General features: G+C 49.9%; 1 protein-coding gene across 3 annotated transcripts; it reads left to right on the top strand.

The window, feature by feature from the left end:
- Positions 1–38,735: 38,735 nt before the first annotated feature.
- PPARGC1B (PPARG coactivator 1 beta) lies at positions 38,736–141,618 on the top strand. 3 transcript variants are annotated; one of them, XM_037044927.1, is made up of 12 exons: positions 38,736–38,857; positions 108,752–108,925; positions 115,649–115,864; positions 119,277–119,393; positions 120,491–121,595; positions 122,743–122,779; positions 123,359–123,423; positions 124,525–125,311; positions 128,155–128,230; positions 130,292–130,413; positions 133,290–133,444; positions 134,350–141,618. In XM_037044927.1, exons 1-12 carry the CDS (start codon positions 38,780–38,782, stop codon positions 134,448–134,450), a joined length of 3,033 nt encoding a protein of 1,010 aa, XP_036900822.1. In that variant the 5' UTR covers positions 38,736–38,779; the 3' UTR covers positions 134,451–141,618. The 3 variants fall into 3 exon arrangements, with proteins under 3 accessions (XP_036900822.1, XP_036900823.1, XP_036900824.1); XM_037044928.1 differs by lacking the exons at positions 128,155–128,230; positions 133,290–133,444; positions 134,350–141,618 and having other exon boundaries at positions 130,292–130,399; XM_037044929.1 differs by lacking the exons at positions 38,736–38,857; positions 108,752–108,925; positions 115,649–115,864; positions 119,277–119,393 and adding an exon at positions 119,995–120,058.
- The last annotated feature ends 721 nt before the right edge of the window (positions 141,619–142,339 follow it).

The raw sequence follows: 142,339 nt of genomic DNA, 5'->3' as shown, positions 1-142,339 counted from the left end.
CTGCTGGACAGATAGAGCATGTGGCAAAAAATAGCTTCACCCCCTTGCAATATTCCTACCCATAACTGGACACGGTGAGTCTTTATCAGTCCAGAGGCACGCTCCCACTGGAGCAAAGGTGCTGCTCTGGGCACGCAGAATGCGTGACTCCGTAGCCCAGAGTGGACCTCATGGGGCTCTCGTTACCGACAGCATCACTGGAATCCTCTGGAACCAAGTCCAGCTGTCAGGGCGGGCAGTGGGGGTGGGCTAATGTCAACTGTCAGCGTCCATCTGCTCACTAAGGAACCTTCCTGGGTCTTATCTGTCCTCTGCTCTCCAGCCTGTGTCTCTGACAAGTGTGGGTCCACAATCAGGACATGCATGATGGCTCCAGAGGGTGTCATTCCTGTGGAGTCTCTCCTTGGACTTCTGTCTACAGGAATCGAGGCCAAAAGACCCTCACTGGCTCTGTGTTGGCTCCATATGTGACTACATAGAGACTGCCCCTCTGGGTCAGGCACCCCCAGGCTGCTAATAATAATGACGACACTAGCTGCTGCAAACTGAGCTTGGCTGAAGTACCAAACGCAGTGACCACGACCTTGCATGGCTTTATGTGATTATCTCCTTAAATCCTCACATGTTATAGTTTCATACACATTTTACTGGAGGGAAAAACAAGGCACAGAGAGAGCAAGTTGTTGCCCATGTGCATGGGCAACACATAGTGGGTGACGGAGCCCGGGTCTGATGGGGTCCTACCAGTCTGACTCTGCATCCCATACCCGGAGCCCCTAGAGGGAGCGCCCTGTTACAGATGCAGGACACTAACAGAAAGGGCCAGGGAAGCCACAAAGCCTGTAGCAAGGGTCCCCAAAACACTTCCCTGGAGAGCTGTCACTGTGCCCTGTCTACTGCTGTGGCCCCAGCCCTGCCGGTCCCCACAACACGTGCGTGCCAGCCTGACCCCTGAGGCTGTGCATGTGCGTTTCCCTCCAGTCCTAATGCTCTTCCCTCTACTCTGCACGGGCCAGCTCCTGATCATCCTGTAGGGGTTCAGCTTACAGGCCCTTTCCTCAGGGAAGCATGGCCCAGCCAGGTTTATCCTCACCACACCACGTGCTTCCGCTTCCCAGGCTTTAGTAGAATCACCCTGTAGTGCGTGGCTGTCTCTCTCACTAGAATGGAAGCTCTGGGAGGGCAGCAGCTACATGGATCTTGTTCACCAGGGTATTATTCTTGTGACTGCATCGTGCCAGCACAGATTAGGGGCTCAGGAAGTATGTTAGAATGAATAAGGGACTGATGAATGAATGACTTCTTGAACGTTGACTAAATGACCCAGACAGTGATTGTGAATGGAGCTGGCTGAATGGGAAGTGGTCATCTGAGGCTTGGAGAGGGAGGGCGGGATGTGGAGGTGGCTGCCACGAGATACAGAGCCTTGTTGGGGTGGCGTTGAAGAGAGACCGGAAGGGCCTGGGTGACCTTTAATGAACCGGATCACCCTAAGATTCTGTCCAGCTGTGAAATGCTTTGACTTGATGTGCAATGGGGCTGGTGTCCAGGATGTTAGCCATTTGAGGATGTCTCCCCAGGGCCCTCAACGTTTCCCTGAGCAATCAATCAGAATAAATCCCACCATGTGGGTTCTGAAACTTAGGAGGAAACAACTGTCTAAATCTGCTTTGAAATGGTTCTGGTGGAAGCTTCTCCCAGCGGTGAATTCTGGACGGTGAGGTTCCTGAGGGGTTATGCCTTCTACCTCACACGTCTCTGTCATGACTGAATTCCTCCTCCTTCTCTCCCTGCCTTCCTCTCTCCTTCCCTCGTTCCCTCCATTTTCCCCAACATAAATGTATTGCCTTTGCACGCAGAGTAACAAAGTCAAGTTATAAAGGATGTCTTCCAATACTCAGGGGTAGAAAAGCTTCCCTAAGGAGTTTCTGGTGGCAGAAAAAGAGGGAACATGGAGGAGGAGGGACTGTAAGTGATGAGTGAGTGGCTGAATTAGAATGAACAAGTCATTGATTCTTTTTAATTTTGCTTATCTTTTAAATTAGCACGCAGTAAAATGGGCTTTTTGTGTTCATTTCTATGGATTTTAAGGTATGTGTAGTTTGGGTAACCACCAGTGCAAATCAGGATAGGAGTTGGTTCCATCAGCCCCCAAACCTCCTGGGGTTGCCCCTCGGTAGTCACAGCCTTCCCCCAGCCCTGCCCCCAACAGCTGCTGATCTGCCCGTCGTTGTTCTGGTTTTGTCTTTGCTGGAACACGTAATAAACAGGACATTGTAGTATGCAACCTTTGACTGGCTTCTTTCCCATTGCAGGTATCAGTAGTTTGTACCTCTTTTTTAAAAATTTCTGATAACTTTCTGGTAGTATTGACTTACTACAGTTTATCTGTTCACCCCTCGAAGGACATTTGAGTCACTTCTAGTTTTTGGTAATTACAAAGAGAGCTGCTATATACATCTGTGTACAGGTTTTTGTGTGAATGTGGGTTTTCATTTCTCTTGGGTGATTACCTCAGAATGTGATTGCTGAGTGTTAAGTGTTGGGTTAGTTTGCTAAGAAACTGCCAAACTGTTTCCCAGAGTGGCTGGGCCGCTTTGCACTCCCACCTGTAACTGCGAGGGTTGCAGTTTCTCTGTCTCTTGCCAGCACTTGCTGCTGTCAGAATTTCACCTTGGTTTTTTAAGCCATTCTAATAGGTGTGTAGTAATTCTCATCATAGCTTTATTTTGCATTTCCCTAATGGCTGATGCGTTTGAATATTTATTTATTTGTTTGTTTGTTTGTTTACTTACTTATTTTGCTATAATCTATCCTCTTTGGTCAAGTGCCTGGTCAAGTGTTTGCTCCATTTCTTAACTGGGTTGTTTGTTTTGAGCTTTGGGAGTTCTTTTTATATTCTGGATATCATCAGCCTTTTGTCAGATGTGTGATCTGCAAATATTTTCTCCCAGGCTGTAACTCATTGATTCATTCTCTTAACATTTTCTGTCACAGAGCAAACATTTCTAATTTTTTTTTATTTTTGGTTTGAGAGAGAAGGGAAGGGAGGGAAAAAGAGAAAGAGAGAGAAGCATCGATGTGAGAGAGAAACATCAATTGGCTGCCTTTTGAACATGCTCTGACCAGGGACGGAGCCTGAAACTCAGGCAGGTACCCTGATGAGAACTGAACCAGAGACCTTTTAGTCTGCAAGACGACACCCAACCAATTGAGTCCCACCAGCTGGGACAAAGATTTTTAATTTTGATGAAGAAACTTTCTATCAGGTTTTTATTTCCTTAATAGATCATACTTTTGACTTTTTTGTCTGAGAACTCTTTGCCTAACATCATTTTTTGATCACTTTCTTAGGGCTTGTCTGGGCGGCCCACATTGCTTAACTTCATTTGATCCTCATGGCAATCCTATGGGAGTGGTCCTATTTTTATAGGGCCTCATATTGCACATGAGGGAACTGAGGTACAGAGAGCTGAGATAATTTGCCCAAGGCTCACCTGGCTTTCAGTGGCAGAGCTGGGGTCTGACTGCATGCCTCTGGGACCTCAGAGTCCACCCTCTTCACCACTAGGATCATGTTGAAACTCTGCCCTGGAATCTCACTGGGAAGTCATCAAAGCAAGGAAACCAGTAACATTTGCTCCTACTTGTCATTCAGTTTTTAGTTTAAATGTTGCCTCCTGAGGGAGATCTTCCCTGGCCACTCTATCTAAAATAGGTTCCTCTCTTCCCCTCCCTTCCCCTTGCTACCTTTGCCCCTACCCATGTCTCTTAACAGAGAATGAGCTTCTCCAAGGCACATTCTACCATCTGAAACTTGTTAGCTTTCTTCTATTGTTTGTTTTCTTCTACAAAACTTGTTTCTTCCCAACAGAAGTCCAGCTGGGTGACAGCAGGGACCTTCTCTTTTTACCTCTCTATTGCCCGCTGCTAGCGAGTCCTGGAGCAAAGGAAGTACTTGCCAAATGTGTGTTCGTGGGTGTTCATGGAAAGATGGATGCATAGGTACATGGATGCATAGATGCATGGATGCATGGATGTATGGATGGGTGAATGGATGGATAGATAGTTGGATGGACAGGGGAACTGCCTCAGTGGGGTAAATACAGCTTCTCAAGCAGGAGAAAATTGCAACTGTGGAACAAATCAGGATCTGGCTGGAAGAAATCAAAAGGTATCTTCCACATGAACATATTTGTGTGGGTGTATAGACATACACAGCTTTGTGTTTAAAAAATGGAACGTATACATGTACATGCTGGTATATGCCTGGAATGTCTCTGGGAATATACATAAGAAACTGGTATAGAACTAGGTGGCTAGGATTGTGAGGGAGGAAATGAGGCTTACTTTTCAATACAATACTCTTATTTATTTATTTAAGACTTCCTATTAGGTGCATGTGTTGTATATTAAAAACTGGTATCTCTTTTTAGGATGGTAATAATAGCAAGTGCCTTCTCCCTGGGAAGCTAGGCAGCAGAGCAAGCCAAGAGGTTAACCAGAGGAAGTTATTCAGAAGGCAATTAACTTCTCTCCAACCAGCAGCTTATTTGTAGGAACTGGATCAAGGTAATTGTTCTAGTGGCAGAGGTTTTCTGAGAGTAGACAGACAGGCAGACACATTTATGAAGCCATAGTTAATGAGCAGAACTTGTTAAATAATCTTTAATGGAGTCCATGCTCATTGCAACAATTTGAATTTTAAGATGTATCCGAAGCAAAACTGACACCTTCCAGTCCAACTCTTTTAACAGTGTAATTAGAAATTTTGTTTCCTACTTCCGGCCAAGATGGAGGCATAGGTAGACACACTGTGCCTCCTGGAACAACCAAAATGAGGACAACAACAATTTAATAACAAAGTAACAACCAAAACTGAAAGAAAATTAAAGTGTATGGAAGTCCGACAACCAAGGAGTTAAAGTAGACACATTCATCCAGACCAGTAGGCAGGGCACAGTGGGGTCGCCGAGCTGAGAGGGGTTGGGGCACAGGAAGCAGTGACACCGGGCACTCAAGGTAGAACCGGGCAGACCCCGGGTGTGGGGTGGCAACAGGCAGACCTGGCAAGGCAGCTATTGAGAAGCAGGGCACTGTGTGCAAGGTGGCTGGCTGACCGTGCAGCAGTCCCACATTCGTGTGCAGATAACTGGGGAGCAAGACAGATCACACAACCCAGGTTCCTAGCACCGGGAAATAAAGCCTCAAAACATCTGTGGGGGTTGAGGCACATGGAGAGACTCCCAGCCTCACAGGAGAGTTCGTTGGAGAGACCCACAAGGTCCTAGAATGCACACAAGTCCACCCACATGGGAATCAGCATCAGAAAGGCCCAATTTGTTTGGGGGAAGGGGCGAAAGAGACTGAGGTACAACAGAAAGTGGAGCAAAGTGCCATTTTTTTCCGTCTCCGACTCCACCCCCACATACAGCGTCACAACCCAGTGACTGAATTGCCCTGCCCTGGTGAACACCTAAGGCTCCACCCCTCATACCTAACAGGTGTGAACAGACCAAAACTTTATGGCTCAAGCAGAAAAACAGCTCAAAACCCCAGAGCCAATACTTCTAAGCAACCAAGAGATAGCCAACCTATCAGATGCACAGTTCAAAATACTGGTGATCAGGATGCTCACAGAACTGGTAGATTTTAGTCACAAATTAGAGGAACAAATAAAAGCTAAACTAAGTGAAATGAAGGGAAATGCACAGGAAACCAATAGTGATGGAAAGGAAACTGGGACTCAAATCAAGGGAGTGGACCAGAAGGAAGAAAAAAATGACCAAACAGAAAAGAATGAAGAAACGAGAAATGCAAAAAATGAGGAGAGGCTTAGGAACCTCCAGGACATCTTTAAATGCTCCAACATCCAAATTATAGGGGTACCAGAAAGATAAGAGAAAGAGCAAGTGGAAAACTTATTGAGACAAATAAAGGAGAACTTCCCCAGTCTGGCAAAGGAAATAGACTTCCAGGAAATCCAGGAAGCTCAGAGAGTCCCAAAGAAGTTGGACCCAAGGAGGAACACACCACAGCGGATGATAATTACATTAGCCAAGATTAAAATGAAGGAGAGAATTCTAGAAGCAGCAAGAGATAAGGAGATAGTCACTTACAAAGGAGTTCCCATCAGACTGTCAGCTGATTTCTCAAAAGAGACCTTACAGGCAAGGAGGGGCTGGAAAGAAGCATTCCAACTCATGAAATCCAAAGACCTAGATCCAAGATTGCTCTATCCAGCAAAGCTTTCATTTAGAATGGAAGGGCAGATAAAGCACTTCTAAGATAAGGTCAAGTTAAAGGAGTTCATCATCACCAAGCCCTTATTATATGAAATGTTACAGGGATTTATCTAAGAAAAAGAAGATGAAAAATATGAACAGTAAAATGACAGCAAACTCACGCTTATTAACCACATCTAAAAAAAACAACAAAAGCAAACTAAGCAAACAACTGGGATAGGAACAGAACCACAGAAATGGAGATCACATGGAGGGTTAGCAACAGGGGAGTGGGAGGAGGACAGGAGGGGAGAGGGTACAGAGAATGAGTAGCATAGATGGTAGGTAGAAAATAGATAGGGGGAGGGCAAGAACAGTATGGGAAATACAGAATCTAAAGAACTTAAGACACATGGACATGAACTAAAGGGGAGGGGAATGTGGGTGAGAGAGGGTGTGCAAGGTGGAGGGAAATGAGGGGGGGGGAATGGGACAACTGCAATAACATAATCAATAAAATATGTTAAAAAATAAACAAAAGAAAGAAAGAAAATTAACAATGAAATATACTTTTAAATATTAAAAAAAAGAAATTTTGTTTCCTTACCAATTGTTTTGTTTTTTGTTTCTTTGCTTAAACAAGCGTTTAGGATGATTTGGGTATGCATATTTTCTTTTCTATGAAAATGGAATCAAAGCATTGACAGGGCTCTTTAACATCCTTCCTTCACTTCGTAGGTTTTACAGATAACAGCAAGTCGGCACGAGTGGGCCTTCCTCATTTGTTTTGACAGCTGTGTGACATGCAGTTGTACTGATGCAGCCGGGGGTTTCCAGGTTCTTGTTACTCCCCAACTGTTGCAACGACTATTCTCGTCTGTCTGTCTGTCTATTTGTATCACTACCTATTACTGTTTTCATTTCTGCAAGTTGTCACACATTTCTTCTTTTGCTATAGCATTTCAGAAAAAAATTTCTGAAAGTCTATAATACTTTTTAGAACCCAACAATGGGTATGGTCTTGTTGGTTTCCTTACACTGTCATCAGCCGTGAGTATTACTGATATTTTTCACTTTTGCCAATATTGGAGACATGTGGGAGCTCGTTGTTCAATTTTCATTTCCCTACTTACACATGCATTTGTTTCCCACTTTCATTTCCTCTTCTGTACACTGTTCACATTCCTTCCTGGTTTTTCACTGGGCCATCTCTATTTTATTCAGTTTATTTGCTGAAGCACGTTCATACCAGAGATAGTAAACCTTTGTTACATGAAATTTAAACATTTTCTCCCATACTCTCATTTATTTTTTGACCTCCTTTGTCATGTCTTTTGTTATATAGAAGTTTAAGATTTTTATGTAATCAATCTCTCTATTTTTCCTTCTGAGCTCTGAGTAACCACGGGTGTTTGTGTAACCCAGTGGTTTTCCTGCTGTGCTCCTAACCTTCAGGTTTCATGGGGATGAATGGACGTCGTGGGGGTTGGGGGGTGTGTGTCTGTTGGCTGTTAGGTGCTCACCCCCACCCCTTCCTCTGTTTTTATTGATTGCCCACGTGCTGCAGCCAGTGCTGTCGTGGATGAGGACCTAGGAACTACAGCGGAATTATGGGGCAAAAGCTTTAACCTCTGTGGGCCTTAGTCTCTCAATTTCTTGATCTATGAGATGGGGACTTAGAACAGGCCTGGCCCTGGGCTGGAGGTGAGCTTCCAGAGGCTGACACGTGGAAGGCCACAGCTTAATTAGCACTGCTGATGCGCCCATCGAGGCAGGCGATGTGCATCTATGAGCTCTCGCCGTGTCACTAAAACCTGTCTAAGAAGTGGGCAGCATCACCCCTGGTTTACAGAGAAAGAAACTGAGGCCCAGTGAGCTTAACTAACTTGTCTAAAGGCACGTGAATAGTGAGCAGTGGCACCAAGATTTACACCCTTGTCCCTGTGTGACTTGAAGGCTGTGGTTCTTCTCTTACCCACTCTCTACAGCCCATGGATATTTTACTGAACACCTACTACGTTCCTGCCCAGGGAACATGACAGCGTCAGGCTCCTATTGCTTCCAGCCCACTGGGTGAGGCAGCCATTAACAACCGGACAATTCCAGTTGCTAAGTGCAGCAGTCATCAGCTGCGCAATGAGACACAATAATGAAGATTGCTCCTTTAGCCTGGGAGATTAGGAGAGGCCCTTTTGAGCATGTTCTCTTTTACCCGAGACATAAAGAACGAGTAAGAGTTGGCCGGGTGGAGGATGGCACTTATCAAGCAGACAGGCTGTGGGAATGGAACAGAATGATCAGTGTGGCAGGAAGGCAGCCTGTGCAACGTTTGTGGCAGGCGGGAAGAGGTCACCGGACGCCAGAGCAGGCCAGGCCTATGGAGGCCGAGAAAAAGAGTTTGAACTTGATTCTAAAGCCAAGGGGAAGCCATGGAGGGTTTAAGGGAATGCTGCGATCTGATTGTACTTCAAAAATATCACACTGTGGTCATGTTCATACCCTATGATGAAATAATTCTACTCCTAGGTAGGTAGCCAACAAAAATGAATACTTATGTGCACCGAAGATAACAATATTGACAACTGCACTCTTTGTAATAGCCCCAAATTATAAACCACTTAAATGATTCTAAGTATGCAACTAAATATAGTCAGACAATGGAATATTACACAGCAATGAAAATGAACAAACTATAATTACCTATAACAATGTAGATGGAGCTCACAAACAGAATGATGGGTGAATTTAGGCAGATATAAAATACCACATACTGCATGAATCCATATACATAAAGTTCAAAAACCACCAAAACTAATCTTTGGGTAGAAGTCAGGGTGGTAGTTGGTTATTCTGGGAAAGAAATAGCGGTGGCTAGGAGGGGGCATACAGGGGCTCTGTGATGCTGGTGATGTTCTGTGGTTTTCAGGGGCATTTTTTAGTTTCTATTTTTATTTTTTTACTTTATTGTATTTTTTCTCATTACCATCTATCCCCCGTACCTCTTCCACCTCTGCCCACCCTTGCCCTGCTTCTGGATCTGGGTGTCGGTCACACAGGTGTGTTCACTTTAGGCAAACTCCTCAGGTTTAACGCTTACGATTTGTGTGTGACTCTGTCTTCTGTTGCATTCTGGCCAGCAGGTCAGCACTGAACTACAAAGCAGGCAGCGCAGTCTGGGCGAGGCGAGGTAGGGCTACTGCAGAATCCAGGTGAGTGGGGGTTGGCCTAGGGTGGGTAGGGGCAATGGAAACATGAGGATAGATGGGAGAGAAGGGTCCACAGAACTGGTGGTGGTGGGAAGGGTGGGGGCCTGTGAGTAGGGGCAGGGGTGGTGGAATCAGAGTTGCCTCTCCAGCTTCTGGCAGGAGCACCTGGCGGCGGGGGTGTCAGAACTAAGATGGAGAAGGTGGGGGAGGCACAGACTTAAAGAGGATGGCAGAATCCAAGGCCTTGTTTCTGGACATGTAAAACTTGAGATGCTTCCAAAGGCAACATTGTGGGAGCAGGTGCCTACACAAATGTACAGTAAGGCTTCATCTGAATAGAAGATTTCTGGTGCTTAAGAGAGAGGGAAATTAAAAGCCACCATTCTGGCCCCTTTTCCTTTGACAAAGTGCTTACAGTTCCATTACCTCTTTCCATTTAATTCCACGATAAAGATTGTTGTAAGGGAGGCAAGATGGCGTTGCTGTGGGGATGCTGTTTCTTTATGTACAAAGTAGAGATGCATTCATGTGTATGCTGTTCCGTGGACATGCTCTATTTCTCTACTAAAAGAGCAGGCCCTGGGATAGGAGCCTGGGCTGCCCCACAGGCCCTCAGAAAAGAGCTCCTAGTACTGGCCACGAGGCCAGGCTGGGAGGAGTCCTCACCAACTCTGCACCCTCATCTTTTGCTCTGTTTCCTAGAGTCTCCGCGGTTCAGCCATGCAGCACTTGCTCTCTGTCTACTGAATGCACTACGTGCTTTCCTAGTTCCAGGACTTTGCATCGCCTGTGTCCTCTGCCTGGGTACTTGTTCACTCTTTGCTGGGCTTACCACTGCATTCTTCACATCTCAGCTTAATCCATTGTTTTCAGGAAGGTTTCCTCGCTCCCTGCCTGAGCAGGATGTGCTCCTGACCTGTTTACCCAAGGCCACCAGCGCTGCCCGAGCTGACTCTCACTTCTCTTTATAGTAGGACACATCCAGCATCTGTCCTGGCCACCAGACTGAGTTCCAGGGCAGTAGGGACTCTGCCTGCCTTCTTGTCCCTGTAACCTGACACTGAACACAGTGCTCAGTACAGGGACTGTTGACTGATTTGTCCCATGACCTCTCAGACGAGGACTGTGCCCTGCTCCCTGGCAGCAGGTGCCAAACTTGTCTTCACAGCCGTGTCTTTTCTTTGCCTTCTGGAATAAACCCTCAGGACCTAGCTGATGACCTTGAAGCTGGGAGACCTAGCATCCACTGTGCACTTCGGGACTTTTCCTTGATTACAAAATCCCCTGAAAATGCTCATGACCATGACTGGCCCCATACCTACTATTTTAACACACTACTTGGACACAGTTTATAGGCAGATTGAAGCCCAAACCTGCCCTCACCCCTTACAAGGGACTCATTGGTGTCAAACTCACTGGGGCCAATAGTCTGAAATAATGTAATCTCATGAAGACGTCCAGCAGCAGTGTCAGCAGTGTGGACGGTGATCCCGGAAGAGGCAGTAGTCACAGAGCATCAAAAGCTGTGTCACAAACCCTTATGAACCCCTTTTGCTGCACATTCTACCCCAAGGGATTAGTTCTGACAAAAGAATGCATGGGAGTAAAGATACATTTATGGGGTACTGCTCATCACAATGAAAAAACAGGAGATTGGTTATCAGTGGAAACCCAGACAATACCTTGCCACCACTAAAAGTGAAGTTGTGTACATATATTACTGACATGCAACTGTGTCCATGACATGTTGTGTGTATGTGTTAGGAGCTGTTCAGTGGCAAGTGAGAGAAATCCAGCTCAAAAAAGAAAAAGCACAGGGAGGATTTGTTGATCTTCAGGGTCCAAAGGGGTGTTGGACAACCAAGTTTTGGGAAGGAGCCCAGTGTGCCTAGACCTTAAGAATGGCTGGAACCTGGACTGGAATAGCTCCAACACTCCCTCTCTATCTACCATGCTTGCCTCTCCCCACGTGCCAGATTCACTTTTGCACTGCAGACAGACGGTGGGGCAAAAGGCTTGGGACACTGGAGGAGAGTCTGCCTGAAGCTGTCTCTAGCTTGAAATCCAAAAGTCCCAAGCCAGGAATATATGGGCTACCGTAGGTCAGGTACCCAAATTAGAACCAGTCAACCTTGGCAGGGTAGCTAGGCACTGTGATTGGCCCAGCTGGGGTTAAGACCTGCCTCTGTACCAACCAACTAAGACCAGTGGAGGGGTCTCCTTGACCTACCATGGGAGCTTCTGAATTTAACAGGGGTTATTATTTCCGGGAAGGAGGTCTGGGCTGATACTCTCAGCTATCCTCTACCTATTATCAAGGGAAATGGGTAACAAAACAGTGAGCACAGTGAGGTCCCATTTCTGTGAAAACGTCGGGTAGAGAGGAGGACACGATAGGAGAAAGAAGTCTGAAAAGACATTTTAAAATGTTACCATTGATTTTCTTGCAGCTGTGCTATTTTCTACAATGAACATCAGTTATTGGTGAGATTAAAAAATTGTGAGAGAGGAAAGCTACATGGCCTTCATGAATATTTGGAATGTCAACTGTCTTTCGAGTCTCTTGCCTTCAGTCCGCTCATGTTAGATTTGAAATACAAATGATTCTGTGAACTGCAGAGCTCCTTGCAAATGTTGCCAGTCATTCCCCCACTCAACAAATAAATAGTTATGAGGGGTCCAACAGGTGCCAGGCAGCAAAACATCTTGGAGATACAGTGATAACTAAGGGTGAGACCCTGCCCTCGCTCAAGGAGCTCACAGTCTGACAGAAGACACAGAGGAGTTCATAATCAGTTATGTTAGAAGAATCTCAAAAGAGAAGTGTGAGCAGCAGGTTAGGAAAATATAGATAAAAAATAACACATTCTGTTTAGGGGAATCTTAAAGGTGGTCTTGAGCCACCAGGCTTTGAACAGGGCCCTAAGGGTAAAGCATGAAATGAAGGGCTTACCCGGTGAAGGAATCAGCGAATGCAAACGTTCAGAGTCAGCAGGACTTGAGTTGGCAGGTAGTTGGGTGTGGCGGGTCTGAGGGAGCAGCTGGTGAATTCCACTCCCTAAGCATTTAGTGAGCAGCTGTTGTATGTCGGGCTTTTGGCTAAGGGCTTGCTGATGAGATAGGAAAGGACCTTGAATGCCATTCTATTTCTTTTCCAATATAACAAAATTGAGAGAAAAATGTGAACTTATCACTTCTCCCCAAGGAGAAACAAAGTTCTTCTCCATCCCCAGGCTCTCTCGAGTTTCTCCAGCTGCCACACCAACACAATAGGGGAAGAAGCAAGAGTGGGTGTGTGTGTGGAGAAAGCAAGATCCCAACACCATGCTTCCTGGATTGGTGATTCCACTCAAGTGCTAGGGATATTGGGGAAGCTGATATTTGGAGAGCTCTTCCGAGGCTGGTTACAGAAGCTGAGCCATGCTCAGCCTTGTCCAAGGTAGGACAAGGCTTCTATCCTACCTTGGCTTTGCAGCGGAGAACCACAGCCACCATTGTGGCACTGCCCTCCCAGCTCTGGGCCTCAGGAGGGGCTCTGGGGAAGGCGGATCATGATCTCTGAAGTGTCTTTCATGTACTAAGCCAAATGACCTTGGCCTGGATGGCTGAGGGTTATGCAAGGTTAGGTAGCCACTTAGTCAAAAATAGCTCTCATGCTGACTCCAGCCCACAGAACAGCATCCAGGCGAAGTGGACACGGATGCACCAGAGCTGGGCACTCGTGGGGAAATCCCCTTCTCGGTCTTCACCACTGGAAAACCATTCAAGAATGTACATGGGACTCAGGGCTGCTGACAGGCGATGCCCCACGCTGTTTGGCAGCAGAAATGTGGTTATCTCACTGACGCACAGAGACCAAGGAACCACAGGGAAATCCAGCGCAAACACTAAAAGTGAGTAAGAGGGAGCAGCAGGCAGGAAGAGCACTGAAACGGGAGTTCAGACCTGCTACTCTCATTGGCCCACTAGAGCCAGACACACTCATTGGATCACTCAACAAACACTGAGCAGCCACCGTATGCCAGAGACTGTGCTTGCATGAGACACAAAAGGCAGTGACAGTTGCTGTTCTGAGTCTCATGGAGTTGCAGCTTGCGGTGAGCTGTCTCGTACCCCACGCTAAGGATAAATACCATGTGCTGAGATCTTCCCTTGCTAGGCACTCTACAAGACATTGGTGAACAAAGCAGACACTGTCCCTGGCCACATGCAGCTTGCAGTCTAGAGAAAGAAACAGACAAATAACAGATGGAAAAAAAACAAAAAAAAATAGTCTTTACAATAAAAATTCTGTTAAAGACTTGCTAAGGGCCCTTCCAGATCTAAGAGTAGGATCTCTCTGTGGAAGAGGGACTGCTACTATCTTGTTCAAGTTTTCTGCCCAGTGAAGGGACATGTCAGGGCCCCTCCACTGTCTCTCTGGTAATGACATTGGAGAAAGGTCACTGGACTCTGTGTGTGGAATAAGCAACTCTTCTTGCTGTTGAGATGGGTGTGGGTCTGACATTTTTGGAAGACAATTTGGTAACATTCACCAAAGCTTTAAAAGTATGCCTCTCCTTTGACCTAATGTGTCCGCTTCTGGGTTTATCCAAAGGATATAATTGGATAAGTGCACAAAACTGTACATTCTCATGAAGTTCATTGCATATGATAGTTAAAAATTTGAAATAACCAAGGTAGCCAATATTAAGGGGCTGTTATCTGTAAAGGGCTGTGAAATGATTGGCTAGCCCTCTCTACCACTGGATTGGAAAGATGTCCCTAGGTTAAGTTAGAGCATTTGGTTTAGAAAGTTGGGTGCAGAGGCGCTGAAACTCCTGGGCACCGCTAGTGGCGGTATAAAATGTTATAGCCGCTGGGGAAAGCAGGTATGGCAGTTCCTTGGAAAATTCAAACTAGAATTACCACATAATCTCATACACTGAAAAGAATTGTGAACATGTGCTCGAAAAGATATTTGTATGCTTGTGTTTACAATATTTTTATTGTAAATAAAAACCAATAGCTTTACAAAATCGTGAATAGCATTATTCAAAATAGATACAATGTGGAAACAACCCAAGTGTTCATTGACAGATGAATGGATTAACAAAATGTGGTATATACAAACAATGGAATATTATTCAGCCTTAAAACAGAAGAACATTTTGGCATATGCTACAACATAGATGAACCTTGAGGACTTTATGCTAAGTGAAATAAGTCAGTTATAAAAAGACAAATACAGTGATTCCCTTCACATGAGTCATGGAGAGTAGTCGAAATCATAAAGACAGAAAGTAGAATGGTAGCTGCCAAGGCTGGGGGCAGGGCAGAACGAGGAGCTATTGCTTAATGGATACTGAGTTTCAGTTTTGTAAGATAAAAATAATTCTGGAGTTAGATAGTAGTGATGATAGCACAACATTGTGAGTGCACTTCACACTGCTAAACTGTACTTAAAACTGGTTAAGATGGTAAATTAGGTTGTGTGTATTGTGCCCTAGTTAAAATTTAGGGATAAAAATGTGTGCAAAAGCACCAAAAAGAATAATACTTAAAAATAAATTTAACTACAGGATGCAAGACTTTAGTACTGAAACTACAAAACATTGCTGAAAAGATTTAAGGAAGACCTAAGCAGACATCTTCATTCATAGCTGAAGATATAAAATTGTTAGGATGAAAATGCCCCCCCAAAGCAATCTGTAGATTCAAAGCAGTTTCTTTAAAAAATCCCCAAATCCCCAAAATTCATCTTTAGAAGTAGAAAAGCTAATTCTGAAATCATATGGAATTGCAAGGAACCCCAAATAGCTAAAACAATCTTGAAAAAGAAAAAAAAATGTGAAGACTCACACTTCCTGATTTCAAAACTTACTACAAAGCCACAATAATCAAAAGAGTCCAGTGATGGTGTAAGGACACTTTTACTTAAAGGTCAATGGGATAGAACTGAGAAAACAGAAATAAACCTATGCGTCTCTGGTAAATTGTTTTTTTGACAAGGGTGCTAAGACCATTCAGTAGAGGGAAAATAGTCTCACCCACAAACGATGCTGGGAAAGATGTATTTCATCATGCAAAATGTGAAGTTGGACCGTTACCTCATACATACAGAAAAATTAACTCAAAGTGTATAAAAGACCTAAATATAGGAGCTAGTACTATAAAAACTCTTAGATGAAAACATGGGAGGTAAGTCTTCATGATCTTGAACACAAGCAACAGAAAAAAAAATAGATAAATTAGGCTCATCAGAACCAAAATTTGTCCCCATGGTTGATGTGGCTCAGTAGACTGGGTCTGATCTGTGAACCACAAGGTCGCCAGTCTGATTTCTGGTCTGGGCTCCTGCCTGGGGTGCAGGCAAGGTCCCTGGTTGGGGGTTGGGGGTTGGAGGTTGGGGGAGTGTGATCGATGATTCTCTCCTTCTCTTTCTCCCTCCCCCTTTCCCTAAAAGGAAATAAATAAAATCGATAAAAATTAATAAGTAAAATTTTTTAATTAAAAATTTTCAAAACTTAAGATATAGTTGACATATAACATTAATTGAAATATAACATTATGCTAGTTTCAAGTATATAATGTAATTATTCTATATTTGTATATATTGTAAAATAAACACCACAATAAATCTAGTTAATATCCATCAACACACATAGTTACAAATACTTTTTTCTTGTGATGCCAACTTTTAAGATCTATCCTCTTAGCAATTTTTAAATATTCAATACAGTATTGTTAACTATACTTACTATGGTGTACATTACATCCCTGTGACTTACTTATTTTACTGCTGGAAGTTTGTACCTTTTGGCTCCTTCACCAATAAAGTTAGAAACTTTATGTATCAAAGGAGTCTACCAAGAAGGTGAAAAGAAACCCACAGAATGGGAGAATATATTTGCAAGTTATATATCTGATAAGATTTTTAAAAAATATATTTTATTGATTATGCCATTGCAGTTGTCCTATTCCCCCCTTCATTCCCCTCCACCCTGCACCCACCCCCATCATTCCCCCCCCTTTTGTTTATGTCCATGTGTCACAAATTCTTTAGATTCTGTATTTCCCATATTTCCTTTAGATTCTGTATTTCCCTCCTCTCTATTTTCTACCTACTGTCTATGCTACTTATTCTCTGTACCTTCTCCCCCCTTCTCCTCCTCCCACTCCCCTGTTGCTAACCCTCCATGTGATCTCCATTTCCATGGTTCTGCTCCTGATCTAGCTGTCCTCTTAGTTTGCTTTTGTTTTAGGTGTGGTTGTTAATAACTGTGTGTTTGCAGTCCTTTGACTGTTCATATTTTTTATCTTCTTTTTCTTAGATAAATCCCTGTAACATTTCATATAATAAGGGCTTGGTGATGATGAACTCCTTTAACTTGACCTTATCTTAGAAGTGCTTTATCTGCCCTTCCATTCTAAATGAAAGCTTTGCTGGATAGAGCAATCTTGGATCTAGGTCTTTGGATTTCATGAGTTGGAATACTTCTTTCCAGCCCCTTCTTGCCTATAAGGTCCCTTTTGAGAAATCAGCTGACAGTCTGATGGAAACTCCTTTATAGGTAACTGTCCCCTTATCTCTTGCTGCTTCTAGAATTCTCTCCTTCATTTTAATCTTGGCTAATGTAATTATGATGTTCCTTGATGTGTTCCTTCTTGGGTCCAACTTCTTTGGGACTCTCTGAGCTTCCTGGATTTCCTGAAAGTCTATTTCTTTTGTCAGATTGGGGAAGTTCTCCTTTATCATTTGTTCAAATAAGTTTTCCACTGGTGGCTGTTCCTGTTCCCCTTCTGGTACCCCTATAATTTGGATGTTGGAACATTTAAAGATGTTCTGGAGGTTCCTAAGCCTCTCCTCATTTTTTGAAATTCTAGTTTCTGCATCCTTTTCTGTTTGGTCATTTTTTTTCTTCCTTCTGGTCCACTCCCTTGATTTGAGTCCCAGTTTCCTTTCCATTGCTATTGGTTTCCTGTGCATTTCCCTTCATTTCACTTAGTTTAGCCTTCCTAACAGTTCCTCTAATTTGTGACTAAAATCAACCAGTTCTGTGAGCATCCTGATCACCAGTATTTTGAACTGTACATCTGAAAGGTTGGCTATTTCTTGGTTGCTTAGAATTATAGGCTCTGGGGCTTTGATCTGTTCTTGAGCCATATTTTGGTCTGTTCGCACCTGTTATGTATGAGGGGCAGAGCCTTAGGTGTTCACCAGGGCGGGGCAACCCAGTAGCTGGGTTGTGATGCGGTCTGGCTGAATGGTTCATCATTGTCAGACTTCTGTACAGTTCAATTTTCTGTGTTTTGTTACTAAAACTTTGTTGTCTTTAAACTTAATTGCGTGAGGAGTCACAGTGTTTCCACCTACGCCTCTATCTTGGCCAGAAGTCTCCTGATAAGATTTTTTATCCAGAATATGTAAAGAAGCTGTATAACCAAACAACAAAAAGATAAATAACCCTATTTTTTAAATGGGCAAAAGCTTTGAATAGTTATTTCTTCAAAGAATATATACAAATACTAAACAAGCACAGGACAAATATGCTTAATATTATTCGTCATTAGTCATTAGGGAAATGTAAATCAAAACCACAGTAAGATATCACTTCATATGCACTTTAATACAAAATTTTTAAAAAACAAAAGCAAAAGAGGACAATAACAAGTGTTTGCAAGGAGGTAGAGAACTCAGAACTTTAATGCATCACTGGTAGAATGTAAACCAGTAAAACCGCAGCAGGCAGTTGTCTGGTGCTTTCTCAACAGGTTAATATAAAAGGACCATTTGACCCAGCAATTCTACTTCTACATACATACCCAAAGGAACTGAACATAAGTGTTCAGTCAAAAACTTCCATGGACATGTTTGTGGCAACACTATTCATGATAGTCCAAAGGTCCAGACCACCCAAATGCCCCTCAAGTGATGAATGGCTAAATTATGACTGATCCACACAATGAAATATTATTTAGCAATAAAAAAGAATAAAGTACTAATATGTGCTATAAATAGATGAACCTTGAAAATATGCTAAGTGAGAGAAGCCAGGCATAAAAGGCCACATTTTATATGATTTCACTTACATGAAATACTCAGAATAGGCAAATCCATGGAGACAGAAAGCGAACCACTGGTTACCAGGTGTGGAGAAGAGGATGGAAAGTGACTCCCTTATGGGTACAGTCTTCCTTTTGGGGTGATGAAGTTTTGGGGGACTAGATAGTGGTCATGGTTGTGCAACACTGTGAATATACCAAATGCCACTGGATTGTACACTTTAAAATGGTTAAAACGGAAAATACTGTGTGTGTTTCAGAACAATCACTGGAAGCACAGATGCTAAATGTGAACAAGGATTATTTCTAGGTAACAGTAGGAGTGACTTTTCACTACATGTTTTTTTCTTTTTGTACATCTGATCATTTTACAGTAAGCATGTTTTGCATTAATAATCAGAATGAATAAAAGCCAAAAGGAGCTGTTTTCATTTTGGAAAGCAAGTAGTAAAAAAGGAAGGAAGGAAGGAAGGAGGGAAGGAAGGAAGGAAGGAAGGAGGGAGGGAAGGAAGGAAGGAAGAGGGGGATCCTTTGAACTACCCCTCCCCCTTGTCTCTTCCATCTATCTGGGGCTGCAGGTCTTGCTCCAGTGTCTGAGAGTTGTGTTTCTGACTAGACACCAGTGAGGGCCCTTTAAGTCAATAAGGGTGGAGGCATCAGCCAGCAGAACTCTTTACAGGTCTTTTGGAAGGATTCCCAAGACATACTGTATAGAAAGCGAAGTTCAGAACAGAGTGCCACAGTGAGTGTCAACACGCACGTGATTACTAAAGATGTATGTACATATGTTTGCAAATGCAAAGGTCCTCTCTGCCAAAGTGAATTAAAGAACCTCAAGAACATGCTTCCCAGGGAGGGGAAGTGGGTGGCTGGGGAACAGGAGAAGAAGGGAGGAGGCTGATTTTCACGGACTCTTCCCTGTGCCCCCATCTCTGTGCTTCGTTCATCTGGTAGCACGTGCTTTTGAAGACCTATCCTTTTCCCCCTGAGTACCTGTTTTATGTCATAAAAAACAAGGTTTCAAAGCATAAGACGAAACCTTTTTAGGTAAAAATAAAACATTTTGTTTACTTCTACTCTATTTTGTATTTACCAAATTAACATCAGACATCACTTAACATAAATAAGGCAGGTATTCCTTTTAACTTTGAAACAACACAAATGTTTGAAGTAAACACAGAACACCCCCCCTAGATTACTCTCAAAGGAAAAATATGTTTAGTAATGAAATGTACTTTAAAATAAAATAAAGGTATTAGAGAAATGGTCTTTATTTAACTTCTTTTTACTGTTTTTTTCTACTTTTTTCCTGATGACATCTATTATTTTATGTTGGAAAAGGTCTGTAAGTAACTGAATTGTTGACCATAGAGCCACCAGTTTCAGGCAGCTGGTGAAACAGTACTGACCTGACCTTGACCTCCAAGCAGCAGCCCTGGACCCTTCACTCTGGCCTTGCTCTCCACAGCCTCCTTGGCCCAGACTCTCCCACTGCCCTTGGCCGGTTCACCCAGTCCCCGCCCTCAGGATGCGCTGGAGGAGCTGGGACACCCAGGATGCAGTGCTTCTGGATTCCTCTCTGGGAGGGGCATGGGCTGTTTTCAAGGTGTGTGTGTCCGACAAGAACAACGTTTTACTCTAGTAGTATGTCATAAACAAATACAAAGTTCTCAAGAGAATTTTTTTATTCATGCTGTATGTTAGGGTGAGCAAACATTGGCTGACCATTTTAACCCTGTGGAGGCTGTAGTCAAAAAAATTACAGCATACATCCCATGTATCCAAGACGCATTCATTACTGTTATGTGCTGAAATGCAAAAATAAATAAAATGAAAAACACTGCAAATGTGCAGCTAGTCTGACCTTGAACCAATGCACCTGATATATGTAACGACATTTAAAGAAGGGAGCACACAGATGTTGGGGGAGACAGATGAAGAAGTGAGCTAGCTCAGCGACCATCTGCCCTGGCCATACACACCCCTTGTGTGGCCACCATAGGGGCGACCTTAATGTCTGATCACCAATGCCACCCTGCAGAGGAAAGAGGGAAACAGAGATACCTCCAGCCCCACCCCGCACCCAGTCCCCAGACCCGTCGTTGGAAAGCCTCCCTGCGCTGCCCCCAGGATCTGAGACCAGGCATTGGTCGGCCATTTTCTCCCTGGGCTTGCCTTCTGAGACTCTCCCCACCTTGCCTTTTCTGTCCCGCTGGTCCCTGCACCTTTCTGAGGTGACGTGAGGTCAGACGGAAGGGAGCCCATCAGAGGTCTTCTGCTGGCTGCTCTGGCAAGGTCCGTACTGCCCCTAGGGTAACCCCCTGATTGCCTAAAACCCCTCCATTTCAGAACCATGCTTTTGCACCATCAATTCTAAATTTCAATGTAAAAACAAACAAAAACATTTCCCCCTGAATTATAAAAATGTATAATGTGCAAAGCATAAAAAAGTAGAACATCTCCCACCCCCAAAGTCACACACCTAGTATCTTAAGAGAACCATTGTAGTATTATGAAATATTTCTTTGAGGCCTTTAAAAATAAACCCCTGAGTCATTTTTATTACTGTTGTTGTGTTTATCACTGTTGTTGTTTTACAGAGTTGTGATCCTTCCATACATCAAGTGTGATCCCTTTTAACAGAAGGACTTGTTTGTGTTGCTGTAAACCCTGGCTCTGCGGTGCTGTGTGCCCCTGGGCACGTTGCTTAGCCTCCCTGCAGCCTCGTTTGCTTTCCTGCAAAATGGAGATAGTACCAGTGTTCACCTTACAGGAATCCTGCAGGAATTCAGTGAGGTAATGCCAATGGCCCAAGGCCATAAATGTTAGCAATTCGTCTATTGCTAGCAGCAACACGGTTGATTTTGTTCTTCAGCGAGTGTGAGTAATGCTGCAATGAACACCTCTGTGTCCAGAGTCTTGTCTTTATTGAAGGTTAATTCCTTGGGAGAGATTCCTGGAAATAGAATTGCTAGACCAAAGGGTCTAGACCTTTTTTAAGTTCTTGATACAGATTGCTATTGACACTCCTGCCAGAGGGGAAGAGCCCTGGATTGATTATCTGTTTGTTGATTTTCAGCTTTGTTGAGATGTAATGGACATATAATATCGTGTAAGTTTAAGATGTATGATAGAGTGGTTTAATACATTGTGTATATTGTGAAATGTTGACCACGTTAAGATTAGTTAACGCCCCCTTTGCCTCATGTAATGACCATTTCGTTGTTGCTTCGGAGAATCCCAGTTTTAAGTATAAATATGTACTCTGCAGGAAGGATGTTGAGCCCCCTCCACACCCCTACATGCAGGTTTAGTGAGTGTCAGTTGCAAAGCAGACTCTCCCTGAACAAGCCCTCCTGGGAGTCTGATAAGACACCTGGCATCATCCAGGTACCTATCAGAATCACCCTGAGATCTCAGTTGCACTCTGTAAAACCCGGGCAAGGATCTTGCTCAAGGTGTGGTGAGGGGTGATGAGTGGCTAATGGCTGGAGGTGACTTTTGTCCTCCTGGTGATAAATGACCTTTGAAATGCTTGGCAGCTCTAGAGTTTCTCATGAAAAGTGACAACATTAGTCCAGAGTTCGTGGAGCTGGCCCTGCATCCCCCTCTCCAGCACCCACGAGGCTGAGGGCAGAGCAGGGACAGCCCCAGCCCCATGTGTGTTGAGTGGGTTCACTGGGGCTGGGGCTGTGGGGGTAGGAGACATTCCCCTGTGGATCTTTTCACACCACGGGAAATATCCTCAAACTTTATCTACCACTCCCTCACTGATCCAACTGAAGGAGGAGGTTTCGACACGCAGTAGACACAGGATCTAGCATGGGGTGAGGCTCAGCCTTGATATGAGGAATGGACCAAACCGTATTTGTCTCTCCCTCCAGCACCCAGCCCCCAGCACTTGCTATCATCTAGCAAGTGTATGAAGGAAACACAGTGACCTACACTCCCAAACGATATCTGCTCAGATCACTCTGCTCCAAAAGCTTCAAAAGCTTCCCACGCTTCAGACTAAAGCCCCATCTCTCGAGTGAGCCATGCTAGACTTCAGTTACTCCTCCCAGACCCTTATCCCTCCCCTCCCTTCACCTACCACCCACTCTGAACTAAGCGAACTTATTCTTGCTAATTCTGTTAACTTGGTAAAATCCTTCCCAACACTTAAGGGCCAGCTCTGATGCTCCATCTCCAGCAGTGGATCCAGCTCTGGGTGGAAATGACTCCCTTTCCTTTGCAATCTTGTGGACCCTTCTTGTCTGTGTCCTCACACGGCTCTGGTCACTTTCCATTTCATCTTCTAGGCATTGTTGATCTCATCTCCTCCCACGATCTCAGAACTCCTGAAGGAGTCCTGAGCCCAGAGTCCAGGGCAGGACTTCAGGTCACTGACAGCAATGAGTAAGTATGGCTGAAATGAATTAATTCCTGCCTACCACGCTGAAGAGATACTGGTAGAAAAAGTAAATTAAAATAGAGATAGTTTTGCCCTGGCTGGTATAGCTCAGTGGATTGAGCACAGGCCTGTGAACTACATGATCGCGGTTTGATTCCCAATCAGGGCACATGCCTGGGTTGCAGGCCAGTTCTCAGCAGGGGACACACAAGAGGCAACCATACATTGATATTTCTCTCCTTCCCTTCCCCTCTAAAGATAAATAAACAAAATCTTTAAAAAATAGAAGTAGTTTTACTTCTTTCTTTCCAATCAGGTGCCTTTTGTTTTATTTTCTTGCCTAATTGCCCTGGCAAGACTTCAGGCACAATGTTGAGGAGAAATGGTGAGAGAAGGCAGACTCACATTGTCCGTTCATTCATTATTAAGTGTGATTTAACTGTGGGTTTTTGATAGATGCCTATTATAGACTTAAGGATTTCCCCTTCTATTCCTAATTTGCCGAATGTGTTTATCATGAAAGGATTTTGAATTTTGTCAAATGCTTGTTGATGATCATGTGGTTTTTGTCCATTTGTCTATTGATAAAGGGTACGCACGTTACTTGATATTCAGATGTTAGTTCAACTTTGCCTTCCCAGGGCTAAATCCCCCTTGAGCATGGTGACTAATTCTTCTTTATGCACTGCTGGATTCTGTTTGTTAGTATTTTGTTGAAATTTTTTGCACCAGACAAGGCTCGAACTACCTGAAATAGCTGAGCTCAAAGCTATTTGAAAAGTAGCAGGAAAAAAAATCTTGTGATGAAGAGTTGGAGTTAGAACCTGGATTTCTAATCCTCATATCCCTTCCAGAAAGCTAGTGTGAGCAATGGTACTCCCACACTTTTATAGCCTGTAGGTTGTGAGCCCGGCATAGTGCCTGATGCTGGGGATAAAAAGGACTTAATCACCACTCTCAGGGGTAGATAATGACAACACAACCTGAAAGAACAACAGTATGAGGAGGAGGCACATCTTGGTTGGAAGCAGTTGGAGAGGGTTTCCTGGGAAAGCAGATTCTGGTTGGGCCTTGAAGGATAAGCATTGGATATGAGGATCCAGTGAGATAGTAGCTATGTGAGGTCATTTGTAAAATGTACCAGTGTCACAGAGACTGAGCTTTATTACTAAGCTATTATGATGCTGAAAAAATAACCCACTTAGATTGCTGGCTACTGGCCTCCCAGCAGCACTGGCAAATTCCTACGCAAGTTGTAACACAAGTTTGCTGGGATTGGAATCAGACACGGAGCAGTGAGGCAGGGCTGTGGAGTAACTCAGAGCTTGGGCTTTGATATCAGACTCCACTGGTTCGAAGTCCTGACTGTTACTTGCTCTCCAGGTACCCATCTGTGGAATGGGGGTGATAACATAAGAAAGTTAAATGATGTGCATGGATTGGGGTTAGTGGCTTATGGTGTCAGGTGAGTGAGAGCTATTGCAGTTCAGGGGGAAAGAACTCAAAGCTCACAGCTGAACTTCGGCTGTTGTGAATTTATATTTGCCTCTTGAAAAGTTGTCTTTCTTTTTTTCTTCTTTCTTTTTTTTATTTGCCACCCAGTAACCAAACATGTAACATCGGGAAATTGTTTTTCTTGGCTCTTACCTTCCTTTTCAGTAAAATCTCTTTAGATTATGATGACAAAGGAAAGATTGATCAAGGGAAAGATCTTTGAAAATAGTGAAGTGCAAACCTAAGCCACAGAGATGTTCGCCTCAGCATTGTTTACCACAGGGAAGTGGAGAATGAGAGATGACATAGATGTCCAAACAGAGATGACTGTTGAAACATGTTATGAGGCTTCCTTCAATAGGGTTGCACACAATGACAAATAGAGATCCCCTGAAACCAAGTTATTTTTCTCTTATTGAATGGTGAAACTCTCAGCACCCAAAATAATACCTGTCACATAGGAGATGTTTGGCTTTATTGAAAGAAAGAATGAATGCCAAAAATTAATCTCCAGGGGACATCCTGGAGGAATACCGTTGACCGCCATCTTGCCACATAACACAGACCAGTGGACCAGAAGGCCTAGTGACGGTTTTGAGTGGCTGCGGTGGGGGGCAGGAAAGTTGGGTTGTGGAGAGAACAGGGCTATCAATTGGGATGTTTCAAGGTGCTTACTGGATGATGAGCAATATAAGTCTCTCTCCCATGGCTCACAAAGTCTTCAGTAAAATACACAGTGCTTGGCATTGCTGTGGGAATTGGATGTCTTTTGAAGGGTGAAATGAAATACAGAGACTGACTTCAATCAGAGAATACCCATGGGTATCCAGTCATATCTGAGTATCACGGTGTAGAAGAAAATTTAATGATGTAAAAAGATGTCCACAATATATCATTAAGGAAAATAACTGGGTGCAGGAGGGTATGTGCAATTGCAATCCTACTTTGGTTAAAATAGAAAAACATCTGTTTGTGTTGAAATGATGAGATTAAGGAATATTTTTGCCTTTATGATTATTTATGCTTTGCATTTTCTTTAATGAACATGTACTGCCTGTGAAATTGAAAATAATGTGAAATATTCAACGAGCTCAAGCTATCCTTACTGTGTTTGGCTGGTTGGTAAAGAAACTGAGCTACAGCTGAAGTGACATTGTCAAGGTCAAGCCAAGACTGAGTGGCTCACTAATTCCTGGCCAGTTCAGTGACCTTTCCATTTGACTGGAAGGAAACCCCTCCCCATGAGTTTTTTGAGTGCTTCGGACACGCAGTATCTGAAATATCTGAAAAAACAGGACCATTTCCTCTCCCATTCACTCTCTTTTGCTGGATTCCTGGAAACAGCCCTTGTCCAATAGAGTACCAACAGTTTTAAGTGCATTCCTTCTCTCATTTCAAAGGACGCTCACCAGGTTTGCTTTCGCACTTCAGGTTAGTAACATGACCCCCAAGCTCCTCCGGGCAGAGAATCATGTCAGCAGGACAGGCTGTGAGGCCTCCTGCAGACTGAGCCAGTTATAATCTGTGACTCATATCTGCAGATAAAAATTTTTCTGCAAAGGTGTCTGTTGAGTAAGAGGGACTCACAGAGATAGGGACGGAGACAGAGGGCCAGACGGGAAACATACCTAGACCATAAATTCAGGGCCCTGAAACTGAGATAAAATCACCTGGGCCATCACTGGGTGATTGGGGAACCGGAGGCTCAGGTGGCAGAGACCAATAGAACAGCCAAGGCCAGAACCCAGGTGGCTTTTGCTTCCTGAACATCTCTCCATATCATCTTTTTCTGTCCTTCCTCTCATAGCAGTCTCAGGGACACTGTATCACCTCCTAGCTGATCTTCCTTTGGCCCAGAGCTAGGTCACAAAGGGCCCTGTAAACCACATTGAGGAACTGGGACTGCAATCTGGAGCAATGAGACACCATGAAAAAATGTTTGGGCCAGATGGAGATTTCAGGTGGCCGCAGAAAGCCTCTGCTATGTATAAAATGGACCCAAGGAGGTAGAGTGGACTCACGGAAACCACTGAGGAAGCTGCTGTAATTAATTGTCCAGGTGGGAAGCGATGGCAGCCTGGGCCAACGCTGTGGCAATGGAGATGGAGAGAACTGGGTGGTCTCCCTGACTTCTTCAGGCCCTCCTTCATCGCCTCCTGTGGCACCTGTAATCAATGTCAACCAATTTAATACCTAGCAATGGGCTCACATTTGTTAGGATCCTTTGAGGTCCGATTGCACAGAAACCCAGTGCGAACTAGCTCCAGATGAGCACTGCTGTGCAGTGCCTGGCACATGGTAGGAGTTCATAAATGGTGAACGAAGGATGGGATGACTGGCCCCACACTCCCAGATCTTTGTTTTTGCTACAACACATTAGGCAATACTGACCTTAAGCCTTAATTTCATAACCCTAAGTACTCTAAAGGCCGGCTCCCCTGGGCTTGCCCCCAGCTCAGGAAGCCCCTCTGCAGCATGCCTGACGGAGCAGTATCATTCGGCCTGTCTTTGGAATTCTTCCAGAACAGGAGACTCACTACTTCAAAAAGCAACCTATATGTAAAATAAACAATAGATATGTGTTTTAAAAATAATATTTATTGAGGTATAATTTACATATGATAAAATGCACCAATTTAAATAGAAAATTCAGTGAGTTTGTCAAATGCATACAAGTATGTAACCACCTCCACAATATACAAATGGTCAGGGGTAAGAATGAGTTCAGACATGTTCCTTTCCCTTCCAGTTTTTGGAAGAGCTTGTGAAGAACTGGTATTGAGTTCTGACCGGTGTGGCTCAGTGGGTTGGGCGTTGTCCTGCAAAGCGAAAGGTCACCACTTTGATTCCCCGTCAGGACACACACCAGGGTTGCGGGTTTTGTTCCCTGGCAACTGATGAAAGTTTCTCCCTCACACTGACGTTTCTCTCCCTCTCTTTCTCACCCTCTTTCCCTCTCTCTAAGAATAAATTTAAAATATCTTTAAAAAATTTTTTTAAATCGCTACTGCTTCTTTTTTAAATGCTTGCTTGAATTCACCAGTGAAGTCATCTGGGCCTGGTCTATTCTTTGTGGATAGTTTTTTGATTACTAATTCGATGTTTTCCTTGTTTCAGGTTTATTTAGAAGTTCTATTTCTTACTGAATTAATAATTTATGTCTTTCCAGGAATTTGACCACTTCACTTGATTTAGCTCATCTATTGGCATATATTGTCTATAGTCTTCCCTTATAGTCCTCTTTATTTCTGTTAAGATTGATAGTAATCTCTCCTTTTTCATTTATTATCTTAGTAATTTGAATCTCCTCTCTTTTTTCTTAGCTAAAGGTGTGCCTATTTTATTGATCTTTTCAAAGAACCAACTCCTGAGATTTTCTCTAATGCTTTTTTTATTTCATTAATTTTGGTTCTAATTTTTAATATTCCCTTCTGCATGCTTTGGGCTTAGTCTGTCCTTCTCTTTCCAGGTTAGACCGTTGATCTGAGAGCTTCTTTTTCAACACAGACATTTGAGCTCTTTCAGTCTCCCTCTGCCACATGCGCTGCTGTTTGGGGGCTGTTGGGGGGGCTGCGTTCCACCGCGGCTCCCCACCCACCCTAACGAGGCTGCAGTAAATAACCAGGTCTTCACACTGCCATGTAGGTGCCCCTAGCTAGGAAGCTACCCCTCTCGGGTCTTAGTTGTTTCGTATCTATAAAATGAAGGGACTGGACCACAGCATCTGTGGGGGCGTCTGGTCTGACTGGTTTGGCGGGCAGGCTCACATATGACACTCCCCGCAATCCCTGAGGAGTGGACAGCTGTCGTTTCTGCCTTCTCAACACCTCTCCCTCTGGTAAAGATACCTGATTTCCCTTGGGAGAGACAACTGCCCCCACATTTTGTGTGTGTGTCACAGACCCCTGGCCAGTCTGTAGAAGCCTATGGACCCTCTACCTGATGGATGCTTTTTAAATGCATAGTGTCAACAACATATGATTGAAAAGAAGTCAGTTATATTGAAATACTAGTCAATTGATTAGAAAAATTCATGATATAGTAATATATTTCTTTATTAACATTAAATAACAAAGTCTCCTTGGTCTAATAACTACCATCATTTCAAAACTGCGATGAACCCACACAGTATTTTGAGGTATCCAGGACAACTGTGATGTGGTATGAAATATCCATGATTTCTATTGGTGATAAAGCTTTGGGCACTTTTAATAATTTCCCATGATTTATTTACTACATTTATAATAGGAGGAAATGCTAAATTTTAATTAGAAGTTAGTGAAAAGAGATATATGCATTTTTTCCATTCAGATGAATGGTTCCTTGTTAAGAAACCTTGGTTTGGGGGGTTTGTGTGAAACTGCTTGATTCCTGGATTCAGAAGTGGGTGTGTAACCCAGTGCTGGCCTATCAGAACAGGGACTGGCTTACTGCCGGGCATTGGAGCCAAGCGGATACGATCCCAATGAATCCCGGACTTCCGCTGGACAACTGGAGCAGCGCTTCCTACAGGACTCGCTGAGGAGGTCGCGTTAGCCCTGGAGCAGACTTCCTCGTGGTCGCCCACACTCGGAACCAAGCGAACACAGAGGAAAGCGGAGCTAAGAGATGGTCGTTCACATCTTCTTGGCAACATTTCTCCTTTTAAGGTGTTAATTATGGAAGCCATTGCATTATCTGTTACAACCAGCTTAAGTAGGGTGTTCTGTTCCTTGCAACAAAAGCAGTTACAACTAACATGGTCCTGCAAAGCTTAGCAGAATGCCTGGCACAAAGTAATTTGTGGAGGCAAGAATGATGAATGAATTTCAAACAACGTAGCCGCATGATTAATATTATTTACCAAATCCTTACATGCAGATCTGGCTTGATTCTGTATTAAAACACGAAGGGTGTACTCAGAGTAAGCATGAGGAGGGCTTTTGTTGGTTGGATGAACAAAGGAACGTGTCCCTTGCCATTCTTTTCTAGCCCCAGCATTGCCTATTCTGCAGTGACATCACCAGAACCCCAGAAGCATCCAGAGGACACGGTCCAGAGTCAGGATGAGAACAGAGCCGGGTCAGTGCAGGGCTGGGGCACCACACCCCAGTTTGAAGGAGTGAGGTCTCCGTGCACTGGTACAGAAAGACCTCCAAGACACACTCAGAAGAAAATCACGAAACAGTGATTACAATAAGATTTCATTTTCACTAAAAATACACTCTCCCAAGTGAAACTTTGAGCTTGTCTATGAACAAAATAAGTGTGTAAATCAGAGAAAGTTCTGAAAAGCCTCCTGTTTGTGAACAGCAGCAGTGGGCACCTTGGAGGAGGGAGTGGTTGGGTGGGTGTGGTCACAGAAACTTACCCTTTCTCTGTATTATTTACATTTTTTAATGCAAGGATAAAATAAGTATGGGTCATTTGTATAATATAAAATACTTTATAATGAAAAATAAAATAGCAACTCTGATAGAAGGTGGACTATTTCCTTTTAAGCTGTTTTTTTGGTGTGTTTTTTTCTAACAGGCACCTGAGGTACCTGTTAGTATTCTCAAGAAAGCTGAAGAGAGCAGGGCTGGGTCCATGATGCTCTGCGGAGCCCATGCTGTTGTACCCATGATGCTCTGCTGCTGTGCCCTCTGTTCCTTGCCTGGGAGGCCATGCTCTTTCCCTGGTCTCTGCAGTTCTGGCTGTTCCAGGAGGCAAGGTGATTCTACCCCATATAAAGCGGTCCTAGGGTGGCCTACTGACCTGGATTCTCCTCTCAGTATCTTGACTCTAGCCGCCTCCTCTGCCAAACTCCACATGGCCCAGATGATTTCTCCTGCACACGAGAGAGGGAATCAGAGCATCTCACAGTCAGGGCAGAGGCCCCAGGGAAGACACCCATCTGAGGCCTGTTTGCGAAGGCTGATTCGGTTTCAGCCCATCATTGTGCAGACGGAGAATCTGAGTCCCAGAGTGGAGATTTATCCAAATGTGAGTTCAGTGCCAGAGTGGGACTCCAACCTGGCTTCTACTATAGGGCTTATTTTAGGGAAGGTTCCCCAAATGCCCATCTACCATCAGAGCTACTCCTTCATGTTGAGATCTTGAATCTTCAAAGTATCCTTAAGAGGAGCTGGTTTTTAGTATAGAAAGCAAAGAGCAAGTTACATTTTAGTTATTTACTGCAAAAACAAAATTGTAACAAGTGAAAATACTAAAAGAAGTTATTTCTGCCGTCCTAGTCACGTTTCATGGCACTCTAACACACACACTTCACATGTGCGTTTATACACAGAGCTGTAGTCGTTTACAAACACTGTATAATGTTGCTTCGCTTAATGTTGAGCATGTTTTCCTGGACATTTGCCATACAGCTTTCTACCTTCCGCAGAGTATTTCATCACACACACCTTTATCTTCAGTTTGTTACAAAGAAACAAACACCTTTATCTTCTTACAAACTGCTTTGAACGCACAGAAAAGCAAAAGAACAGTACACTACACAGATTTAGGAAGTATGACTATTTAAAGATATTTTGGGGAGTTTTAAACAATGACACATGCAGGCACTATTGGGGTGCTCTTCTGTACAACGCACTGTGATTCCCCCAGAACAGTGGAAAATGAAAATGCAGGGAAGTGTTCAGAAATCATCATGGATTTGAAGATGACGGTGGCAGAGCACTCAGCCCCGCACAGGCCCTTCTGAGTGCGGGGCCCAGGTGGCTGCACAGGTGGCCCCTGACCCCCGAAGCCAGCCCTGGCTCCTCTTGTGCTCAACTTTCCTAGTACTGATCTGTGACTCCGCAGTCCCAGCTGTGCTTTTCCTTATATGCACATATTGACCAACATTATGGAGTGTTATTTTTTATTTCTAAAAAATCTTATGTATTTATTCTTAGATCGAGGGGAAGGGAGGGAGCAAAAGAGGGAGAGAAACATCAATCGGTTGCCTCTTGTATGTACTCCGATTGCAGACTGGGCCTGCAATTCAGGTGGGTCAGGGCATTATGGAGTGTTATTTTCTGTATTTAAAAATATTGCCTAAGTGGCATTAATGCCGTATGTGTCCTTAGGCTCCTTGCTCATTTCACTTATTCTTTTGTGATTTCTCTGTGCAGGTGCGTAGATTTTATTGATTTTCACTACTGTCTAATACTCCAGTGTGTGACTTCACCACAGTTCATTTTCTCTAGTACCTTCTACTTTTTTTTAAACACAATTAAAAACACTGCAGTGAACACAGTTCTGTGTGTATGTGTGAGCTTTTGTCCGCTGTTTGTAACCAGGTGTGGAACCGAGTTGGTTATTTCCAATTTTTTTGCTTGGCATCAGTGTGTTCTCCTTGGATGCCTCCCCTTGGGTGTCCCAGGTGATCTGAAAATCCCCTTCAGGGGCTTCCCTACAAGTTTCCTCTCCCTCTAAGGCCCACCATCCACTGAAGACAGAGATGGGGTGTCCTGACTCTTCCCTTTAATCCCTGTGCCTCACCTCACCTGTGACTCAAGCCTGTTGATTCCCACTCTGAAGATGGCTCTAACCCTCCCATTCCTCTGCATCTCTCCTCCTTCCTTTGTCTTGGCTCAGGACTCCCCCTCTCCCCTGGGCTCTTCTCTTAGCTCCTAACTGGTCCCTCATCCTCTCCAGCCCCCAAATTCTCCACTGAACTTATTCCACCCTTGCAAATCGCATGTTGGCTCACCTCTCCTCTGCACACTGTGGCCACCAGAGCAGTGAGTTACACATGAGCAAAGGTTGCGTCACTTTCGCACCAGTACCAGGGCCTGGCATGTAGCAGATTCTAAAAGTATTTATTGAATCAAAGTGTATCAAAATGTAAATATACATCAAAGTATATGTCATGCTATAGTTTTCCCGTCTTTTGAATTAGACCCGCAGGGTAAATTCCCCAAAGGAGCATTATTGATGACTTAGGAGAATGAATGAAAAGTTCAAAGCCCTTGTAAGTGGGTTTGATCCGTACAAAACTCTAGGTCAGGTAGTACAGAGAGGATGATTCTCACCAAGGACTGCTTTTCACAAGGCCCCAAAGCCAATAAGGGAGGGAGTGTAAAGAGCAACAGGTACTCTGGTATTCTTGCCATCTGCTTGCCTTATTTGATAGGGACACTAAATTTAGGTGTTGCCCTTTAATGCCAGTTGACTGTCTCTTTAAGTGTTGCTGTGCTGGTGCACACACACACAACACACATATATAAATAAAATAATCTGATAGAATGTATACCTCCATTAAAAAAACACACACACACAACCCACATATCTGGGCCTTTCTCCCCATCCCCTGTGCCCCACCATGTAGTGAATGGGCTTAAGGAGGGCCATGTCTGGGATTTTCTGCGCTGTGGGCAGGTAGATGAGAGGGGGAAACCCCACATTTCTATGCCTCCCTGCTTCATTATTCCACATCCTTGTACCTGGACAGTAAAGTCAGTGGCTGACATGCTCTGCACTGGCCCCAGCGCAGGTCTAAAGTCCTATCACTCAATGGAAGGTAGAGACAGCGTTCAGAATTAGCAGTACAATAGAGGTGCCTTTTTCATTCATCTTGGCTGGAGTCCCTGCCCCCTGGACAGAAGCTGGAAAATTGGTGTGTGTCTGGCTCCCTGGCCTGGGTCGTAGAATTACAGAGTTGTGGGTGGCTGGCAGGAAACCTCAGCCATTATCGAGACTCGGGTCCTATCTCCCTCACTCATTCAACAAAAATGTACTAAGCAGTTGTGTGAATAGAGTGTGGGCAGGGACGGCAGCTGTGTGTTCACTGATTTATCTGTGACACCTATCACAGCAACCGGCACATAGTAGAGGTTCATTAACCATCTGCTGAACGATGGGTAGTTTCCTGTAGCACAGTCACCGGGGGGAGTTTATTAAATGCAGATTCCTGGGCCCACCGCAGACCGACTAAACTATACTCTCTAGTGACGGGGCCCAGGCTACTGTCATGTCCTCCAGACTTGGAGAACCACAGCTATTGTGTCTGATCAAAGCATTTTTCTGTTACCAGAAGGGAGAAAGTGCTGATGTTTTCACTTTGAGCGTTTGTCGTAGTGAATGTAAGAGTCAAGTTGAATAAGTTCATTTTGCTGTAGCCCTTTCTGCAGAGCCTGGAGGAGGCTGGGCTTGGCCCAGAGTATGTGCAGGGCAAACTTTCACTAATCTCGGGAGAGGCAAGGCCAATAAAAAGGCACAGATGATAGGAGTTGAGTCACATGAAACCCAGGCTTGGCATTATTATTGCCCTTCACTTGAAAGTCATAAAACTAGAAATGTGCCACTGTTCCCGGGAGTGGTTAGCTACTGTGGGTTCTTTCTCAATGCCTTTCAAGGGACTGGGGCTTGGACCAAGCACAGACCTGGGTTCAAATCTCAATATGTCTCCAGCTGCTTGGTCTTGGAGTAAACAGTTCAACCCCTTTGAAGTGTTAGTTTCCTCAATCATAGAATGGACATCACAATGCCAATTACTCAGGATTTATGAAAACAACCAGAGATAATGCAAACTCAGGTGTCTGACACATGCCCACGACAGGAAAACTGCAAAGTTTTGCCTGATATCTATCCCATCATATTTGGGCTGGAAGGTTCAGCAGAGAGTCACTTAGCCCAGCTCTTTCATTTCACAGGTAGGGAAACAGACTTGAAGGTCAGCAAATTGCACAAGATCACCTAGCACCTTAGGTTTCTTGAGAGCTTCTAATCTCAATGAAGAATTTCAAATTCCTCCAAGGACTAGAGGGCGTGATGAGGCTGACACTGTGGGTACCCTTTTTGAAGGAATTCCTGGGATAAGATGCTTTTGAGAAGGAAGCTAGATACCTCAGGTGAGGGGCCTTCTCACCTGAGTTTCTTATTTATTTATTTATCTTTTAAATATATTTTATTGATTATGCTATTTCAGTTGTCCCATTCCCCCCTTCATTCCCTTCCACCCTGCACACCCCTCACCCACCATTCCCCCCTTTCGTTTATGTCCATGTGTCACAAATTCTTTAGATTCTGTATTTCCCATACTATTCTTGCCCTCCCCCCTCTCTATTTTCTACCTACTTATTCTCTATACCTTCTCCCCACTTCTCCTCCCACTCCCCTGTTGCTAACCCTCTATGTGATCTCCATTTCTATGGTTCCACTCCTGATCTAGCTGTCCTCTTAGTTTGCTTTTGTTTTAGGTGTGGTTGTTAATAACTGTGAGTTTGCTGTCCTTTCACTGTTCATATTTTTTATCTTCTTTTTCTTAGATAAGTCCCTTTAACATTTCATATAATAAGGGCTTGGTGATGATGAACTCCTTCAACTTGACCTTATCTGAGAAGCACTTTATCTGCCTTTCCATTCTAAATGAAAGCTTTGCTGGATAGGGCAATCTTGGCTGTAGGTCTTTGGATTTCATGACTTGGAGTACTTCTTTCCAGCCCCTTCTTGCCTGGAAGATCTCTTTTGAGAAATCAGCTGACAGTCTGATGGGTACTCCTTTGTAGGTAACTGCCTCCTTATCTCTTGCTGCTTCTAGGATTCTCCCCTTCACTTTAATTTTGGCTAATGTAATTATAATGTGCCTTGGTGTGTTCCTCCTTGGGTCCACCTTCTCTGGGACTCTCTGAGCTTCCTGGATTTCCTGGAAGTCTATTTCCTTTGCCAGATTGGAAATGTTCTCCTTTATTATATATTCAAATAAGTTTTCCACTTGTGGCTGTTTCTTTCCCCCTTCTGGTACCCCTATAATTTGGATGTTGGAACATTTAAAGATGTTCTGGAGGTTCCTAAGCCCCTCCTCATTTTTTTTGAATTCTTGTTTCTTCATTCTTTTCTGTTTTGTCATTTTTTTCCTTCCTTCTGGTCCACTCCATTGATTTCAGTCCCAGTTTCCTTTCCATCACTATTGGTTTCCTGTGCATTTCCCTTCATTTCACTTAGTTTAGTGTTCATTTGTTCCTCTAATCTGTGACTAAAATCAACCAGTTCTGTGAGCATCCTGATCACCAGTATTTTGAACTGTGCATCTGATAGGTTGGCTATCTCTTGGTCACTTAGAAGTATTGGCTCTGGGGCTTTGAGCTGTTTTTCTGCTTGAGCCATAATGTTTTGGTCTGTTCGCGCCTGTTAAGTATGAAGGGTGGAGCCTTAGGGGATCACCAGGGTAGGGCGACCCAGTTGCTGGGTTGTGACGCTGTATGTGAGGGCGGGGTCAGAGAGGGGCAATGGTGTTTGTTCCATGCTCTCTCTCGAATTTTAGTCCCCTCTGCTGCTTCCTGCAAGCAAACTGGGCCCTCCTGGTGCCAGCTTCCGGGTGTGTGGGCCTGTGTACCTTCTAGGACCCTGTGGGTCTCTCCAACAAATTCTCTGTGAGCCTGGTAGCTTCTCCTGGCACCTCGACCCCGAAAGTTTTTCCAATTGGTGCTTTTAGGCTTTATTTCCCAGTGCTAGGGCCCTAGCCTGCTTGGTCTGTCTCACTGCTTTTTCCTTCGCTTGGTTTATCTGCTCGCAAATGTATGACCATGGTCAGCCAGCCGCCTTTCATCCTCACTGGGTCTGCCCATTGCCACCCCAGGCCTGGGATCCGCCAACCCCCGCCTGTGCTCTTGGCTGCGTCCTGCCGCTTTTTTCTGTCCAACTCCGCTGTGCCAGCAGCAGACTCTGCCCCTCTTACCGGTCTGGCTGAGTGGTTCATTGTTGTTGGACTTCTGTACAGTTAAATTTTCTGTGTTTTAGTTGCGTTTTTGTTACTAAAACTTTGTTGTCTTTTTAAAAAGATTTTATTTATTTATCATTAGAAGGGAAAGGAAGGAGAGAAATATCAATGTATGGTTGTCTCTCGTCAGTCCCCTGCTGGGGGACTGGCCTGCAACCCAGGCATGTGCCCTGACTGGGAATCGAACCGCGATTGTGTAGTTCACAGGCCTGCGCTCAATCCACTGAGCTACACCAGCCAGGTATAAAACTTTGTTGTCTTTAAACTTGGTTGTGCGAGGAGGTACAGTGTTTCCACCTACGCCTCCATCTTGGCTGGAAGTGCCCCTCACCTGAGTTTCTTGCCAGCCAGAATCCCACTCTGAGGAAAGACTGGTCAGTGAGAAAGTTCCTGAAACTGAGCAATGTGTGGCTTTTCTATTAGCCCCGGAATTTTAAAGACAAACACCTTTGGGTGAGCAGAGTTGAGGCCTTCCCTTGGAGGCCCTATCTGGTCTAGGAGCTCTGCAAGTTCCCTGCCAGAGATGGTAGACCTTGGGAACCCTCCACGTCCGTCCTCCAGGCTCTAAGGGGAACAGCCCCAGGCTGGATCTGGTAGAGAGATCCCTGGAACCTGTCCTGCAGGGCTCTGACTCTACTGTCTCTGGGCAGCAGCTGAAAAGCAGGGCTTTCAGAGAATGCAAGTCCTTCGTGCTAATGGTGATGTTGTCGGTGATGGTGACAGAGTGAGGGTGAGCATTTCCTCTCTGCCAGGTGCAGGGTGAAGCAATTTATTTTACACGTATTGTTTCGTGCAAAACTCCCAAGATTCTTGCAAGGAGGAAACAGAGGCTCAGAGAGGCTAAGTAAGTGACCAAGGACACATAGTTAGTGAGCACCAGCATTCAAAGCTAGATCTACTAGAGTCCAGGAGAGTCAGCAGCCTATAAGTGCTGCAGGAAAGCAACACTGACCAGTGCCTTCAAGGGATATGTGTTTTACCACCATCTTCACAGATGAGGAAACAGAGTTTTGCATACTTCCTATGAGGTCAGGCACTGTGCCAAGCTATATTATCTCCTCGATCACCACAATCGCCTTATGAAGTAAGTAATTCTATGATCCCCATTTGCGTAGGTGAGGAAACTCAGGCCTGAGACTAAATGACTTGTGGGGGTTCAAAACTTGACAGTCTGACTATGTGCTTAACTTTCTGAGTTGCCCAAGACTGGAACAAGGTATGGCAGGGTTGGCTCAGCATCCAGGACTCCTGACTCCCCAGCTAATGCTCCAAGGGTGGATGTGGACTTGCTGTTCCTTAAAAGTGTGTGGGCCTAGAGCCAGAAGAGTGAAACTACACCCTGAGGTTCTGGGAAGCTCAGAACGAAGAAGGAAGCTCTTCTGGTGTTCAAGTCTGAGCAGGTGTATGGGACTCTCCCTATTTCCTCCTCTGGCTGGGACAGGGTGGGGCAGCCCTTGCGAGTACAGGTGCGGGGAGAGCAGGACGAACCCAATAAAACAGGTCTAAGTCTTCCCGCCTTCATTCCTCTACCCTGGCTGAGCCCTCATCTCCCGCCTGGCCTGGTCCTGATTATGAGAGTTCAAGGTTGGAGTACAACGTGGTGGTGGTGGTGTGTGTGGGGGGGCGGGGGGCAGTGGGAATCAAAATCATCCTAGTTTTTAGTTAACACGGCAAGTGGAAAAGCAGATTCAGGCCCTGTTTTCACGGGTCTTGGAGTCTAGTAAGGAAGGATAGGTAGATCAAATTTTCACTGAAACATATGTAAGATGGCATCTGGGAACCAGTGTTTTAAAGGAAGGCCTGCAGAGCTAAGAGAGCTACGATGGTGGGAGGGGGGGTACAGGGAATGGGTTGAAAGTGTGAAGGGCAGTGGGGGAGGATTCCCTGAAGATGTGGTTACCAGGTGAGTCGGTGCTGGGTGTGGAGAGGCCCATTGCCAGGCGGTTCATCCAAGGAGTGCTGAGAAGACCAGTGGGCCTCGGGCAGCTGGCGCGAGCGAGCCTGGCCACGTCAAGGCATTCCGGGCCATGTAAGAGACGTTATTGTTTTTATTATTTGGAGCACTTAAGGGGAGTGAAAGGAGACTTGAGAGAGAGATTGCCAAATTTAACAAAATATGAGTCAACGTATTTTCAAGTTAAATATAAAAATGCCACCGCTTCCGAGGAGCATTCCCTGATTTCTCCACCTTTGAACTATCCCTCCTCTGGGGGGATAGTTCAGTCCCGGTAGAGAAACTCCAACCTCGGGCGCAGTCAGATCTAGGCTTTGTCTTCCTTCTACTGAAGTGGCTTCAAACGCGGTGCTCTGCCTTCCCAGGCCTCAGTTTCCCCATCAGCGCTGAAGCAGGTTGTCTCGGAGGACCCGCCCAGTGCTGAGGCAACGTGATTCGCTCTGGCAAAACCTGGGGGCTGCCCGCATTGCTGCGCAGGCATCGGGCTGCAGGTTGAGGCACCTTCACCCGGCTTCAGGCGTCGTCCCACCGGTCAGGGGCTGCCGGCGAGCACCGCAGCTTTAGACTTGGCCCAAGAAAGTGGGGGCGCGACCCCCTGCTTGCTCAGGCACTGCGCGGCCCCGCCCCCGCAGCCAGCGGCCCTGCGGCAGCCAGAGCCTGAGCTCCGCCCTCCTCCGCTTCCCTCGCTCCCTCCTCCCGCCTCCGTCGCCCGCTCTCTGGCTCCCTCCCTCGCGCCGGCTCGGCGCTGACTCCGCCGCACGCTGCAGCCGCGGCTGGAAGATGGCGGGGAACGACTGCGGCGCGCTGCTGGACGAAGAGCTCTCCTCCTTCTTCCTCAACTATCTCGCCGACACGCAGGTACGGCCAGCTGGGGCTGCAGGCCTGGGGCCAGGGGTGCTGAGGTTGCCACTGCGGCCGAGGAGGCTGGGATGCAGCGCAGGGTGCATGAGGGGATTAGGGGCTCCAAGCTGCAGAGACCCCTTCCACGAACCCCGCGATGCGCTCCGTTAAGGGGGCAGGGAGCTTGAGGTCGCCCCCGTGCAAGCTGGAATGTGGTGGGTGCTACAGCCGCAGGGGAGGGTCTAGTCTTGGTCTCTTGGAATCCGCACCCCCCCCCCCGCCCCGCCGCCGGCAGAGCTGTGTGGGGGTACCGCGTTTCCTTGGGGAGGTGGAGCCGCGCCAAGGTGTGGGGGACCCTCGGGCTAGCTCCAGGTGCAGAAGGCGCGCCCTCAGGCTCCCGGCACTTGCTGCTGTACTTTCACGTGGACTTGTGGCCCCGGCACAGATGCCTACCCCTGTCCTCAGAGTCCCCCTTTCCTCCAGTCTCCTGCCTCCCGTGACTCCCCATCGGCCCCCGTGGCTCCTCATCTTCGCCCGCAGCGTGGAGTTCCTGCCAGTTTCCCACTTAGGGGTCTGAGGGGCACGTGGACCTACGGCCGGGGATAGCACCTTCCTGGTTACGCTACCCCGCGGAGCGCCCGGGGGTGAGAGCACGGCAGGATGGTGGCGGAAGGACTGTCTGGGGGCGCCTGGGTCCCCCTGCGGTGCGCGATCCCGGTGCGCGCTCAGCGATGCTGGGGGAAGGGAAGGTGAGGTGGCATCCCGGGATCTAGAAGCGCCTGGGAGCCCCAGCGCCTGGGAGCCCCACCGGCGACACGCGCGTGACAGGAGAGGGTGCTCTAGTGTGCCGAGGTTGGGAGGGGGGGCGCCAAAGAAGCTGGTGACTTGGAGACCCAGGCAGGGGGCGGGGGCTGGTGGGACAAACAGCCACGGAAAATGCCTGAACGAGGTGTGCGTGCCCCCCAACCCTTCCCTGGGTTTCCCCAGCCCCGTGCCTGTTGAAAGCATAAAGTTTGGCGCCGTAGTTAGAGCTTTTTCTCCTGGCGCCGGGCTGCACGAAGCCGGGGGAATGGGGATGCGGTGGAGCAAAGAATGAGACCCCGGATGCGGGCTCACACCTGGACTAGGAGGAGAGGGGCCCCCGGGTAGGACCAGGCTCAGCTCGCCAGGGCTGGTTTGGTACCTAGAGTTGGAGCGCCAGTGCCAAACTGGCTCGTTTTGCATAACACTGGAAGGGAGGGGGAGGGCGGAGGGGCGGGGGTAGGAGGGTTGAGAGGGAAACTTTGCTTCTTGTTGTAATCTGCTGTCTTTGGGCGGCCTCAGCTGTCATGGGACCGGGTGGGCGGGGAGAGGTTTGCAAGCTGACTCCGAGCCGTGAGACGCGACTTGGAGGGGACGCTGCAGCCGAGACGTTCAGCTCCGGGCGGACTCCGGGTGGCGACTCCCGGCTGGCGGCTACGAGGGCGCGGCGCGACGGGGTGTCTGGGAAAGGAAGCCCGCCACGCGCGGGAGAAGGCCAGTCCTGATGTGCTGCAGACGTCCCTGCGTCAGGGAGCCGCGGGGGCCTCGTGGTCGGTGGCGGGCGTGCTCGGGTGGGTTCCGGTCAGGGGCTGAAGGGGCTGCTGGAGTGTGATCGCGCTTCCCAAGGCCAGGGGAGTGTGTGCTAAGTGGGCTGCGCGCACGGGTCTGTGTGATTGTGTGCACACGCCGCGCGCGCCGAGCGCGTACCTTTACCTCTGACGAAACCGCAGTGGAGTTCCCGCGGCGGTCGCGGGGCGCTGTCACACGCCCGGAGAGCAGAACCCAGATCTGAGGGGACTGCAGATCCTAGCCCCAGCACCACCACGGTCCCCACAGCCCCCCAACCCAGCGGACGGCGGGGCGCTAGGGGTACTGGGTGTGGGCCGGACAGAGTTGCCCCTGCGAAAGTTCTGTCCACAGCCCTCGCCCTTGGCTGGGAGGGTTTGCAAGCCTTCTCCACCAAGGGTGAAGAAGGCCTGGAGACTTGTTCAAGGATCCAGAGCAAGATCTGGTCGTTTTGGACCCGACTCCAGGTTCTAACTCCATCTTCAGTGCTCTTTGGCTAACCCGTAGTTAATTATTTGTCCCATTAGCTGCCCAGAGGGCCTACCAGGAGGGATATTTCACCCAAGGAAACTAGAAAATTGGGTAAATCGGGTATCAGCAGAAGCAGTGCAGTGAAAGTTAATCTGGGACGTTTGCTTTTTTTTTTTACGTAACCACGTGACTGGCTGAGGCTCTTCTGGTGATCTTTGCCGGCCCAACTTGGGAAATGTAACTGATAGGGAGGGCTTTGCCTCTGCCCTAGAAGGCTCACAGAGCCCTTCGGTGAGGGGACTTGGGCCGGCCATCACCTGCCCCCTCGTTTTACAGTTGGGGACAGGCCGTGAGGGGTGAGAGGCCTGTGCGGGACCATGCAGCCAGCGGGTGACAGAGCCACCCAGGGCTCCTGACTCCAGGTCCTGTGTGTTACCTCGAAATAGCACTGGACTTGGAGTCAGAAGGCCTGAGTGGAGTCGCCTTCCCCACTCTCTGGCTGGGTGACCCTGGAGCAAGCCATTTTAACCCTGGGAGCCTCCCTTCCCCCACCTGTTAAATGGGGCTGGTCGAGCTGTGGGAAGTCCAGGGCCTGGTGGGAGTGAGCACACTGTGCACCTAGAGGGCTGGTTCCTGCGGTTCCTCTCCCCCCAGACCCTCCCTCACCACCCCCTCCTCCCACTGGAAAGGGTGGGGAAAGTGAATAAAAAAGTAATTTATTGTCTTTATCCAAAAGGCTTAAATTGTCTTTGGTGGCTAATCCAGGGTTAGATAGAGGGAAGACTTCTGTTTAAGAGACTTTTTACCCGCTCGGGCCAAAGTTCAGGGATCCAGCTGACCGAAGCTTGTGAAAGTTTCTTGGAAAGGCTTGGGACATGTATTCCAAAGGACTCTGGGTTGGCCTCACCTTTGCTCAGGCTGTGCCCCTTGCGCGCAGTGCCCTTGTCCACCCATCCTGCGTGGCCTCTTCCAGCAGGCCTTCCCTGCCTGGCTTGCCCTGCTTTCTCTTCCTCTCCCTGGTTCTCTTAGTTTGTGTTATACAACGAGGCACTTTGTGTCTGTGTCCTGTGTCCCAGTAAGAGTCCAGAGCTAGAGTTGTGCCTTTCATCTCGTTGTTCCCCCGTGGCACCTGTCACCATGCTGAGTTCCTTCACTCAGCTCTTGGCTAGGCACATGAATTACGGGGGTGGGGGGGGGGGGGGGGGCGGTTCCCAGGCTGGCTGGGGAGACAGCTGGGCAGCAAGTATGGGAAGAGAGGAATGCAGAGAGCTGCAGCTGTGGGCACGCACTAGGGCTCCAAAGGCCACGCCATAAGCCCATACCAAGTATGGGCTGTTCAAAGTCCCCTGGGACATTGGTCACAGATGGCCAAAATGTCAGAAGTGGCAGGGACTCTGTAAGTCATCTGGTCCAACTCCTTATCATTTGAAAATGTTTATCTGTAGAATTGTTAGAAAACACTGGCAAGCATAGAGAAGGCAGTTGAAAACATGTAATCTTATACCCAAAGATAACAACCACTATTCATTTTCATGTGTGGTTCCATACTTTTTCTGTTCCTATAGTTTCCTATTGATTATACCTTTGTAGAGAAATGGACTCATTCTTTATATACTAATTGTAATTTGGAATCACACTGTTGTAACTTGCTTTTTTCCCCCCTCTTCCCAACAATATACTGTGACTATTTTTCCTTGTTAATAAATATCCCGCCTCACGGTTATATAGTATATAGTATCTCATTGAGGGTTGAAACAAAATGTATTTAATCAGTCCTTTATTGTTAGCCATTTAAGCTGTTTTTATTTTTTTGCTATTGGGAGATGTGCTGAAATTAATATATTTGCATATGTCTTATTTCCTTTATTTAAATTCCTAGAAGTGAGATTACCCTGTCAAAGGAACTATGCATACATTTGGTAAACACATTTCTGGATTGCTCTCTAGAAAGATTGTGCTAATTTACACACTTACCAGCACTGTGTGGGAAAACTTGGTACCCCATTCCCAGATAACTGGGAATTTTCATTGTTTTTCATTTTTATTAGTCTGCTCATCAATAAATTCTCTGTCACCCTTATTGTTTTAATGTGCATTTTTTATTACTGTGATGCTGAACCTTTCCCCCATATGATTTATAGTTCTGTTCTGTCAAATGCTGTGCTTGTAAAAACATGGCCCCTTTTTTAATTGGTGTCCTTTCCCCTCATTGCTCTAAAACTGGTTGGAGCTCCCAGAAGGGGCCCCCACCACCTGGAGAAGTGGGAAGATGAGCTGAAGTCCTAGTGTTCACTTGGTCTGGAACATCGCTGCCTCCACAGCCCTGGAAGCTGGACCAATTTCTTTTCCAAGTCAAAGTTCTAGCCATCTGTAGGAGTAAGTTGCAGTGCAGCCTTTGCTGGGTGCCTTTGTGCACCTGTGTGAGACCAGGGAGAACAACTTCTTCACCTAAGCCCAGAAGGGGACATGCTTGCTTCCTCAGAGGCCTGGGCTCCTCTTTCACTGGGGCTCCCTCGCTGGTGCTAATGATCTGGATGCCCCTGAAACCCAGGAAAGGCAGTGGGGCCCCGGGGTTCATATTTCCCCTCGCCTTGGGGCATCCTGTCCCCAGCTGATGCAAGCCAGCCAGAAGCTCCCCCATTGTAAGGACGTGAGTCACCCTTTTCCTTCTCTCTGGAATAATAGGATATGGCTTTTGACTCAGAAGCAGCTTTGCAGATAGGGGCTTGGGCTTGGAAGTGAGGCCATTAGCACGAGCTGTGCTTGCTTCGGCAGCACATATACTGAAATAACACGAGCATTGCAGGTAACAGCTGTCACCTCCTTCATCATCATCATCATCTTCATCATCAATGTTTGTTGAGCATCCTCTAGAGGCCATGCACTCTGCTGAACTTCTGTGTGCATTATATGTTGCCGTCTCATGAAGCTTCTACAAAGGGCAGGCACTGTTCCCACTAATAGGTGAGGATTATAATTTCGGAGGACTCACTGACCAGATGAAGACCATCCACCTACACTACAATCAGTGGGCAAGGTTTCCGACTACTTGACTCCAAGGTCCATGGAGACAGGGACAGCTTTCCATCTCTGTCTTTGTGCCTCCGGCACCTGGAGCAAATGCTCCCTGGGTCTCAGTTTCTCAGCCAGTGAAATGGTGCTAATAAGGCCCGAATTCTTAGGGTTGGGCATTAATTAATATAATGTACTTAAAATGAATCTCTGGCCCTGACCAGTGTGGCTCAGTTGGTTGGGCATCACCCAGAAAGGTCGCTGGTTTGATTCCTGGTTCAGGGCACGTGCCTGGATTGAGGGTTCGGTCCCCAGTCGGGGTGTGTATGAGAGGCAACCAATCAATATTCATCTTGCACATCAGTGTTTCTCTCCCTCTCATTCGCACTCCTTTCCCCATCTCTAAAAATAAATAAATAAAATCTTTTAAAAAGTAAAATGAGCATCTGCTTGCTACTCAGAAAACTTGGCGTTCTTCCCTCTTTGAAGCACTTTAGAAGGGCAAGATCAAGTAGAGAGCTAACTCCCATCCATTTAGTCTTTTTATGTACAAACAAGAAGCATAATTCTTGTTGTGTGAGTGTGAAGGGAACCCAGATAAAACCATTTGCATGAGAATGAGCGGAGTTGTTTTACTATCTCTCCTCTTCCAGGGTAGTCCAGCGCCTCACATCCATCCTGTGGACACTCAGCTGATGGAAAATCCATGGGACTAGATTAGCCTTCCCATTCCTCTCCCCCCTTCTAGTCTGGGTCCTTGCACACTCATAACTAGGTTCCTGCAGTTGCTACCAAACAGATCTTGGCCACACTAGACTTTGTCCTCTTTCACTTATCCTTGGCCCTGATGGCAGATAAATCCTCTTAAGAGTACATGTCTGATGTCACTCCCTTGCTCACACATCAGCCATGGCTCCCCAGTGCTTTTGAAATGAAATGAAATGAAAACTTTTAAATTAAACCTGATGATTAAGGGCCTTCAGGTACTTGCACTTGGAGGGTCAGGCCCCAGCTTTGTCCTCAGTTGTCTGCTTTCCTTTCAGGACCCTGGTCTACTCAGGATTGTGAGTATTCTTCCTGGAAGCTCAAGCTGACGCTGTTTTGCGTCTTCTGTCCCCATTTCCACCATTCCCCTCATCCCGCAAGACCCAGCCCCCAACCACTGCTTTGGCGAGGCCTTCCCTTGCACCCCAGGCGCAGCTGCATCCCGTGTGGACAGTATGAGCTCACTCTAAAGGCGCCTGCCTGAGTTTGAGTCCTGGCTCTACGGGCTGCTGGCTCTACACCTTTGGTGGGTCACACACCTCTCTGAGTTTCCCTTTCCTCATCTGTAAAGATAAAGATAAATATTAATTCCCTTATAAAGTTGTTGCAGGGAGGCGATGAAAATCAAATGGCAAACTGGATGAGCACCAAATGATAGATACAACTCATCTGATATAGGCCGTGTTAAGGCTTATTCAGGCAATCACTCCAGATTAAGCTCCTCAAGGACAGTGATTTTTTTCTTGTTGTTAGTTTGTTTCATTCAGCATTTTTTCCTCACAGTGAGTGAGCCAAATGCCTGAAACACAGCTGTCATTCTAAGTCCTCACTGAGTGAACAAAGATGCCAGGCCTTGAGCCTCTTCAGGGCAGACACATTTTGAATCTTCAGTCCAAGTGCCCCTGAGAAGGGACAGACAGATCAGTGCTGGTGGAATGACCTGGAGTTTCCTCCCCGTGTCTCCACTCCACCTGCGGTGCCGTACTTGTAGTCTGCCGGCACGTGAAGCCCCAGCTCACACCTGGCCTCTCTGGAAGGCATTTTAATTGTTAAACCAATTGTCCTTCGGCCTCCACCACTGGCGCGTAGGGTGCCACTTACTGTGCTGGGGCGCCCGTGTCCCTTCATCCCGACAACTCTGTTGACAGCTCTGGGAGGGCAAGAAATAACGTTTTCATCCTAGACTAGCATTGTGGTCGCCCATGAAGCAGACGAGTTTTTGAGTCATGTTTTGTATGACTAGGAAACGGGCTCTCTGAAAAGAACTTTGCATTTTAAACGTTTTACCATGGAAAATGTCAAACTTGTACAGAAGGAGCCAGGGGCGGGCATGGTGTAGTGCAGCCCCGTGGCCTGTCTTCCGGCTTCAGGTGTTTTGGATCCGTGGCCACACTGGTCCACCTGCCCACGCACCACAGCGTGTTCTCCATGACCTTTGCAGTGTGTACCTACAAAGAAACTTTGAGTACTATTGCATGGGTTTCTCAGTAACTGCAAGGTTGGTCCTCTTTTCCCCATTTTGCAAGTGATGAGATTGAGGCACAGAGGGTAAGTCATGTGGGGTCTTGAAGTAGTGAGCGTCGACGCTGGGATTTGAACCTTAGATCCTGAGCAGCTGCCCCTCTGGCCAGGCTTTGGTGGGCCCTTAGACAGCCTCAGATCTACCCTGGCCTTTTTCCGAAGAAGGAGCACGGAGGCACAGAAGGAGGGGCCACCCAGCTGGAGGAGGCCCAGGTCCCTGACTCCTCAGCCAGTTCTTTCCCAGTATCAGGATATGTGTGTGTGTGTGTGTGTGTGTGTGTGTGTGTTGGGGCGGTGTCTTGGTTCTGGGGAGCAACAGGCTGGGTAGTCTTTGGACAGACACTGTTGCCCAGGGCACCTGGGCTTTGCGGTGGCCATGGGACCCTGGAGTGCAATCTACCCACCAGCCCTGCACTAACCGCATTTTCTTTCTGCTCTCACTGTTCCTAAACCCCAAAGGCCTCACCACTCCCCTTGCATTTGACCTTAGGTTTTCTTTTCAGGTGCTCAGGGCCACCCAATGAGGGAGGTGGGGCTGCAGGGTCAGCAGCCTGGGTTCACAGAGCGGAGAGGAGGGGCCTGAGGTCACACTACTGGGCCAGGCACAGGGTCTTCAGGACTCCTGGGCTCCCACCCCACCCTTTGCTTAGGGTGGAAACTGAGTTATTGCCAGTCTAGAGTAGGATACCAGAGTGACTTTTACAAGTGGGAGGGGAAAACCATTGATGAATTGTCTCCAAAGGCTGTAATCACTGCTCAGTCTTTTAGGTAAGAAAATGAACATTTCCTCTAATTATTCACTTAGGTAGCTGAGGGCTTTGCATCCCAGGATTGACCTCTGTGGCCTTGGTACACGATTTCTTTTGGCCTCAGTTTTTCATCTAGGTAATGGGACTGATGGTGGCACATACTCCAAAGGGTTTTAGCAAAGACTAATGGGTGCTGGTGAGGTGCTTACAAATGCTCAGTAGAGAGGAGCCACCGTTAGTGTTAAAAATAGTCAAATGTAATGCAGACTGAAACTCTAGGCCCTTGATCCTGCCCTGGCCTTGTGATTCTTTCAGAGCATTACGTTCTTCTCCCAAAACCTTGAGGGGAACTGAAGAGGAACCCATTCAGCTTAGCAAGTGTTACAGTACTGACTTCCGGGAAACCAAGTCCAGTGAGACGCCACTTCAGGAAAGGAGAGGAAATGTCAGACCGTGGTTCAGAGCGCTGGGCTTTGGAGGTCGCCTGACACTGGTTCCGATTGGGGGGTCTACCACTTACTAGCTGTGTGACCTTGAGCAAGAGTCTTCTCTGACCCCAGTTGCCTCTTGAAAATTGGAGGTATTAGAATGTTGTTTGGATGACTGCGGAGGATAAATAATGTCTGCAGCATTGCAGGACATTCCGTAAGTGTTTGGTAAGTGGTAGCCACTATGGAGATGACCATGACAATGATATAAATACACTAATGTAAATCTGAAGCTTTCAGGGAGTTCACAGTGCTTTGAGGCCGTTTGCTTAGTGCCCTTGCCTTGAAGTGAGGAAACAGACTGGGAGCAGACCAGCAGATGCCTTCAGATCACTCAGCTGAGGCAGGACAGGACCCCCGTCTCCTGTCTGCTTGGCCAGGGCTGGCTCTCTGTGTCAGGGACTCAGCTGTCTGGGACCCACTGTCTGGGAACTCAGCCGGGCAAGCCCTGCTTGGCTGAGATGGATGCTCCCCAGCAGCTCTGCAGCCCTGTTTTTTCCTTGTGCTTGTCTGGCAGAACCTAGTCATGTAGCAGAGGGAGAGCGAGGAGACGGTAGAAACCGAGCCCTGAGCAGTTGCAGCAGCCAGCCCACGAGTGGCTCCCTGATGTTGCCATGGCAAACAGCCTTGGCAACGTGGCTGCTTGAGCCTTTATTTCTTAGGCTCCTTGTAGGGAAGTGTGGTACCCAGGACACTGGGGAGGGCCCTGCCCTGGCTCCTCAGCAATAAGGATGACCTGGCCTTCATGCTGCTAGCAGTCTCGGGCCACAGCAACCCCTGGTCTGAGATGGTCAAAACTTCTGCAGGCCCACCTTGCACGACCTGCAGAGCAGACTCCTGGGTATGGCATTCAAGGCCTCAAATGCCTATTCATCATGTATTCATCAAATAGCGTGTGACTGTGCAACACTGTACCCACTGCTACAAGAGCCAAACAATGTAGAATTTCTGGTACGGACCCTGGGGTAGGTGTACCCAGCTTGGCCTCATCTTCAACTGTATCCTTTAACAATCCTGATGATGAGAACAGGTAACAACAGCTAACCTTTTTCAAGCAATTACCCTTCCAGGCCCTGTGCTAAATTAGTCACCTATGGAATCACATTTAATCTCGGAGGAAGCCCATGAAGTAGTCCCCGCTGTTGTCCCCATTTTACAGTTGAGGAGACTGAGGCCAGCTCCAGAGCTTGTGGGGCTGGTGCTGCTCTGCAGTTCCTTCCCTAAACCAGGCAACAAGGAAGGACCCTACCAGGAGACTTCTGCGCGTCCTCCATCTCCAAACGCATCCTTCCAGGACAGCTGGAGTGCCACCTCCCCGAATCCCCCCTCTCCACAGTGTCGCCCTTTTGCTCTGTGATCCCAGTTTGTTACAGATTCTTTGTGTGCCCTCTGTACTCCGCATTTTGTCATTCTGCTGAGTTTGTGTCTGCCCTCCAGCCCACCATAAGAAAAGAGAGAAAAATAGCTAAAGGGGAGAGCTGTGAACATCCTGGTGAGGAGTCAGCGAAAGTTTCCGACAGTATTGTTGTTTATTATAACAGTAACCGTAGAACATAGCTAACCCTTAGTGACTACTTGGTATGTGCCAGGTCCTAAGCTGGGATGTTCAGGTGCATTATCTTATTTAATCTTTGACTACCTGTGAGGTTGGTACAATCATGAACAAGAAAACTGAGTTCAGGGATTTGCCTCAAGTCACCCAGGCAGATAGTAAGTAAAAAGGCTGGGATTTGAACCTTGGTCTGCCGGGCTGCAGAGCACATGGTCTAAACCACTGCAGTGTGGCTAATCTGGCTGAATACTTAGGAAGGACTGGAATGGGGGTGATGGGAGGCAGGGAGGAGGCATCTGCACATAGTCTCAGTGGGGAGGGGGTGCTCAGGGGAAGTGAGTGGGATGTGGGAGAGAAGGCATAGTGCAGGGGGCTCAGAGTGGCACCCCTTCAGCTGAGATAAACCTGCAGAGGAGGATTTGGTCCTGGGGGTGGGGAGGGGGTTCTGTGGGGCGGGAATACCCATTTCTTCAGGATCCACTGTGTGCCTGCTTCCTCCCCATCCTTGGCCTCCCTGGAGCCTTGTTAAATGTAAAACTCTGGTCTCAGCCCATGATAGAGTTTGTTGATGTGCGTTTATTATTTACTCTTCTCTACCCAGCCAGGACTGGAGTTCCCTCAGGAGAGGGACCTCATCAGGATGGTCCACCCTCAAACGCCCCAGGGCGTCCACAGTTCTGGGCACACTGGAGTCACCCCCAACCCGCCGCCCAAATAAATATTTGTTGAGTAATAGATGAATGTTGGACGAATGAACAAATGCTGGTTGGTCCTTTGGAAAATTCGCCCACCATCTGCCTGGCTCCAGAGGCTCCGTCTCTGTGCTTGAAGCTGTGTTAGGAGGTGGGGCGAGAGGAGTGCAGGGGATTGTTCCGGTCCCCACAAGGAGCCCACTGCCTTCTTTCCAGGATCACCCTCACACACAAAGGAATGAGAGGCAAACACCTTCTGGAGTCTCCAGGGCCCTCTGTCAGAACACACTTCCAGCGGGCAGGCCTTCGTGGAATGTTAAGCCACTGTTAGGAGTCCAGTCCATTCCAGGGCATTGCTGGGGCCCAGCTGGGGAGGAGCCCAGGGCTTTCAGAGACTCAGTATCTGTAGGGAGGTGACTGGTCAAATGTCCCTACACCTTCCGGGGAGATGGAAACCATGATCTGTCACTGGGTGCATGTCCATTGCTCAGTGGCTTGTTCCAGAGGGATGGGACAGGCTGGTGTCCACTTTGGAGGAAGAAATGGAAACTCCAGGAAGGTAAAGAGCAGGGGGCAAAGGAGTACTTGGGGACCAGTGACCACACCCTTAAGCCCAAGAGGATTAACTTCGTGCCTTATAGAGCTTTCCTTGCTCAGGGTCCCTCCAAGACTTAGTCCCTCTGGGATCTGATCATCCCTCACCCTTTCTGTTTAGGACCAATTAGTTCTTAATTTATGCATCATTTTTATAAGCCTGACAGTCTCGTCCTGGCCTGTGTGTCATTCGAATCAGCAGGTTAGTTCTGTTAGTGTGTGTCTGTGCAGGCACAGGTCAGGGGTGCGGTTCCACTGGGGTCAGAAATGTGTGGACTGCAGCACTGAAGGCCACTGGGGCCTTTAAGTAAAGGGGCAGGGAGACGCCTTGTTCTTGAGGACATTACTGTATAAAAGCACAAAGCTAATGGATCATCAACAGCATGTCATCCCCAAGGAAAGGGTCCTATTTTGTTCAGTGTTCTCTGTTCAGGGAAGCAAGGAAGAGTGGGATACATATGGGTATTACCATCTAAAATAGGAGGTCTATTAAAAGCAGGAAATGTTTCAAAGTCAGCTATAAACTTAGCTGTTGCAAGCGCATGTTATTTCTTGAGAGTGGCAGCTGATTAAGGAGTTAGTCTAGCTGCACAAGTTTCTTTGCAAGTGAGTGCTGTCTCCTAATATGACATGCTGAGATGTTGTCTTTTGTATTTCCTAGGCTGTACGGGGTGGTGGTAGAAAAGGTATGTGGCACACGCTGACTGGCCTCAAGAAACCATGCTGCTGAGTGACCGACAAGCACAGACTGTCTGGTTCATGACTTACGAGCTGTGTGACCCAAGGGGTGAGACAGCCACTCTGTGCTCTAGGCGGGCAGCTCCGAAATGGGAACAATGAAGATGCTGCTACCTTCCCTACATTGGTTAAAGGAATCAGTGGTTGTCGACCGAGGGTGAACATCGGGATCAACTGTGTAGTTAGAAAAAATAATAATCACAGTCTAGGGCCCTCTCAGACTTACTGATTGAGAATCTTTGCGAGCAGACTCCTAAGCTCCTTTGTTTTTCGAAAGCTCCCTCTCGCGGCACCCGCCTTGGGTCCTAAACAGTCAGATACTCTTTGGAGAGTGTCTGCTTGAACTTTTTGGTCCCCTCCACCCTCTGTCCTTTCTGCCTTTTTCCAGGCTATAGGGTAGCACTTAGGATACACATGACCAAGCAGCAGATAGGGGCCTCTTTATAATGTCTGTGTAACAATCAGGGTGGCTTCCATCCATTTGATCTTCACCTCAATCCCACATGGTGGGCAGGAGGAGCGGAGTGTTTCCATTTTACAGATGGGGACGTGGAGGCCCAGGGAGTGATTTGATAGGATCCTGCAGTGAATCAGTTTTCAAATATTTGTCTTTATCCCCATATCTTACCTCTTTGATCCTCAGCCACATTTCTGCCTGTGGGACAACTCAGGAGGTGCGGAAATCGCAGTGACCTCAGAGATGGGTGGGCTGGAAGAAGAGGGAAGGAGGGGCCCGAGGGAATGCAAGCCATCTGTGGACACTCAGACCAGTGGTCATTTTACTTATCAGGCCCCTTAGAACTCAGAGGGTGCGGGTCATGGTCTCAGGCTGTAAGGAAGTTTAGGGGAAGAAGGGGACTAGAACCCACTTCTTCTGATGCCTAGTTCACTGTCCACCCAGCTAGGTCCTGCTTCTGCTGAGTGGGCAGGGCATGCTCAAGCGGCAGCAGAAGTAGTCTCCAAGAGCTAGCGGGCTTGCTGTTCCCTCTTCTGGGAATGCTCTTTCTGGTGCCCCCAGGCTTGGCACTCCCTCACCTCCCTCCAGACCCGCTGAGAGAAGCCTTCCTGACCCTCCTGCTCTGTCCATTTTCTATTCTAGTATCTGTTCTTTTTCTTGAGGGCATATCCCACTCCTGGACACTTTGTTTATTAATTAGTTCCTCATTGGTTGCCTGTTGCCCCTGTGGGAATGGAAGTTCCATAAGGACTGGACCTGCCTATCTGGTTCCCAGGGTAGCTCCGGGGCCTAGCCTCGGGCCTGGTACGTGGTTGGCGTTCACTGGATGTTTCTTGAATGCATAAAAGAATTTGTAAAATTGGGCTGAGCCCTTAATCTGTACTGGTTACTGAGCTGAGCTCATTTAACTCTTCCAACAATTCCAGAGTATAAAGACAATTAGCCCCATTGTTCAGATTAGGGTCCTGAGGCTCAGAGGGTAAGTGGTGGGGCCCAGCCGATTTTAGGGCCTGGCCCCAAAGGAGTCCTGTGCCCCAGTGCCCTGTTGACCTCACACCAGTTTCTCCTTCGGGTTGGGCAACAGCTCCTCCCCTCCTGTGCACACAGGAACGGGTGCCTGCTCAGCAGCGCCCTTGGGCCTCCCAGCCTTCTCCAGAACTTGCTCTTTGTCCTAGTGGCCAAGGGAGTGGCTGCCTGGCTTGCACTTTGTGGCCCAGTGCCCAGCAGGAATGTGGCAGTCTCCCACCTCTGTGGGTGCAGGTGGGAGTGGTCTGTAGCTGGGGGTGGTCTGAAGACTGGGCACCAGAGCAGGCGAACCTAACAAGGGAAAGAGAGGCTCTTTTCCCTCGAGCCAAAGTAGGCCCAGATTAGTGGGTTAATTAGTGGGGAAAGCGGGCTGGGCTCAGGGATGCAGTGAGAAGCATGAGAGGGAGAGGGATTTAGAATCCACTCCAGGGTGAGAAGAAGGGCCTCCTTTGCTCAGATCACTGCACCATGGATTCTCAGTGATCCAGGGGCGGGACTACCAGAGAAGGAGCAGCTTCAGCCAGTTCTGGGTGATGGGCGTGGCCCCGGGTCTGGGTCTGGAGGGTCCATGGGAGGCAGACTTGAACGGGGACGAGGATCAGACCTCTGAGTGAGGGTCTGTTGTTCAGCAGCTGAATGAATTAGAGCCTGTATCTGAATTTGCCTGGGCCTCCGTCTCCCTTCCTGTGAAATGGGATGATAATGTATATTTCATTGGGTGGTTGAAATGTCCAGAAGATACATTGTCTGAAGAGCCTTGTGCAGCGTCTGGGCATTATTAGCGATAATAATGACAATCAGTGACCAGATGGTTTGATGACAGATTGGTGGAGGTAGACCCCATAAGGGACAGACTGTGGCTTATCATTTGATGCTTCTTCCTTTTTCTACCCTAGCGCAGTCACTCCCTCTGGGCGGGATACTAGGCTTGCAGGTTTCAATGAGGCCTGTTCCCTGTCCTGGGAAGAACTGATCTCTGGTGGTTGCGGAGGGTGGCCAGTCCCAAGGGAGTGGAGCAGAAAGGACTGAGGGACAAGCAGGAGCTGCAGACACAATGGGGAAGGGCATCCTACGCAGGCTGTCACGAGGCCCAGCACATCTTGTGGCTGGTGATTGAGCAGTAAGTGACTTGGGGAGACGTGAGCTGGAGGCCTCCTGTGAGGGCGAAGAACGAACAGATGAGCTAAGCCTGGAAGAATCGCAAGCTGAAGGACCAGGATTTCCAGCCCGAGAATCTAGCTGCAGGACACTGTGGCGGGTTATGAGGAGGTCTTGAGGAGGGAAACTTTGACAGTGACTAGGTTTTCCCTGGGCCTTAGGCAGGATGGGATGAGCAGTCTCACCCTGTCATCTGGGCTGCTTGTCCCCAGGGCCTAGGTGTGGAGTGGAGGTGCAAGGCTGAGCACAGCTTGTCACCTGCAGTTGTACTGAAGTCCTTGGCCCAATAAAGCATTAGTCTCCATCATGGTAGGGCCAGGCCCACACAACCACCAGTATAGGAGGTTAACGGCTCCCGAGTAAGCCCTCAATAAACTTAATCATGATAATTATTGCCATAATGATAATTACTGTTATTCCTGTTACCACTGCTGTTCTCCCTTTAGCGTGTGACTGTGAAATCCACAAAGCATTTTCACATCTACAGTTAACATCCTCCTGAGGATTTTCATCTCCATTTTTCAGATGAAGAAACTGGCCCAGGGATGTTGAAGTATCTTGTCTAGTAAAGTCACTGTCGCAGGAACTCAACAGGAGTGGGGGACCTGTGGCTCGCCAAGTCCGCTGGCTTGAGAAGGGGTGGGTTTTGACTGGGTGGGTTTTGACTGGGTTTTGAGCCATTCGTGTCTGTGCCTCGTTTAGACTGAGTTCCCAGGCTTATCTCCTTGGAGAAATGATCCTGTCTTTTTTGGAATTGCAACATCCTTCTATTGTGTGGTTTTGCAACAGTTGCAACTCCCCCAGAGAACTGTGACTTCCATTGATTCCTCTTGAAATTAGAGTTGAGAAGAGAAAATCTTGTTGAAAGAATTTTGTAGCTACACTGGAGACGGTGAAGATATTGTATCTGGGTCCCTGGGTTTAGGTCCTGCCTGTCCCTCCTTGCTGTGTGACCTTGGAAAAATCTGGCCCCCTCTCTGGGCTTGAGTTTCCCTGATCTCTCCCACGCAGGGACTCATTTCTCTATTGTAGGGGCTGTCTTGCTTCTGTAAATTCTGCTTGGGGCAGATTCACCATGTCCTGGGTAGAGAGGCAGAAAGTGAGTTACTGAAGACCATAGGAACTAGGGAACTGTAACATCTCAGGTGGGCAACGTGATCTCCCTACATCGGGCATGCAAAGCCAGTTGCAGGTTCTGAACCCCCCAGGTTGTGGCCTTTCCTGGTGGCAGGTGCTGACTTCTCTCTGAACTGCAAGTTGGAAGAAATTTGTCATAGGAACATGTGCCTTAAATGAGTGGGTTTGGAAGGAGGAGAAGGCGGAGGAGGAACTGCAGGCAAGAGAATCCCCGATTTCTAACCTTTCCAGTGAATCATGGAACATTTGGATAAATCACTCATGGGGGTGGAAAGATTGGGTGAAAATCAGGAACTTCAGGTGAAATTTTTTTTAAAGGCGCCAGTTATTCAAAATCGTCTATGGATAGATTCTTTTTAAATTGATTTCTTCCTTTTTTCCATAGTACTGTTTTATCCATCTTGGACCATTTTTTGTAATCTGGAAAGCTGCCTTTTAGCTCTCTGTTTTAACTAAAACCTGTTTTAACAGGGGAGGCAAGGTGTCTGAATTCTCAGATGCCCTGGAGATCGCAGTCTTGGCTTTGGGTGCTCTTTGAGGCTCTGCATGGCCGTTCTTGGGCCCCGGCCCCCAGCCCCCAGCAGCGCGGCTTGCTGCCTGCTCAACCACGAGGTCTGCAATTATTTAAAGAAAGCTCACAGCAAGTGGAAAAACAGCGACCATACTTACCATACCATGTGGCCAGTAGGCAATTCAACACCAGAGCTACCTAACTCCCTCAGTCCTCACCAGCTGCTGCATTTTGCAGCCAGGTGGATTAGATGACAGCGGGACTGACTGATGGGCAGGGCCAAGTGCGCAGGAGCCGCCTGCATCCAGGGGAAGCTCGGCTCGAAGCCTTACAGCACAAGTTAACCTGAGAGCAGTTTTGTCAGGGAATCTGGGGAGCTAAAAATTATAGAATTTAAAACAAAAAATTCTCGATTGCTATAAACTCAGACATTTCTTTCATTGCTCCATAGTTCACCGTGAATCCCAAGATGTTTTGGAGAAATAACTGTCTTAAATTCAGTTTTTTAATTTTATATTTTGCTTGTTTCAACAAATATATACTTTAAAGTTAGTACTAAAATATTTTTAATAAAAAACCTAAGTGACATTTTAAAAAAATTCTTGTCACGGGAAGTGAGACCCCCCCTATCGGATCATCTCCTCCCCTGGAAAAACAACCACTCCCAGGGCATTTAAATGCCTTTCAATGGACTATCTAATCATCTGCTTTCTTTTATTTTTATATAAATTGTATTTTCTTGTTACAAAAGTGGCAGGTTTATGGCAATTTGAAGGAATACGATTAGGGGGAAAAAAACCCTGTCACCCAGAAATAACCAGTCAAAACCAGTGCCTTTTTAAAAAAAATTAACCTTGTAGCTTCCACCTCCAGCAAGCCCCCCTTCTTGGGCACACTTTTCCTGCTTCCCAGTGGTCATTTACGGGCTGATTTCTGCCTCTGACCTTGACCAGGAGAGAGCCTAGACGGTAGTCGCGGTTTAACTGTTGCCCACCATGTGACATTTTCCAGCCTCTCTTCCTCCTTCATAAAATGGGAACAATCCCTGCATCGCTCTGAGAATGCACGAATCATGGATTTCAAAGCCACTTGCAAATTGGACAGTCAACGGGGAAGGCGGTGTTGTGACTTTACCAGCCCACACCCACAACAGCCACTGTTGTTATTTTAAGTCAGAGAGTATGTGGTTTGGACACTGTCTCATCACCTCCAAGCACTTCACATGAACGATCACCATTAGACCCCAGAATGTAATCACCCCCCGAGGTTTGGCTTTCATTCCACACACGGGCGGGTGGGTGGGCGGGCGTACCACATCCGTCTATATATACATTTGTTAGTATGCGCAGAGCAAGATAAACACCCTTGCTGGTAGAGAAGGCATTCAAACCCAGGCTTCCTGATTTAGAATGGATTACTCAGCCAAGCTGTTTGAAGTGTTAACTGATCCACCTTGTGATTCAGGCTGCAATTGGAGCTAACGCATGGGGAAGAGATTTGGGGGGCAGGGTCATGCAGAGCATGTCCCAGGAAGCTCTAGCAACCTACCAAGCTCATTTTCATGCTGGTTTCAACAGACTGCATTGTGGCCAAGAGACAATAGATTTGCTTTTGTATTCATTGTGAACATGCAATACGTGATCCTGCCTGAAGAAATTGTAAAAGTTACCCGTGGAAGCCCTGTCTCCCCTTCTTGTGTCCTCTCCCCAGAGCAACCCTGCTACCAATTTCCAACATGTCCTGGAGACCAGCCTCACAGACAGGGACACCCATATGCTCATACTCCCTGCCTCCATTTTTACACAAATGGTAGTAAACTAAAAACGTTGCAGTGCATATTGCTTTTTTCTACTTAATAATATCTTTTAAAAATCGTTTCATACCAGTATGCAAAGAAAGAGCTACTTCATTCTTCAACTTGACTGGTCTTTTTAGCCCGGCCCCTGTTGGGGGGTTGGGTTCCTCCTCACTCCGTGCTGCTGCTGGTTTGCAGTGGGCATCTCCGAGAGTCACCGTGCATGCGTGTGAGTGGGTGTGCAGGCAAATGCCGCAGAGAGGAGCTGCCCAGTTAAATGGTGTGCACATTCAAAGTTCCATGAATATTGCCACGTGAAATCCCAACAGTTTTACATTCCCACAGAAATGAATAAGATATGCTTGTTCACGAACACAGCATGATGTTAAACTTTTTTGGTCTTTATCAAGCTGGCATCTCTCTAGAATTTTATTCCCTTTCCGAAGAACCTCCCATTGTGTTGTTGATTCTTTTCTCATTTACCCTACGGGTGGGCTTGTTTTCCCCCACATTCCCACACCAGATCCTGGGATGGGCTGGGGTGCACCCTTCCTCTGGCCTCCAGGTTGGAGGAGAAAGCCCACTGGGATTTGGGCAGGGGCCTAAACCCTGGGCCTGCCACCTGCCCACTGTGTGACCTTGACTGACTCCCCTAAACTTGGTCTTGTGGCACTCGCTGTCTCCTGCTCAGGAAAAGGTGAGGATGTCAGTTCAACAGCAAGGTTGTTGGGTGGTTGAGATAATCAATGGAAGAGTGTTTTATAAAGTGCAGAAAGCTGTAAAAACATCAGCTCACACTAATATCTACTTAGTTTTAGAGAAGTGATGAGATTTTAGATTCCTAAAACTTTAAAGCCCAGTCACCTGGTTACACAGGTGGGCAGAGCAAGGCTGGGAGAGACTGGACCTGCCAGAGTCCTGTGCCGGACGCCAGCCTGACAGGGAAAGGGCTCCCCACCTGTCTTGCCGGAGTGGTCGGAGCCATGGGCAGTGTGCAGGTGTTTTGAGAGTATCCTGATTTTTATGGCAAATTATCCCAACCTCCATGACATCTTCTCTGTGCCATGGGAAGGCTCTGTGGCTGAGCCCTAGGCAGCCCAGAGTCTCAGCACTGAAACACTCCTGTTCTGCCAGCTGTTAGCTGCAGACTCTGCACCAGGGCCTTCGCCTTTTGGCCCGCAGTTGCCTTCTCTGGAATGTAGAGGGCTGTTGAGATGGTGACTGTGACCACAGTGGTTTCCCGTTTGGCACATGACAAGGCTTGGTTGACAGTGTCATTATTCCTGCTGGGCTTTGCAGGAAGATGCTGCTCGTGGTCGGGGAGCCAGGTACCGTGGGGTTGGAGCCCTGGGTTCAAGGCCTCTCCCTGCCATCCCCTGATGGTCGGGCATCTTACTTCACTGCTCTGAGGCAACGGTAGGAGTCTTGGCCGCACAGGCTGGTTGGAAGAACCGGTGGACCTTGTATATGGAGTACTTACCGCACAGGAGGCACTTGATAAAAGAGTAAGTTCTTAAGAAGGTCATTATGGAAGTGCCTATTATGTGCCGGCACTGGTCCAGATATTGGGGACTTAGCAGAAAAGAAGCAGGGGCCCCCGCCGCAGGGAGTGAACATCCCAGTTTACTGTTGTTTTATGTTTATTGTTGTCCTTGGTCTTAGCAATGGCGGTGTAGTCGTCTGGCCAGTGTGAGGTTCAGATGCAGATGCTGCGTGGCACCTGCCCGGAAACTCCAGGACACGTGCTCTGAGGGAACTTGGGGATTTTTCCTGCCCTAGAGACTCAACAGATCACTTCCTGTGACCTCTGGGGAGGTAACTCAGCCTGCCTTCCTTGACCTCCCACAGAAGTGGGGGCCTCCCCTACTGACCTGGGAGTAGAGGGGATCAGAGCTTCAAGACTCCCTGTGGTCCAGTGCCTGGTCTGGGCCAGGCCGGGCCTGGTCTCCCTGGCTCATTCATTGTTAGGCCAAGGGGTGTTTCCCTCTCATCCAACCCCTGTGTAATGTACATTTCCTGTGTGCCACCACTGAGGGTGGACATGGGGACACGGCCATGAGCTCAACCGTGTCCTGCCAGTGGCCAGCCAGCATAGTGAAGCAGAAAATGAACAAGATGGCTACAGCCTGTGGTAAGTCCTGAGAAGGGGATCAGTAAGATGAGGACGTGCATGAGTTAGAAGGGGTGGTCCGGAAACCCCTCCGGGGTGACATTCACGAGATGCCTGAGAAATCAGAAAGGAAGCGGCCTTTTGGGGACGAGGTGTTGGGAGCAGCAGAGACACCACAGGCGATGGCTGGGAGTGGCTGAGCTTGCTGCGACTGGTGCAAACCAGATTGGAGGGGAGGCCTGGGGTGTTGGAGCGTCTTTTCAGAGCAGGTGATGTGCTAGTTAGCAATCAGAGTAGGCTCCGCCCCGCCTGAGGGTCACCAAGTCAGCCTGGGTGAGGTGAGTGAATAAAAGCATTTTAGGTTGTCACTTGAGGTACAGTGTTTCTCTGAAATGAGTAAAATCTCCAAGGTCTTGGTAAGTTGCAGACTCAGGTCTTCCCGAGTTCCAAGTGGCTCTGGCTGGCTGTCTTAATGAAAGAGGACTTCCTCACCAGCCTCCCATCTAACGGTGTCAGTATCCATGCCACAGGAGACACAAAGTCAATTTCCACTCTTGGATCTGTGATTTAACGCCTGGCTGCTCAGGTAGCTGCAGAGAGTCGAGGTCAGTGGGGCTAATTGGGTGGCTTAATAAGAGAGAGGTTCCTCAAATTGGAAAAGCTGGGCCTGGGGCAGGTCAGGATCTGAGAAACCTGCAGGGCTTGGCCCCGGGGCTAGGCCCAGAGGAGGAAGGGAGGCCCTGCAGGAGGGAGCGGCTGGTCACAGAACTGGAATGACAAGGACTGATGTGGAGGTGTGGGACTCTTGAACACCACTGTCCAGGAGGGCAGCTGGGGCACTTTCTGGCCTGGATTAATCTCTCTTAGCAGCAGCCTGGGTTATGGGAACCTTTTCTTCTTCCCTCCCCTTTGTACCATGACTCTGCACCCCCATCCCACATGTAGTGCTGTCCATGGTCAGTGCCAGCTGGTGTTGGGGACCTTGATGGCCATGTGAGGAGGGAACATGGTGTGGTAAGGCTAAATAAAGGTCCCTCTGCCGGCTCGTATCCCATCGTATCCCATTATGGGGTGGGTTCTGTCTGGGTAACCTGCCCCTGGGGCCATTCCAGTCTCTCACCTTATTCACATACATTCTTTTGAATGTTCATTTATTCAACAACTACTTATTGAGGCATGGTCCATACAGATTCTGTGTTGGGTGTGAGGGGCACAGTCACAACAGGACAGGCTGTTCCACTGTTTTCTAGTGTCTACTGGGACACAGGAAGTGGGCCTGTGCATTGCTTATGGTACCTGCGTTACCACTCTTGTCCGTGAAACTGCACGTGTCAGTTACCAAGTCAGTTACGTTGTGAGACATACCTCAAAAGAAAGGACTGGCACTGGCTGGGGGGTTTGAATCCATATGTGATCTCCTGGGTGGTCGCCTGTGGGGGCAGGGGCCACCTCCTGGGAGCAGCGGTCCCAGCCGAGGGCTCATTGTCCCTGAGTCCGAGATAACCCAGGCTAACCCATGGTACTTGAGCCTTCCTCCCAGGCTCCGTGGCGTCTTGTGTCTGTATTGTGGGGTCATAGCCTGCTTTAAAAAAAATTAACAACTATTTAATAATTATAAATGTTTCACCTTTTTTACTTCTAGTTTTGAAGCAGGCCATTAATTAACTAAAGAATTGGCCATTAAATATATTCACAATCACTCTGATTCCCATAAGAGTAACTTCTGCTTTGTTTTTTGATTATTTAAAACTTTTTATTTTTTATTTTTTAAAAATTTTATTTATTTGTCTTTAGAGGGGAAGGGAAGGAAGGAGGAAGAGAAACATCAATGTATGGTTGCTTCTCATGCGTCCCCTGCTGGGATCTGGCCCCTGCGGGGAACTGGCCTGCAACCCAGTCATGTGCCCTGACTGGGAATTGAACTGTGATTGCCTGGTTCACAGGCCTGCACTCAATCCACTGAGCTACACCAGCCAGGGCTGATTATTTAAAACTTTTATTATTATGAAAGAATTCAATCTTTATTGAAGAACATTAAAGAACTAGATCCTCCAAAAGGAAATAAACAGCACCCATGATCTCACTCTCTAGAAGTGGCCGCCACGAGTAGTTCCCCTCGTCTTTCTTCCCATATGTATTTTTCCTTTAAAAAAAAAAAAAACTCGGACTATATTGTCTTTGTGACTTTTCACCTAGGGTGATATTGGATGTCACATCTTTGCTAAAGTCTCATTGATCTTTTTAAGGATCGTGGAAGGTCTCCCCCTTGGCCCAGCCTTTGTTAGCCCCCGTTTTAATGGCAGCAGGTAATGCTCCCCGTGACTGTGGACTGAGCTGCTGCTTTTTGTGGTTTGGTCTCTCCCAGAGCCAGTTAGGCTATACTCATACCTCCAGGCAGCCATTGATTCCTCTTTGTCTCTTTATTTATTTGTAAAAATGGAGAGTAACTACCTGCTTCTTGGAATGGACCTGGGAGGGCTGACCAGTGGGTGGGCCGCCTGCCTGGAGAATATCACCACAGTGGCCGCCACCTTGGAGCAGCAAGGGAGGAGGTGCCGCCATGTTCTGATTAGGTGTCCAGGAGCTGGAGTCTCTGCCTTAACCAGCTGCTGACCAGAGTGGAACTTAAGCAATGCAAATGCCCTGGAAGGGTGGGCCGGTTCAGTCCTAAGATGGCCTGCCTGTTGCTCCCCGTCTCCTCCTCATCAAGCAGAGACCGTACATTTGGTTAAGAAAGACCCACATCCCCCACTGGGCATGATTCCAGCAGCAGCAGTGCAGGGCAGCTGCAAGCCCGCTCCTTGGGGTTGGTGAAGGGCCTGGCTGCCAAGAGTCCCCCAAGCTTGGGGCCACCCACACCTGCCCTGAATATTGAGGCTCAGAGACTAAGCTACTGATCCATTAGGTAGTGCATTAGTGGCAGGGCTGGGATTTGAACCCAGAGCTTTCCAACCTTACCTTCCATGTTAGATTCTATGGGGGTTCAGAATGAGCCACTCCGAGGTGTGCCTCCGTAGTATGTGGATTGTTTTGAGGTAAAGGCAACTTTAGCCACAGGCTCAAGAGAAACTTCTGCCCCTCCCTGAACTACTTAGTAAGGACTTGGTTTAGAGGCCCTGCCCATAATAAGAGATGATCAGAGATAACCTCTTTTGACCTGTCTACAGGGCAGGGCGTGCATGGGGAGGGGGGGAGTGTCTCTGACTCTTTCTTGTATCTGGGGCTTCTATATATATGTGTATGTTCAACATGGTTATTCTCTCTTGCTAAGCTGTCTCAGGTCTATTTGATTATTAGACCAGCCAATAGAACCTTGAGGGTAGAGGAGAATTTCTTTCTCCTACACAATTTCTTTACCCATGGGATGGAGCATCTATTAATGCAAGGAGCTGTGTTGTGTGGGGGGAGGAACTGACAAAAAAAGTGTCTTTGCCAAACCAGCACACACACACAACGCAGAAGATGCTGCAAGGGCCATGGCCAGGGCACCCACTGGTTCATTCCTTAGGCAGCTGCTGAGCTTAGCACCAGACACACACGTGGGCCAGTAGACCCCATCGACCAGCAACCAGCAAATGTCAGAAAGCCCAGTGGGGAAAAGAACACTGTTAGCGATTCCTGGGAAGAATTCCCGGGGTGGGACTTCATGTTGGGCTACACTAGCTGCAGTTACCATGAAGTCAGGGGCAGGGCCTTGGCAATGAATAGTAGCTAAGATCAGGGCTTTGGACTCAGACCTCAGTCTGAGGATTCTGCCATTTAACGTGCTGGGCTGTGTGACCCTGGCCAAGTGGCTTGGCTTTTCTGACCCTCCTACCCTGTTTTAAAGGGTGTAAGAATGAAATAGAAATACAGGGATCTAATGGATACACAGCCACGTGGTTATCATTACAACTTATGTCATTGTCCCTCACGGTGGTGACAGCAGGTGTGTGGAAGTCTGGGACCCGCCTGGGACTGGCATTGCTTGTACATTGTGAAATAAAATGTAAGTGGAGCCCAAATGCTATGCAAATAAGACAGACACTGCCCTACTAACAATCTCTTGCACCTGCCACACAAATAGGAAAGGGATGGAGGCCTGCCGTGCCTGGCTGCCTCTGAGGAAGGGGAGGAGCGGAACTATTTTTGGAATTTGCCCCGAGGGGTAGCAGATCCCGGTTGACCTGGTCCCACAGCACACACCGAGTTGAGCGTTGAAGGAGAGAGCCTGTCCATCCTTGAACTAAATGTAAAAGGAAGGCTCATGTCCTGACCTGGGGGGCAGAGAGGGTGGCAGGGGAGCCGGAAGGTTTCTGGAATCGGGGCCTATTTCCTGCTGCTCTAGTTAATTCGCCCAGCACGGGGCACCTGGGAGAATGTGCTCAGTGGCTGGCGCAGGTCTGGTGTCTGGCCCCTTCTCACACTGCATAACACTGTTTTGGTTTGTGGGCACCAGAGGGGTGGCTTGGGGTCTAATCCTGTCTCTGTGACTTACTAAGTTGACAGGCAGCCAGTCCCCACTGTCCTCAGTCTCTTCCTCCAGAGCCAGGGGAGCACACGTGATGCCATGGGTGCCAGTAGCACCCGCCTTGTCGTGGGACCGGGAGGGTGACGGGGCATGGAGCCTTCGTAGAGCACTCAGCACAGTGCTGGTCACGAGAGCACTCGTGTTTTGCTCTTGCGACTCGACTCCGATGTCTGCCTCTGTGTTGCTGTTCCCTCCTCAGCTGCCTACTCCCCATGCTGTTCTCTGGCCAGACCCTCATCTTCCCTGGGTTCCTGCTGGGACTTAGGGGAGATTCTGAGTGTAAAATGCACGGGCAGTGACTCAGGTACAGCAGCCTCCCTGCTGATTCACTCACCAGGGCCTCTTTCTAGAAGTCTCCCCTGCCCTAATTTTGCCCCAGGCTTCTCTTTTGCCCCGGGGGAGGGTTCCAAAACTCTCAAGAGTGGAAGAAATTTTAGAGGGCATCTCCTCCAGCATGCTCCCAGGTAGGGCTGGGATTTTCCAGTGCTGCTGGCATGTGTGGAAGGTCAGGGTACCCACTGTCTCTGGAGCCCCCCCGTCCTGTTTGGGGGACAGTGTTGGTGGCATCTGGGTGTTGAGCTGAATCTGTAACTTCTCTCCTCTGGCTCTTCCTGTGGGCTCTCCCTTGTGCCCCTCAGGTCTCTTAAGGGAGGTCACCTGCCTGCACCCTGCTCCCCTCTTCTCCCCTCCCCTGCCCTTGGCCCTGGTCCTGCAGTTTCCATTGTGGATTCCTGGGGGAACCACGGTGGAGTTGCATTTCAGTGTGGCCCCAGGTCCTGGAGTGACTCTCGAGCTTGCTTCTTTTCTCCTGTTAAAGTTATCACTTTGCTTTGGCCCTTAGGTTGGATGGAAGAAAGGCATCCAACAGTTGGTGAGTCTGTCTCTGTTGTGGTCAGGGCGTGTTGATTGTGAAGGCAGAGTTCAGGGCAAAGAGAGGGTGTTGAGTGTCTGACTGACCCCCCTCACACGCGGTCCCAGCTGTGGAATGCGGACCTGAGATGAGGGAGGCAGGTCCAGAGGCGCATGAGGCCGCGGGTGCCATCACTCCTGGGGCTTTTGCCCTCTTTTCAGCAGAGCTTCTGTTTTGGACTCTGAAGACAGAGTCTGATTCAGAGTCTGGTTCGGACTCGGAATCTTTTTAGATAAGAATTTCAAAACACGGAGTAGCCTGTGTGTCATTTCATAGCCAGGCCCGGGTCCAGAATAAGAACTTCTGTTTGAGTTCTTGTGTTGTCATTGGCCAGAGAAACTGAGGCCCAGAGACAAGGTACACCCCCTACACTTCCCAGTCTTTGGTCGGAGGGCAGAGGGGCTGGGGATCAGGGGCAGAAGGGGTGGTGGGTTGGCCCAGCCAGAGGCAGGGCTGGTGGGGTGTGTGCGGGAACAGGGTTGGCGGGGACAGCAAGGACGGGGACCCAGAGGGACATCGGTTCAGGGCATGCTGGCCTCCAGGCCTGCTGAGGAGCCTGGGTCAGTCTCGGAGGCTAGAGGGGGCAATGGGAGTTGGTTATAGATACGTAGCCAGTGAATTCATGGTGAAATTAAGACAGGCTCCAGTACAAGGATGATGTGACCCTTGGCCAGTGAAGGTAATAGACCCAGGGAGACGAGGCACTGAGTTGGAAGGACCTCAGATGCCACCATTTCAGAATTTTCCCAGAGAGGAACTGAGGCCGAGTAGGGACAAATGGCTGGGATAAAGTCAGTGCGTGTGAGTGAGCGTATGCGGTGTCAGAGTGTGGCAGGCAGGCGTGGTCTGCTTGGTGGTTTGGGGTGGCAAGGGCATCGGGTGATTTTATTTTAAGAGCTATTTAAGTGCACATCTGAGGAAATATAGCTGGTATGGATAACTCGTCGCTAAGGATGAGTGAGGAGAAAAAATGAGTGGATTTAAAGGCCAATATTAAGTTAAAAATAGCGGTGGGTTGCTTACAAAGGTGAAGCTCAGGCAGCTGACATGGGGACATCACGCCACTCTGGACTGATGACTGATACAGCTGACCCCAGCTAATCCCTGAGTTCTGAGGGTGGGAGAGGGTGGCACCCAAGCACCCATGCTCCTACTTCCCTCCCTGGTGGGCCTCTGTCCGAGAATAGTGCAGAGAAGGAGGGCCCAGGGGCCGGAGCTACTTAGGGGCTTCTCTCCAGCACCTGAACTGCACAGGCAGTCCGACTCTAAAGCTTGTGTGTGATCTTAACCTTCCTTTTTTTTAAATTAAAACATTTTTAAGCATGTGGTACAGTGTCACTAACTATAGTTACCATGCTGCAGATCACATTGCCTTTTACAACTGGAAGCGCCGTTTGGCCGCCATTACCGCCCTGCTGCTGGCTCCCCCCAGTGTGCTCTCTGTGTCTGAGTTTGTTTTTTTCTCCTTAGATTCCACATATAAATGAGATTGTATGGTGTTTGTCTTTTTCTGTAACTTACTTCTCTTAGCATAGGATTCACGCATGTTGTCACAAATGGCTGTATTTCCTTCTTTTGTGTGGTTGAATAGTATTTCGTTGTATATAAGCAACCATCTGTTCTTTCTCCGCTCATTCACTGATGGACGCTTCGGTTGTTTCCATGTCTTGGCTGTTGTAAACAATGCTGCAGTGAACACGGAGTCACAAATAGTTTGAATTGGTGTTTTTGTTTCCTTCCTCTCACTATCCAGAGGTGTTCATCTTACTGCCTGTCCACCAAGCCCAGACCAAGTGTCTGTCCAGCTCCTGGGTCCCAGAGGTTTAATATGCTCTTGGTTTCTGCCTGCAGAAGCCACGTGTCATCCCTGGCCTGGGCTGCTACCCTATAGTTCTGCCTGTGCCCTTTACAGAGCATGCTGGCACCCGTCATGGTTTCATTGGTTCCACTGAAGGCAAATGTGAGATGATGGAGTTATCTGTTCCCCTCCTTCCTGTCCCCTGACCCACTCAAGTCAGGTGGCTGGCCTCTTTGGGGAAGGCAGGTGTTTTCTGAGCAGCTCTGAAAGACAAGCAGGGTTCCCGCTTGCACTGTGACAACCTGAATGTGGACCCAGCCCACAACTCAGTGGGGAGGTGGCAGGGGTGTGAGGAATAAGCAAAACCAGTTTGTTTCTTTCCAAGGCAGTCTGGCTGGTGGTGCCAGTGGCTGGAGTGGGTATGAGGACAAGGTCCCTGCTTTGAGTGGGTTGAGAGCTGTCCTCGAAACTTCCTGGCCCCGGGGAAGGCTGTCCTGCACCCAGGGAGGAAGTCTGCCCTGCTCCAGGGAACACAGTCCTCTTTCTGTAATGTTGGATGTCTTGGCCCATTTCCCACGCTGGCTTGGCTGGAGGGGAAGGTTATGGGCTGGGATGTCAAGTCCACGGCTCTGGGGCCTGAGGGGTGTCTGCACAGGGAGGCATGGGAGCCCACAGAGGCTTTCCTGTGCCGCCAGCCCTTACCCCCGCTGTAGGAGACATGGTCTGGGTGAGGCCGGCTGCAAGGACTCCTTGATAATATAAGTATTGTTTAGAAATTATGGTTTATTTAGGGTTCCCAGGGGAAGAGTCTTCTTCCTGCTCTTTCCGCTGAATCCAGGAAGACCCCAGGAAGCTTTAAGGGGTCTACCAGGCCCCTCAAAGCAGGACGTCTCCCAGCCTCAGGGTCTCAGACTTTGTGGAGGGGCAGGGGCAGGGTTTGGCACTCTGCAGGGGAGTCTAGAGCAGAATTCTAGGTATCTAGAAACTTCTCAAATCATGAATTTTTATGGATATCCTTGGGACTCACTTTCTTCCCAAAGTGATGAACCTTCTGTTAGCATTCCTGAAAATGCTGTGTCTACTCAGCTGTCACCTCTAAGGTCAGAACATTTATTCCCCCGGGGGTATCACCTTCCCTTTGGGAGTCTGACAGCTTAGGTGTTCTTCCACTGAACTCCGCTCCTCCGGAGCGTGTTAGCGTGTGTCTACCTTGTCCGTGCTGCCTCACATTCCCCTCTGTAACTGACAACCTGGAGGGCTAAGGGGTGAACTGCAGAGCAGGTGGGTTCTCCCTGGGGCCCGGAGCCCATCTCCCTGCCCCCTGGGTTTTCCCCCACTGTTGAGGGACGGCTGGCCACTCCCTGCCTCGCTCTGGGCCTTGGTCTTTTCACTTACACATTGAATGAGGGTTGTATTAGCTTTCTACGCCCACTGCAACAAATTACCACACATGCCATGGTTCAGAACAACACATTCATTATCTTACAGCTCTGGAGGTTGGAACCCCAGTGACTCTCACTGGGCAAAGTCAGGGTATCAGCGGGCTACATCCTTCCCGGTGGGTCAAAGGGAGAGAACCCCTTTCCTTACCCTTTCCAGCTCCTGGAGCTGCCCACATGACTTGGCTTGTCACATGGCTCTGGCCTCTGCTTCCGTCATCGCATCCCCCTTTCTGACTCTGAGCTCCTGCCTCCCTCTGATAAAGACCCTTGTGATGACAGGCGACCCACCCAGATACTCCAGGGTCATCTCCCACCTCAAAACCCTTGACTTAATCACATCGGCAAAGTCCCTTTTGCCACAAAGGGTGACATATTCACAGGTCTGTGGGATTAGGATGTGGACATCTTTGGGGATGTTGCTTGCTTTAAGAGTGAACCCCTCAGCTCCATGACGGCTCAGCGGTCCCCCTCAGTGGCACCTCCACTGAGAGTTCAGCCACAGCAGCTGACGGGAGCGTGTATCCAGGACTGTCCCAGGTGGAAAGGGATTGAAAACACAGAGGTAGGGGTGGGTTGGGTAGGTGGAGAAGGTCTGAAGGGGCCATAAAGAGCGCTGGGATGGGAAACCGGACTGTTGTGAGCTGGCCATGGTGTGTGGTCGGGAGGGACCTCGGATGACATGGGTATAGGAACCAATGGGATCAAGAAGCAGAGGGGGTGGGCCATAGCCCCTCACTGTGCGAGCCCGGAGAGTCCTGTGAGGGGCCTGCTCCGATCTGCTCGGGCCGGGATCACCCTCCGACCCTTGGATAAGCGGGCACGAGGGTGGTGCTAGATGCTGGGCCAGAGTTTGTTTTAGTAGCTTTGGTGGTGAAGGCCTTTGCTTGAGCTTGCTGGGCTGGCTGTTGTGCCACGTTGCTGTGAGGGCATTTGGCAGGAACACTGTTGTGGTGTGTTGGCGGTGGGTTACGGTGTCCATGTCATGCTGGCTGTCTCGGGATGTGGGGTTTGTGCAAATGACGCACCCACTGCCACCTGGTATACTGGACTCGGCCGTGGGGGTTGCATGGTACTGCGGTGTGTTTGCTGTGTATTTTGCAACTGCTAAGTGGGTGACGGAGGTGGTGGCATTGTGGGGTTTGGTGTGACAGCACTTGTGAGCTTGCAAAGGTGTCGTGGTTCCCTTCGTCTGATGGTGTCCTGCAGTGATGGTCTCACGAGGACCGTGCATGGCGTGTGAGGCTGCAGCACCAGCTGTGGTGGACTTGCAGGGTGCTGTCTGCTGCTAGGGTTCGACGCTTGGTGTTTGCAGTTAACTGGGCTGGCGGGGCTGGTGCTTTCAGTGGGCACCTCCTGGTGATGGCAGTTGGGGACAGGCCTTGCTCTGCTGGTGGTTCATGTAGCCAGATTGAGTCTCCAGCCTTCTATTAAAGCAGATTCCAGAGGAATCACGGCCATGCCTCTTGAAGTCGGATGCCCCCTGCCTGGTGGAGGGCTAGTGTATGAATCAATCTGGCAGTTGACATTTCTCACTATGGCCCCCGACACACACACAGGAGGGCAGACACCTCTGAATTCTTCTCTGGTTGGTGGGAGGGGTGGGGGAGGCAGCCTCTACTCTCAGAGGTTCTCTCTCAGCCTGGTCTGCTGGCTGCTCCCTTCTAGCCTGACCCCATCCTGGTCATCTTTCCACCTTATGAGGGCCCACTCTCGTAAAAATGACTGTTGAACTCCAACTCACCCTTCAAAGCCTGATTCTTCTTCCAGGAAACCTTCCCTGACTGACTCCCTACCTGCCCCAACCCTGAGGGATCTCCGCCCATTGGGGTTCTGTCCACCCACGCTGTTGGGACTGCTCACTCCCAACTCCTGCATGTTGCCTCCCCATTGGATTTCTTGAATGAGCATTTATTGAGTGCCCACAATTTGCTAGCACTGGGCAAGTGAACAAAATTGACAGCATCCCTGGCTTGATGGAAAGGGGTAGAGTGGGGTGAGACAGACAGTAATTGATATCCCAATCAATGTGCAATTATGCAGTGCGAGAGTGTGATAAAGCTAACAGGTAGGGCTGTGGTGGGCCAAGCAACCCACGAGGTAGACTGAGGCAGGGTGGGCACTGTGGCTGCAGTGAGGGAAAGCAGGTGGAAAAGTGGGGACAGGCTTTTCAGGGAGAGAGCTGAGTGTGAGCTTTGGAAGGAGGGGCCACAGTTGCCTGGCTTGATGGAGACTCTCTAGAACTGGGTGACTGTGGACAGGGCCCAGGTGCCAGCTGCTTCTGCCAGGCACCCTGTCAGAGCTCTGGCCCCAGGGTCTCAGCCAGCCCTGTGCGCGGCCCCATGGCAGCCCGTGTACCCTGTCAGTCAGAAAGTTAGTGTCTACCAGTGTGCCACAGGGCGCTAGCCCCAGCCTTGCCTATCTCTTTCAGCTGTTTTAGTCCCACTTAGGAGAGCAAATGAGGCACTTGTCCTGGGTTTCCCTTTCAGATCTGACATGGATGCTCTTTGGGTAGAGGCCAGGAGAAATGGGCATCTGAGCCCCAACAGCAGAAGTCCAGGGGTTGGTGCCTTGCAGTGGCCACAGGCAGGAAGCCTGGGGGAGCCCCTTCTTCCTCTGGTGAGAGGTACCGTAGTAGAGAAGCACAAAGAATGGGCACAGGGCCAGGGCTCAAGTTAGTGTTGCTGCTTATTCTGTGCCCCAGACCCCAATTACCTCACCTGCAAAACAGGGCTGAGGATGTTACATGCCCCTGGGAGGTTGTAAAGTTTAAATGAGATGATACAGGTAGAGTGCTTAGCCGTGGGCCCAGCTCTGAATAAGGGCTCAGTAGAGATCTGCTGCTGCTGGCTTCCCTCTGGGGTATGGTCCCTTGATGAGGCTCCTGACTACAGTCACATCTGAGCATTGAGGGGGGATGGGATGATTTCTAAGGCTCCCAGCCTATCCTGCAGAAGCCAGGCCCTTTTTAGGATGCCAGATGTTGGAGGGTGAGCATGGCTGGAGCCCTGCCCCACCTGTGATCTGACTGTGGCGCAGGGTCTGAGCCTCACCTCCCTCTCCTTCTTGCCTCTGCCCTGCACTGGCCATGGAGACTCCCTTTGTAGCTAGGGCCTGCAGCCTGCCTAGAAAGTGGCTGAGATTCTCTAGGACTCACTCAGCAGAATCATGAAGATGAGGCTGCTGTCTGGGAGCTGTGAGGGCCTTCTGCCCAGGGACTGTGTTCTGTCCGTAGATCGGAGTCCTATGGGGAACTGGTTCACAGAGTCAATTCCAGGCTCTGGTCCCCCAGGCATTTACGTGGGCCTGGGATTGGGATTGGGCTGTGTGTGTTCACAAGCCCCCATGTGTGGGTGGCTCTGATGTGGCTGGTCCACAACCTGGCATTTTGGGTTCAACAGAATCTTCATTGAGCACAGAGGATGCTGAGGCTCAGGATGGGGTGGGGACTTGGCCAGGCCCCAGAGTGGGTGAGTGACAGAGCTGAAAACTTAATCTAAGACTCTGGACTCCAAGTTTCTCACTATCTAGCATGATCTTTTGTTGTGATCATTCCACCTTGGCATTTTCTGAGGTCTAGGTGGGCTCACCTGAGACCTGGGGCCATGACCCAGCTGAGTGACATGTCCCCACAGTCAGAGAGCAGGGAGAGCTGCAATTGGTGCTGGTGGCTAGCTGTTGGGTAGGCACAGATGGCTAGAACTGGCCACACAGCTCCACCAGAACTGGCCTCCCCTTTCCTCCTCTGGTGGGGTGTGTTTGCAGGAAGTTGAGGGGTGTATGAGGTGTGTGTAGGGCTGCGGCAGGGCCACTCCCTGCCTTGGAGGCCTCTAATGGCCTCTTGAGAGCCTCACACGGCTGAACTCTCACCCCTCCTACAGAAGCCATAACTGTAGGCCCACGAGGCTGCTAAGGCACTTCTGTGGCTCCCCAGAGAGCAGGGGACAGAGTGGTAGTAGGAGAGGTGGAGTCCCAGGTTTTAGTCCTCATAATCATCACTGACTCACTGTGTAACCTCAGACAGCTTCCCTGGACCTGCAGGCCTTCAATTTTCTTCCTTCCAAGGGGCTCAGTCATTCTTGTTCTGCCCACTACCCAGGTTGCTTGGAGGATGCAGTAGAGTAAGACATGTGGAGGCTTCCTGGAAGGGAGAAAGTCATGCCTGAGATGGCGTAGGAGTGGAAGCTCCCCTTTCAGCACCTGTGGCAGACACGACTAATCAATCACCACACTCCCCCCCAATACCAAAAACTGCACAGGCCTCAGAATCCTTTGCAAAACAGTGCTGCAGGCAGCCCTTCCAATCAGTTGGAGCTGGCACCCGAGACACCCATTTTCTAAGAGATCTAGAAAGGGATACTCCAAGTCTGCAGCTGGTCACATCTGACGTCGGAGGCTTCAGCTAGCGATACCTACTCTTCTTCCTCTGAGCTAGCATGCATGGAGCTAGGAAGTGCTCAGGGCTCGGCACCTCTGTGGCTTTTCTGATCTGCATCTGTCTTTGGACCTCCTTCTCCAATTCACTCTTCCTCATACCTCTCTCCACAAACAGTGCTGAAGGGAGTTGGGGCATTAGGTGTACTGGGTGGTTTAGAAAGAAAGTAAATCAAGTGAGATAGGAGGCTCCCTGGGCCGCCTCCTGAGACAAACAACATTCTTCAACACAACCAAGCCTACTGAGGCCAACAGTGCCCCCTAGTGGTTACCACTAAGAGAGCACTAACTGCCCAGCCCTCTTTCCACTACCTCCTCTCTTCCCCCACCAACCATGACCCCAACCCTTTTCCTCCATCACTGTTATTAGCTTCTTCATACAATTATATTTCTTTAGGACCCTTCTGCATTTCATTCTAACTCTTACGGGTATTGTAGACAAGGCAGCAGAGAGGAGCACTGGACAGGAGCAGGAAGAGCCTCATTTCCACTGCTACCTTATTGTATGACCATGGACAGATTCCTTTCCCTCTATTAGCCTTTGTTTCCCGATCTGCACCATGAAAAGTTTGCCCGTGTTCAGTGTTTCCCAAAGGAAGCACCAAAAGCTTTTCAAGTTGGACATCTTTTCATTGCATGGAAATGTGCGTGTGTTCAGGACATACAACATCCCAGGTGCCCAAATCACGTCATTGTACCAGAACTCTCAAATGAGAGTACATTCTCCTGGGAATGGCACCATCCTGGCTGGTATCCACAGACCAGGGATCTTGAGGTCATGTGCGAGGTGGGAGTATGGTGCCAGCCCGTAGCCAGGCTGCAGTGAATTCACCCAGGCGCCCTGGGAGTGGCCCACCTGGAGGGTGGCACTGTGGAGGAACAGAGTGACCTGCGCAGTTAGACCTGAGTTATAGCCCCACTTGCCACTTATATCTGCCACTTGCTGGCCCTGAGGCTTCAGGCAGGTTTGAACCGGGACTGTGTTCTCAGATGAAGATAGAAATAGCCCAGTAACCTTTTCCCTTTGGCAGCAGACAGAGTGGGACTGTCCCAGGCTGCTTGTATTCTGCACGTGGGCATGTGCACGCATGTGCACTCTCCGTCACACTCCTGCCCAGCTCTTGCCCTGAGTCCTAACCCCACCCTCTGCCCAATTCTTCCGAGAGAGGAAAAACCATTTCCTGGTCTGTTGCACTTTTTGGTTCAGATGCAGGGCCTGAGGCTCAGAAACAGGGTGGGATTCATCTTAATTAAGCAGCAAGGCTGGGGCTAGAACTCGGGCTGCATCCATTTTTGTTGTTGTCATTATCGCCAAGGCAGTTAGTTCTGTGGTTGTTTCATCTACTATTTATCCAGCATTTCATATGTGCTGGGGATTTAGAGTAATTTTCTCAATCATCTGAAACACCCACACATGGTCTGCCCACTTTACAGACGTGGGAAGCTCTGTTCTGGGAGAAATTCCCACGCTCACGCCAGGGTTGTTCAGGTCGGCACGGTCAGGGTCCGAGTCTGTTCTCAGTGTCTCCAGAACACAGGTCTCTTGACCCCGTACTCTTCTACTGCCTCCCCAAAGTCCACCACCCCCAGGCCATCCCCAGGCCCACTCTCAGTTCTCAGGGCTGGGAGGGGGCGGAGCTCACTGGCTCTGCCCCAGGAATGTGTTGGGAAATTATGCTACTGTCCCACACTGGGAGGGAAGAGTTAAGTGTCTGCCTCGTCCTTCATGCATCATAGTCACGGAGGCCTCTTCACTCCTTTTACAGCCTGGATCTCCTCAGGGAACTGCCCGTGGCCTGCCCCCTCCCACGGCAGCCTAACTTCTTGCCTTCTTTGGCCCTCTCTGCCCATGAGGGCTGCACCGCCCCATACTCCTCCCAGAGCTCCAGCTTCCCAAGAGGGAAACATTTGGATGTAGGGGTTTAAAACGCTCTTCTTAAAACACACACACACACACACACACACACACAGTATCAGGCTGCTCATACCCGTGGACCAGCATTAGCTGGGTCTCAGCAGATGCCTTGTGCTTAAGGCATGAAGGAGGCAGCTCCCCAAACCAAGCGTGGTGGGGAGGCCCATGCTCCTGGTGAAAGGACTGTGGGCTATCTCTTAACCTCAGCCTGTACCATGGTGGGCTAGAGGGGAAGGCTCTGTGAGGTTTCCTGACTGCGCCTGGACCACCTAAATGTCCAGCAGCCAGAGAGGCCCCCAGGGCAGGGAGGGAGGCACAGAGCGGGTTCTGGGCTCTCTGGATCACAGGGAATTTCAAACCTGTGTTTTGGAGACCGCCTACCACCTATTGCCAGCAGCCCCTCCCATCCCACCAGGCCCCTCATGTTTGCACATGCCCAGACATGGAGCTCTCGCTACCTCACGGGGCTGCCCGTGACCATCTTTGGGCAGCTCCAGCCACCCCTAGTGCTTCCTTGGGATGCACGAGCGCAGCCCCAGCTCCCACCCTCGGCCCTGGCGCCTTGTGGGACCTCACAGTGAATTCAGCTCACCCCTCCTGCAAGTCACAGCTCTTCACACCCCTTTCCTCCCATGCCCCCCACTTCCCCGCCAAGCATCCTGGATCTGCAACTGCCTGGAGGTGGCTTGGGAATCTCAGGCAAGACCTGGCACTTGTATCCCCGGTTTCTTTGTTTGCAGGAAGGGAAATGTAACTGACTGAGTGATCTCAGAATCATCCCTCAGTTTTCCAGGATTTTATGGAACAAGGGTCTCCAGGAGGTTCTAGAAACATCTCACAGGGGAGAGATGACCTGTGCCCAGTCAGTGTTTGACAGGGAATCTACCCACAGACCAGTCTTTGACGGAGTAGGTGCCCTGGAAAGCTGTTACTCCCTGTGAGACCTAGTCTTTGAATGTCACAGGTCAAAGGGCTCGGTCAGCATGTCCTCAGGAGGGTCTTCCCTGGATTTCCATTTGCTACTACACGAAGTCCCGAAGGGGTCAGGCTCCGCTTGTGACTGCAGCCCACAGAAGAGTCCTGAGTTTTGAATTCCAATCCTGCTGTGTATTGGTTACACATCACTAAGCCTCTCTGAGCCTGAGACTCCCCATCATTTAGACGTCGGTGAGGGTGGTTAGAATTCTGGGCCATTAATGCAAGTGCCCAGCGCCTCGTAGGAGTAACTGGAAAACATCAGGCACTCCTGCCTCTGGGGGAGGGGCTGCATCTTATGCCCTCAGGGTCAAGGTCTGGTGCCCATTCCCCCCAAGTGTTACTGGCCCACCGCAGACACCATGCCACATTTATGCCTTTGGGTTTTGATTGAGCATCTACTGTACATGGGACACTGAGGACACAGCTCTATGGGAAGGCTGATGGGCTGCCATATTTGTGATGCCCCCTGGAGTCACAGAGATGAGGAGACAAAATGGTGACAAGCTCTGAGATGATGAGGGGTGCAGAAGGAGGAGAAAAATAAAGGATGGGGCCATCAGGGAAGGTTTGTTCCAGGACTGGTTTTTGAGCCCTCCTTGCAAGAAAGAGCATTTGAAAGAGCTGGAGGGACCCCAAGAGGAAGCTGGTCTGGTAGAAACACAGGTGTGAAGAAGGGGAGGGAGACACCATGGGGTGGGGGGCGAGGTGCCAGGATTGGGCATGTATTTTGCCCCTGTGGTGCCGTGTCCGTCCGGTACCTTGGCCCAGAGCACCTGGCTTTCTGCTCTGTGATGTTTGATCAAGGAATGTATGGAGCCCTCCCAGCCCCTCCATGTGGGGGTTCGCTCCATTCAGTGGGCCTTCCTACCACCCTTTGGATAGCAGCACATAAGTTTCCCTTCCCCCAAAGCTGAAAAGAGATCGGGTGAGAGGGTCTTCAACTGGGGAGGAGTAGGGGGAAGAACCAGCAGGGCCCACAGGTGGAAAGCCCATTCCCGCTGCAGAGTTTGGGGGCGTGCAGGTGTTGGGGAGCAGAGAGCCACGTGAAGCTGGAGCATCACCAGCCCACACACCCAGGAGGGCAAAGACCCAGGCACGATCTCTCGCACAGGATGAGCCAGTCCTGTGTGGACCCAGGCCTGTAGAGCAGGTTCAGATTCTCCTCCTGACCTGCCATCAGTCCTCTGTATGAGCCAGCTTGGCTCACCTGACCTTGAACTGAGTGCAGGAGTTCATAGTCAAACATTACCTAGTGTTTGGTGGGTGGAGTCTAAGACTCGGGGAAGGATATTTAGGTTCTGGCCTGGCTCTTCACCGTCTCGGCATTGAACCTGAGACAGGCATCGCTAAGGCCCTTCTTGCTCTGACAGTGTTATTCTAGTTTATTCTAGTTTTGTAGAGCCCTGACAGAGGAGGGTACTTGGGGATAGGGGTGTATAGTGTGAAATATGGTAAGCTTCAAAAAATTCTTGATAATTCTGAACATTTGGCTATATTAATAGAAGTCTGGGGTCCAGGATGAGGGAGGAGATGATGCGGTCACCAAAGCAGGCAAACAGATGTGCTCTCGGGGAGAGGAATGGAAAGCAAGATGACTCAAACCAGGTGTTCTTCCAAATAGCAAGCACTGCTGAAGTGTGTAACCTAAAGGGAATAGGATTCCGGGAAGGCGTGAGAGCTGCCCACAAATACTTAACATGCTTAGAGAGGTGGCACTGGCTGTGGAGGTCCCAAGGAGAGCGTCCAGCTAAGGCTAAGAAGGAGCTTCCCAAATGGCCAGAACTGCCCTCAGGTGGAACAAAGTGGCCTTCATTGGATGATTGGGGTTTCCTGTCATGGGAGGTATGCAAGGGCAGGTGGGATAGTCACCTGGCAGGTTGACTGTCCTTTGTCCTTTGGGTCACTGGACTGGATGATCCCTGCTGGTTCTGGATGGCTGCCATTCTGTCACCTGGGTTCAGATCTGAACTTGCCAACTCCTGTAACGTGACATGGGGCAGTTACAACCTCTGCATGCCTCAGCTTCCTCATGTGGAAAGCAGAGAGACTGCCTGCCTGCCTCTCAGGCTTCTTGTCCAGGCTGGTTGAGGTGATGGCTGTAGAGTTCTTTGCATGGTGCAACCCCAGGTGCGAGTAAGGGATGAATATCATTTTCCCCTCTATGCTGCCTGCCTGCCATGGTGCTGACATGTGGGTTGAGGGCAGGGAGTAGCCCTGTTCTCATAGCTGAAGCTGACTGATCTATATAGCTGAGCTCCTGCCATAAGGAATTTAGTCTTTTGGGGAAGCAGAGTGAAGAGTAAATACTAAGGCAGGGAAAACAAAACCTGGCATGAGGGGTAGCATCTTCTCTGGCCAGGGCAGACATCACTAATCAATCATCACACTCTTTCCTGCTGATTTTGGATATGGCCTCACATTTCTTACCCACATTTCTTACCCACGGCAGCTACTACTAACTGTTAGGATTTGGCCTAAGAGCTAGACCCTATTCACCACTCCTAAATAGAGAAAAATAACTATTAATACTATTTCTGGTGAGCACCTAGCAGATGACTCAATAAATGCATCATTAAGGGAAGTGTGTGTATTGATGGGGAGTGGGGGTCAGGACAGCTTCTTGGTGGAGGTGGCAGTAGGCTAAAGCCACGAAAGGGGCGAGATTAAGAGATGGAGAGAGAAGCAAGAAGGTCACCGTAGGCCATTGGCGTGGCAGAGGCAGAGATCCCGGTGGTGCTGGGCTGGGTGCAGGGGCTTGCGGCCAACGTGAGGCTGGCTGAGCACTGACCTGCAGGTGTGCCTCCTGTGCTGCCGGTTGCGACTGTGTGGCCTCGGGTAAGGCTTAGTCCCTTTGTGTGAGGTAAGGAGCAGGGATTGGTCTCATGTCCTCGAAGCTATAAAGAAGCTCTAAAAATTTTTTCTGCCAAGACTACCCCCACGCTCGCCCCCATAGGAGTGGCCATTGAGTGCCTAATGAATGCCTTGCTGGTGGCAGCATTTTAAGTGTGATCCAAATGACTCAGAAATCTGGGGGCTGGAAACAGTTGCTACACCAGGGTAGTTATTGGGGAAAGAAGCAAAATGGGGGCTGAGTGGGGCCCGGGCTCGACCAATCCCTGGGTTTGTAGAGGATGGACACTTTCCCTGAGTTTGGAAGCAGGTTTGGGACCAGAGCAGCTGAGCGGGTTGTCTGAGCTTCTGCAGCATTTCAAGATGCCCTTTCATTCTTGGCCAAGAGGAAGGGGTATGGGCTGGGGGGCTGACAGGTTCTCATCTATTTATAGGTAGGATTTGGGGTCATGGGGCCCTGGGTGCTAGGATGGCCAGATGCCAGGTCTTGCCAGCCAATCACAGGATGGTTGGCCCCAGGGTCCTGCACATTAGCAGGTGCCCTAATGTGAACCCACAGAGCTGGCCTGGGCTCTGGCCAGATGCTCAGCATTCCCTCCTGACTTCCAGTGGGCCTCTGGGGGGCTGCCAAGTGCCTGCTGGGACAGAGGGAGGGGACAGAGGAGAGGAAGAGACAGAAGAGAAGAAAGGGCTTGTGTGAAGGCCACTGGTTCTGAGCTCACAGGGTAGCGGAAGGTCAATGTTTAGGCAGAAGTTTTGGAATGGGCACCGGAACTCCTAGGCCCAGGTGTCAATGTCACACTGGAATAAGAACAAAAGAGACCCTTGGCCCACTCAAGCCTTCCTCACCCTTGGGACACATCTCTCCCCCTCCTGCCACACTCCACACCCCAGAAGCCAATGAGTTAATTTTCACAGAGACTTGTAGCCACCGAGGGGATTAGAGAACTTGTCTTGACCAATCAGCAAGTCCACCCCACTTTGCTCTGCTGGAAACTCTGTTAGGGCTGTGCAGAGTTTTTCACAAAAAGAGTATCCATCAGGGAAGGGGATCAGTGAGCTCCATGTTGAGCATGGGCCTGGAAGATAGCAAATGTGTGCTGGAGTTATGGTCGTGGAACTCACCTCTTGGGTTTTAGGGTTCTCCTCTGTGAAATGGAGAGAGCTCACCAGGATGCTGTGAGGACCTGATGAAAGGGTTAGAGAGTGTCTGAATCTGCTCTGTAGCATTATATGAATAGGTGCGAGGTGGCAGCCACGTTCCCGCCCTTGCACAAGCTCACACACAGGTGCCTGCCCAGCTTGGGCAGGGGGGGCGTGGGAGGCTGCCCGACTTGCCTGCCAGATGCTGACTGCACTGCTCACCTGCTCTCAGGTGCCCCAGTCCCAGCAGGGCCAGGGTAGAGCTGCTTGTTACATTTTACCTGCACCCCAGCCCTGTTCTCCCTGCCTCTCCCACCCAGGTTGCCACAGCCTGGCCATCACCAGGACTTTTCAGTCCTACCCCAGAATGCCGATCACAATACGTGCTATCTGCTAATCTATCTGCTTCTCTTCATTGTCCTTCCCTTCCACTCTGTCACACTGGCCTAGGAGACAGCCTCCTAGTTGGAGCTCCTGTTGCCATTTTGTCCCCATCTCCCCATGACAGATTTGTCACATCAGTGTCCTGCAGCAACCCCCTCAGTGGAGCCCTGTGATTTTAGGGCAAAGGCTAACTGTTCCCCCACTGTGGCCTAGAAGTTGCTCAGGGTCTAGCCCCACTTACTTTCCCGTCAACCCCCCTAGGTTCCCTGACCCCACTAACTCCAGCCAACAGAGCTCTCTCTGTTCCTCCTCATGTCTCGATCACTGGGGCACTGGTCGGGGCCTCCCCCACTGGACTGGATCGCGGGGACCCCTCCTTTCTCTCACTGCGGGAGTCCCAGTGCTAGGTAGTTGCCTGGCACTGAAATAACTGTTTGGGAAAGAGAAAAGTGTTTACATGCAGCAGAACCTCGGTTCTCAAACTTAACTCATTCCAGAAAACTGGTCACAAAGTGATTTGTTTGAAAGCCAAATCGCCGTCTGACACCTGAGAGATGCGTGACTGATGACGGGCAGATGTCAGCGTGAAAGGGCTGTCACATCAGGAATCGACACCTGAAGTTTTGTTAGACAGTTGAGACTATTTTTCTGTGAACAAGTTGGTCAAGAACCAAATTGCTTGAGAACCAAGGTGTTCGAGAAGCGAGGTTTGACTGTCCTTTCAGCGACAGAGATTCTCCGTACTGATAGTCAGGGCTCGGGGGTCCAGAGAGAAGCCTCAGCCACGCTGCGGGAAGCCGGGTCCAGGAAGACCTCTCCCTGTGTGGCCTCAGTCCCGTCTCATATGCCCTGTCTGAGGTCGCTTTTAGCTCTAAAGGCAGGACAGAAAAAGGCAGAGGGGCTAACAGCATGGACTTCGTGGCTGGATAGACCCAGTTTTCAACCTTGGCTTTCATTGCTTGTTGGCAAGGTGATCTTGGGCCTCTCTGAACCTTGGTTTCTCCCTCTGGGGAGGAGAGGTGGAATAATAACTTACCTTGTCTCAAAGGATATAGCACAGGGGCGGATGCTCAGTCAGCACCCAGTAAATGGGGACTCCCTCCTTCATAGTTTACAACCTGATGATGGAGCATGGCAGGTCAAACGACTCATAAATGTTTATCATTAAGAAAGTTTTGACTTCCGGCCAAGATGGAGGCGAAGGTGGAAACACTGTGCCTCCTCGCAGAACCAAGTTTAAAGACAACAAAGTTTTAGTAACAAAATCACAGCCAAAACACAGAAAATTGAACTCTACGGAAGTCCAACAACAACGAACCACTCAGCCAGACCGGTAAGAGGGGCGGAGTCAGCGGCTGGTGGAGAGGGTTCCCGGCAGGAAAAAGCTGCCGGACTGACCCAGGCATGCAAGTGGCGGTTGGTGGATCCCAGGCAGTGGGGTGGCAATGGGCGGACCCAGTGAGGACGCAAGGCCGCTGGTTGACCACGGTCACACATTCGAACGCAGAAAAACCAAGCAAAGGAGTGAACAGTGAGACAGACCAAGCAGGCTAGGGCCCCAGCGATGGGAATTAGAGCCTGAAAGCACCAACTGGAAAGACTTTCGGGGTCGAGGTGCCGGGAGAAGCTCCCAGGCTCACAGAGAGTTTGTTGGAGAGACCCACAGGGTCCTGGAGGGTGCACAGGCCCACACACCTGGGAACCAGCACCAGAAGGGTCCAATTTGCTTGTGGGAAGCGGCAGAGGGGACAGAAATCTGAGAGAGAGTGGAACAAGCGCCATTTTTTCCCCTCTCTGACCCTGCCCCCACATACAGCATCACAACCCAGAGACTGAGTTGCACCGACCTAGGGCTCCTTCCCTCATATGTAACAGATGCGAACAGACCAAAACATTATGTCTAAAGAACAGCTCAAAGCCCCAGAGCCAATAAATCTAAGGGACTAAGAAATAGCCAACCTATCAGATGCATAGTTCAAAACACTCGTGATCAGGATGCTCACAGAATTGGTTGATTTTAGTCACAAATTAGAGGAACAAATGAAGGCTAAACTAATTGAAATGAAGAAAAATGCATAGGAAACAAATAGTGATGGAAAGGAAACTGGGACTGAAATCAATGGAGTGGACCAGAAGGAAGGAAAAAAATGACAAAACAGAAAAGAATGAAGAAAGGAGAATTAAAAAAATGAGGAGAGGCTTAGGAACCTCCAGAACATCTTTAAATGTTCCAACATCCGAATTATAGGGGCACCAGAAGGGGGAAAGAAACAGCCACAAGTGGAAAACTTATTTGAATATATAATAAAGGAGAACTTCCCCAATCTGGCAAAGGAAATAGACTTCCAGGAAATCCAGGAAGCTCAGAGAGTCCCAGAGAAGGTGGACCCAAGGAGGAACACACCAAGGCACATCATAATTACATTAGCCGAGATTAAAATGAAGGGGAGTATCCTAGAAGCAGCAAGAGATAAGGAGGCAGTTACCTACAACGGAGTTCCCATCAGACTGTCAGCTGATTTCTCAAAAGAGACCTTCCAGGCAAGAAGGGGCTGGAAAGAAGTACTCCAAGTCATGAAATCCAAAGACCTACAGCCAAGATTGCCCTATCCAGCAAAGCTTTCATTTAGAATGGAAAGGCAGATAAAGTGCTTCTCAGATAAGGTCAAGTTGAAGGAGTTCATCATCACCAAGCCCTTATTATATGAAATGTTAAAGGGACTTATCTAAGAAAAAGAAGATAAAAAATATGAACAGTGAAAGGACAGCAAACTCACAGTTATTAACAACCACACCTAAAACAAAAGCAAACTAAGAGGACAGCTAGATCAGGAGTGGAACCATAGAAATGGAGATCACATAGAGGGTTAGCAACAGGGGAGTGGGAGGAGGAGAAGTGGGGAGAAGGTATAGAGAATAAGTAGGTAGAAAATAGAGAGGGGGGAGGGCAAGAATAGTATGGGGAATACAGAATCTAAAGAACTTGTGACACATGGACATAAACGAAAGGGGGAGGTCTGGTGGGGGAGGGATGTGCAGGGTGGAGGGGAATGAAGGGGGGAATAGGATAAATGTAATGGCACAATCAATAAAATATTTTTTTTTAAAAAGAAAGTTTTTTTCTCCCCATGTATTTTAGTGCCAAGAGCTGCTGTGCATTTCGTCTAGCCTTCTACTTGGTGGTGTCACACCAGCGGTCCAGGTGTGTCTGTGGAGCCTGCTGGGGCGCTTAGAGCTGTGACTGACTGTTGGGGGCTGATGGCACTCCTGCCCAGGCTGGTACTTAAAGAGGCCAGAGAAGAGAAGCATTTGCTGACCCTCCCCCACATCTCTGAGGCCAGTTGCCCCAAGGTCTGGGCCAGGCTTGACTCAGAGTGAAGGCAAAGTGAGGTCTGGTCCCGGCAGCTGTTCTTGGTAGAAAGGTAATCCAGGGGCGGGAGCCAGGATCCAGAGGCAGGTGTATCTGTTCAAATGCTTTCCCGGACACCCCATCACAGGGGTGGCCTCTGTCTAACCCCAGCTGCATGCCTGCTGCTGACTCTGTAGAAACCAGAAATTGGGATGGTCAGGAGGAATGTCTTAGGTGGCAGGAGACGTGAAGAAAGAAGAATGCAGAGGGTTGGCATGAAGATCATGCAACAGCAGTAAGTGCCAGTAAGACGAATACAGCAAAGAGTGAACAGAGGTCTCCTGCCAATGGAAACAGAACCTCTCCCAGGCCTCAGAAGCAGAGTGCAAACCTCCTGCACCTTGGCTCAATTCAAGCCTTATCAATTTTGTTAGGTGCCTAGAGTAGAAAAGAGACATCAGAAAAAAAGAAAAACTATGGGGTTATACTCAGTGAGTTTTAAACTTGTAAAACCCCACCGCACGTGCGTATTAGTGAACACGGGCTCACTCCCCTACTTACCAGCTGACCTAGTTACCAGGCATGGATAAGAGAAGCGGCTGGGCCACGGGCCTGCTGGGTTTCTCTCCCACCCACGTCTCAATGTGAGTATGTAATGGCCAGGACCGTTTTGATTATAAGTGAAAGAGGATTGTCTCCGAGTCATCCCCCTCAAACCCCCACCACTCCCCAGAAGAAAATTGTTGGGTCCATAAGCTCCACCTCTCAAGTGTGCTTTCTCTTGTGGGGGCTCCACTTCCATGCGGGCCCTTCCCAGTCAGAGGGAAAAACGGCCACGGGGCTCATCATAGCAGCTGCAGTTGAGAGGTGTCTCTTTTCCCAGAGCGCCAGCCAACAGCCCGGGGCCGACTCTCCTTGTCGGGGTGGGGGCACCTGTTCAGCTCCGAGCCAGTGGTGATGTCTGGGAAATGCACACTCAACATCACTGAGCCATGAGATCTAGAATAGGAAGGTATTGTTCTCCAGAGAGATGGTGGAGGGATTCAAAACCCCTTTTGCCTCTTTACTTAAAAACCAAATCCTTCTGCAGGTTGTGGTTTTAGAATGTGATTAGGAAATAGTTACCTACCACGCCTTTCACTTGGGTCCGCAGCCACAGAGAAACCTGCCGGTGTGGGAGGCTGGGAACGTCTGCTTCCCCCAGCAGCCGACACAATGGCCGCCACGAAGGCGAGGCTGTGGGGCCAGCTCTCCACAAGCCTTCTGTGCCCAGCAGTTTGTAGCTGTGAGGAGGGGTGGATGCTGCTGTGATCATATTCTGTCCACACCGACACCGTCATCTAGGAGAAGGATCTGCAGGGAGGTCGACGCATGGTGGTGTGCCCGAGCTGGAGGCGCCTCTGTCTCCCAGTCATAACTGCATTTGGAAATTATCTGAATTTGGATAAAAGATTCTGTCTGTACAATGGAAGGGTTGGGTTTGATCATCTACCATCTGGGGTCAGTTGGTAATGACTGCCAAAGTCTTGTACTGGAGAGTCTGAAGCAAGGTTCTGGCTCAGCCGGAAAGAGGCCTGTGATTGATTAGCAGTGTCTGCCATGGGCAAAGGCATTGAAAGTGATGGTGTGTTTGTCACATAGTACACAAACTTTTTTCCCGCTCCAGGTTTCCCCCTTTAGACATGAATCAGCAGAACAAATAGGGGAAACTTTGGGGCTCAAAAGAGAAACAAATGTGAAATGAGGGCTTGCCTGCGAAGTCACTCGAGAATTCTGAGCCTCCTGTTGCTTGCTGTGTGTCCTTCTGGACATTATTTTCCCTGTTGGAGTTCACTTTTCCCATCTGCAGATTGGGACAGATAATCCGTCTGTCTGAGCCAAGCAGGGTTGTTATGAGGATCAAATGAAGTAGGAAATGTGAAATCACTTGGCCATACAGATAATAACAGCAAGCAGTTAAATGACACTTTTTATGTCAGACACGTTCTAAGTGATTTACTTATATCCTCATTAAGTTCTCAAAACAACCTTATAAAGTGGTTACTATCATCGTACTCATCTTATAGAGAATGATACTTAGGCACAGACACTAAGTCACATGCCTGGGATCACATAGCTATGGGTGCAGGGTTCAGATATAGACGACCTGGCTCTGGGGGTCACTGCTGTGAATCCCTCCACTGTGGTGCTTCCCACAGTGAACTGTAGAATGCCATGCACCCAAGAGGATTACCTGAAGCAGCATCTCTAATTCCTTTCTTGCTCAGGAAATACCTCACTGATTCCCTCCCTCATTAACACCCACAGGGGTGAAATTGTTCTGCAGGTCAGTGTGTCATTTAGGGCTCAATGACGCCTTTCTAAGGCCTTGTGGAAGGTAAGAAGGGGGAAGCAAGGTATACCTTAGAGTCTGCCCCGATTGCTAGTCAGACTGCCTGGGTTCACCTCCTGGCTCTGCTACTTCCTAGCTGTGTGACCTTGAACAAATTACCTAACCTCTCTGAGCCTTGATGTCCTCATCTGTAAATAGTGCTGATAATCATACTTACTGTGTAGGGTTATTGAAGGGAGTCAATGGGATAACATGAAGGATGTGCTTAGTAACGTATTAAGTGCTCGGTGTGGGTGATGTGGGTGATGTGGATGGGGGTGCAGAGGTTTAGGTAGTCATGTCCCTGCTGGGAAAGCTGGCACCACCTTTACCTGTCAATCAATATGTAACTTATTCACCCCCATCTCACCAACTATATATATAAGTCCTCAGAACGAAGGCCCTGGGGCCCCTGCCCCTGCTGCCCCTGCTGCCCTTACCTTGCCCTGCCCTGAACCTATGCCTTTCTCACCAACCTCAGCAAGGCCCATTCTCTTCCAGAAAGCGTATCACCCACAAACCCTGCTCGCACGCTCATAGACTGCTGATCTGTAATTCTTTACTGCGTCAGCAAGAAAAACCGGGTTTCTCCTGTAACATAAATGATGCTGAAACCTGGGATCCTGACTCAGATCCCACCCTTTGTCCCCTCCCATAAAAGATGTTAACTACACTTACTGTAGTGGTCATTTTGCATTATATACCAATATTGGGTCATTATGTTATATACCCGAAACCAATATAATGTTTTATGTCAATTATACCTCAGTAAAAAGGGGGACTTTCCTTTGATTCTATGAGGCTTCTCTTGGGCTACCCTGTCTGAGCTACCTACCCCCAACTCTTGGGCAGCCAAAAGATGCTGCAAGATGCCCAGAGCTCCTCCTTAAGAGTTTTGAAGATGGCCATCTGCTTCTTCATGAGCCCCCCTGCCCCCATTCCCTGGAGCTGTGCAGGAGCTGCAGAGTATGCCTGCTCCCGATTGGGGCTGGGGGGCCACCCAAGTGCAAAGTCTCCTTCGGTGCAGTAATTCTACAAAGAGGGAGAGACTAGTCTTTGAGAGCAAAAGTCGGCATCTGCAGAATGGGTGGTGATTAGAGAATTTTGGAGCTAGAAGGAAGTTTTGTTTTTGCTGGAGGAATGCTTTTCTTCCCTCTGTGGACAGAATCTTACCCAGAGACCCACAGACTTAAGTAGACCAGGAGAGCTGCTCTGATCGGACTGGCACCCAGCAGCCCCTGTACTGGGTACAGGTTAAGAGACTGAGTGAGGGCCTCTGTCCCAGTGCCTTGTGGTTTTCCCATTTAAATATAAAAGGACACATCTATAAAAGTTTCATTCATTCAGCAGCGTCATGGGATGAATGAGCACCTGTTGGCCCCAGGGTCCCCCGGGTGACCGGAAGACACACCATAGTCCCCTGGCCTTGTGTTCTCAGCTTCTCCCCTGGGAAGTGATGCTGAGACAGGGAGACGGGAGAACAGGGCAGAGGGCGCCCTCAGGCAGTGCTTGGAAGACGGGAACAAAGTCACCTCAGCAGGGAAGGTGGGACCAGGGCTGAGTGGTGGGAGGTATTCACAGAGGTGCTGAAGTGGGAACAGTCAAGGTGGGGAGGGGGCAGGGCACAAGGCTGTAAAACGGGAATTGGCATGGAAAATCCTGGACCCAGCAGGGCTTTTCCTGGTTTGGGGTTGGGGGAGACTGCTGACCCTCTGGGGTGAGGCGGGGGAGACTTTCCTCTCCGGGCATCTAAGATGTGCAGTCCTACCCTGTCATTCTTCAGGTCAGCAGCTCTCCAGAGAGAGGAGGGGTGAAAGAAAGACCAAGACCACCCCCAGAGTGCATTCATCCCACACCGGGTGGCGGGGTTCGGATTCGGAGTGTCACGGTTTTGTGGAGACGCTGCTGCTCGGAAGCTGCGGTCTTACTCTGGCTGGTGGCCCTACTGCCCCCTCTTATTACAGCCTTTCTGAGCCTGACTTTTCCCATCTGCAAAGTGGGACACTGTTCATTTCTACCTTGAGGGTGGTCATGAGGCTTGAAGAATATCCTGATGAAGGACAAGAATCGAAAGAGCGCAGACTGGGTAGGCAGTCGTGTTGATGAATTAAATGGCGTGCATTTCTGGGTCCCCGAGTGCCCTTTGCAGTTTCAAACTGCCGGCCTCTGTACAGGGGATGCCAAAGTAGGTGTACAGTTGTTTATAAGGAAAATAATACAGTAATTGATAAACAGTACAAATAGGAACTCTGTTTTGCATACTCACAACTGTAAACCTACTGTAACGCCCCCTGTGTACATTTCGGCCAAGAGGAGGATACGGCGCCTTCATCGGAACACTCTTCCTTGTGTGGAAAAGTATGACTTCTGCCCCTTGGTGTCTGGGATCTGCCCTTGGGGACCCAGGGAAGAAGTTCCTGTGTCTTCTCCCTGAAGACCTTCAGAGATGCACAGATTAGAGGACAATGACCACAGCACTGGGTTGGACACTCTCGGCCTCTTCATGAGTCAGAGGCAAGGTGGAGACCAGGCCCCTGGCTTTGGTGGTGGGTGTGTTCTTCCTCCTTTGGGATTGCTGGGCTTGTGGTCTCTCCCAGGACAGCCTGCGGGGGCAGCTGCTGCAGCTCGATCTTTCCTCCTCGCTTTCCTGAGAACTGGGTGGAGGCGGGAGGGCAGGTCCTCTTGGGCAGGGGAGTGGTTCTGCCTGCCAGGAGGAGCCCTTGACTCATAGGAGACTTTCTCTGTCAGAAGGGAGAAGTGGTTATGGCAACAAGTCCCAGGGGAAGACTGAAGGAAGTTGGCTCATCAGCACATCCTGTCTTCGGAACATCTCAGTGCACTATTAATAACAGTATAAGTAGCCCCTCGTTTAAAAGAATGCCTTCGTAGGCCTGCCTCCACGCAACAAACGTATGTGGGGAGGACAGCCCACAGCCCGGCTCCCTCATGCCTGCAGACACACCCCGTCCAGCAGCCTCCACCTGCTGGATTCTAGTGCAGAGCCTGCAGAAGCCAAAACCGTTATCACGGAGACAGGCACTGTTTGTCGTTCCCCAGAGGATTCTCCTTCGGAGCCCGCTGATCCTTGGTTTAGACGAAACTCGATAGAGCCTCAGGTTGGAGATCTGATCGACCAGATGAGACACGGCCCGAAAGAGAGAAGTGGAACTTCTTGAAGGCAGCAGGCTCACAGCTGGAATACATGAGGACCCAGAAGCCAGTTGCCAAAGAGATGATGGCTGAAGGGCGGAGACTAGTGGCTCTGAGGACCCCAGGGTCCCCAAGGGAAGGGCAGCACTGCGTCAGCACAAAGGACCATTGTGAAGGGTGGTCCTTAAGATAATGGTTCTGGGGCTCAGCAACTAAGGCCCCGGAGCCAAATTCAACTAGCTGCCTATTTTGGTGAATGAAGTTTTATTGGAATGCAGCCACACCCATTTGTTTCCACGTTGCCTGTGGCTGCCGTTTACACAACTGCCACAGAGCCGAGTGGCTCGCTTTCTGGCTTTCTGGCCTGAAATAGTCACTGCCCAGATCTTCAGAAAAAAGTTTGCCACCCCCGATGGTTTGAATTATCAGGGAAAGGTTAAAATTCAGCCTGAGTTAGAGCAAGACCAGGAGGTACTGAGTCTCCTGGGGAAGGACTTGCAGACAGACCGGCTGATGGTGTCACTCATGTGTTGGTGCTGTCATGAGTGGGGGAGGATTGGATCATCTGAATTTCATAAAATTTGCAAAGGTTAAGGCCAAGAAGGACGTCAGACAGTGTCTGATTTGACTCTTGGATATGCATGTGGGGAAACGGGGGTCCGGGGAGGCGAGGGGACTTGGCTTGGGAGCATATGGTGGCAGCTCAGTCTCAAACCAAGGCCAGAGGACTTTGTTCTGATTTGCTGTTTTGTGGCACATGCCTGCGTTTGCGCCTGCACACACACAGTTCTCCAAGCAGGAAAAGAGCAAAGAGTGTTTTGCCTCTAAAGGGCAGTTGCTTATTTTATCTTTTCTGTGTCCATTGCCTTTGCTTTAGAAGAAGGGGGCAAGGATTCCTGCTTCGCCCTATATAAGGAGGCTGCTGTCCCAGCCAGGCCCCTCCCGTAGCAACAGGGCGAAAAGGAAACAGGGAGCTCTGTTTAAGGCAAGCTCACACACAACAGCTGCCTCCCACCCGCTGTGGACGGAGCGTTGTCCACCCAACACCTGCCCTTCCTGCCGTAACCAGACTGGAACGCAGGCACCAGGGCTGCATGGTCCTGGAGCGGATCCTTTGCAGGGGGTCAGTGCCTCCCACCCCTTGGAGCGCCACCTGTGCACCCTGCCTTGTATCCAGGGCCACAAGGGAGTCACCGGAAGCAGCTTGATGCAGTCAGGGGGTCAGTCAGGTTCTCCCACCTTGAGCCTCAGTTTCCCCCCATGGTAAATTGGGGAGTTAGAACCGTCCAAAGGGCCCGTTTCATTTTTTTCTGTAATTCTGGCACCTGTGCCTCCTTCGAAGTGGCTCTGAGACAAAAAGGGTTTTGTTTTTATTCTAGCATGGGAGTTACATGTCACAGCTTGGGGAGTCAGATTTCCTGGGTTCTATCCCAGCTCAACGATTTAATTTATCTGGGTGTCTCCAAGGGAAGTGAGCACACCCCTTTGAGCCTCAAGTTTCCACGGCTGTAAAATGGAGATAAAGAGGGAACCTCTCCCAGGAAGGACCTGCAGCTTTGTTCGGTTAAAGCATAAGGAGGAGGTGGGACTGAATGGTTGGCAAGGTCTTTTCCTGCCTGTGGTTCTAGGTTTCTCTCTTCAGACTCTGTCTTCCCCAGTTCCGATGGGGGAATTTCCCAAGGAAACCTGATCAGGAAATTAGAGACTAGGAAAAGGCCGGGAGAAAGGAGCTGGGGGAGTTTTCAGGGCGCTGCTGGCAGAGGCGAGTCCAGGTGTAGCACCACCTCCCTGCCCGCCGCTGCTCTAGGCAGAGCGGTCCAGGAGGGAAGGCTTCTGAGTGGGATGAGGCCCGGGATACCATCACTTCAGACCCACCCCGCTGCATCTTTCTGTAGAAGCAGCTTTCCCTTGTGTTCTGTTTGGGGATGATTTTTGGAGGGATATTTTTATTTAAAGCAGCGTAATGCAGTGAGTGATTAAGGCCCTGCCTTCAGCATCAGACAGACCTCCACTGGCTGAGGATCCTCACTGGGCCTCCTCAGTTTCTTCCTCTCTCTGTTAAAATGGAAATAGCAGCAGCTGTGAAGATTAAATGACAATGCATGGCGAGTGTTCTGCTCATTTTTCTATGCAAAATAAGCTCGCTCAGTAAAATCCGAAGAGTGCCTAGTATGCGCCAACATCTAGCAGGAAGCAGGACAGACTAGTTCCCAGCAATTAGGAGTGTCCATGCAAGTGGGGGTGGACAGATAACAAACATGAATAGAATGAGCAAGATTATTTCAGTGACATGGGCTGTGAAGAAAATAAGACACAGTCATGTGATGGGGAGTGTGCCAGCGTAGGGGAGGGGTGGCCACTTTATAGTGAGTGGTCAGGGAAGGTCTCTGAAGAGGTGACATTTGGTCTGTGTTAGAATAAGCCAGCCATGCAAAAATGGCTTGTGCAAAGGCCCTGGGGCAGTGACCAGCTTTTAAGTTCTGTTGTAAAGAATGCCAGAAAGTGGCTGGGGAGGATACTGTCAAGATAGGCAAGGGCCACGGATGTTTGGATTTCATTCTAAGTACAATTGGAGAGTCTTTGAAGAGTTTTATAAAGGGAGTATGGTCTGATTTCCATTTTTTAAAGGTGATTTTGGCTATTAGGAGAGACCAGCTTTGGGCGAGATGGACAGTTATGGAGCTGGGGGACCTATTAGGCAGCATTGCAAGAGTGTAGGCAAGAGACGATGATAGTGTGAGCTAGTATGGTGACAGCAGAGATGGAGAGACAGTACTTTGGAGTGGACAGGATGGGCTGATGGACGGATTGAATGTGAAGGTGAGGGAAAGAGGAATCCTAAGTTTCACTTCCAAGCAACTGGGTGAAGGCTGCGCTTTTTACTGATGGGGAGAGGACCGAAGGAGAAACTGCCTTGGGTGGAAATAGAATTCCATTTGGATATAAGCTTCAGATGCCAATAGACCACCCGAAGGGAGGTGTCAAAAGGTAGGATTTGACGGGGCTTTCTTGCAGGAGTAGCCGAGGACACAGCTAATGCATGGCAGGACACAGCTTGTTTTGAGCTGAGACAGCTTGAGTGTATAGCTGACTGGGGCTTAACCATCTTCCAGCTCTAAGCTTCTGGATTAGCTCCAAGGGCCTCCCTCATTCCTCCAACAGTCTGGCATGACCCACATCCCTCCCTGGGCCCCCACAGGGCTCAAGGCTGCTTAAGCCACCCCCCCCCAGAGGACTTTCCATGGCATGCAGGTGGAACCTTGGGTGCTATTGTGTCTGGAGGTAGAGGCTGGCATAGCTTGAAGCAGCTAGCCTGACAGAACCTCCACAGGGCCAGGCCTGTGCAACATGGCTTACAACTGAGCTGCTTAACCTCGTGTCCATCAGCCAACCCCAGGGACAGGATAGAATTTAGAAGTCTGTGAACTTGGATGGAAAAAAAATAGTACACCTTTTATTTTCACTAACCTGTAAGGGAAATGTAAATTTAGCATTTCCTTTCATTGTGAACATAGGTGACAAACCATAAAAGTATTGGTGGTACCTGTGATTTTTTTTGTCACTGACGGAAATCATAGATATTGGCATACCACACTACAGTTACTTTAGGTGTCTAGAAATATTTATGCTCATCGCTGCTTTGAAATTGTGGGTGATTATTGTACTTGCTAGTAGATATTATTTATATAGTAATAAGAAAGCATGTTATATTACTGTAACATAAATTTACTCTTTAATATTTCATAACTATATTTTGATATCATTGGTTTCCTTTATAATTCTATTTTATTTTATTCATTTAAAAACATTCTGAGAAGCAGTTTATGTGCTTCCCAGTTGCCAGGGGGACTAATGGCTCAAAAAAAATGTTAAGGACTGACTCCCACTTGAAAAGTATGATCTTTTTTCTACTTTACAGATAAAGACGCTAGGGCTCAGAGAGACTGATCATCGTGGCCAGGGCCACACAGCTGGTCAAGTGACTGAGCTCACATTAATTCAAGTCTTTCTGATTTTAAACTGGATGTTCTCAACAGTCCTGTCACTGCCTCCCCTGTAGCCCCATTAATGAAACCTACAACCAATGTAAGCAGATTCTATAGCACAAAAATTGTTCCTATTTTATTTGAAAAATTAATGCAGCTTTTGCATTCTAGTCACTAGCATACACTTGCTTTTTTATAACAGAAGACAGCTTCCTGGTGAAAAGATTTCCTTTGCTCTGATGCTGAATCTTGGGGGGGAAATGCGGGTGTGAGAAGAGGCGCCACGCCTGTCCTGTGCCTGTGAGTGCTTCTCGGCCCCCACTGCGCCCTCAGCTGTATGCTGAGATCAGAGGTAGACAAGTGAGATTCAGCTCAGTTGAATCTCATGCTGCCCTGTTGGCAGGCGGCCCACTGAGCAAATGAGAAAACCAACCAAGGCTTTGAGCCATCAGGTGGCTTGCCTGTCGTGATGTAGCTTCAGCCAATAGGATTCTAGTTGAGGCTGTTCCCTAACTGCAGCCTTGGCCCTGTTCCAATGTCACAAACTTAGCCATGTAATCTCAAGCACATTACTTAGCATCACAGGCACTCAGTTTCCCTCATCTGTAAAATGGTCTAGTCAATGTATCTGTCTGCCTTTATCTGGTCACTACACAGTATGACCACATAGTCCATGAAAGAGGTGTCTGCAAAATGCATGGCCCAAAGGGGAGTGATTATCACAGACCAAATATTGCCAGATTCTCAGAGGTCCGCAGGCAGGGGTAGGTGCTGAGGAGGGCAGCGCCCCCCCTTGCTGCCTGGGAGATGAGATGGGACCACCACCAAGCTCCTGCCAAGGCCAAGAGCCAAGTCCAACCTGAGGTTCAGTCATAGCCCAATGCTTCCTAGGTGAGCAGTCAGGACTGGGAAATAGAGGACAGACTCCCACCTCTCATCCCTGTCTCTGTCCCTTCCTCATAGCCCCAGCACCAGAGTGGCAGCTTTATTTCACGTGCCTCAATATTTAATAAGTAGGACCATGACAAGATTAGGTGACCTCAGGGCCCAAATGGACTGTCTGCTGGCATAAGTGGTGCTTGAATCATTTCCCAGGGACCAGTGCTGGGCAGGCTTCCAGGAGCTGAATTTACCCTCTGATTCTCTGCTTTCCTCTTCTTCTCCCTACCCCCAAGCTCCATTTTAGAGTTTCTAAGTTCTTTGGCTTCAGAAGGCCAAGGGCCAAGATAGAAAACAAAATAGTTATTCATCCACCAGGGCTGTCCACACTCCCACCTCATCAGAGACTCGGGCTTAGTGTGGGGAGACCCCAGAGTCCTGAGACACTGACCTAGGCCCTGGAGCTCCTGCCGGACTGGGGGTTCCCATGTTAACATGCTCGTTGAGGACACAGATTCAGTGGACTATGTCGTGGTCAGAGAGATGCAGGCAGAATGTGGTAGGAAATGAGAGGAGGGACAAGCTGGAACAATGGGGACAGGCTCCATGGGGGAGGAGGCATGTGAACTGGGCTTTGCAGGATGGGCTTTGAAACATGTGCACAGCTAAATAAAAATAAAACCTTCAAAGAGTGCCTTGGCTGGTGTGGCTCAGTTGGTTGGAGCATCGTCCCATAGCTGAAAGGTTGTGGGTTTGATTCCTGGTCAGGGCACGTCCTTAGGTTGAGAGTTTGATCCTGGGCCGGGGTGCAGGTAATCCCCAGTCTGGGCACATGCTGGAGGCCCCCAGCTGATGCCTCCTTCTCACATCAGTGGTTCTCTCTCTCCCTTCCCCCCTGTCTCAGAGCAATGGGAAAAAAATGTCCTGGGGTAGGGATTAAAAAAACATTCAGAGAGTAAGGGAACGTAAAATAGAAAGTATTGTCTGACTTCCCACTGTCTCCAACCAATTCCTTATTCCTATTCCCAAACTCTTAATATTTTCTTGTGTGGTCTTTTAGCAATAATCTTTGAACGTCTAAACTATCCATCTATACTTCCATCCATGAATCATTTCTTTTTTTTCAAAAGTACCAACAGGACCATGTAACATTAACTTCCCCTTTTTTCTTACCAGCCCAGCTTGGCAACCTTCCCACAGAAACGCACACAGGGCAGGTGGCTGGAAGGGCATGGGCCAGATGAGGAAACCCACGGCGTGTGAGAGGAGCTTCGGCAGGGAGTGAGGGAAGCAGTACCGCTGGGTACTGCTAAGAGCCAAGCCTGACCTTTGAGTCTGAAAGATCTGGAGTTGAATTCTCATCTTAGCACTTTCCAGCTGTGTGACCCTGGGCAGGTTTCTCCCCCTCTCTGAGTTTTAATTGCCCCACCATTCTAATGGAGCTAATCATTTCTTCCTTTGGGACTGTTGTGGACTTTCAGTGAAGGCCCTTACCACTCACAGAGGCTGTTGGTACCTGAGACCAGCCCTTCGTTTTTGCTGCTGTCACTGTCCTGTGCCAGATGGGGCGGGGGCCAGCTGAGCCCTGACAGGTAGAGCCAGGTGCATGCTGGGTGTTTCTGGAGCGATATTTGGAGAGAGGAGGGCCAAAGGATCGATCCAAGGCTTAAAATAGCCTGGAAGTGCAAGAACAACAATAAATAAATGGGTCCCGGATGCTTTTAAATCTTGGCATTTCCTCCTCTCAGCTCAGTCTGTCCAGAGAGCTTCATCAGCAGTTGCTGCTAGGGCTGGTGGCGCACACCGCCCCTGGCCATGGCCCAGCCCTGCTTTCAAGAAAATCAGATCTAGAAACGTTTGGGTCTTTGGTGCTGAGCCTGCCAGTCATGGATGTAAGTTGAGGATCAGGCAGCACTGGGGTTTGTCCCATGTGTATGGAGAATAAAGGCCTAGGGGATCTCATGAGGGGGGAGGTGGGACCTTCTAGGATGTGGGGGTGAGGTGGTTGCCAGAGAATGGGGTCATTCATTCACCAACACCCACCCCGCCAAGTATTTATTAAGCACTTAGTATACACCAGGTGCTGGGCATACAGGGATAGGCATTAATCAAATGCTCATGAAAATAACAATTTAACTACCAGTTGTGATATGTTCTAGAAGGTTCAGAACCTCCAGAAGGCTGCGAGCCAGTGAAGCGTGGGACTCCTCATCTGGACTGCAGGGCTCAGGCAGAGCTCCCCACCCCTGGATGCAGAGTGAAGGATAGATAGGCGATAACTAGGCAAAGCGGACCTATGTGTGGGGATGCTGGTCCAGGCAGAGGCAACAGCACATGCAAAGGTCCTGTGGGGGGAGATTCTGGCAAGTGCCAGTGGTGGAAAGAAGGCCAGTGAGACCCAAAGTTGGGATGGGAAACTGGTGCACTAACACTAGAAAATGATACAGGACAGGTAGGCAGGAGTCAGATCACACAGGACCTTACGGGCTTGAGGGAGGTTGTGGTGTTTATCTGGGAGAAATCCAGGGCTGGCCCATCTGCAACTTGGGAAGACAGATGGCTGTGGCTGCTCCTGTACGGCAGCCTGGAGGGGGCTGGAGCAGAAGCAGGCGGCTGGGGCTGCCATTCAGGTGCGAGCTGCTTGGGACGTGCACTGAGTCCATCAGAGCTTAAAGAATTTACCCTGTGATTAGGTGGGTGAGGAGGCTCCAGCAGCCCAGAGAAGCTGCAGTTGTTCCAGCAGTTGCTTGGAGACTCCCATGTAATAATCTCACTCATAGTCATTGTCTTTTGAGCCCTTACTTACACCAGACACTGTGCAAAACCCTTGTCATTAAATCCTCATTAGAACCCTAAGGCAATGAATGGGGCTATTATTGTCCCCATTTTACTGAGGCCGGGAGAGGTTAAATCACTTGGCCAAGATCAATATGGTTCGGCACCCGCACTGCCCAGATCCACTGCCCAGCCCCCTGAATTAGTGTTCTCAGGGCCCAAGCCCTCGGTTTCTGTTGCTGCAGTGACCCTTGGCATTGTCTGCCCTGGCCAAACAACTGATTCAGAGCTGGGCTGGAAAGGCATTGCCACGTGTGGCCTGGAGGGACAGAGCCCCACGGCCCTTGCTCCGCTCTTCCACCCCGCCCAGCCCCTGGCTTCCGGCAGTGCTTGATAGCCCTGGTTTAGGACATGAGCTGCAATGGCCACATCTCTGGGCTTCACATATTGCCTGCCTCCTGGGGATTCAGATAGTCTCTGCTACTTGTTTTTATTTTGCTTCTTTATTTCCTCTCCTTCCTTCCCTCTGCTCCCACCCCATCCCCATCTGTTGCTGCCCCATGGGGGTCTTTGCCTCGCCTCCCAGATGTACAGGCAGGACTTGGAATAGAAGCAGAGGCCTTCTTCCTTCTGGCCTTTAAGGAAGAAAAGAAATAGGCAATTTGGGCAGCTGTTACCTGCCAGGCACTGGGCTGAGCTGTGGGCATGCGTGATCTTACATAACCCTCACAGCAGTCCCGTGAGGTGTGCACATCACCTCTACTCTACAGATGGGGACACTGGGGCTCGAGGATTTAGATGTCAAACCCAAGGTTACATGCTACAATCTAACTCGTGACTTAAAAATGTTTGCTTTCCAAACTGTGCATATGATTCACCTGGGGACCTGTTAAAATGCAGGTTCTGATTCAGGAGTTCGGGAATTCAGCAAGAGAGTCTGCAGAATTTAACAAGCTGTGGGGAGGCTGATGCTGCTGACCCGGGCTTAGAGTAGGAGCAAGGAGCTAGCGCATCTCCCAGACGCCTTCCTGGACACGGGCGCACACACGCATCACCATGACACTCTGTCCCGTGGTGCTTGCCATGTCCACAGGCTTTCCCACCACGCTCAGGACATCTCAGGCTGATGGCATGTCCCAAACTCCAAGCTGACTGACCATGATCTCCAAAGCCGACCAGTGTTGGAATACAGGGGAACAGAGGCTCAGAGAAGTAGAGGGACTTGTCCAAGGTCCCCTGCCAATAGTGCAGACGATTCAGGCTTGCGACTCCCAATCAGAGCTCTCTATTGTTGCTTCAACAAGGAGTCAGAGGTCTTGGGGGTCTAGTCTTGCCCTTCTTTTACTTGCTGTGTGACTTTAGGCAAGTTACTTCCCCTCTCTGAACTTCAGCTTTCCCATCGGAAAAATGGCTTTACCTCTACCCTGTTGTGAAGATCAACTGGGAGAATGTCTAGTTAACAGCACGAAGGATTTGTATGAGCCCCAAGACCCCCAGTATCAGTAGGGTGGGAGAAACCTAGTAGGGCGGAAAAGTGGGTTCTGGTGGCACTTACGTGTGGATGGCGGGAACCTCACTCCCTGAATGATCTCACTCTTCTCCATTTGAGAGCTCCCACTTCTGGCCTGTTGCCCATCAGGCTTTGGCGATAACCCAGCACTGTCAGGTGGTCACCCTTCCACAGTTTGGTGCCTGTGATTCCCCCATTAGTGCAGTGCGTGGAGGACCTGCCCTGGGAGGGGGACTTTTGGCAATGCCACCCCTTAGGACACATCCCTGTTACATGAAAGAAGGGAATGAAAACGTGTTATTGTTTGGTACAAATTCACTTTCCATGCCCAGTGAACACGCTTCTCTACCTAAGGCAGGTTCACCTGTGGCTGAGGAGCCAGTGCCTCGGCCACAGGGGACATTAATAAATGGGGGTCTGCTGAGCAGGCCTGTTTGGCCTCCCTCCTTTTCTGGCTCTCGCTGACCACATGACCAGGGAGGGCCTGCTAGGGCCCGAGAGAATCTGTTTCCCACCAGCTTTATCCGGGAGCTCACAGATCTGGGATTCTCATCACGGGACCTACTGGAAAAGGAAAGGCAGGAATTTCCATAAGAGAATAGTGGGTGGGAAAGGAGACCAACAGCACCCACACTGCATGAGAGGGAGACCTCATAGGCCTCGCGATAGTGGGAAGCAGAGGTGCCCACACTGACCTGGGAAGTGGGGACTCTACTCATCCCGCCCATCCTGCAGAGGTTTGGTGAGCACCCACTCTGTGCCAGCTGCTACTCTGGGTGCTGGGAGCCAACAGAGGACAAGCCCAGGCCCCTGCCCTCCTGCAGCTCACATTCTGGCAGTCCCTGGATTCATTACCCACAGCCGCATAATCTATGGTGACTGGGTGGGGTGGATGTTGGGCAGGGTTTCTCTCACTGAGACCAAATGCTGGGTAGGTGGCCTAGGTGGGGCCCATGCCAAGAAGAAGACCCACCCCTATGTCTCCAGTGCAGGAGGGCAGGAGGTGGTGGGAGAGGAGGCAGGTCCAGGCTGCACCAGGCCTTGCAGGTTCCGTGAGGGCTGGGGGGTTTTGCCAAGAGCAAAGTCAGGGAAGGCTTTGAAGCAGGAGAGTGAGCCACTAACTCCAGTCTCAGCTCTGCCTCCAACTCCCTGGTGATGGCAGCTGTGCCCTGTTTTGGCTCTCTTCTCCGTGGCCCACACCAAGGACTTGTTACCTTGGGTTTCCTGAACCCATAAAGACTTGCAAAGTACTAGCAGAGTACTTTGGAGCTTGGAGTACAAGCAGAGGTTGGAGAACTTTTTCCCCTGTCCCTTGTTCCAAAGTTTAGTAGATAAAACCACGCAGAGCAAGGACCAGAGCTCTTTGGCCCCACCCCCCACACTGTGTTATGAGTAGCTGAGGTCAGCCTTAATAGAGGGCTAGCAACAAAGAACTTGGGAGTTGAGTCTGGATGAACATTTTGCTCAGCAAAGTCATGTTATCTTGCTGAGCCTTAGCATCTTCATCTGTAAAATGGGTGATTCTAAATGTCCACTTTGCTGGGCTCCCATGTACCACTCTGGAACTCTGAGTGGTAAAGACCACCTACCGAGGGGATGGCTTCCTGAGTCTCAGTATTCAAATGAGCCTCACAGAGTCCTTAAATTGCCCGTGAAATAGTGTGCATGAAAATAGGTATGAGTACGTGGGCATGGGAAAATACAGAATTCACATGCTAAATAGTGTCACCATATTTCTAATACATAAGAAATAGAAATTGGGCTTTTTATGTATTTGTTTTTTGCTAAGCTCATGAAGTTTAATTCACTCAGGCTAAATAAGAGTATGATAGGTTGCCCCTGTATGGTTTTTAGTTCATAGAAATGGAAAAGCTAATTAATCAGCTCCCTCATAATCCCTCTCACTTCAAAGCCCTGATCCCTGGCGGGCTTCGGGGGCGGGGATCCTGCAGGGGGTTCTCCTGGGAGCCCAGCGTGTGAACCACAGGGCCAGATGGGCTGTGAGGCCCCGCCTGGCTCCCACGCTGTGCAGCAGCCTCCGCAGGGGCAGTTGTGGGTTGAACATTGCTGAGTCATCTCTCCCTCAGCAAGTCAGGTCCTGTGTTGGCTGACAAGCCGAGACTGGTGTTTTTGTGGCAGAATCCTGGTCCCAACCTTTGAGAGCAGACAGGGGCAGAGGGCTGACTTCAGCCCCTGTCTGCCGGGCCGGGGGGAATCCTCAGCTCTCTGCTGCCTTTCCTCCCACAGGGCAGTCCCCTCCCTTCTCAGAACCCCCAGGAGCCAGCCACCTTGGGGCTGCCCTCCCTGTGCGGGAGTCCCAAGTCCTGCTTGGGCAGCCCTGGGCTGACGTGAGCTGGCACCATGCCGGCCTGTTGGGCATGGCATTTCCTCAAATGTCATGAAGGGGCTGCCTGACCTTCATGCTCCTGCCAGGACCCCCTTTCTGCCTCTTTCTGGGTTATTTATGACCGTGTTCACAGTTTTTAAAAAAGAAAGAAAAGAAAGGGCTTCTCAGCTGAGACTAACTCCCTCAGTCTCTCCTGCCAGCCAGGGCGAGAGACACAGAGACATAGAAATAGAGCCAAGAACAGGGCCCTACAGGACCCCAGAGAATGAACACCTTCCAATGGGGTGTGCTGGGTTCTTTCTTTCTTCCTTTCTTCTTCCCTCCCTCCCTCCCTCCCTCCCTCTCTCTCTCTCTCTCTCTCTTTTTCTTTCTCTCTCTTTTTCTTTCTTTCTTTCTTTCTTTCTTTCTTCACTCTAACATTCTTTCAGGTTTATTTTTATTTTATTGTGGTAAAATAGGCACAACATAAAGCTTAACCATTTGTGCCATTTTTAAGTGACAATTCAGTGGTATTCAGTACATTCAGAGTGTTGTTTGAAGTCACTGCTCTCCATTTCCGGAATTTTTTCACTATCCCGAGGTCAGGTACCTTTTCATCCACCTGACTGACACACCAGGAAGGCTGGCAGGTGCCAGTACCCCCACCCCTTGCCCCGGGGTATATTTAGATTTTGAGGAAAGGCTACAAAAGGAAGGCACCTGCCAGTTTGGGGTTGCCTCAACTTGATTAGAATGTGGGCGGTGTGGAATAATGGTCCCATTTTCCAGGGCCAGCCCTGCCCCCTGCTGTCCTTCCTTCACGTCAGGAAAGGCATCAGAACCAGAATGAGTGGGACGGTTCTCACAGGGAGAACTGTGAATCTGCTCTTCTTCTCTCCCTGAGCAAAAATCTATTCATTTAGCAAACTTCACTCCTTTCATTATAAATAGGGCAAGTGTTTTGCCGAACTGAATGCTGCTCACCACTCTGTTGGGCCATTGATTTTACCTTTGATAGAGATGTAATAGTTTCTTACGTAGGGACAGCACTTGAGAGTTTGCCCAGCTACTTTCCCACCCAGAATACCTCACTGGACTGGGCTGGGTCAGTGAATTCCACAGCAACCAGAGGGTATGGGCCCCACTGTAGAGACGCGGAGACCGAGGCATGAGTGGTCTAGGACGTCCTTTTAGTCGCCGGCACACGCAGTGACTCTTCCACAGTCTCATTCCGTCCGGGCCAGGATCAGGAATGCCTTGTCTCATGCACAACCTTTGCAGAGATAAAAAAAAAACCTCAGTAATCAAGATAAACCATATTTTAATGCAACATTTAAGAATAATAACAATGGATGTCAAAATATCCATGCTGAACAAAATACAAAAAAAAGGGAACAATAAGAGCACCATGTGGAGGCATATAGACACCTAAAGTTAAAGGGAAAATCAGTACTGACCCTGTCTTTACTTAGAATTTTGATATTTTGCTCAGCATGGAATTTTTTGTTTAATTTTGATTTTTTTACAATGTTGCATTAAACACAATCTGTCTTGATTACTGAGTGTTTTGGAGCCCAAAGTAGGTGCCTATCTCATTTCCCCCTAATTCTGGCTCCAATGCCCCCTGCCAACCTCTGTGCCCTACTGTGATCAAGGAGCCCCCTCCTGGGTCTCAGGCCCTCATATGCCAAGGCCTTTCCAACCCCCCCTGAGTATCGAGAGAGCAGCTGAGGGTGGCATTTGATCCGGGCCATCTATTTTTGTGCCTGCCCTTCAGTAACTGATAAAATGTTGCTCTCGGTAGAGCTGATGTGTTGAAATGGTGAGTGTTGATGTCAGGTGGTTTCTGTGATCGGATATCTTCGTTCTTGACCTCACACAGGGGCCTGGGACCAGGAAAGTAGCTCTTGGTGGTTTGCCACTGCCCCTCCCCTGGAGCTGGACAGAAAATCCTGGTCGTTGTCTGATGCCCCAGCGATGTGGTCTCATCTTGGGGCTATTACAGAAAAAAACGCCTATGTTGGCATTTTCTTGCTTTTGTGTGCTGCCCCATTTATCTCATTTGGCTTATTGAGTGCCTACTATGTGCTGGGCACCATGCTAGGCACGGGGGAAACAGCCGTGAACGAGACAGGCACAGCCCCTGCTCCCACAGAGCTGTTAGCTGGAGAAGGCAACGATGTGCAAGTAGGCAAATGCAACACAGGAAACAGTTCTGGAGAGGGACGGGGGTGACGGTGACACATAATGCCACTGAATCGCATTCTTAAACTCATTACACTTTCTGTTAGGTATATTTTAGCATTATTTAAGAAAATACTTAAAAATGGAAGATATCAGAGAATAAGAAGCACAGGGAACAAGAGCAGGGTGATGGGTAAGAGAGAGAAGGGGTGGCCACTTTAGGATATAGTGTTCAGGAAGGCCCGCCTGGGAAGGACACTTAATCTGGGCCAGGGATGGGATAAGAAGGGACCAGCCATGCAGGGATGAAAGACAGGGGAGGCGGTCCAGGCCTAGGGAGCTACCAGCACAGAGGCCCAGGAGTGGAGGCTCAGGCTTCACAATAGTCCTTGAGGGAGCTGGTGTCTGGAGATGTCTGGAGGCCAGGTGACTCCCTGTACTGAGCAAGTGAGCAGCCAGGGCAGCTCTGCCTCAACAAAGCTTAACAACAGAAACCTGCAGAGGCCTGGAAGCTCACAAAGCACTGCATTCGAGAGGCCCTTGAATTCAAGTGCATAAAATCGACTACAATCACAGACGTGCACAATTGTGTGAGTTGCACTGCCCCTACAACACCTTGGCTTGCTTGCTTGTTCCACGGAATGTGTTTTAAGCTTTTGTTTTAAAATTTTAAAAAAAATGAAACACACTTCATCTTCCCAGGCCTGAGGTAGCTTGCACCTACTAAAAGGCAGCCCCTAACAGGTCCCAGGAAGTGCAGCAGAGAGAGGGGTTAGCTAATGGCACCCTTAAACCTCGGTGTCCGGGAGAGGAGACTGGACTCTGCACAGCCACCTGCCAGGACACTCAGGGGCTGGTCTGTTCCCAATAACCTCATCTGGGCACAGCTGCAGAGACTTCACAGATCTCTTTTGGATAAGGGGCTGTTTGCAGGCAGCAGGGAGTAGGAAAGGAGATGCCTGGGCAAGATAATACCCTCTTCAGGAGGCTCTCTGTTCGTACTTTCCTTGCCTTTTTGAAGAGGGAAGAAGCTAACACAAAACAGTTTGGTGTACAGACCACAACTGTTGAGAAAGTGGCCTGTCACTGTGGAAATTGCTTTGGATAGGGACCCTGGAGATCCTAGTTTGTGTCCTGGCCCTGCCAGGAAGGAGTTGTCTGTGTGGATCACAGGTGACCCCGTGTTTGTTGCTTTTTTCCTCTGCAGAATAGGCATTAGCTGTCCCAGGGCCCCCAGCCTCGGTTCCGCAGCTGGGCGATCCACTGCATGCATTTCCTTCCTCGCCGCAGAGGTGGGAATCCATACACAGTAGTCACCTTTCCTGATGAGAGTGGGGACCGCAGCTGGGGGCGGAGGTATGGGGAGGGGAATTCCAAGAAAAATGTCAGTGAAAACCCACAACCATAAAGCATAATACCTAACATTATCTTTTAATGACACCATATGACATGTCCATTTATTTTGTCAGACTTCTGCTGTAGGACTGCTTCTGCCACCATCACTGGAAATCCAGGTCATCTCCCTGCACCGCCCACACTCACAGTGTGGGGGCTCTGGTCCTGGAGAGGGGAATCAGTCAGAGGGGTCGGGAAGTGAGGCTCCTGTCAAGCAACCCGGGTACAGCACCCGCCCAGGTTCTTGCCAGTTTCTCCTCATCTTTTACAGTCATTTCACCGACACATAATTTCATAGAACTTTTTTTAAGCTCCACTTTTTTTTAAAGCTCCACTTTTTAAAAAAGATTTTATTTATTTATCTTTAGAGGGGAACGGAAGGAGAGAGGGAGAGAAATACCAATGTATGGTTGCCTCTCATGCGTCCCCTGCTGGGAACTGGCCTGCAACCCAGACATGTGTCCTGACTGGGAATCGAACCGAGATCCTTTGATTCACAGGCCTGAACTCAATCCACCGAGCTATGCCAGCCAGGGCTTAGAACTTTTTTTTAAATGTCTCAACTTTTAAATCCATCTACAACCTTCAACTTAGTTTCCCTTCAGTTTGCTTCTTTAGTATTCATATTTTCTGTGCATGAACCATTTAGTTAAATTTTGTAATTATAGCAGCCAGTGGGTTTGGAAAGAAACATGACTGATCCCCAGTAGCCAAACAACCCCGCTGGAGGGAGCAGACGTGTGGGTGACCTAGACCATGTTCTCTGTGGCTCAGGGGCACCTTGGGCGTTTTTATAGGAGGAGGTAGAGGGTGTTGGTTAACCTGGCTGGTTGGTTAGGTGGAGGCTGGTTATGGGAACTTCCTTCGTACCCAGGGCCTGAGAGGACCTGGTTAGGATAAGCATTGGCTGCAAGTAACAAAACCTCCTCCGCCCCCCAAAATGACAAAAAGTTCAACAAGCTCCAAGTGCAGTCCTCTCTCACATCCCAAGAAGCTATCCCAGGGCCAGTTTGGCATGTCACAGCATGACGGACCTCGACTTCCTCCCTCCTATTGTCCTGCCTACCCCAGGTCTCCAGTAACTAACCAGTCATCCTCCCCGGCTGGCTGGGTCTGGCCTGGCCCTATAGCCCAGTTCTGAGCACTGGACTCTGTTTTTGTTCTCTGGGCTGGAAAACCCTCTCTCACCAGGCCTGGTGACCTTCAGTCGGGTTGTCTTACCCTAAGCCCTGAGCAGACAGCTGCATGGCTGGGACTTAGGGCCCCACTGTAAAGGGCTAAGCATCACAAGGTTGTAGCCGGCAGGTGTGGGGCCAGATGCTTCCACCTGGAAAAGGTCTTGGATGCCAGGTTGAGATGTTTAGCTGTGAGTGTTTTTGTGGGAGATCCTTTCGATGATCTAGTTTAGCTCTAAGTTCAGTTTGTCCTTTAAAGCGGAGCTCGGAGCCCCTCCATTTCCTACCTTGTGTTGAGGATCCCTAGTCTTATTTCAGAGGGTGCTGTCAGCATTCCTGTGGGGACTAAGAACAATTAGTTCTCCTTGTTCTAGAAGCCTCTTTAGGACTTTTGAACTAATTTAAAAGACAATAGAAAGATTAGATCTTTTTAATGTAAGAGAGATGAATTAGTCATAACTTTTTCATTGATAGGTGACAGAAACTGCAACTGGCATGTAATCTAGAAAGAGAATTTACTCAAAATTGCAGAGTACAAGGAAGAGCCTGGCTTCAGGCATAGCTGGATCTGAGTGTTTAAATTATTATTATTATTTGTAATCTGGTGATGTACCTCTTTCTGTTTCATGGGTCTGTATGCCCTGTGCTGGCTTCATTCTCAGACAGGCTATTCCCAGGTAGTGGCAAAGATGACTGCTAGCTTCTCCAGAAGTAGATTCAACCAGCTGAGCCCCTTTGTCCGAGTGCTCCAGCACATTCCTGGTGTTCACTCTGATCACCTCTGAGCCGTCAAACCAGTGGTTGTGGTCACTGGACAAAGCACATCCATTAGCCAGATTGGGTTTACTTGGACCTCCTGGGGGGAGGGGAGGGGTGGCTTCCCTAAGGAAAATCCGTGGGCTGCCATTAGGAAGGGGGATGGGTGCGGGGCCAGCCAAGTCGTAGAGGTAGGAAAAGAGAAGAAACATTTGTAGAATGAAATGGCTCTGTGGAGACTTCACGAATACTTGCCTCCCTTCCTTCCTAGAAGGGAAGTAGAGGCACAGGGCCATAGGCCTGGACCGGACCAGGTCTCAAGGATCAGTAGTGGCTGCTCAGGTCCCGTGCTGGGCAGGCTGGGGGCTGAGCAGGAAGTAGAGCCATGACCGGTCAGGCGTATCCATGGTAAGCGAGGCTGGAGTGGGGGCCCCAGTGCCAGATACCTGCTGCAGAGGAGGCTTCCAGCTGGTGGTAGGGTAGTGCGTGGGGTGTGCAAGATGGTGGCCAAGAAGTCTGTGAGGCCCAGGCGGGGGCCCTGCCCCCCACCAGCCTGGGCAGGCCGGCAGAGAGCCAGTGTGGTCTGGCTGTCAGGGCAAGGTCATTCCTTCAACAGAAACCATGAGGGGTGGTGACACTGTGACCTTGGGCTGGTCAAGGCTGAAGAAACACAGGCTGAGAGAGCCAGTAGGTTCAAGACTGAGGGGAAAGGTCAGACAACAAATTCAAGAAGCATCAGCCCTCTGAGAACCTCCGTTTTCCCATCAGTCAAATGGCAATGCTGACCTCTGACTACTTCCTGCATCTTGGGAAGGTACCAACGAGACCATGGCTGTGCATTTCAACTGTAAGTGCTACATCTGTGATTATCATACGTGGGGGGTGTCTGACACTTCTAGGCTCCAACCTGGGTTACTTTATCTTTGTCAAAACCCTGGGAGATAGGATACCTTCCCCGCACCCCCATTTTGCCGATAGAAACTGAGGTGGCAAAACGGGTGCTCTGACCTCTAAGCGTTGGCATTAGGAGCAAAGCCAGGGCCTCGCTCTTTGTCCTCCTTGCCCAGGCCTCTTTCCATTTCAAGACAGTCCTTTTCTCTGTACCTTTGTGTCTCCCTCTGGAAATTATTTGTTCACTAAATGCTGAATTTTACTTCACTAGTACCCTCAAGCCTATGTGGATCTCAGAAACTAGATATGTGTGGACTTATATCAAATGCTTGAGCGAGAGCGTCCATATGGTTTGTCTGTTGATGTTCTCTTTTCCAGAAGAGGTGGCGAGAGCCCGGGTGAGGGGGTGACTCATTGGAGCATGCATAGTGAGTAGGGACAGGCCCAGATGCCATGCTGTGTCCCTGCAGCCACCCCCAACTCCTCCTGCTTCCTTCCACTCGGTAGCTCTGAAAACGTGCTGTGGGCCAGGCATCGAGTAAGGTGATTTGCCCATCACAGCCAGGAGAGCAGAGCCACCAATTTTCCTTAAAGATGCATTCTTTCTTAAGCAGGGAATCGATTTCCACCAAGATGCACAGGCTTCCAATGAAGCCACTTATGTGAATCTGGATGAAGCATCATTAATTCACTGCCAGAGGCATTTATATCTCTGGCTTGGGGCAGCCACAGCCCCTTTCAGAGTGGGGTGGGGTGTTGCTGGAGAAATGGATAGGGAAGGCCCAGCAACAAGGGGGGTGCCATAGCAGGGGTATGAGCAGGCCTGTGCGGGGGAGGGTGCCCTGGGGGCTGTCCGATGAGGCCGGTGCACAGTGCAGTACATCTAAACCCAGACCTGTCCTGCTCAGCCATGAACTTGAGCACTTGAGGGAAGCAGGGCCCTGGTGCTACCCTGTGGGTGCAGGGTTCTTGCAAAATGCCAGTTAAGACATTTGACCTAAATTCGGATAAAAGCCTTTTTCCTGTGTCAAGTTGAGCTAATAATATACATTTATTCATAATTTATGAGGCCTAGTAAGTGGGAACAATTAAGGAAAAGGCTCAGCCAACATCTATTTCTTCCAAGTGTCACATAAAGCCTTTTTTTTTTGTTCTGTAAGGCAGGTCCGCCCCCTCTGCCTGCTATGAAATGCTGTTGTTCTTGTTATTTTAGAAGATTTTTGTTATCATTACTGTGAGCTGCTGTTTCTTGGGCACTGGCCAAGAGAGGCTATACCATTCCCTTATTTCCTCTTAACAGTACGAGGTGGGTGGGGGTTCCCATTTCACAGGTGAGGCAGCTGAGCCCCAGAGAGGCAAGGAGGTTCACCCAAGCTTTCCTAGCCGCTGAGCCGGGATTATGACTCAGGGCCACCAGACGCCGGGGCCTGTGGGACTGTTTCCAAGCTGGCCTCCCTGAATGGTCAGCACAGCCCTTGGGTTGGTGACTGTTAAACCTGGGAGATCAGTGATTGCCCTCTGACTCAGGGGGCCTGGGGGAGGCCTGAGCACCTGCATTGTTTCTCACACGGCCCCAGGTGTCGCTGCCCCTGCCAGTCCCGGGCCCACACCCTAGAAGCTCTGGTCAGTCTGTGATGTTACCAGAGTCTGCACCTGCCACTGCCAAGAGGGCTGATGGCCTTCTAGACCTTTCCGTGTGCATTGCAATTGTGTTACGGTACACAGAGAAAGGCGCGGCCTGGATTTCTCTTTACACATGTGGGATAATATTCTCCCTGATAATCTGTAGTTTCGTTTTTTATTTAGTGTGTCTTAAAGAGCGTATACACCTGCCTCATCCTCTTAAACAGCACTGTAACGTTCCATGGCACAGGTGATGTTCGTTTTACTTGCCTCTGTTTAGTGATGGGTTGCCTTCCACATTGTAGACTTCACAGATATCCCCATAAAACCCCAGGGACCATGAGTACGCCTCCACAACACAGTGACCACTTGATAACATTAGCCATTATTATTATTGCTGTTTTCTGGGTTTATTATTCGTACTGAGGGACTGTTGCCTCTGAGAAATCCCCTTTCCACTGGCGGCATGTAGGCAAAGGAGTAGGTCTCTGTTTATGGATTCTAGAGAAGTTTTTAGTAAAACATTGCTGGTAAGAGAAAGGGGCTGCATGGGCGGGGCCTCGCTATGCAGGAGAGCAGGGGAGAAGGGAGAGAGCCGTGGGCAGGGTCGTACTGCCAGGGCCTGGCTTGGCTCCTGGTGGATTCAACAGTTGCAAGAGGGTGGGGCAGAACTTTACATTTCTGGGCCACTTGGCAAAACTGGGCCTTGGCCAAGGGCAGCTAAATGTCCAAGCTGGCAGCATCATGAGTAAGACGGTCCCCACCTGGGTCCAGCCAAGCTCAGCTCTGACCAGCCTCCTTCCTTCCTGTCTCCTCAGGGTGGGGGATCCGGGGAGGAGCAGCTTTGCGCCGACTTTCCGGAGCTTGACCTCTCCCAGCTGGACGCCAGCGACTTCGACTCGGCCACCTGCTTCGAGGAGCTGCAATGGTGCCCCGAGGGCTCCGATACAGAGCCCAGCCAGTACAGCCCCGACGACTCAGAGCTCCTTCAGGTACGTCCTTCTCAAGCCCTGCCCTCTGTCTCCTGCCTAGCCGTGTCCCTCTCTGTCCCCAAAAGCCTGCCTCCGACTTGCACCTCCTTTTTCTGCACTTGCTCAGGCAAAGACCACCGCAGCTTTTAGGGCTACGTCTCTTGCCCTGTATCTGCACTTGACCTTGGCAGCTCTCTTTCCTTGCCAGGACTCTGGAAAGTGAGGGCAGGGAAGAGCCCAGCCCCTCTGTGGGTCAAGCAGGTTCCAAGTCCTCCCTTCCCTATAGCATCTCACTCAATTCTCATCTCTATCGTGTGAGGCAGGTGCCATCATTTCTCCCTTTTGCAGATGAGGAAACTGAGGCTTGGAGAACTGAAGTCATGTGTCAAGGCATTTATCTGTTTGAATCAGATTCAGATCCAGTTTGCCTGCCTCCTCCAAGCCAAGGCTGTATAGTCATGATGACGCCACAATGAGAATGCTTCCCATTTACTGAGCCAGTGCTCTGTGGCAGGACTGTCCCTGATTGTGGATATCAATGCGGTTAATTCTCTTAACATGGCTCAGAAATAAGTGCAGTTAGAAGGTCTTTCAAAGAGGTAGTGCTGAGAACCAATACAAATGTCTCTGATCCTGTGTGCTCCTGCACCCGGCCTCAAGGCACATAATGGGCAATGCTTCCTTTAAGAAGCCTTCTAACATGCCCTGGCTGGCGTAGCTCAGTGGTTGAGCGAGGGCCTGTGAACCACATGATCGTGGTTCGATTCCCAGTCAGGGCATATGCCTGGGTTGCAGGCCAGTTCCCAGCAGGGGACTCATGAGAGGCAACCATACATTGATGTTTCTATCCTTCTCTCCTTCCCTTCCTCTCTAAAGATAAATAAATAAAGTCTTTTTTTAAAAAAAGCAAGAAGAAGCCCTCTAACACGGAATAATGTGATGTCTGAGGTTTGCTTCAGAATAAACCAAGCTCTGCATGCATTCATGTGTGTGGGTGTGTTGATGGCCTGGAGGGTAATAAATGAAAGAAGACTGGCCATGCTGTTGAAGCTGGGTGATAGGTGTATTTGAATCCATTATTCTTACCTTGAAATGTGCTCCCCCACAAAGATTGGGGGAAGAAGACCTAGCTCGCTGCACCTGTCCGGAAATATAGTAACAGCAACAAGGCACTGTGTCAGGTGCCATGCTGGCGTGCCACGAGCCTCGGCTCAGATAGTCCTGAGGTTTATATTGTTGCTTCTAGGAGTGTTTATGGAGTTTGCTGTGTGTGTGTCCGGCACTGCCTTCATCAGTGGATGGGACAGTCTGAGGGAGACCGACCCTCAATCAGCTAACACATAAGCAGACTGCAGTCACTGTGACAGGGGCACAGAAGGAAATAAGCAAACCTGGGCTGAGAAGGGGCTCTAACGATGGCGCGGTCAGGGAAGAGCTCTTTGGGGAGGAGGTGCTGCAGCTGAAGGGTGAGAAGGAGCCTCGTGAAGACCAAACAGCAGGGACAGCTTTCCAGGAAGGGGAAGCAGCAAGTGCAGAGCCTGGAAGCAGGAGCGCGGACTGTGTTGGGAAACAGAAGGGCGGAAGGTAGAAGCTAAGGGGAAAATGCCAGGAGGTAAAGCCAGAGAGGTAGGCAGGGGCCAGATCCGGCAGGGTCTTGTGGGCTGTGGTAAGGAGTTTGGTTTTTTCCCCCAAGGCTGTTCTAATCTGTAAGTGAAGGACCCATTTTACAAGTGAGGAAAGTGAAGCTCAGTGAGGTTGAGTAACTTGCCCAAGGCCCCCCAGCTAGGAAGGGCCAGGGTAACAACTAATCCCGGGACCCACACCCCTCGCAGCTGCATACTCAACCTCCCCACCACCCTCGTGAGGACCAGTGGGGCTGGGCTCTAGGTCTGGGTCCATCCGGTGAACTTCATTCTTTATGGGAACAGCAGGAACGGGCCCTGTGCTCTGCTGCTCCCGCCCACAAAAAGGCTTGACCTCCAGAGAATGCTTTTAGGTTGTGGACTTGATGAGTGAGAGGGGTTTAGATGCTGCCTGGAGGCCACCCCACTAAACTATACAGGCCCCAAAATATTCAGAGACTGGCCAGTCCCACTGACATGGTCCTGCCAAGGTCCTACTATGTGCATGCTGACATGGTCTCTGGTACAAATCAGCCTGCTGTGGCCCCGGTCTCCCAGGCCAGCAAGGGAGGCAGAGTCCTCCAGATGTGAGGGCTGCGCAGAACTCCGCCCACCCAGGCCCTCTCCCGTTCAGGGCCACTTGCTCTCTCAAGACGAGGCCAGCTCCACTCATTATATTCACTGTACCTCTGTGCCTGTGGTCGTATGACCAGTGCCTGGTTCTTCCCCTGCCGCATGGTCAGCCCCCGAGGGTGGGGGCTGGTACTGTGCTCTGTTATCGTCCCAGGCTCTGCACAGAGCCTGGCACTTCTCGGGACTTCATACACATGTACTGAATGACTACATCCTTCAACGCCCGGCTCTCCCGCCTGCTCCTTCTAAGGCAGTTGGTTGGTTGCTTCCTCTCCTGGGTTCCCGTCTCATGTGTGTATGTGTGCGCATGCGCGCGCCCATGCATGTGTCTCTGTGTGTCCTTTAGACTTTGAGCTCCTTGAGGACAAATGGCAGTTTATTCACTAGGGCCCTCAACCATTGTCAGGACTCAATCATATGTGTTGAATGAAGGCACCAATTGTAATATTTTCTTTCCTGCCAAGTACCAGACATGACCCATTCCACGACCTTGAGCCAGGACTCCGGGACTGTGGGCTCTGTCCTCCCTCTGCCTCGGGCTGGGGCGGTTTCCTCGTTTGACGGGTGGGACTCACAGAGCCCACTGCCTTCTGTTTGAGCTGTGTTCTGAGTCAAATGACACCGTTGCTACGGACACGGGCTGGGAGAGTGGAGAACAAGTTACTGTGATGGGTTTGAGAGCCCTCGGGGGCAGGGACAGTGCCCTCCAGCTGTCGGTGCGCCCAGAGCCCTAGGGTCAGGGGCACGACAGGAACTTTGTGAGCATTTTTGGAGGGGCGGGCATTTGGTCGTTCTGTCACAACGTGCTGTAGGGCCTTGGGCAGGTAGCTTCCTTCGGTTGGGCCTCAGTTTCCCCACATGAGGAATGAGGGAGGAAGATGGACTTAGTCAGTGGCTCTTAATCTGTTAGGGGAGAGTCACGGGGCCCTCTTACCCTCGGGTGAAATCTGTGGACCAAATCCCAGTTAAGAAGGTGGGGGCTGATTTCCTGGGTATCCTGAACCCCAGTTAAGCCCCCTGGACAGCAGAGGATTTCTGAGTGTCCTTCTGTCCCTAATAGCCTAAATTCTGTTCTGTGACATTCCTTCAAGCCACCCTGGGCCCAAAATGAAGTGTTTTCCCTGAGATTTCATAGACTTCTTTTCCTCTAGCTCGAGATCAGTTCAGGAAGGTTGGGGTGGGGCTGAGTCTATTAATATCCCTTCCTCAGCTGATTAACTCTCCATTAATTTACACTCCGTTTCCAAGCAGAGCTGGGAGAGTCGAGCTAATGGGCCCAGGAAGAGGAGAAGGGTGGCCCGGCCCCTGGAACGTATTGCCCTAGGGCGCTGGTGGGAAGGCGCTGTGGGCAGGAGTGTCCCTGCTCCCAGGCTGGGTCAGAGCCCCCAGCCGCAGCTGGGGCAGCTCTCGGGGGGGGGGGGGGGGGGGGGGGGGGGGGGGGCTGGGGAGATGGCAGGGGCCTTTTGCTAGTCATTTTGTTTACACCGGCCTGTGGGGGGCGTCTTGAGGCCTCTGCCAGTTTGAGTTCATTTTTGTACAGTGCCTGGCACACAAGAAGTCCGTGACCCCTCCTCTCACTTACTGTCTCATGGGACCTTGATGAGTCTCCTACCTGGACCTTCATTCTGCCCACCCTAAAAAAAATGGCAGATCAGTGTCCTAGTGAGTGCCACCTCTGCTGGATTGGCGGTGGCGGCTGGGAGGGCTGCGTTAAGAAAGATGCTGGCGTGGAAGGAACAGCCACATCTGGGTAGCAGTAAGGGGAGTGGTAGCACTCAGGTCAGACGTCTAACATCCCGGTCACTGTGTGATCCCTGAGGGATCGGCTGATGGTTGTGATGGGCTGCTCTGGGCCATTGGCTACCTCTGTGAAAGAGGGAGCTCTCATTCCATCCAGTGCTGGGTGACATCATTTCTGAATAATGTCCCTCTAAGAATCTATTCTTTGAAACCCTAATCTCGGTCTCTCCTCGAAGCCAGAATTCATTGCTTGGGTCATTCATTCTTCCATTCAAAAACTTCTGCCTGAATGCCTCCCATGCTCCAGGCGTGGGCAGGCGTGGAAATACTTCCGTCATGTCTGCCAGGCTTGCCTTCCTAGTAGACCTGGGAGGGAGGTTGGCCAGGGCTCATGGGCTCCCTGGTTTTTTTAAAGATTTTATTTATTTATTTATTTTTAGAGAAAGGGGAAGGGAGGGAGAAAGAGAAGAAGAGAAACATCAATGTATGGTTACCTCTCACACATCCCCTACTGGGGACCTGGCCCGCAACCCAGGCAGGTGTCCTGACTGGGAATCAAACCAGCAACCCTTTGGTTCGCAGGCTGGCACTCAATCCACCGAGCCACATCAGCCAGGGCTCATGGACTCCCATTTTACAGCCAAAGCAACGAGGCTTAGAAGAAGGAAAACACTTGTCTAATATTACCCTATGGTAGCAGAGCCCCACGAGTGGTCATTGACTCCCAGGTTTTAAGACCATAATGTGCAGTCAGGCTAGACAGATTGCTCTGGGAACACAGGGGACTCTGGTCTTTGGGTGGCAGTGGGGGTCATTTGAGTGAGCTCCACTGCACTCCTGAGCCAGAGTCCATGGGTCCAGATCTGCCCTTGGCTGCCCCTCCCCACCCCATCCCCAGAGCCTGGGTCAGACCCAACCAAAACCTTCTTTTGACCTTTCTTTTATTCTTAGCTGTGTTCCAAAAATTACAAGCCCGTTTGTTCTCTTTCCCCCATGTCCCCCCTTTGAATTACTCAGCTGCTGCTCCGGCTGCAAGGCCTGGAACAGATTCAGTGCGGCCAAAATGCCCGTCACGAGATGTGTGTTTCGGATGAACTTCCTGAAGAAAGGATAAACAGCCTGACCTGGGACAGGAAAGAGCGCTGGGGGAGGCGTCATGTGACAGAATGTGCTCCCCTCCAGAGCCGGCCCAGCAGCCAGGGTTGACTGCATGAGGCTCTTGCTGCCCCACCTAGAAGCAGTGAGGTCTCCACACTGCGGGCCTCTGGCGTGGGGGCTGGGCGCGGGTGCCTGGCTGGGCTGGGTGTGTGCTGGCCGACCCTCCTTGTTGCAGTTCTCAGACATCAGAGAAGGAAGGGTCTTGGGTCATCTGTGCTCAGTGTAAGCCCTGCCTCTGCCCTGGATTTGCTGTGTGACCCTGGACTCCTCACTCAATCTCTATGAGCCTCAGTTTCCTCAACTGTAAGACAGAGGTTAGAATAGTGCCCCCCTTATGAGTTGTCATGAGGCAGTATTTACAAAGCTTCTCTGTCCCTCTTCTCAGCCAAAGTCTTTGTCCCGGGCCTTTGGACTCCCTTTCCCCTCTGCCTGGAAACGTCTTCCCTCTGCCCTTTGCCTGACCAGTGCGTCCTCATCTTTCAGCCAGAGTTTAAGCTTCAGCTGCGTGGGGCAGCTTTCTCTGACCCGCAGAATAGTCTCCACCCCTCACTGTGTCCTCAGTCTCTGTCACAGCTTCCTCTCATTTTCTTCCCAGCCTTTGTCACTCTCTGAAATGATCTTGTTTCCTCGTTTCACTCTTTTCTCCACTGGAGTGTAAGCTCCATGAGGGCGCAGGCTGTACCAGTTTGGGCTGTATCGCCAGGACCCAGGAAACACCAGGCACAGGGTAGCCATTCGGCACATGTATGTTAGGGAGGGATTGTCCCCACCACCACCACCATTCCATCATCATCACTATCACCTTCATCATCCCCATCACCACCACATCATCATCTCCACCGTCATCACAGTGCTTATCGTGGTAGTAGTAGCAGCAGTAGGAGAAGTACTAGTACTAGTAATATAATGAGTACTTACTATTGCCAGGCACTATTTCCTAAGAGTCTTATATAGGTTAACTTATTTGGTCCTCAACAATAACCTTATGAAGTACGTAGCATTGTTGTTCCATTCGGCAGATGAAGAAACTAAGTAACTTGCCTAAGGACCCGTAGCTGAAAAAGTATTGCTTTTGGGGTTCCACCCCAGCTCTCGAGCCCGAACTCCTGACCACCAATCTATCTTCCTCTTTGTGCGTGAATGAGGCGAGCAAGCCCTGGAAACTCACAGGGACATGGTAGCCGTGGTCCTCATTGTCATGGATGCTGCTACCAGGACCATAAACCAGCCTTGGGCCTATGTCCTAGGGCTTGGGCTCAGGGGACTGAGGTGTGGAGCTACTGTCCGGTGGAGCGTTCAGGTGTCTCCCACGCTGATGAACAGGAGACTGGGACCCCCCAGGGCAAGGTCGTTTTCAGTATTACCTGTGCCTGCTCATCAACTTCAGAGGTTCGTGGCGTCAATAACGCATTTCCTGGGTATCTGCAGCACTCCTGAGAGAGTCTGTGGGGGAAGCATCCTCGAGGGGCTGGCGGGAGGGCAGTGATGGTGCAGCTGCGTGCGCACAGCAGGTTCCCACCAGGGAAATGGCGGAGCCCAGGGTACTGACTCACCTCGCTCCCTCTCTGTCCCACTGTGCTCCCTGCTTCAGATCATCGATGGTGAGAATGAGGCTCTCCTGGCAGCGCTCTCCAAGACCCTGGATGACATCCCTGAAGACGATGTGGGCCTGGCTGCCTTCCCAGCCCTGGACGGTGGAGAAGCACCATCTTGCACTTCAGTTTCACCTGTCCCCTCCTCTGCGCCCCCTAGCCCCTCCCTGGAGAGCCCTCTGGCCCCTGCCCCTGAGGGGGACGAGCTCTCACTGGTAAGAACCTATTTCCAGGTGAAGTAGTGGTGGTGGCCCGGGATGTGGTGCCTGGTGGTAGGGCTGGTGGGTGTAGGGAAACCAGCTCCAGCCCCTGCAGTGGTCTCCATGCATCAGTGGCAATGGGATTCACAGCAGACAGCCCCGGATGGGGCCTCCCTGGGCCTCACCTTTACCACCTGTGCAGCTGGACTACCTACCCAGTCTTCAAGAGCATTTTGTAGGCCCTTGGGGATTCCATGGATTGCTCTTAATTGTGTGGCAAAATCTTGAAATTGCATGCAAACATTTTCCTAAATATGATACATAAACACACAGCAAAAATTCAAGCAGGAAATGTGGACGGTTGGAAGCAAAACTTTCTTACCCATCTCACAATTGCTTTTTCCTTCCCCAAAGGTTACCATGGTTACTGATCTGCTATATGACTTTCCTTTTCCACCTTTTTTTAAATACTCCAAAAAGGGAGCCTACATTATACACTGCTCTGCACCTTGCTTTTCTCAGTGAACTGTTGCTGTTTCGGAAATAATTTAAGATGAGCCCAGGTAGCTCCGTTTCATCTTTTTTCTTGGCTGCACAGCGTCCCTTTGTAAGGATGTACCATAGCTTATTTAACCAGTCCCCTCATTGATGGATTTTTATGTTGTTTCAACTCCTTTGTTGCTACGGCGCTGTAGTCAGCATCCTGGTGCAGTGGCCTTTGCACATGTAAGTGGACAAGTTTCCCGGGAATGGTATTCTTAGGCAGACAGATACTTCCCGATTGCCCTCCAGAGGGGTTGGCCTGGTTCGTCCTTGCATCAGCCGAGGCTAAGTGCTCTGTGTGTGAGTGTATGTGGCATGTGGGAACCTGCACATTGAATCGCCACTTTCTGGGGAGAGGGTCTCAGGTTTTATCAGATTCTCTAAGGGGTGTAGACCTCAACAGTTGCCCTTGAGTTAGGCTGAGGGTACAAAAGCTGAGATGTCATGGGGTATAAAGTCCAGCTGTACTCACCTGTCTTGGGCTCCTCACCTTGGGGCTAAGGTTGCCAGGGCCCATGAGATTCAGAAAATCAGAGCCTGTGGGAGCTGGGGAGGGGTCTTGGGTCACGGAGAGTTCTGAGCTGAAAAGACTCTTGGCAACCATCAAGCCCAGCGATGGGGAAGGAAGTGGAGACCCAGACCCTTCTGTGGTCACAGCAACCTGGTGTGCCAGGGAGCACTAGAACCCAGGTATTCTGCCTCCTGGTCCAGGGCCCCTTTCCTTCTTTCCTGCTGCCTTTGTTTTCCAAAGGTGCATACCATTTAGTAAGCACCTCGTATGTGCTGGACACACAAGTGTGTTCAACCCCACATTGTGGATTTTCTGATAAGTAGGAGTCCTGCTTCCTTTCAGGCTGCAAATCAGACCCATGGGTTCCAGTCCCCACCCCACCAATTAATGCTTGTGTGTCCCTAACTTCTCTGACTCAGCTTCTTGGTCTATAAGGTGGGGTCAAAAATAGTGCGTACCTCAAAGGCCCTTAGGAGGAATGCAGTAGGTAATACATGTAAAGTACCTAGTGCAGTGCCTGGCACATAGTATTTGCTCAATAAATGCTCTCCAGGGAATAGTCCGGGCCAGACTGGTAGTAGCAGCAATGAAAGGAATTCTCTGCCATTTCTCTGTGGGGCTCAAAGGGGACCAGACCTCTGAGAGACAGAGAGTAGCCCTGGCTGGTCACAGTCTGTTCCCTCCCGGGCCTTAGGTTGCCTTCTTTCCAAATGTTTTTGAGCACCTGTTTCAGGCACTGTGCTAGGCAAACAGGAAACATACCCTCTAGACTCCCAGCACACTGACAGAGTTTGGAAGGTCTCCGCACAATGAAAGTTCTCAGTTCTTAACCTGGAGTCATGATCGCAGAGAGTCCACCATCGGATGGACAGGGACCCATGGGCCTCTTACGTAACCTGTGCGTTTTCTGAGCCCAGTAGCTTCTTGTGTATTCTTAGAGGGACTCCTGAGTCAAAAAAGATTCATCTCTAGTCATTTAATCTGCCTGCCCCTGCTACAGCAATGGAGAAACCAAGACCTAGAGAGGGAAAGGACTTGCCTGAGGTCTCATGGTAAAGGGGGGCCGAGCTGGGCCAGAACCAGGTCTCTCCAGCCCATAGGACTTTCTCTGTCTGTGTCAGAGAACCACAGATGTGTATGTGTTGGTCTGGGGTCCAGGAGCAGTGGTGGGAACCCTCCAGCTCCTAGGGGAGTGTGGAATTTTTCCCTGCTTCCTGGGCCTTTGGCACTCCCTGCTGGGGTGACCTATGGGGCATGACCCTCAAGAAATCACTCCATGCTTTGGCAAAAACCTGTCATACCTCCTGACCTGTTTGCAACCTCAGCTGTGAAAGGACCCCGCCCCCCACTTTCTCCGCAGGGAAACGTTGAGCGTCTGCACTCTGGGTGTGGAAGTGTCTGAGTGTCTCGGCAATGTTGTTAAAAAACTAGAAAAGCCAGACAAGTGCAAATGTCGCATGCTTCTACTTGTGTAGGAACAGCTGGGTGGCCGGAGGTGCCCTGTACATGATGTACTGAGCACAGACAGCCAAATGTCTAACAACCCAAATGCCCGCGGACATCCCAGTAAACTGTAAATCCTTTTCAAAACCAGTTACCTAAGAAGAACGTCTGTGACTTTGAGATCTCCCATAGGATCTTGGGTAACGTCTGCCCGTTCTGTTAAAATGAGATGTATGTGCTTCATTGGGACACTGCCTCCACCTGTAGCGTGTGTGCACACGCACACACACACACACACTCACATACACAGAGGACAGTCAGGTACCACAAGGATTCTTTGCTGAGGGATTCCAGCTGATTTCCCTTTTGTTCTTTGTTTATTTATGTTGCTTTTTCAAAAAATAATTTCTTTCAAAAGTAATTCTTGCAAATGGTGAACACTATGCAGAGGTGGGCAAGAGTGTAGGCTTATACTTGTTTGAATGGGAAAAGACCCGCCGCTGGCGAGTAGTACAACAGCTTGATTAGCTCAGGCTGCCATCACAACTGTGAACCTCCTCCTGCCCGCCCTGCGTACCCTTGTGTGACTGCATCCCACCTCCTGACAGGGGCACGAGAACATGGTTCACAGTAGCTGCCTCTGGGAGGGAGAGAGGGAATCTTGGGTGGGAGGGAGACCTGCTTATATTGCCCACTTGTTAGTATTCATGTTATACAGGGTGGGGCGAAAGTAGGTTTACGGCTGTGAGTACATGAAACAGTGTATTCTTCTGTTATTATTATTATTATTAGTGTATTATTTTTTAAACCTACTTTTGCCCCACACTGTATATTGGGAACGCATTCCAGGTCACTGATTGCCTGCCCCATGCTGTCCCTATGTCCCGGCTGCGGCTCAGCCCCCCCCCCCACCTCTCTGCTTCACTGCAGCTGCAGAAGCTCCTGATCGCCACTTCCTACCCAGCATCAAGCTCTGAAACCCAGAAGGAAGGGACCCCCTGGCGCCGGGCTGGCCTCAGGTCCAAAAGTCAGCGGCCTTGTGTCAAGGTATTTCTGTGCATGCCCTAAGACATCCCCCACCACCCCCAGGCCCCAGGTGGCCCCTGGGGATGTGCAACCTTGAGTTCTTGTTAGGGGTTTCAAGTTCAGGCAACTTTGAGCTTCCCTCCGTGCTCCTCAGACAGTCCTGGTAGCTGGTGTGCTGGGTGCTTCTTGAGACCCAGGCAACCTGGGGTTCTAGAAAGAGCCTCAGACATTCTCATACATGCCCATGTTCTAGGTACTATGTTAGACACTGAGTTAGAGCAGGGACAAGGAGCATGTGGCCTGTCCTCGGGGGAGGGGGGGCTTCTTCTAATGGGGAGATAGCCCGAAACACCAGATCTCACTGTTGTGGAGACTGAGCCGCTAAGCTCCTTGGTGAGCCAGCTCTTTGCTCTTGGGGAGGCTAGGAAGTGCCCCAGGGAGGTGAGACACACCTGCCAGCCCTTTGGCCCCAGTGAAGTGGCAGGTGCGCTGCAGGAAATCGGGAGCGGAGAAGGCTGGTGAGAGCCGAGGGCCCCCAGTACCCGGCCAAGGGGCCTTCCCTTTATCTGATGGGCACTGGGAGGCTGTTGAATTTTTCTTCCTCTTTTTATTTTTTAACAGCTTTGTGGAGGTGCCACTTACATATTCACGGCACCTGTTTTAGAAGTACGATCCAGTGATTTTTAGTAAGTTTACAGTCGTGCAGCTGCAGCCACGACCACAGTCCAGTGTCAGAGCATTTCCCCCCTCCCAGGGAGATCCCCTGCGCCCCCCTTTACCGTTAATCCACGTTCCCACGCCTGCCCCCAGCCACCACTAATGGACTTCCTGGCGCTCTCACTGAAGGCTGGAGTGTGGGCGTGGGGCACAGTCAGAGCAGGGCTTTGCTGTGAACCTGGAAGGGGCACAGTCCATGTAAGGAGGCCAGTCGTTCCTTTGTTCCCCATCGCTGAGCACAGTCAGGCGCCAGGCTCTGTGCTGGAAGCTGGGGGGAAATGGATAAACCCTGGCAATTTTTTATGACCCTTTGCTGAGCCCAGTGGGCAACTGCGGGGGTAGCTCAGAGGGGAGGAGCAGTGGGAGCCTCCCACCTCACTCTGGTCTCCTTCCTTCTCCAGATGGACAGCATCCAGGAGAAGAAGGCCCCCACGATGCAGTCTCAGAGCCGGAGCTGTACAGAACTGCACAAGCACCTCACCTCGGTGCCGTCCTGCCTCCAGGCTAAAGCCTGCTCCCCAGAGAGGGGCCTGCAGCCAACAGCCCCCCTGAGTCCTCAGCTCCCTGCCAAGGATGATGAGGAGCCACGAAAGGACTGCTCAAGCCCCCAGCCAGCTCCATCCTCTCCCCTGGACTCCCCAGCACCAGGCAGGGCAGGCCCCAGCGCCCAGGTTTCCCCGGAGGACATGCAGGCGATGGTGCAGCTTATTCACTACATGCACACCTACTGCCTCCCCCAGAGGAAGCGGTCCCTACAGGCCCCAGAGCCTGCCCCTCGGCCCCGCACCCACCCCTCCAAGCAGGTCCAACCCTGGGCCCGGTCTCAGCACCCTGCCAGAGCTGCCTGGGCCGAGTTTTCCATTCTGAGGGAACTTCTGGCTCAAGATGTCCTCTGTGATGTCAGCAAACCCTACCGCCTGGCCACGCCTGTCTACGCCTCCCTGAGGCCCAAGGACAGCCAGGCCTCCCCTGGCCGCCCGTCCCCCACGGAGGAGGTGAGGAGCTCGGCTTTGCCCAAGAGCACTGGGCCCAGCCCCAGCCTGCACCCTCTGCGGCTGGGGGTGAAAGGTCATGTCAGCCGGTTGGCCAGGCAGAAGCAAGAGGAGGAAGAGGAGGAGGAAGAAGAAGAAAAAGAAGAGGAGGAGGAAGATGAGTGGGGCTGGAAAAGGCCGGGCAGAGCTTTGCCATGGACCAAGCTGGGAAGGAAGCTGGAGAGCTCTGTGTGCCCCGTGCGGCGTTCCAGGAGACTGAACCCTGAGCTGGGCCCCTGGCTGACCTTCACCGATGAGTCACTGGTCCCCTCAGAGCCCCAGGGAGCTCTGTCCTCACTGCATCTGGCTCCGGACGCCTATGACACAGGGGGGGAGCTGGGCGGCCCCACGGGCGAGGACAGCCAGGACCAGCAGCAGCTCCAGGGACCCCAGGTCCCGGCTCTGGAGAGCCCCTGTGAAAGTGGGTGTGGGGACACAGATGAGGACCCCAGCTGTCTGCGGCTCCCTACCAGAGGTAGTCGGAGTTTGTCTTTAGGAGAGGGGACTGGGTGGGATGTGGTATACCTCCTTGTGCTGAGAGCCAGGGCCCCCACATTGGGCAGATCCCTTCTCCTCTGGCTCTCAACTTTCCTCTCTGTGCAATGGGCTAGGTGGGTGGGCCTTCGGGAATTACCCACACATCTCTTAGTTTCCCATCATGCATGGGTCAGGTCCCACTTAATGAACAAGGAGTGAGGTGTCTGCCTTGATGGGGCTTATGATTTGGTGGGGAACACAGGTGATCAAAAAGTAGGCAAAAAAGGAAGATAATTGCATATTGTGATATGCACTCCAAAGAAGACTTCGTGGGTGATGGTGTGACAGAAAGTGTGTCTATAAATCCAGCTCCATGATGAAGGTGAATTTTAAAAGTTAACAATAGTGGTAAATAGTGACAGTTGTCTCTTGTTCACTGACTGTGCCAGGTGCTGGTCTAACACCAATTGTCCCTAACACCACTGTGTCCCTTCCTCACAGGAAGTGGGTGTGGTAGGTTCTGTTAGAATCTCCGTTTTAAGACATAGAAATGGAGGCNTCGTGGGTGATGGTGTGACAGAAAGTGTGTCTATAAATCCAGCTCCATGATGAAGGTGAATTTTAAAAGTTAACAATAGTGGTAAATAGTGACAGTTGTCTCTTGTTCACTGACTGTGCCAGGTGCTGGTCTAACACCAATTGTCCCTGCCAACTCCTCACAGGAAGTGGGTGTGGTAGGTTCTGTTAGAATCTCCGTTTTAAGACATAGAAATGGAGGCACAGAGATATCTAGTGACCCCTTAGCGTTAGTCCTGCCTCCGACTTGGTAGAACCCACCACCACTGGCCTTCAGCCAGATTCTTCCCCACTGTGCTACACTGTGTGGCCAGGAGGGGTCGCCCTTGTACCTATCTGCTCTTTCTGCAAAATGGAGATCTTCCAGTAATGTTGCTGAGACCCTGGGAATGGAGATGGCTTCAGGTTGTTCCTGCACTTCCCTGAAAATGGCAGAGGCTTTGGGGTCACATGCCTAAAGGGAACTGTGGTTGGTACCAATGGAAGTTGGGGTCTCCTCCTGAGGGAAATGTTTGCTTATGGTGCCATGTTGAGGAATCTTGACTTTTTTCTTTTTTTCTTCTTTTCAGACTCCCCAAGGTGCCTCATGCTGACCTTGTCACAAAGGTAGATTTGGGAAGTGATTGGTTTATTATTCTATGAGGCTTTGTCCTGTTGGGGGCCTGGGTGGCTCATCAGCCCTGAGCCTGGCCCTGTCTCCATGCCTGTTTCCTCTTTGCCTGGTGGGGTCCTCAGGAGCTGGGCTCCCTTAGAAGGGAGTTTGTTATCAGAAGCTCGTCTTTGTAGGCCCAGGGAAGGGTGGGGAGTCGAGGCCTCAGCCATTCTGTAAGCCATCCCCTTCAGCACCAGGCAAGGAGTTCTTTTCTCAATGGGAAAAGCTGGAAATGCTATGTAGCCTTGGGCAAGTCTGTCTCCCTCTCTGTTCCTCGGGTGCTCAATCTGTAAAATAAAGAGGCTGGCCATCCTTGTCCTCTGTCCACTCTCCAGTTGATCTCTCTTGTAGATTTGAGCTCCTCTAAAAGCCAAGATGGGAGGAGTCCCTAGCAAATTCTCTCCAGGCCTCAATTCCATGGGCAGCAGAACCAGGGTCTGTCACGGTGTCCCCTTGCCCTCCTTGCGTGCTCAGGGAGGTAGGGCCTGCTGCTGACTGGCCTCTTTCCTTTCTGTCCTCCCCGCCCCTACCAGTGACCCTCCTTTTGGCAAGAGGAGCTTTGAGCAGACCTTGACGGTGGAACTCTGTGGCACAGCAGGTGAGCCAGGGCTCAGCTGTGGGGTGCCCTCGGGGGAGCTGGCACAACGCCCAGCAGCAAGTCTGCCACGCCGAGCAGTCCCTCGGGCAGTGACAGGTGCCACGTCGAGCAATCCATGCACTGCTGCACAGGCTGTGCCGCGTCTTGAGATACATAACGAGGCTGTTACAAGGAGGAGAGTCAGGGGCCGGCTCAGCCATTCAGCTGCCAACCGGCCTATGAGCTGACATCGGGTCAGAATAGACAGAACCATACACATCTCCCCGAAGGAATCTGCACTCTCATGTAGGAGGCAGACTCGCCCCGTGATGACTGCTGTGTCGTTCCCACTAGTTCTAAAGTATGCGCTAGAGCTCTGGAAGTACAGAGGACGGGGGCCAGGGAGGCAGGAGGGGGGCCTGGGAGGATTTGCAGGGCACCCAGAGCGGAGGACATTTGGGCAGGATGAATAGGAGTTGGAGAGACAAAGAAGGGGTAGGGTCTCCCTGGCCACAGAGTGAGCATGAGCAGAAACATGGAGGAGTGAAAAAGTGCAGGTGCCCTTGAGGAGGCTGGGCACCTGGTACTGTGACATGGACAGATGGGGGTAGGGCAGGAAGGAGCACCTGCAAAGGCTGAGGGGAATGCCAGGTGAAGGGGTTTGGCCTTGATCCTGTAGACTTTGGGGGCCCCAGGGAGGAAGTGCTCTGTGGCTTTACACCGAGTTCCCTCTGGTGCACAGGGGAGGGTAGAGGCCAAGGACAGATGTAGGGGCACTAAGGACACTGTTGGTCACACCCGGGTGGGAGGCAGGTGGGAGGAGGGTGAGCAGGTCTTGTTGAATGCCTGGTTGTGGTGCAGGAAGTTATCCTGGAGGCTTCAGCTATCATTGCCAGGCTACAGAAGGGATGGCAAATGGCTTCCATCACATGTCAGCTCCAAAAAAATGGTGGATTCTGCAGTCCCAGGCTCAGCCAGCACTGCAGTGATCGATTAGCAACACCTGCTGCCCGTTGAGTTTGGAGCGTGGGGTCGCCCTTTGTCCTCCCAAACTAGAGTTTCAGTGTCTCTCGGAGAAGGGATCTGCCTCCACCTCACACGTTTTTCCTCTTGCGCGGGTAGGACTCACCCCACCCACCACGCCTCCATACAAGCCCACAGAGGAGGACCCCTTCAAGCCCGACATCAAGCACAGCCCAGGCAAAGACATAGCCCCCAGCCTCCCCACCCCAAAGGGCCTCCAGCTCAAGGCTGCCACAGGGGCGGCCCATAAGCTGCCAAAGAAGCCCCCAGAGCGGAGTGAGCTCCTGTCCCACCTGCGTCATGCAGCAGCTCAGCCAGCCTCCCAGGTGGGCCAGAAGCGCCCCTTCTCATGTTCCTTTGGAGACCACGACTACTGCCAGGTGCTCAAGCCAGAGGCTGCCCTGCAGAGGAAGGTGCTGAGGTCCTGGGAGCCAGCTGGGGTCCACCTTGAGGACTGGTTGCAAGGTGCTCCACAGGCCGAGGCACAGGCCTCGGCCAAGGAGGAAAAGAGCAGCTGTGGGGCATGTGCACCCCCCAAGGATGGTCTGCTGCTGAGAGACCACGAGATCCGCGCCAGCCTCACCAAGCACTTTGGGCTCCTTGAGACAGCCCTGGAGGATGAAGACCTGGCCTCCTGCAAGAGCCCCGAATATGACACTGTCTTTGAGGACAGCAGCAGCAGCAGTGGTGAGAGCAGCTTCCTCCTGGAGGAGGAGGAGGAGGAGGACAATGATGAGGACTCAGGGGTCAGCCCCTCTCGCTCTGACCACTGCCCCGACCAGAGCCCACCAAGCAAGGCCAGTCGGCAGCTCTGTTCCCGCAGCCGCTCCAGCTCCGGCTCCTCGTCCTGCCGCTCCTGGTCACCAGCCATCCGCCAGACCTTCAGGTATGGGTGGGTGGCCTCAGGAGGGACAACGGCACCTGAGGACCCCAGTCCCCAGGGTGCCGGACAAAGGAGGAGCTTTGGAACAAGGTCTGCTTTTCGTTGTGTGGCCCATGACCTGGTTAGAGGCCTGAAGGTGGTCTCCTGGGGGAGTCGTGGGCAGGTCCTGGAGGGGAGCGAAGTCTGCTGAGTAACAGTCAGGGGTGGCCCCAACCTCCTGGCCTTGGGAGAGGAACAACACCATCTCTGTCACTTGGGGCCTTATGCCTAAATGAGCTTACTTATTCATCTGTTTCTGCTTATATATTTGCAGAACAGATAGGTTTTTGAGGAGACATGTGCATTTCCTCACAGTTTAATACCTATGTGACGCATGTACACCAAAAGGAAAATCAGCATAATTCTATTGTGTGTTTTGAAAAATGCCTGGGTTTAAAGCAGCGGTAAGGCCTGTTCTGATTTCTCCATACTGCTGAGCTGCACTACTGTGACTTTCTACAGTCAGTCGCCGCCGCCCCACCGCCCCCACTCTTTGCGGGGGGATGACTCAAAGATGTGTCATGAGCCTGTTCGCTCATCTCATCTTTGCTTGCTGAACCGGCCTGCAGAGGGAGCCTGTCCAAAGGTCAGCAGGGAGCTGGGAAGAAGGAATAGAGGTTTGGCATATTTTGCTGGAAACAGGTTGCTTCTCTCCCTGATCCCAGCAGGACCTTCCTCCGGGAGGCCTGAGGTAGATTGGTACAGGTCCCAGACACTCTGCCTGAGGTGCACCCGAGTGGCCACTAGATGGTGCTCTTGGCTCTAGAGCAGTGCAGCTGAGTCACCTGGAGAGGCTGTGAGCTGCGCACGGCTGGACCCCACCCGCTGAGCAGCTGATACTGTAGGTCTTGGGGTGGAGGCAGATCATTTGCATTTCTCCTGAGCTCCCAGGTGATGATACCCACAGTCGCCAGAGTGTGACTCTGCGAACCAGAATTCAGTAATAGAAAGATATCTTTTCTTAGAAAAATTCAGCGTTCTATTTATGTATCTACACCAAAGCTCTTAATTGTTTGAAAATCTGATTAAAGCAAAGGTTCCTCCTCCATTAAAGTGTGCACAGACATCGAACTGGGCCTACAATTTGAAGGGACTCCCAGACACTGAAGATGAGAAGCCTTGGACTATGTTACTCAAAACGAGTCCCCCAGCGATTTCTCTAAAAGCCTTCTGTGTGATACGCAGGATGATCGGCATGAACTGTCGTCTGTCAGACCTCGCTGAGCTCACTTTCCAGTTCTTTTTCCCAAGGGGTTGCTGGGAGCTAAATGACTGAGGTTCTCTTCCTGCTGAAACCCATCCCCTAGGGTTTGGGGGAAACCCCATCCACAAGCCGGCGCTGCCCAGCCTCACCTCCCCCATGACAGGTCCAGGGGTGCTTGGGTAGGGCCTGCAGTCACGGGTTTGCTGGCAAAGCCTTGGGAGCCTCTCTAGAATCATCCATGACTTCTTTTACTCTTGCTTTTGGGCCAAGTTCAGGCTCGACTCTTTCTGTTCACTGGAGAAAGTTCATTGGTTAACTCAATTCCTACTTGGCTGCCTGGCAGAGCTCAGCACCTGGTAAGCCTGAACAGCTAGTTATCAACCTTCTCCAAGGCCACCTTTCTTTTCCTGTGCTACCCAACATCAGTCAACAGGAAGCATTTTGAGATGGTTTAACAATACACACCTGGAACCCCGTGGTACCTTTCCATCACTGTCAGCTCTTAAGGGGAAACTGCCAATTCCATTGTAAATGGATGACGATGCTATTATTGTGTGGCACTTTAGGACTTTAAAATTTACAGGCCAGATCCCTATTTGAGCTTTACAGATGCACTGATGAGGGCACATCTGCTTCTTATCCCCATTTTATAGATGAAGAAGTGGAGGCTCCAAGAGGTTCAATAGCAATAACATAGCAGGTAGTTATTGAGCAGTCCCTGAGCTCAGCACTTACAGGCATTTTCCGACTTGACCCTCACAAAAGGCTGAGGAGGTGGGTACCTTTGGTTGTCCCCACTTTACAGAGGAAATGATACTGAGAGGGTTTGAGGGCACCCGGCAGGGATGTGGCAGAGCCAGGGTGCCAGCACAGGCTGTCCGACTTGGAGCCCTGCTCTGACACTCTGTGCTGTGTGGAGTTCCCAGGGACATAGACAGGATGTGGCAGAGCTGGACCACGCCACACCTCCATGCCATATTCCCTCCGGGGGAGAGGGCAGCGTGCAGGCAGGCTTGAAGGCACAGGCATGTAGCACCCATGGGCCTCCTCGGGTGGTGCGTCTGGATCAAGTAGCCTGACAGTGGTACTGGCCCTGGGGCCATGATGGCCAGGGTTCTGGGCCAGGCACCAACCACTAGAGGGCAGCAGTCTAGATTCAGCAGACCCCCTTCTTCCTCTGGGTTCCCGCTTTCTGGCTTTGGCAAATCCCATACTGAACCTGAGCTTCAGGGTTTTCATCTAGAAAGTGGGGAAACATGAGACCTCATCAGGGTTGTTTTCAAAGATCAAATATGGGAATGAAGTGGAGAGGCCTTTCTGTCCCCAAAGTCGTAGGACGGCTGGGTTCAGAAGGTTGTGATGGATCAGCAGTGTGGTGGTTCCCAGCACTCTAGCCCCAGAAGGTGGCAGGAGGTGTGTGTCAGTGTTCAGCCACCCGCACGGTGCTGGCTGTCACTGGTGGGGCTGGGGGTGGGGTTCTGACAGTTCTGCTCTCACAAACGTGTCCAGAGAGAAGCATCCCTTCCCCCAGGAGCGGCTCCAACCCTGCCCCATGTGGTCCCTCCGGAGAGTGAGTGCCTGTGCTTTGCTTGTTCACTGACAGATGTGAGAGCAGAGGGCCGTGTTCAGACGGAACGCCAAGGGCCCGGCACGCCAGGAAGCAGCGAGAAAGAGCTATTGTAAGTGACCTGGGGCTCTGGAGCCCAGAGCGAATGGGAACCAGCAAGGGTGTAGGAAGGGCCAGAACTTCGTAGGCCCAAAGCCCTTTGAGGCTGGCTGTGACCTACTGAAGATAATTATATTTCTCTCATTTCAAAAAGCACAAGGGTCACCAAAGGGCATCAAAGGTGGCCCCGTGCAAGGTGACGCCAAGGGACTGGTTGTGATACGTGCAGTTGTTGGTGATTTTGGGCGCAGCATTGGGGCTCCAGCGGAAGGCAGGCTGTGGTAGGGGGAGCAGAGCTGGGCCAGCCAGGCCACACGCCAGCCCCACCACCACCTCCGTGTGACCTTGGGCATGTGCTTCAGCTTCCCGGAGCCTCAGTTTACTCATCTATACACAAGGGAGTTGGGCTTTATGCTTTCTAAGGGTCCCCCAGATTGATCGGGTCTAAGGAGCCACCAAGAGAGCCCATCACCTTGCTCCCCACTCACCTCCCTGATCCTCCACCAGAGAGAGTCCACAGGCCCAGCCCTGCCTGGTGAACCTACTGCAAAGTACCTGCCCCACAGGGAACATTAGTCAGGAGGCTGCTGGGGGTGGGTTGGGGATGCAGCCAGCCCCTCCACTAGAAAGGAGGCAGGGATAGTAAGACAGAAGCACAAAATAGCAAATAGACTCTCACTTTGTTCCTTTCCCGTGAGGGATGCTTTCAGGGGGGAACCAGGGGGCTCACATAGAGTGTGCCTGCTGCAGAGGTACAGAGCTTGTCTGCAAGCAGGCTGTCATGGAGCATCTTAGAACCTATGTGTGACCATTCAGCAGATGTGGCATGCCTGGCACTGTCCTAAGCCCTGGATGACAACAATGAACAAGACAGATAAGCTCCCACTCCCCTGGTTGGGCAGCAGGGAGAGGGAAAGAGACAACAGGCACGTAAACAAGAAGTAGATGCTGTAATTACAGACCAGGAGAAGCACTGTGCTGCGAGAATTCACATCACAACTCCAGTATCTGGCTGTTTTCACTGTTGGGGAGGATGTATTTGTACGGTGGTCTGGCAGCAGGGGGAGGGGGAGCTGAACCCTGGGGGGATGAATGGTGCCAGCCAAGCAAAGATTTAGAACAATGGGACAGAGTGATGAATTCAGGAGCTGGGGGGAGGCTGGGGGGCGGATTTCCTGCTGAAGCTTAACTGAGCATCACCCTGGTGTGAGATGCACAGTTCCCCGGACTGCTGACAGCACCGCCCTGCCATGGACACAGGCCTTCCCTCCCTCCTCCCTGTCATCTGTGGTGTGAGATGGAATGGCTTCAGAATCACTGGCCTTAACCTATTCCCAGAGAAAGCCTGCCCCAGCCAGAACCTGCCAGCATTGCCCGTGGGAACCCAAGTTCCCAGGTTCCCAGGAACATGGCAGAGTTTCTCCAGCAGGTCACAGTGACTCTTCCAAGGGCAGTGGCTTTAACCAGACACAATCATGGATGGTGGAAGAGGGGAGGTTACTGGGCTTCCCCCGCCCCCTGCCCTCTGCTGGGATTTTCTAGGGGACCTGAGGCATGGCTCCAAGCTCACATGAAGATGGCTTTTGTTTCAGTGTGTGCACACTGCCCTGGGCAGAACCAAGGATAATGTTGGCTGCAGTAGCCCTGTGTCCTCTGCCTCACTGCTTTCCCTCCAGCCCCCTCTATAACCTAGCTGCCAAGGCTGTTCACTACCACCTTGCCTTTCCACCCCAGCACCTCCCTGCTACCCATGAAAGTCTCAGACTCAAAACAAATGTGGAAGCTACTGCATTCTCCATTATATTAACAGTGATGAGCCTCATTTCCTTCAAGGAAGCAATTGCTTCCGTTGGGGATCAGTTCCCCATTCAACACCCCGCTGCCCCCTTCTCCATTGGGACAGGCCCTCTGGGATAATGACCATCATTATCCTCTCTGACTCCACCCCCAGCTGGTGTTACTCACTCAGCCAGGTGACTTGGACTGGGGACGAGGAATCCATGGGAGCCTGCCACCAAGGGGACCCCAGGAGCCAGACAGTGACTGGGTCCCTCTGTGTCCCCTTCTCGAGCAGGGTGAAGGCCGAGTGATATATGTTCGAAATCTCTCCAGCGACATGAGCTCCCTGGAGCTGAAGAGGCGCTTTGAGGTGTTTGGTGAGATTGTGGAGTGTCAGGTGCTGACGAGAAGCAAAAGGTGAGTGGAGTCAAGCTCTGGCAGAGGAGGCAGGTTGGGAGGGGCAGAGGTTCCCACCCTGGGCTGGCCACACAGAAGACGCCCTGGAAAGTTTGTGGAATAAAGTGGACGAAATCCACAGCCTGGACGTGGAGAAGGACCAGGATCATGCAGCCCAATAGTAGCAGCCAGTGCACTGTCGGTTTGCTGAGTAGCAGTCAATTTCCGTCATTCTTTAAGCTTCCCAGCACTGTGCCTGTGACATATGCACTCATTCTTTCTCTGGCTGTTCTTTCCGGGGAGCTCAGACAAATCGCTGAGCAGACAGTTTGTGGCAGAGCCAGAGCTGCAGCCCCCACGTCTGCTTATGTCTGCTTCAGGCTCTCCACTCTGGAGCTGACGCAAGGCAGCAAACAGCCCCTGGCAGTTAAAGGCGCGTGTGCATTAGGACCCCCCTGCGCTGCAAGCCCCACGTTGCTCACTCCCCTCCATTCCTCTGCAGCAGCCACTCCCGGACCTTCCACTCTCTTGGGCAGCCTGGTGTTTTCTCACTCACTCGGGGAAGCAGCATTTCATCTGTCGAGGAATAGGTTGTATATAAATACACAGTTTAGATGTCATAAACATTGTCAGTTTTGAAACAGTTCTAAAGTATGTACTGTTATACCTTACAAGATGTGTTATTAAGGTTTTTAAATCCTAATTTAATAATAATTTTAAAGCACAATGAGAAAATAGCATCTGCGTAAGAATCATTACACACCTCACATCCATTAGAGTGGCTACAGAAAATAACAAGTGTTGACAAGGATGCGGAGAAAAGGGTAATCTATGTACCCTTGGTGGGGATGCAAATGTCACAGCCACTGTGGAAAACAGTATGGAGGTTCCTAAAACCTTGACACAGAATTACCATAGACTTTTGGATATGTGTGCAAAAGAATTGAAAGCAAGATTCCAAAGCTATTGCCCACCCACCTTCACAGCACCATTACTCACAGCAGCCAAGAGGTGGCAGCAACCCAAGTGTCCATCCACAGATGAAAGGGTGAAGAAAATATAGTATACGTATATGATGGAACATTATTCAGTCATTTTTTAAAGATTTTATTTATTTATTTTTAGAGAGAGGGGAAGGAAAGGAGAAAGAGGAAGAGAAGCGTCAATGTGTGGTTGCCTCTTTCTTGCCCCAGTCGGAGACCCATCCCACAACCCAGGCAGGTGCCCCGACTGGGAATCGAACTGGCAACCCTTTGGTTCACAGGTGGGCACCCAATCCACTGAGCCACACCAGCCAGGGTGGAGTGTTATTCAGTCTCAAAAAGAAAAGAAATCTTGTCATGCTTCAAGCATGGATGAATCTTGAGGACATGATGCTAAGTGGAATAAAGCCAGTACAAAAAGACAAAGATGTATAATTGCACTTCTATGAGGCACCTAGAGTAGTCACACTCGTAGGGACAGGAAATGGAAGGGTGGTTGCCAGGGGCTGGGGAGAGGAGGTGACAGAGAGTCGTTGTTTTGTGGGTGGAGAGCTTTTGCAAGATGAAGTTCTGAGGGTTTGTTTTGCACAACAGTGAGTGTACTTAACATGACCAAGCTGTACACTTAAAAGCAGTAAAAGTGGTCAATGTTACGTGTTTTCACCACAATTCTAAAAAAGAGTCATTATGCAAATGGAAGCATTTCTACACAGTCCTCAGGGTATCATATGGAGATAACACACAAAAGCAAAAAGCAAATTAGTCTTTAAAGGCAAGGGTCAGTTTGTTAGTATTTTACAGGCACATCCAAGTCTCAGGCATTTAAAGAGGCAGAGGGGGACTGGCTTTGGCCTGGCTCAGAGAAGTGTCAGGAACTGTGTGTAGTTCAGCTGAGTGTCCACCCAGCCCCTACTGTTGGTAAGCCTGTCCTGAGCGGTGGGGACACTGCACGTTTTCTCTGCCCTTGAGTCTGCATGGCAGACAATAGATATATCAGTCAGGATCCTTCCTCTTGTTCACGGAACCGCAGAGCCAGTAGTGGGGGCAGAACTGACTTTAGGCTCCCCGAGCCTTGGCATCTTTTTCTGGTAGCCTTCCCTCATGGTGGCAAAGTGGCTGCCTCTACCTCTAAGCTTATCTCCTCCCAGTGGGAGCAGGAGTCTCCCTCATGGTTCCAGACAAGACCTGCAATGGATTCTCTGAGGTTCTGCTTTGGGTGACAAGCTCATCCTTGAACAAATCATGGTACCCAGGGAAGGCCACAGTCATGTGACAACCCCTGGTGCCCCAAGCCTGGCTGAGCACCTTGTGCTGTTGTCTGATAAAGGGGCGTGGGTGCTGAGGTGGCCAACCTAACAGATGCCTAGCACAAAGGGTGGGATTGCAGGGAAAACCGATGATGTTAGGGAAGGCAAGGCCCAGTTAGCAGCTAGGGAAGTGGTGGCTGGGGGTGACGTGGTGGGGTGGGGCATAGGTGGGGCAAGTCCCAGAAAGTGGGAATCCCGAGGGAAATGGGACTGTGAAGAGCACCAGCCAGTGGGCAGGAGGCCTGAGTTTGGGTACCCTGCTCCCCCCCCCACCCCCCCCCCCTTGGGCGAACTCCAAATCCACCGAGCCTCTTTTATGGTCCCGGGATGGAGACGACAGCAGCGCCCGCTCATGGGTGGTCTGACGTGTGGGTGGCCAGCCCTGGCAGACATTCAGTCAAGGACATGATCTTACTATTGTTACATTGCGGAGGTTAACTTAGCCATTGTCCTCGTCTCTATTTGGGGGGCCGTCTCTGTTTGTCCCCATCTCTGTTTGACTTGGTTACTGGATCACGGGCTTTCTGCTCCTTTTCTAGTCCCGGGTGGTCTGACAGTGTTGACCAAGCTGGCCCAGTGACAGGGTCCCCTTGTGGTCTCCTCGCAGGGGCGAGAAGCACGGCTTCATCACCTACCGGTGTCCGGAGCACGCCGCCCTCTCCCTGAGGAACGGCGCCGCCCTGCGGAAGCACAACGAGCCCTCGTTCCAGCTGAGCTACGGGGGACTCCGGCGCTTTTGCTGGCCCAGGTACACTGACTACGGTGAGTACCCGGGGCCCCGCCGTCCTCTGTGACCCGAAGGGCGGAGACCTCCTCTAAGGAGACCCAGAGCTAGTGCCACAGCCGAGCTCCGAGTGCTGACCGGCATGCCCTTGTGGCCACTTTGCCAGGAGGCTGCCATCTTGCTTTTCCTCTGCCATCTGGTCCTTCCTGTCCTGGCCCAGGACTGGTACTGGAAAGCAAGAGTCAAGTCTCCCGTGGCCTCTGGGAGGGTCCAATCTTGTGCTCACAGCCACATGGTGACAGAGCCACAGCTGCGGTTTCTTTGACGTCACAGAGCCTGTGGCTGCCCGGCCCCATTGAGGGGCCCTCCATGGCGGCCCCAGTAGGCAGCAGCCTTGTCCATGAAGACACCACAGAGAAACAATATTGTCGTCATGCCCTCACCATTCGGGGACAGGTTGGTGAAGAAAGACAAAGAAGTACAATTGGGAGAGAATTATTTTCAGGGGAGAGCCTGACACAGCTTCTGTAGTGCAGGGCTGAGTGTCAGACCTCAGAGGGTTCCGGGCCAGGCAGTGCGCTACCTGGCTGCGTGCCCACTTACGGGACGTGGGTGCATAGCTGGACGGTGAGGGCATCGGTTTTGTAGGCTGCCTCAGGTGACATCTGCAACGGTTTGCCAGTGGGCAGGAAGCTGTTTGGGGAAGCAGAATTACAGGATAAAGGAGCTCTGGGTGCTCTGTGTGAGGTTCCCCATCCCGGCAATGGCAGCCAGGGCCCCAAGACTTTGGTCACAGCAGAATGGCAGTGCCAACGCTCACTGTCCAGTGCTCTCTGTGGCCTTGGGCCACATCCATTTTACGGTGGCAGATTTTCTGATGGTCTGACCTTGCTGTGTTGCTCACTGCCTTCCCCACTCACTGCCTGCTCCACCCCCTGCCCAGATTCCAATTCAGAAGAGGCCCTTCCCGCATCAGTGAAAAACAAGTACGAAGCCATGGATTTTGACAGCTTGCTGAAGGAGGCCCAGCAGAGCCTACACTGATAACAGCCTTAACCTTCGAGGAATACCTCAATACCTCAGACAAGGCCCTTTCAATATGTTTACGTTTTCAAAGAAAATAAGTATATGAGAAGGAGAGAGCGAGCGTGTGAGAGAACCTACATGAGAGAGAGAGAGAGACTTGAAACTGCTGTCCTTTTAAAAAAAAATCAATGTTTACATTGAACAAAGCTGCTTCTGTCTGTGAGTTTCCATGGTGTTGACGTTCTACTGCCACATTAGTGTCCTCGCTTCTGACAGGTTGTCCCAGGTGCATCTCCAAGTGCTGGGTCAGTCACCCACCTCCCCTTCTTCCTGACCGACTTCCCCTCGTAGACGTGCAGCTGTGTTCGCCATAACATTTCTTGTCTATAGTGTGTGATGATGAAATTGTTACTTGTGAATAGGATCAGGATTATAAACTCATTTTTAATTGAAGAAAAACAAAGTATATCCTTAAAATAATGTATTTATGGCTCAGATATACTGTGCCTGGGGTTATTGTATTGCTTCCTTGATTTTTAACTATGCACTGTGTGAGGTGTTTGCCACTGAGCTGCTCTGCTCCCTTCACCAGAATGCCCCGAAGGCACTGCGTGGCTGGGGAGTGCAACCTGCAGCCACAGCGAGGAGCAGGACAGAGGTGTTTCTGGGCCTGTTCTGCAGAAACCTGCCCCATCTCTCATTGAGTGAGTTTGAGTCCAGTTACATTCAAAGCCCTCATCTGGTACCCAGCTCGCACTTAAGAGTTTCTGCCTGGCCATGGGTCTTCAGGTCCTCAGGAGGAAGGCAGGCAGGCAGTTCCTCAGGAGGGAAATGACTTCCCTGAGGTCTCATAGCCCATCGGTGAGTGGTCAGAGCAGTGGCCCAGCCCGGGCCTCCTGATTCTTGGTCTCGCACTCCTGCAGCAGCTTGGGTAAAGACGCAGAGTTTCAGAGCTGGTAGAGGTGAGTTCAGCTAAATTGGTCCACAAACTAGAAACCTACAGGCTCATCGTGGGGGCCAAGTCAACAGCTGATTCACCAGCATTAGGTGAGGTCAAGCTCTGGCACACATTTCGATCTAAGGGGCCCTGTGGTTTGCCTACACCTGTAGACATGACACCAGAACTTCATTGACAAACCTGGAGTGTCAGGGACAGGTGATTTGGGAGCAGTCATCCTTTCTTGGCCAGTCACCAACTTATCTTACTCCCTTCAGCTTGTCTTTCCCTTTCCTAGGCTGTAAAGTTGTTTGGGTGGCATGGGACGGAGAAGCAGAAAGAGGGTGTGAGGGTTGTGTGAGGGTTGGGGACAGATAAAGCAATCTCCGAGCTCCTTTTCAACTTAGAAAGCATTCTGATTGGAGTTTACTTTAAAATTTGTGTGCTTGAGTGATGTCAAAGCCATGTCCCACTTGGGTGATCTGCAGGTGCCTTGGGGGCCATCGTGAAGGAGAGCATGGCAAGGCAGGCTGTGAGCACGTGGCTTCTGCTCCAGTGAGAGCAGCCCCAGCTTGATCACTTTCGGATGTCAGCGCTCCTTGGTAAATGTCTGTATTTTCAAAAGCAGAGGAAAGGGGTCCTGCTGCTTTAACAAAGTTTGAAATTGACTCATTAAACTGAACAAGCTAAGTTAACCTATCTAATGCCAGGCTTAGTCCTTTGAGAATTGATAGTTGACTTTTTAAAAAAGATTTTTAAATACCTCAGTAGGTAAACTCAGCCAGCTGATGAGCTTGTTCTGGGTGGTGAGCAAACTCGAAGGCTGGAGAGAGGAGGACTGGGGGAGAATTGGACAAGTTGATCTCCATGGTCTCTGCCAGTCTTAGCTTCTGCTGAGGCAATTCTAGCTCAGGATGGCCAATACACAGCCTGAGCACCACCCTAGCCACACCCTTGGCCAGTGGCAGACATAACTAATCAACCACAGCACTCAGGTTCTTTGAGCCTGGTCTGCTATTAGAATCCTCATCACAGTGCTCTGGGCAGACATTCCTAATTGATCAGAGGTTAACCTATTTGACATCTTGATCTAATTTTCTAAAAGTTTCCATCACACATTAAATACGGTGGCTGGGTTTCATGCTGGCCCATTCCTGTCTGTCATATCCTGACCTATGAGAGAAAATTTCCCTAAAGCCATTCCGTGGCACAAGACTCCCCATATTACTGTGACCCACAACCTATTAGGTGTGGTGGTGGAGAGTGGAATAGAGGACATGAACATGTTTGGGGGAGGCAGGATCTATGAGATGGACCAAACAAGGGACTTCCCACAGCACAGACCCGAACATTCTGAATTCCTTTTATAGCTGTTCACTGCCTAGCACACAGTAGGCACACAATAAATGGTTATGGAATGGAATTTAAATCCATCTGCTGCCTCTCCCGAGTCCTTGTTTGCACCGAGGAGTAACGGATTTCGCCCTGTGGAAGCTGGTAGGAAAGAACTCTAGATTTAGAATTGGACTAGAACTTCTCTAAGCCCTCCCATCGGCTTCTTCCTCGATGGCACTAGGCCGGAGGTTCTACCATGGGCAAGTGGTCCTTTAGGGTAAAAAATTGCAGGTTTTTAGAGAGGGACAAGTCTCTCCCAACTTTCAGGTCAGCTGAAGCTGTCCTTTCACTTCAGATCAATACAGGGCTCTTGGAGTTACTTAAACTTGGTCCTTGAGCAGAGCAGGGGTCGAGCACGGCCATGGGACGCAATGGGCCTAAGGTCAGAGCTGGGGCTGCTGGTGGGAGAGGGATCCTGCTGAGGACATGCAGCAGTTTCTGCTCAATGTCCTGTATGGAAAAGGCTGCAGGCTCTGGAGCTGACCGGCCCTGCAGACCACCTCTGTCCAGAAGACTCATTCGGTGCTGTGTATCACTTACCAAGGAGACTCCAAGGTCTCTCCAGGAAATCTAGTCAACCTTGGCCTCTTGCCCACCAACTTAAGGAGTAACCCAGAGGGAGCAGCTGCCATTGGCAACCATCTCGTCGTAGCTCTGTCCTAGTATTTGCTCTCAATGATGTTTACATGTGAATGCCATAAAGCTTACTGTAGACTCTGTCAGTAGCCACCCACACAGGGCAGGTTGCACTGTCCGTTTCTGTGCTGTGCTGGTGTTTTCCAAAAATATCTGATCCAACCGCTAAGTGGAATTCTTCCATCTCCTTCCTCAGTCTATACAAGGCTGAATCAGAATCCTCACTCTCGGGGGCTCTGGTTACCGAAGGAAAATGCATCAAAGAGGTCAAAGATATGAGTGGATGGAGTGTAGCTAAGGCCCCCACCCCCACACACACACTTTGTCCCCTGAATCAGAAAACTGCCTGGAGTCAGAGAACCATTTGGGCATCCAAGTCTACTGTGTGATCTGGCTGCATAGCACGTAGGGCGAGCTCAGGAGAGAGGCAGGGCTTCCAGGGACTGGGGAGTGGTGGCGGGAGGAATGCTCTGAGCTCAAAGACCTAAGTCCCAACATGGAAAAGGACGATGCAATGAGAAACTCTCATCACCTGAAGCCCATGCTTGTTGATGTTCTGAGAGTGATTTCTAGGTGTATGCCATCTGCATGTCCAGGCCACTGCGTGGGTGGGGCATAGGCGGGGGGCCAAAAAGACTGAGATTCTTATGTCTGAGCAGGTAGGTCAGAGCCCCATCCCAGGCCTCAGGTTTCGTTGAAATGACAGCTGAGCCTGCAGCGTGAGGGACAGGTCATACCAACTATGAAGCAGAAGCCACCCTAGAGGGTTTGTTGATCTGACTTGACGTCAAAACTGCAGTACTTTTCTTAGCTTTTGAGATTTAGCAGTCAACCTCAGATATGATCAAGGATGCACAGTAGCAAATAAAGTGAACCTAGTAGTTCCATTGGCCAAAGAAAAGGAGCCCCTCACCCCTTCCCATGGGGGCAGAAAGGAAACCGCTTAGTACTGACGCGCAATGTGTTTAAGCTGCTCCCCAAGGCATTTGCACACAAAGACGGGCTCCAGGGCTGTCTGCTAAACCGGAGGTACAGGGTAAATGGAGGGAGAACTTGGGAGCTGGGAAGCCCATGAGCACAGAGATGCCCTTGGCCCAAAACAGATAGTGGGGGCAGAATGAGAGCCCTCGGGAGCCTGCCGCATGACACCCAGGAAGTAGGCAGAGGCTGACTTTGCATTGAACCAATAAAAGCACTTTGAGAAAACCACAACACTTCAGCCTGCCTCCATGTGACTGCATTGGCAGCTCTGGGTCTCCTCTGGCTGTGTGAGCTTCTCTCCCAGGGCCTGGGACAGCGAGTCAGGGAGGGACTGGTGTGAGGGGGAGGGTGCAGAGGACCTTCGGAGACAGCTTCAGCCCTGGAGCCAATCCTAGGGCTAGCCCTCTGCTGGCCTCTGTTGAAGGCCCTAGAAACGGAACCGAACCGTGAGTTTAGATCTTGGTATGTTTTTTTTTTAATAAAAAATTAAAACAGCCCAGCTGATTGAAATGGATTTGCACACCAAGTCACTTAATTATAAGCCATCTCAAGTGAGAAAGACGATGTTTCTTCCCTGCTGTGTGGCCCTGGGCCTGTATTTCCTCATCTAGCAAAGGAGAATGTTGGACAGGATGAATACTCCAGTCCCCTTCTTCTCTGATAGGCTCAGATTCCCTTCTCTGGCCACACCCAGCTCACGTTCAGGGTCGAGTGCTCTGCAAGGTAACCAACCAACAGCAGGTTCAAACCCACATGGTCCTGGCAGAGCGACCTTACACCAGAAGGCCAACTCCCCAGGACAGGTCTAAGCCATAGTTTCTAGTGGGGGGTGGGGAATCCAACCCCAGCTTGGCTAGGTGGCGATGTCCTCTCGCATTAGCCTTGTCATCACCCCACCAAACAGCTACTATATCCACCTGAATGTTCTGACCACTTGGCTGTTTGTCTCTTGCTCTCAGACAATACTAGCAATACTCTGTTTTTCTCAAAACAGCTTACCTTAGGCACTTTTTACACATTTCTTTTAAATGATTGTAAAAAGGGGCAACAGGAGGCCTCCATCGATTGCACTGCATATGATTAGGGCAGCTTTTGTTCTCTGTTTCTTTAACAGTATGCCACCAGTATGCTGCAGTGACCGAAGCATCTTCGTTATCAATAGGGGGACAGATTAGCAGAGACTCTCATCAGAATCCCTTGCACATCCAGAAGCAGCTCAGAAACCCAGCTGCCCAAATTGGGGGCTTGGAAAAATGTGGTTTTGTAGGTGGTCCCTGGGCTCTGCAACAGCACCTCCCAGAGGTGTTTATGTAGCTAGAATCTCCTCTGTGCTGTATGTTTTGTCAAAGGATCCTTCAAGGAAGCATAATAAAGCCTCTTCCACTTTGCTGGCCTTGCTCTGGGTGACTTGAAGGGATTGGTTCGCTTCCACTTCAGCACTTTGCCTTATCAACGTCTAGTCGCCATCTAGTGGCCAAAGACTGTATCCACCAGCTACCCAGATGGAAGGCAAGTAAATCCTTTCCCCCACCTTGGTGTCCAACACCCACTTTGGGAATGAAATGTAATGTCGCGAGTGAACTGTCTGTAATATTTAGAGCCCAGTGAACACCGCTCAGGAGAATTAAGAAGCAGCCACGCAGATGCACACAGACTGAGAAGCGCATTAGCTCTCCTGTGGGCAGAGGAGGAAGGAGTGGACCCTGTGTCCAGATGCCCTGGAGGGGTTTACTGTAACTGCAATACTGGCAGCCAAGCTGCTGACCCTCTTAAGTGAACCTCTGCTAGGCGGCCGCACTGCACCCTCGGGACAAGCAAATGGGCTGGGTGTCAGGATGCTGTGTGGGGACTGGCCATGGCCTTTGATGGGGTCCACCAAAATAGCCAAACAGGTTATATATATTTTTGTTGTTTGTTTTTGTTTCTATATTTTGTATTTTAAAAATCTTGTCAAGTGTTTTTGTGTTAGGAATAAAAAGTCATAAACTATTCCCAACTTTGTTTCTTGAGGGATGTACTGATTCCAATGGAAACGAGTTGGAAATCTCAAGGGGTGTGGGGAGAGTGGTCAGTAAAGCAGGGAAGTGGACCACTTGGATTCCCAGATGGTTTGTGGGGAAGGTAACCACCCCAAAGTCCGGCTCAGTGCGGTCCGCTCTGGGAATTCACACCCACCCCTTTCACCTCCTGTGCCATGGTATCAGCATTGGCTTTCAGCATCTGCTTCCTCCAGAGCAGCTGCTGGTGGTGAAACCAACATAAGATCTCTCTCCCCAGCCCCAGGTTTCTAAAGAGACAGTATTTGTAGCTAGCCTTAATTGACTGTGCAAGGTGGTCCCTCTGGTCCCTTCCAGCATTTCCAAATCTTGGACTCAAATTAGTTTCTCTCTGTGTGACCATGCAGCCTAGAGAATTCTGAGCAGCAGAAAGCCAGGCTTTCCCTGGCTCTGTGACAGGGTCACACCAGGGAATGGCTAGCCTTGTGAGGTCTGGGGACCCCCAGGGGTACTCCATAGGGGCATTTATTAGGAAGCTCAACAAGATAACTACAGCCTGGGATGTGAGCGCAAGGCTGTGTGTGTGTGTGTCTGTGTGCGTGCGTGCACCCGCATGCCTGTCTGTCTGCGTGTGTGTGGAATTGCATTGATGCATTTCTTGAGAAAGGTGCAAGAATTTCACCTATACAGAGGGACACATTGCTTTGTTATTTATAATAGAAAGCTAAATTTTAATTTTTTAAAGGACACTGCTGATGATTGGGAATCGAGTTTTTAGTTTTGCTATTTTTTTTAATTGGTAGAGGATTTTTATATATTTTTTCCATTTTGTTGGGTTGTGTCCTTATTTATATAAATGCTTTATCTGTAAGAGGCAAGGAAGAACCCTTCTTTGCTTTTAATTATTGTGGTTGTCGTTGTCCCTGTTTTATTTCTGCTGTGATTTATCTGTCTTACCTTCTAAATGAGAAAATGTTTTCCCGTATTTGTACATTGTCAGATTCTATAGTTTCATAGATAATTTAACCAAATTGCTCTATGTATTATTATCCTGTGAGTATAAAGTTCTATTTTAACCTCTGTAAATACTTCAGACTGGCTTCTTTTCTCAGACTCCCACCGTGGAGCTATTGTTTACATCACAGAAACTGTAGAATCTCTATGCTCATGTACTGTAAATAGTGAAGTGATCTGCTTATAAATAAACTTAACAAATACACTATGGAGATTAAACAGGAAACACTACCCACAGCCCTGCCCAGGTGTGTCTTTATTGGTCCTGCATGCCTGTCGAGCGACTGGGGAAAGGATTCTGGTTTTGGTATCACCTTCTCAAATGACACCCTGGTCAGCATGTGCCCCCGACCTGTCCAGAATTTTCTGAGCTCACTTCTTCCTCACAGCACTTTTCATGGATCGTAATGAATCATTTAGACTTACCTCACATAACAGATGTCTCATCACTGCTTTGCGCTGTGACTTATGCAGCTACACCACTCTCTGATCACTCCCTTGTTTGGGGGCATCGCCCTGCCCACCCAAGCACACGGAAGGAATGTGCCGAATGAGATTTCTGTAGCTCCAGGCAAAAACACTCACCAATGAACTCTAAAGCAAGTTTTGGTCCGAGGAGGTGGAGGACAGACTTGAAGTGTGCACTGTGTTTAGATGAACTAGCAACATTTTCCTTTGCTCACTCACTCCCAGCCAGAGCTATGAAGAGGCAGCATTTTCTGAGACCGAGACTTGGAAGTGTGTGTCTTTCCTCAGTTTCAAAGCACTCTGGGGTTTAGCTTTTTTTTTGTCCTAAAGCTGCTTTAATGTTAATTAAATTTTTCCCACATTAGTATATTTAAGTACACTCTGAGTGCCAGATACCCACATGCCCCTAGAGTGCTGAAACGCCAATGAAGAAAACCACGTGCAAACAAGAACGGAGACAGCTGTTTCATTTCATCTTA

The sequence above is a fragment of the Sturnira hondurensis genome, unplaced genomic scaffold, assembly GCF_014824575.4.
Source record: "Sturnira hondurensis isolate 20B ecotype Veracruz unplaced genomic scaffold, ASM1482457v3 Scaffold0004152, whole genome shotgun sequence".
In the NCBI taxonomy this organism is placed as follows: Eukaryota; Metazoa; Chordata; class Mammalia; order Chiroptera; family Phyllostomidae; genus Sturnira; species Sturnira hondurensis.
The sequence above is the reverse complement of the archived record's forward strand: the minus strand, read 5'-3'. Positions and strand labels throughout refer to the sequence as shown.

Excerpts from the sequence above, each read along its gene's own strand:
- PPARGC1B (XM_037044927.1), top strand. The coding sequence starts at position 38,780 with ATGGCGGGGAACGACTGCGGCGCGCTGCTGGACGAAGAGCTCTCCTCC. Across the intron at positions 38,858-108,751 it reads ACTATCTCGCCGACACGCAG|GGTGGGGGATCCGGGGAGGA; the intron begins GTACGGCCAGCT and ends CTGTCTCCTCAG. Across the intron at positions 133,445-134,349 it reads GCCCAGGTACACTGACTACG|ATTCCAATTCAGAAGAGGCC; the intron begins GTGAGTACCCGG and ends CCCCCTGCCCAG.